Source organism: Daphnia carinata, chromosome 7, assembly GCF_022539665.2.
Source record: "Daphnia carinata strain CSIRO-1 chromosome 7, CSIRO_AGI_Dcar_HiC_V3, whole genome shotgun sequence".
NCBI lineage: Eukaryota > Metazoa > Arthropoda > Branchiopoda > Diplostraca > Daphniidae > Daphnia > Daphnia carinata.
Window position 1 is genome coordinate 11439389 of NC_081337.1, and position 144179 is coordinate 11583567.

At 40.9% G+C, this 144179-nt stretch overlaps 2 protein-coding genes, 1 long non-coding RNA gene and 3 pseudogenes across 7 annotated transcripts; 4 read left to right on the plus strand and 2 right to left on the minus strand.

The window, feature by feature from the left end:
• Positions 1-19879: 19879 nt before the first annotated feature.
• Positions 19880-23735, plus strand: LOC130688122 (putative ATP-dependent RNA helicase DDX11-like protein 8). Of its 2 annotated transcripts, none has more exons than XM_057511106.2 (12): positions 19880-20038; positions 20124-20570; positions 20654-20835; positions 20891-21122; positions 21234-21320; positions 21380-22032; positions 22090-22333; positions 22402-22452; positions 22523-22712; positions 22803-22933; positions 23045-23282; positions 23344-23485. In XM_057511106.2, the coding sequence occupies exons 1-12, from the start codon at positions 19913-19915 to the stop codon at positions 23373-23375; spliced, it is 2613 nt and encodes an 870-aa protein (XP_057367089.1). In that variant the 5' UTR covers positions 19880-19912; the 3' UTR covers positions 23376-23485. The 2 variants fall into 2 exon arrangements, with proteins under 2 accessions (XP_057367089.1, XP_057367088.1); XM_057511105.2 differs by having other exon boundaries at positions 19881-20038; positions 23045-23287; positions 23344-23735.
• Positions 22601-43783, minus strand: LOC130688123 (phosducin-like protein 3). 4 transcript variants are annotated; one of them, XM_057511108.2, is made up of 6 exons: positions 24430-24582; positions 24232-24370; positions 23946-24171; positions 23676-23881; positions 23440-23593; positions 22601-22867 (listed from the first exon to the last, which is right to left on the minus strand). In XM_057511108.2, exons 1-5 carry the CDS (start codon positions 24433-24435, stop codon positions 23442-23444), a joined length of 729 nt encoding a protein of 242 aa, XP_057367091.1. In that variant the 5' UTR covers positions 24436-24582; the 3' UTR covers positions 22601-22867; positions 23440-23441. The 4 variants fall into 4 exon arrangements, with proteins under 4 accessions (XP_057367091.1, XP_057367092.1, XP_059352365.1 ...); XM_057511109.2 differs by having other exon boundaries at positions 22601-22871; XM_059496382.1 differs by lacking the exons at positions 22601-22867; positions 24430-24582 and adding an exon at positions 43778-43783 and having other exon boundaries at positions 23306-23593.
• On the minus strand, positions 33214-36943 carry LOC130688117 (uncharacterized; annotated as a pseudogene).
• Positions 43784-47866: 4083 nt separating the features above from the next.
• LOC132088143 (uncharacterized) lies at positions 47867-49117 on the plus strand. Its single transcript, XR_009421403.1, has 3 exons — positions 47867-48477; positions 48553-48714; positions 48792-49117. It is a non-coding gene; the product is annotated as an uncharacterized LOC132088143 (long non-coding RNA).
• Positions 49118-139547: 90430 nt separating this feature from the next.
• On the plus strand, positions 139548-140137 carry LOC130688119 (uncharacterized; annotated as a pseudogene).
• Positions 140138-140159: 22 nt separating this feature from the next.
• Positions 140160-141329, plus strand: LOC130688120 (uncharacterized; annotated as a pseudogene).
• The last annotated feature ends 2850 nt before the right edge of the window (positions 141330-144179 follow it).

A 144179-nucleotide genomic window follows, 5' to 3' on the forward strand; every position in this document is an offset into this window, starting at 1 on the left:
GCGCTAGCACCAGCTCAATCTGGGGCACATTTGAGCACACAGGACAACTCATGGCAACAGATAGAACTGGGCTACATTCACCCTCATCAGACAGGAAGTGTCTCACACAGAGAGTAGGACGGGTGACCCTGGGGCATTGTCACAGCTCCAGCCAAAAACAGCACTTTAACTTTGAATATCGCAACCCACACCAAATACGGACTCTCTCAGCGGCAGCCATCATAGCACTGCACACTAAACAGCCACTGGACGGGAAAACACTCCCAACCATACCACCACTAATGAAAAGAAAAGATAACAACCAATCAGAGAACAGCAAAACTTTGGTCACACCCCCTGCCACGCCCACAACAGAAAAACACACAACAACGACAAGCGTTACAACGACTACAAAGCCCACAATAAAAACCACATTGGGAACAACAGCAAAAACAACGGTAAAAAGCACTACGACAATTAAACCAGTTACAAGCACAGCAGCTAGCAAACCCACCACAACACAGAAAGTGACAACTAAACCCAGTATGACATCAACGTCAACAAAACCCACCACAACTACAAAACCAATAATCACATCGACAAGCACTAAACCCACCACTACTACTAGACCTACGGCAACTGCTAAGATAACTTCAACTTCAACAACCACTACAACTACAAAACTTAAGACAACAAGTACAATGGCCACTACAACAAGTTCCACAACAACAGAGAAAACAGCAAAGCCTACTACGACAAGTTCCACAACAACCGCGACAACAACGACGCATCAGCCAAGCTCAATAACGACGAACACAAAAACAGTAAGCGAAAGTTCAACGACCCAACAATCATCAACACATACTACCGGAGTAACCCCTTTAGCACTAACGGGAACAACGTCTACAACAGAAGGAACTCAAATTCAGGCCATCGAAGAAAGCAGTATTCGAAACTTACCGTTAGCTGATTCTTTAATAATTTCAATGGATCAAAAAGCTGAAGATACATCAAACAATGAAAATTTAGAAGCCGATTTACCCAAAAACATTGAAGAATTCAACGACAAAATTAAATACGAAATAAGTAAAATGCACGACCAATATAAGATAAGCATCGAAACTGAACACGAAAACAAGTTGGCAAAAGAAATTCGGGACGTTTATTGTCAACTATCAGCAATCAAAAGAACACAAGCAGTTATATTAGCCCAAACCAACGGAATTTTAGCAGCAGTAGCAGTAGGTTTACCAATCTGCACAAGACTACAAGGCTTCGGTCAAGCAATGACACTTCAACAATGCGAGGCAAAAAGAATTTTTATATCAGCAAACGAAACCAAATGTGGATTTCAACCGTTTTTTACTTACGAAGGAAAAAACTGTACGATTGGAACAGATGGATGGTCAATTCATCCATATTCTGATTGTTTCTGGAAAACACCTTTGGTAAATTTAAATGGAAATCCACACACATGGGAACACAATTCTACGACAGGAGATTGGATACGCCAGACACCTAGCATTCACATGCCTAATTTAGACCTCATTTCAGAATTTGAAGAACTCCATCTTAACGATTTCGACTTCGCGCTGAAAAGCCATCCAGCACACGAGACGATGGAAATGGAACAATTAAATATTCTAAATGACCTAGTTGGCAGAATGCAAGAAGGCAACTCCAATTCTGTTGGAGACATTGTAATGTCAGAACAACAAGATAATCAAATAGGAAACATGTTCTCATGGTTCGACAAACTAAAAATAATTGGTCTATCAGCGATAGGATTTGTACTATTCCTCGTATGTTTACGAATCTTCATTATTTGCAACCCCATCTCGAAGATAAAAGAACATATCCGCAGAAAACGGAACTTTACAACCAGATACGATGATGGCGTAGAGGAAGAACACGAACTCGCATCAATGATACCGGCACGAGAAACAAATTACCATTCGGAAATAGCAATCGAACAACCGTTCCTAAGAACAACCGCCCCTGCACAACTAACAACAGAAAGACAAGGTCAAATGCGCCCTCCCCGACCAAGTGCACCAAATTCATATCACACCTTAAAGCGTTACCGAAATGGTATGACTAACTATATATTCTTTACTGATAGTTGTATGAACCAGTAAAACAATAGTGCAACAGAAAAAGTTTGTCATGAGCAAATAAACTTTAATATAAGTAATCAATATTTTAATTTTCAAATAATAGTATTTTATTAAATGAACTCTATTAGATACAACATAGTTCATCTTCCCCTGTAATTTAAATTAAAATAGGATAAGAAATAAATGTTTTGTGAACCCCATAAGTAATGAGTTAACACCATCGGTCTTTCAAAATGAAAAAGGATATAAGCCGACGAATTTACGCAATTGTTCGCCTACCGGATTAGAGGCTCATCGTCTTTATAGGAATAAGGTTAAAGAAATAGGTATGTCTGTAAGGAGAATTAGGACTAATGCTAAGTAGAAATAGGAGTAATGCCATTAAAAAATAGGACTGTCCCAAAAAAATTTTAAATGTCGGGGTAGGTGTTTCGTTTTTCGTGCTAGGTCTGTCGAACCCCCTAGGTATTTGTCACGTGGGGGGTAGCACTGTTTCCATGCCTTAGCAAGGATGATTTTGCTGACGTGTAGTGATCTATCATAAATCCCTTTTTGGTTCAGCGTTAAATTTTTACCTAAGGAGAGAATTATATGATATAAAAATAGTACTGATCATTGTGCTTCTTAAAAGCCTAACTACCAAAATAAGAGATATATTTTTTGGGTTGAAGAGCTAATATGAATAACATCAACAAAAATGCAATGACGTGATGTCGGGGTCACGGAGGACGTCTGTATTTTTGTCTCGGTCGAAACGATACATCGAACACCAGACGAGATACTACTGGCCTGTTAGGGGGCGGTGCAATCCTTGCATGGTGTGGGGAATCGCCATAGTCACATTTGAAGTCATTCCACGTCCCTTTCTTTTGAAATTTCTAAGTGAACGATGATATGGAAGCTTAGGGATTTACAACAATCAGTATTATTTATACCATGAAAATGCCGGATATAAAGTAGATGTCTTCTTGCGTGGGCTAGAACGTCTTGGTGGGACGGCTTCTTTCAGGTGGTTCGAAGAGAGATTCGTGTTCGGTACCAGGGCTATCGTTGGGTCATTTGCTCTCATTGCTTTTGTTGGTCCTATTGCCGGTGAGGCCACTACCGATAGTGGTGTAGCTGACGGCATCACTGGTACCGACGACGAAGGAAGCGTCGCTTTCGACGGAATACGCTCCCTGCTGGTGTTTGGATTAGGTAATCACGGTTTGGGCCTGTCTCGACGATTACTCTTGATGTTGTCCAGTGTTTGGTTGGGATCAGAGATGTGGGATTAGAGGATCAGGGGATGCTGGATCAGGACGTGATTTACGACCAAGAACGGTGGTGGTGGCTGCGCTCGGCTGTTGAAATGTTCGGTCCTCAGGTCATTTGCCCGATGTGCCCTCTTTTCCAGCACGTCTGCTTCTTTTTGCCATTCAGGGGTGAACGACCGGCGGTGGGCCGGAAGGCAACCGCGGATGGGGTGCTGAAACACCATGTGGGCTGGCGACCATGCGCCGCAGCGTGGAGCATTGCGGAACCGGAGAATGGAATTTCCAAACTTATTCGCGTCTAATGCACCGGCTGTCGAAGACCCGGCGATCAGCTTTTTCATCGCTTTAATGCCGGCTTCTGCGAGCCCGTCGGACTGAGGATAGTGTGGTGACGAGGCACCAGATGATACTCCACACCCCTTCAAGAATTTCTTGAACTCAGCTATCGCAAATTGTGGGCCGTTGTCCGACTAAAACTTTTGCGGTACGCCGACAATGATAAAAAAACTCACGCACCGTATGGATCACGCTCTTGGCCGATATATTGCAATCGGGAAGTGTCACGACCTAGGGCCAGTCGCTGTACTTGCTCGAACGGCCGGGAAGATGGATCAGGTTGACGCAGTAGTTCCGGAGGATGTGGTGGTTGGCGTTTTGTACATTTCTCGCAAGAACGTGCCATGTTGATTATTTCTGCATCCATGTTAGGCCAAAACATGGCCTGCCATGCCCGCTGTTGTAGCTTCGTCGCTCCTTGTTGCATTTTTGGAAGGTCTCGTAAGACGTTGCCTTGTAGCGCTTTTGGGATGACGAGTCTTTCTCCTGCCACTATTATACCGCCAATGTCGTCGATCGCTAATTGATCTCGGACACGCCAGAAGGGGCGAAGGGCTGATTGGAGATTGCATTTCTCATTTGGAAATCCTTGAAGGATGACTTCCCGCAGCTCCTGCATCACAGGGTATAGACTGGCCGCTAGCTCCACTTTCTTGAGCACCGGATCCAACACCTTCGGGTCGGATCCTTCGATAGCGCATAGGAGGACGAGGCACGAAGAGACGAAGTGTTGTCCTTCGGCCAACTCGTTGTTTAGCATGGCTTCGCCGATCAATGCTCTACTTAGAGCGTCCGAGTCTTGCTTTTCTTTTCCCGGAAACCATCTTGCTGTAAATGCGTATCGCGGCATTTTACGACGTAACCGTCATAGCCTCGGGTTGTCTAGCTTTTCCAATGCGTAATTCTTAAGGATCGGAATAAGGGGTTGGTGATCAGAGATTCCCTCGAGGAAATGACGGCACTTGTGCATTGCCCATGCTGCCGCTAAGCACTCTAGTTCAATTATCACGATTACGCAGATCATAAAAAGCGGGATCCTGCCTGGACCACTTTCCACGCTTTGTCTGCGGCTCTCTTCTTGAGCAGGAACCCTAGGCCATATTAGGCGAGAAGCATCAACGTAAAGTGCGGTGGGTAACAATGGGTCGTAATACGCTAGGCAGTGGGGGCTGAGAGCGCTAATTGCGCTTTTTTAAATGCGTCGTCTTGCGTTGATGTCTATTCGAAGGTACACCCTTTCATCAGGAGCGGCGATAAAAATAATAGTGCACTTGCCATCTCAGTTCCCGAGCTACCGGCACAGGCCGAAGAATGACCTGATGTCTGTAACATTATGTGGCGTTGGGAGCTCTACTACGGCTCACACCAGGTCCGGATCTGGGCGGAAGCCTTCTGAATCATCGATGAAACCGTCGAATTCTACGGATGATTCCGCATATACCAATTTTCGAGCATTGAGCAACCCGCTATGTTGACTGGCACGGGCAAATAGCTTGCACACTTATTCAACGTGTTCGTCTTACGTCGCGGAGAAAACTGTCGTCTTCGATGACACGTCTACTCGTCTGGCTGTCGTCAAAGACGTCCGCTACTCGCCGGCTGTAGTCATCGGCGTGAGTGATGCCGAACGGAAGCCGCAGGTACCGATATTGGCTAAAAGGCGTTGAGAAAGCGTCAAGAGCTGATGACTCTTCGTCCAGCGGAACCTATTGATTCTCTTTGAGGGCGTCAACCATGGTGAAAAACCTTATGCCCTTTGGTATGTTCGAACTGCTTGAAACTGCGTTGCCGTCCCAAAACGGGGACGAATGATGCATTCGTTGGTTTTTTTTAAATCGACGCAGCTCCTTTTACCGCCGTCTTTCTTTGCTACTATCACGATAGGGTGGACTCAGGGGGTAGTAGCATTAACGTTTTCTGTGATACCCTGTGCTTTCAAAGTGTCAAGCTCTTCCCGTAACTTCGGCTTCAACGGTACAGGCACAGGACGCAAGCCTCTCCTGGCGACTGGCAGAACGTCGTTTTATAGCTCAAAATGGTATGTGGGTCCACGGAACGGGTACGGGACCATAAAATATGATTGGGATTTCGCCTTCAAGTTGGAGGAGATCCGTAGCCCCTTTGTTCTCTTGACGGATTTGGCATAGAATGACCAACATTCTAGTGATTGGCGGCAAGTGAGCTATAACATTTGGGAATAACTTTGATGACCACAGGGATGGTTCGGGCGGACCGCCAGTTGCTGAAATTTTCTGACTGGTTATCTCGGCTTCTCTTGTGGTTTGGGTGTTAACATGATTTATCAGGTCATGTGGGTAGCCGTCAGGCAACATGTCTAATTTTCTTTTGTTGCTAAAAAACTGCATGTTTCAAATCTTGCAGGACGTGAACCGTAGTTTTGACTGGCCGGTTTTTGTGGCCGTCTGCCTGCCAGTCTAGCGAGGGGAGGAATGTCCAATCGTTGATGATCACCGACCCTACGGCCGTCTCTGGGCTTGCTGCCTGACGGAGGCCTACTTTTTTGAAAATTTTTTTAACGTCACTCGTGGGATGGTGTCCATTTCGGCCCCTGTGTCTGGGAGGAAATGTGCTTGTAGGGCAGTTGGCGACCCAATTTTCGGGATGATATTTGGACCATCTCGTCCGTGTGGACCACTGCCACTCGGTTAAGTGTTGGTTAGTGCAAACGTATTGTCTTAACGCCTCTCGTGATTGGTTTGCTCTTAGCTTGGCAGACAGAGACGTAGTGGCCGATACGACCGCAATTGTTGCATTCATTTCCTGCTGCCGTGCAAACTGAATTTCTGTGTCGCGACTGGCTCCCACAATTTCAACAGCCGTTCGCTGGTTTAGTATCGCTGGGCTTAGCATCTGTACCAGGAGTTTGCCCTTTTGTGTTCAGGGTATTTTATGGCTTGCATTTTTCTTTCTTATATGACGACTTCGGCGCCTGCTGTATAGACAGGTTTTCACCACTCTTAATGGTCGCTGATTGTTTGGAAGCTGCCTCAATTGTTCGTACGATGACAAGAGCGCCGTCGAGAGATAATGTAGGGCTCTTCTCCAACAGCTTTCATCTCTCGTCGTCGCTGTGCACGGCGAACATTATTTGACCAAGGGCTGCAGGTGGGTGTGCAGTTCGCACAATAATCTTTTCCGAACTCACTTTTACTAGACAGCTCTCGAAGATTGCATAGCCAATCGTCGATTGCCTCGTTCTCTCGCTGGACTTGGGAGGAAAACTGTTGTCTCTATACGTCAGTTCTTTCCGGCATTGCATCGCTCCTCTACTTTTGGAATTATGGTCTCGCGCTTCCGCAAATCTGCTGACGACATGCCAGAGGAAAGAATTGATGCTAGTGTTGGTTTGAACAAAGCCGATTTCAGGATGTTGGCCTTGTATCTGGGTCTATCGTCCGCATCAAGGGCAGTGTCGATGGTGGGCAACTCGATGTAAATCTCCCATTGTGCCTTCCACAAATCGAAGTAATCTTTGTTATTGTCTATATCGAACGCCGGTGGTGTGCCATGTGGCCTGAATAGACGCACCATTTTGTTGCTGGTTGTGGGTTACAGCTACCCAACACAGCACTCTTCCTCGAAAAACCCGATTAGTTCGTCACTCGTACGTCGGTCTTTGTTATTGCCCATACCGTCCACTTCTCGCTCTGTTCTAGCCTTCTGTTTTTCCTCGAGCGAGCGAGTTTCAACGACCCCCCCCCCTTTTAATATATACATAACCAGAGCAAACGACTTATTCGTAACGGATCACTAAATCCGACACTTGACTCGGGATTGGTTCGGAACCATGGCCCGAACGGTGGATAAATGTGTTCAACTTTGTTGTTGCTACGCGGCTTTGGACCCGATGACCGCGTGGTCAGACAGCTACGCGGATGCTGCCTATGTGCTGTGTTCACGTCGTCGTGCAATGACGTGATATCAGTGGTCACGGTTTACGTCTGTATTATTTTAGTCTCGGTCGAAACGGTATATTGAACACTGGACAACACTACACGAGAGTTGGGATGCTACTGGTATCTTAGAGGGTGCTGCAACCCTTGCATGGGGAGGGGAATGGCCATAGGCACATTTGAGGTCATTCGAAAAAACAGGTTGTAATATTAGTAGGAGGACAGAATCACACATAAAATATTAGAATTAGGTATGATTTTTTAGTTTAAAATACAGCTGCCAAAAATTGTGCGTTATACTCCACTAATTATAATGTAATCTATAAAATGGCAGTCATTTTTCGACTGACAATTAAACATAAATACAAATACTTGGTAATGGCTGTAATGGCTCCTCGTAATTATAATGTAATCTATAAAATGGCAGTCATTTTTCGACTGACAATTAAACATAAATACAAATACTTGGTAATGGCTGTAATGGCTCCTCGTAAATTCCCGCTTGATTCAAAGTGGAATTTTAATTTAAGGTTGGAAAAAATACTAAACATGTGCATTGGAATGTGCGTCTTATTCCACTGATCACAGAAATAACATTAAGTGCTGATCCACCTGTAGAACCGTCTATATATGGAACCGTTTGGGCTTTGAAAACCATTTTTCTTTATCGTGTTTCAGTGCCACCAATGACTTGTGGTGGAATAACTGGTTTTAAACACATTAAAACAAACGAACAAATATTACTTCAATTGGTACTTGCAATTAGAGGCAATGGTGAAAAATGGTTCATTGTACCTTTCAATTATGTTTAAGAACGCTATAAAATTTTCCAAAATAGCAAGTTGCTTTGAATGATACAACAGGTAGAGAATGTAAACATCAGCCTTGGATACCAGCGATTAATGGTATTGTTAAAAAATTATTGTTGAAGGTCAAGAACAACGGTATCCTTATGCTGCAGTATGTTTGTCGTATCGGCAAATAGTAGGATTCTGAAACCTGAGATTAAGACAGAACTACTATTTGTTTGGCCATAAGTTTCAACATGCTATTGTGAGGACTTCAAGTTAAATTAAGTTAAACGAGTTAGTTACAAGACATTATATCTTCATCCTACTTAATCTTATTTCTCCCTTTTTCCCTTTTATTACCTACTTCCGTTTGACAAAAGTCTTAGTGACACGCATCATATTAGTTGACCTCGATTCCCCTTTTTACACGGTTTCGACACTGTTTCGACACTGTTTGCCTTCCCATTATCCTACCTTGGCGTCTCCAAACCAAGGCATAGTATAAAACCCACGCCTAAGCTGTGCCTCTAGTTAGTTCCCCCGTAGCTGCCGTGCATACTAGTTGTGTCGTGAAATCGTAGTAAATTGTTTTCGTTCAATTTTTCCCTAAAAAATAAACAATCGGCAACATCTCGTAGTCTTTAAGTTTCTCTTCGGCCGTCCTCATTTGAAAACGACTACTATAGTGCCCTATGCCGGCCAACCGTTCCTATCCGTATCGCTGCGATCCGCCTACCCGGGATTATTATGTCACCAGCGTAAGTACCTCTGCACTTCTGTTCTTCCTGCAAGTGTTCATTTTATATGGGGACAGCCGACGTGATTGGCTGCTATGTATGGAACTATGTAACTATGTACCACGCGCATCATTGGGCAAAATATTATTTTACTTAATCGTACTAACCCCAATAGCCGTCATTATTCTTGTGTAAGTAATAAACCCAGTAGCGTCAGACGTGACTGGGGACCAAATTATTGCACTATTCCACTGATTCTTAAAATAACAGTTATTCTGTGGTTGAATACTAAACTTTAGATAAGGTTGACGTTTGCTGTATTAACAGGATGACTCTCATTTCGTATAATGCTACCTTGTGAATGCCAGTTTGGAAAAAAATTTATTTTATTTTCGTAAGGTTGAACTAATAATTTTTAAAAAATAACTAATACCGAACATTATGGTGCTTAATCAAGTTATTATTGGAATAAATGTCTCACTTAAATAACTCATTGGAGCGGTCAATGTAACGCTTATTAGCAACTTGAGGTTTTCTTATTGGTCTGTTATTTGTTTTGTTTGTAAGTTCACTATCTATGCGAACATCCCGTTCAAATTTTTGTAAATGTCCTATAAAATTAAAAAAAATTGAATAAGGCAAAAAATTAGAAAAAAAAAGTACAAATTAGGCTTCTTAAGAAAAAATTTCGAAAAGTTTTGATGTTGTCTATCGCTTCGCCAGTTAAACCAACGATGGAAACTTAATTTTTTGACCGTCTTCCATCCCCGCCTACGCAGAATTTTCTTGGGGTGACGATGACCATCCAGTAGTTGTGAAAATATTCAAATATTCTGATGAAAGTGTCCTTGATTTCCTGTCACTGAATTAGTTTGGATTAAGTATTAAAAGAGCAATAGACGGGTTCGTAGGGCCTAAATTAGTTTACATTTTATCCAAATATTGTATATAAATATACAGCTTAACATGGGGAGTGATAAAAATTTTAAGTAAAAATATTGTGAATAGGGCGCAATTCAAGTTCTTAAAAACCCATCATATAAAAAGTAAAAAGGACTACAATAAAAGAAAATTTAACCGGGAATGAACTGACGGATATACAAACAGAATCCTACCTAAAATCCCTCCAATGTGCTTTCGCATGGTAAAAGGGCAAGCGCAATTAAAAGTTTTACAACTTTCTGTACATTAGGGCGCACGTAGGCAACTTGAAGACCTTCGCTGCACACTCGACGATAAATCGCCTAGAATTAGCAATAAAAAATCGTTAAAATCAAGCAGCATACATGTAATAATATATTTGTATTTAAAAAAAAGAATACCTGCCCAAAATGGAACCAGCAACCTCTAGCTCTTCCTTGTGGGGAAGCTCTCTTGCTGGAATTCAAAATTCAAAATTGCAAATTCGTAATCGCTAACCATAAGGAGCACGCTAGTGGCATATCCTGGAATAAGGGTGTCCAGTTTTCGGTGAATCTGAGCAAAAACCAAATCATAAAGAGATTCAGATTTACCCATGTCATCATTGCGTACGCCATAGGAAATATCTGCCGGAGGTAATATTAACATCAATACTAAATAGGTAATAACTTTCAAAAATGCACTTACGTGTCCATGAGCTGAGACATGAACTGTAAAGAGCTGAGAAAAACCCGCGAGTAGGGTGGCGAACGTCGCGTCACAATAAATTTCTGATAATGTTCTTAGTAAAGCCAGAATAGCAGGACAGCTGAAAAAAATCAGCGCGCTTGCTTTCTCCATCGATACTAACCCATAAAAAAAATCGGCTAATTCACTAGCTAAAGCTTTGCTAAAATGCAATAAACTTCTACTTTAAGAAAAGTCACGTAAAAACCATTTAATTATTCATTAGTACCTGTATTGTTCGTTGGCAGCCAACATCGCTGCGGCTTCAGCTACGGATGCTGGATTTGGTGGCCCCGCTCTTCTTGTGGCCCAATGCATTGTCTGTTGCACATTTTCGTTGTAACCAATATTAGCCCCTGGCATTCTGTAATAAATAAGATTAGTATTATAGCAAGGTGACTGTATCAATAAAGAACTAGTATAAAAACTTACTCGCCAAGGACGTTTTCAAACACATGCCTTGCTTATCTTCCTTCTAAGGGAGCACACCGAAAAGTCTCCGCCAATAAAGCCAAATTTTTAAGTTCCGCTTCTTGGTTGTCATGATTATGTTCTAATTCAGCATGTCGGTAGTTTCCGTTTTGCTGGGTAATAAGTCGAAACTTACATCTGTACGCTCTCCTTGACTTAGAACATCTAAGTTTCCTTTACAATAAAGATTTTAAATGTAGCCTAACACAATCATAACCAAAAATAAAATTTACACGTATACTTACTCGAGTCCTTCGATGTTTACACCATCCTTATGGTAAGTAAAAAAAATTCATCGCAAAGGATGGTAGAATTGGATTTCTTGCCTGGCACTAAACGTAAATGGTAGGCTATTCCATAATGCTTAACTCACTGTTGCCTACGAGACGAATGCAAAACTACTAACCAACTGGGAATGTGTACTTCAGACTTTAAAATCCCATGGGAATTAAGAGAAAAAGGAAAGGGGAAAAAATACTTATCCATCTATTTGCAAAACAGGTTACTGGCCCCACAAACTTCTATCACCCACTTTAATAAAAGCACCCAAGAGACTTGAATGATTGAAAACGGCACTTTATTTCATCCCACAAGGTTTCAACGAACAAGCAACTCAAAAGAAAAGGAATTGTAACGTTAAATTTGATTAGATGTTTTGTTGCTAGGAGACTTGATGCTTGGAAACTGCAAGTAAAAAACATAATTATATGTATTATATATTATTAAAAAATTAATTACATATATGTATATACTGGTGGCTGGCATGGGAGCCAACGACTTACCCTGGTGTTAAAAAAAATAAGCAGAAAACAAGAACGTAGTAAGCAAAACAAATACACTGAATACTTTGATTTTACTTCAGTTCGTAAATGCTGTATTGAGAGCAACGGCGACCGTTACACAAATTTATGTTCAAAAAAGATAAATGTTTTCTCGACAGAACTACGCGTTCATATCAACGCCATCAATTTATAAATTACAGACGATGGGTATGACGTATATGATGCTTCCAATAGCCTTGTTGGTTCGCTATTACAATTTAAGAACAGATTATAACACACAAAACATTAATGAAAATAAATAACACTTACCTGAACATAGGCCATGTCCGACGACATATTTAGTAGTAAATTAGCAGGCAGAGTGATGCGGAACGATTTTCCGTAGGCGTATTGGTGTCCAGCTAAAGGTGGATACATGCTTCCAGTAATGAATCATCATTAGTGATATTGTAAGTGCGAGGTATGCAGGTGAATTGGATTTTACCTGTAAATTAAATCCTGCAATTCTTTCGCAGTAGCATCGGTGAAAACTGAAACTTCTTTCAGACCTATTCCGTTTAATTCTTATTAAGTTTGTTCAACAAAACGTAATCCTGGCTACTTGGGATAACAAGAAGGCAAAGAAATTTGCGTTTGATAGTTCTCCTGTTTGTTCTTATTTTCTCCCCGACTGTCTCGTTCTATTTTAATAAATACAATGAACATGCAACAACATTTTTTAAAGCTTATCAAACCTCGATTTTTTTTATGTATAGCATGTTTGACTTGTCAATGCACTAGTCTCGCTAGTAAAATCATATTTTAAGGCGGATTTGCCAATGTCACTGTCTTCGTCTTCTTCGTTTCTCGAGAAAACTTGGGCTGTTGGCTCTGCATCCGTAGTAGAGGTAAGAGTTTGCGCTGCAAACAACAAGATAATACATTCATTAATTTCAATATATTTTTTTAAGAATTCTCCGTTAGAACTACCTTTTTCTGCGTATTCCAATTGAGAACTTAATAATACTTGTTCTGCAATAACAGAAACAAAGTGGTCATTTACAATGTCTTGGATGACATTTGCAGTAAGATTATAAGGTACGGTTTCTATTGCTACACCGTACCTTAGTGCCTGGCTGTTGATCAATAGCGGAGGTTAGATCTTGTGCTGTAAATAACAATAGAATTCGTTCATTGATTGCGCTGAACTCACAATGTTTTTTTTTCTGTGACAGCCAATAGTTTGCTGTAAAAGCAGACGCATTTCTGGCTGCTTTACGTAGTGAGTTCAGCGCCTCAGGTGGGAATAAAATAAACTATTTTTGACGGGAAAAACTTACCACCGTCTTCACTTTAAAAAATTCCCTTTCCTAAAATAATTAATATTAAGTGATATTACCAAAAAGGGCTATAGTTTAATGAATATCCTATTGATTAACCTAATTGCGAGGTCTAGGAAACATTTCCTTGTAAGAAAATTTTTTTTTTTTTTAATGAGGTAGTGTCAATTGGTATCCCGTACGCTAAACGCGGTGTTCGGTTAATACATGACTAGCATGCTAGTCAATCAATCTTATAGATAAATAATTAAAAAAATTTTTGCTAGATAGCGAAGTATTTAATTAACACCAGGACATTTTTTTATTTTTTTATCTTCATTTTTTCTATCCCTTTTTTCCATTCGCGCTAGGCTTCTTCCGCCATAAGACGCCATGTTAAATGGCCCCAAAAACCCCTAGTGTTCGGACACTTTTGGAGGGTACTGTAATTCACAGAAATTCTTCCTAGGTCTTACCTTTTCTCCATTTCCACATTTTTCAATAACAGAAACAAAGTGGTCATACCCGTACCATACAATGTCTTGGATGACATTTGCAGTAAGATTATAAGGTACGGTTTCTATTGCTACACCGTACCTTAGTGCCTTGAATAATAGAAAGCATTAGTAAATTTAAATAAATAAAAACTTGATAGGTTTACCTCTGGCATCAGTAGGAAAGACAAATGAACATGTTAGCTAAAAAAATCATTATATTTAAAGAATAGCAACAACTTACAGCATTTATCCTCGGTGGATTATCAGGAGATTCAATAATGCCATACGTGGCATTAACTTTTAACTTACCCCAATCGTGTCCAGTTGCAGCTTTCATTGCAACACTGTCTTGTTCTACATAGGACTTCAAGTGCGCGAGACATGCTTTCGATTTCACGTAATTCTGTACTAATTTGTAAATAACACCTTGGTTTTGGTCAAACGCCATGGCCAAAAAGTAAATAACACAATTGCAAGTGGCGCTAAACTAATAGTTTTATTAATACGTTATTTCTGTAATACAAATAGTAAAATTCATTAACCGATACATCATAGAAAAACATCTCTGTAGTAATTACATTAATTATATACCCTACCTACTTGGCAATACTATAGGTGAAAGAAATAAAAAAAATTAACGTGTACCTATATCGAGAGTCCATTTGTCGTTTGCATGCCAGTCCGTTTGACGTTTACAGTTGCAATCATCAAGTAAAAAAAAAGGTCTCAAGTCCTAATGTCGATGGCATGGGAGTCTTCTTAGAAAGTGAAGCGCTCGTTGGGTTCAGCAACAATTTATTGTTGTGCCCAAACGTCGGGGACCAGTAGTCCGAACGTCGATTGGCAGATGTCCTTTCGTCGTGTACCAGTTGTCCAAGTGTCGAACTACATAAGTCTTTGTGCCGGAAACCCTAGAGTCCTTTTGCCAAGTAACCCAAAAGACTCTATCCCCTGGAAGAGTTTGCGCTGTTGAGTGTGGTCGATTATGGGAATTTGGATGAAGAACCTGAATGGATGTTCCTAACGCTGCTACCGTGACAGTGGATTCGAGATATGCCACCTAAAACTCATCGCTCGAGATTGGCCATCCTCTAGGTAATTGCTGATTAATTTTCTTGACAACTGCGTTGAATCGTGCTGGGGATTCGATTTGAGGAGCTCAATGTCCGTTTGCTAACAGGCTGAATCCTATGTTGAGGCTGTCGGCCAGCTGGATCAACCATTGTTAGATTTGATTCATTGCCTCGACTGTGTCATGCAACTGAAAGAAGTACTCGAAGTGATCAAAGTCAAGTTATTCTAGCTTCACATTCCATTCTCGGAATTCCGCTGTAACAATTTGTAGGGACGCAAGCTGGCCTTAAGCTTTCTAATCAACTGGCCGTTGGTTCTTGAATCCCATTAGTGAACTATTCGGAACGATTGCTTGTTTATCAATAATGTGGATCATTTCTCTTTTATTTAGTTTAACCTGTTGTACTTTATTGTTTAGCTCTTCTAGTCATGCTGTGTTGAGACACCAAAAAGCCATTGGAAGGCTGATCGTCCCTTGTCAAGTAAGGCAAGGTCAATTTTTAAAGTTGGTGTTCCAGGCTTCCTTGATAGTCGTGAACTTTACAGTCATGCTCTCTAGGTCTTTCTTGAATCCTCGTTGCTTCCATTCGTCTGCCATTGCCTGTTGCTGGAGTACTTTTTGTTGCAAGTACGCTATTGCAGCTCCGGCTGGACCGAGGTTGAGTTCAGTCATGATTGTCCATGCTGATTCACTGAAAGCGACGTCTATGTGTTCTTTAAAAAATTTAGAATCAGCAGTGGTGGCTGGAGGGCTGGCTACAACAGGTACCTACATCTTGTACTTCATTTTTCAGATTTTCTTCTTCTTTTTCAGCGGGCTTTTGCGAATTGGTTAGAGCTATTTCCTGCAGAAGCTTCCACTTCTTGGAAGCTTCCGTAGTGAGTGAGACTTAAAAAATGAGTTCCTGTGAACGCTAATCTATGAGCCGCTATGAAATCCTAACCAATGATGAAGTTGCTTTTCAAATTTTACGAGTTTTCTAAATGGTTATTTACAAACACTACATCTCATTTTTGATAGAATAATTCTCGATGACCTTCGTCGTACATTTTTCTGGTAGTTTTCTACTTCATGAATTCTAATAATTACTATTTTTCTGGCAGCCGATAATTCGGACAGTAAGCGGTCAGCGTAACTTATTGTGGTATCATATTCCGGAAATAGAAGATTCGGGTTGGCATTGATCTTGAGTTGATTGATTGATCTTTAAGTTGATCGGTAATTCGGGTTCACGTCCATAAAAGAGAAAAAACTCAGAAAATCCCGTGGACGCCTGCCTTGCTGTACTGTTTGCCAAGCACACGTATTGTAGGGTCTGGTCCAAATCCCGCCGGTCACTACTAACGTGCATTGATAGCATTGTCGCTTATGTACGATTCATGCTTTCCAGGGCCCTATTTATCTATGGATGATAGCTGGAAGTTATATAATGGTTGGTGTGTAATGTCTGCTGGGTGAATTCAATGACGAAACTGTTTCCTCTGTCGGTGATGATTTGTCTGGAGCTCCATGGAGTAAAATATTTGATAAACGAAATATTCCACGACTTCTGCTTTGCTGGTGGGCATAGTTTTCAACTCAATCCATTGAATCAGGTAATCCACTAAATTATTTACCATTACGTAACCCTTGTGCGACACAGGGAACGGACCTATCAAGTTAATACACCTTTCACGTCGTAACCGCATGCGTCCGGTAACAATTCTACTGACAAATCGTAGTTGGGATTAACTAGCACTGGAGCTGATGTAATGCCTTTTTTAAAGCCTTGAAACTCTTAACTCTTGACCCATTCCTTCACATGAATGGAGTTTGTTGTGGGCGGGCGAGGGCAGTGAAATGCTGGATGTGACGTCGATAATAGGAGCATAGTCACAGGAAGCTTTGCATTCGCTTCACTTTGTTTGCCGTCGAACGCCCAAAGTAAACCGCTAGAAGTCCTTTATAATTTTAGAAACTTCAGGGTATATATGTGGTGTCGACGAGAAAGCCACTGGCTGACCACTTTGAAGTAAGAAAGCCCAAAAGCTAATTAACGGTGGGTCCATTGACACCACAACTATGAGTGAACTTTCAAATATTCGACGTAACCCGAAAACGGACCAGGGCATGTGGATTAGGATAGAATTGACCTTAATACGTCACCATGTCTTGGCTCACGGAAACTCGTAACGGCAAGCTTTTGGTTTCTTAACTTGAGCAGGTTTAGTTTTTGTCACTAGCGCCACCCCGCAAAACTCATACTAACCCTGACGTATCCCTAGCCACCGAATCTTCTATACACAAAAATAAAATACACAAAAAAATGTATCGAAGTGCAAGCTATTGTTGGGGGAGCGGAAATAGCAGATGTTTCTACCTCTTCTAAGAGATGCTACATCTAACGTCATAACTATTCATGTTGAGTCTCCTCCGGAGGATGATGCAACACATGTAGCCAAGTAGACTCATTTTAGACAGCGATCAGTAGCACGAATTCATACAGCCCTGAAGAAGGGGGGAACATTTGTAAAAGTAGCATAAAACCCCATCTCGCTCTCTCACTCTCCCGTTCGCTCTGTTCTTCTACAAATCGCTGATAAAGTTAAGTATCGTTCGTCGTCAGCTCCCTCTGCGCCTCCTGTATGGTTTTATCAGTGAAATAACAGTATTTGAGTCTAATTGTGACATTACGTCCAAAAACAATTAACGTCCAATAGAGTAGCGGTGAAATAGGACTGAAACGAAATAGGACTGACTTTTAATAACTTTTAGGACAGTCCTATTTCTCCATGGCATCAGTCCTATTTCTCCTTGACATTAGTCCTATTTCTCCTGCAAATAGTCCTATTTCATTAACTGAGTTCCAATAAGAACGATTAGCCTCCAATCCGGTAGGCAACATATTGCGTAAGAGCGTCGGCTTATATCCATTTCCTTTTTTTAAAAACCGTTGGCGTTAACTCATAACTTAAATGGTTCACAAAACATTTATCTCTTATCCTATTTTAATTTAAATTGCTGGGGAACATGAATTATGTTGAATCTAATAGAGTTCATTTAATAAAATACTATTAGAGAAAAATCAGAATATGTAAGAGCAGTATATAATGTAAAGATAGTTGTATGAAATAGTAAAACATTAATGCGATTGGAAAAGTTGGATATGACTACATGAAGTGCTATATAAGTACTAAATATTTCTGTAGTATGTCTAGTAGTATTTTGTTAAAAGAACTCTATCAAATACAATATAGTTCGTGTTCTACTGGAATTTAAATTAAAATAGGATTAGAAAAAAAAGTTCAAATCGACCAAATCGACCAAATCGACCAAAAATAGACCAAATCGAGGTGACTGGACGGACACCTATCCCACTTTGTATGGGGTTAAAAGAGGTAAAATGAGTTGTATTAAAATTTTACTTTTCTTTTTACCTTTTGCTCTTAACTTGGTGACCAATTAAATGCAGTCTTAATAAGATATTGCCTGAAGCAAAAGGCTTTTTTTATCCCTGAAATATTTTCATTTTACTTATAGAGGAGACATAGGAGGAGGTGGAGCCAACACAGTAGGCCTACTGCATTCATTTGGTTATTTAAAGTTTTCAATCGATTTCCCTGATTTTTTATTTGTAATATCATGGCTGCGTCAGCTGACGAAGGTTGATAAATTAATGTGATAAATTAGTAAGTGGGAAATAAAAATGTGATAAATTATGAAATAACATGTAATTCACAGTTAAATATTACAGAAGGGTGTTAAATTGTTTTTCAAAAATAAACGGTAGCCGATGAAATAGGAATCGAGAAAGAGGACTGGAAATTTGCGGTCCTATTTCTCCTGTAGCAATAGGACTAGCAGAAATAGCTCTCAAATACCTACCTACATCTACCTCTTAAAATATTTTAGGACAGTCCTATTTCTTCATGCCAATAGTCCTATTTCTACATGGCATTAGTCCTATTTCTCCTTAGGGTTAGTCCTATTCCTTCAGCCTTATTCCAAAATGAACGATGAGCCTCCAATCCGGTAAGCGATATATTGCGTAAGAGCGTTGGCTAATATCCTTTTCCCTTTTGAAAGACGGATGGGGTTAACTCATTATTTAAATGGTTCACAAAACTTTTATTTTTTATTCTATTTTAATTTAAATTGCAGGGGAACATGAACTATGTTGTGTTTAATTGCTAAATTGCAGGGGAACATGAACTATGTTGTGTTTAATTGCAAGTGCAGCTTAATTGGAAGCAGCAGCAGTTTAATTGCAAGTGACTTCAAATTCAGGTAATTATAATTATACGTTTCTTCTACAAAACAACATCTAAGTTTATTACACGATAAATCCGACCAAAAATGTCTATTAAATAACAGAATTATTTATGAATACCTATTCATTCAGTAAAAACGAAAAAAAAGAGTCCAAACGTCGCTGGCATGCGAGTCCACTTGTCGTATAGTATAGGGCTTGCTTGGTTCAGCAGCATTTCGTTGTCGCGGCCAAACGTCGGGAACCAGTAGTACAAACGTCGTAGGACAGATGTACTACTTTCACAAACCACTCGTCCAAATGTCGAGTGACAAAAGTCCTAATGTCGGAAAACCTAGAGTCCTTTAGCCAACTAGCCCAAAAGACTCTACCCCGGATTTTTCAATGGGATATATCAGTTTCAGTTATCTTTTCCGATAGATATCCGAACTAACCAGTGGTCTTTTACTCTTTATATATGACTGTGCGGAGAAAATTTTTTTTTCGATGAAACCTGTTCTCAATTGGCAACACTGCCACAAGCTGATATTTTCATTTGAATTGTGATGGAGGAACAGTTCTGCTTTTTGTTTCTGTCCCTTACCCTAGCGATACAAAAAATTTATGGTACCCAATAAAATTTTATACCTAATACTTTTTTTAAACCTTAAATAATCAACCCGAAACAATTCAGAAAAATTTTTTAAGCCAAGCAGATAATACTTGTGATTAGTTGGCTTTTCATTCATATTTTTTAATTAGAATCGTATGAGTTGCTCTCTATATGGATGTCCCTGAGGTTTTCCGGTTTCCTTTCGAACCATACCCTATTCAATTGGATTTCATGAAAAATGTGTACCAGTGTATTGAACAAGGAAAACTGGGTATATTTGAAAGTCCCACAGGAACAGTATGTAACTTGGAGCTTGTTTTTTTAATAAGCACTTAAAGCAGTGAAAAAAAAAGTGCCATAATTCGGCATCCTTAATTTTTAGGGAAAATCATTGAGCCTGATTTGTGGAACCCTAACATGGTTAACCGACCACGATCAACATAAAAAATTCCAGTTAGAAAAACAATTGGATATCCTTAAAAAGGCTGCTGAACTTGAAGAAACATCAAATCCAACAACTAATGAATTAGGTGAACCTAGATGGTTCACTTTAGCTACAAAAAATGTTAGAAATTCTCATGAGCAACAGCAAATCATGGCCGAACTGAATAAAATCCTACAGAAAGAGGAAAGAATTCAAAAACTGAAACAGAGAGTTCAAAACATTTTCAGCAATGCCTTAAACCATTCTGAATTAAAATTCAATGTCTTTGCTGCAAATGCTAAAAAGCATCTAACTTCAGAATTAGTTACTCTGGAGGATGATGATGTCTTGATTACAGATGACAGCGATGAAGAGCTGCCAGTAGAAGAACCATATGAAGAAACGGTAAATCATGATGCTTTTGTATTTGAATAGCTTGGTTTCATTAATACTTTTGAGGGATTTGAATCAGCTTTTTTCTCTGTTAGTTGGATGATACAAAAATTATTTTTGCAAGTCGGACACATTCTCAGATTTCTCAGTTTGTTCAAGAAGTGAAGAAAAGTCCCTTTGGAGATAGCATAAGACTAATTCCACTGGCTTCTCGTCAACAACTATGTATCAATGAAGAGATAACTAGCTTAAAAAACAGTACCTTAATGAATGAAAGGTATTACAGTGATGTTTCTGGAAAAAATTAAAGATTAACTTTTGTTTTAATGCAGATGTTTGGAAATGCAGAAAAATAGAACGAGTTCAACGTCGGTAACCGATGACGGGCGACCACTAAAAAAGGCAAAAAAATCTTCGTGTCATTTTCGTGATCAGAAGCGAATTCAACTCCTTAGTGACGTATCTGTAACCGAAATAGCTGATATTGAAAGCTTAATACTTTCAGGAAAAAAACAGAATGCGTGTCCGTATTATGCAGCCCGAAGCGCTATCAATGACGCCCAGGTATGGTTAGCAAGACTAAGGTAGAAAACACCTATGATTACCAGATATTTTGCCATGGAAGAACAGCAATGTATGATTTTATCCGTTGATATGTAATTTGAATTTTTCTAGTTGATTGTTGTGCCGTATGCGACATTATTAAAGAAAAACACGAGAGAATCATGTGGTTTGAAGCTTCGTAATAGCGTTATAATTATCGTAAGTATTCCTCATCTAGCTACATGGCCTGGAAATTTATTTTTAAAATTGTTTTCTAGGATGAAGCTCACAACCTACTTGACACTATTAGTTCTCTTCATACAATCTGTATTTGGGGTCACCAGATAAGTCAAGTTCATTTGCAGTTGTTGCAATACCATCACAGATATAACGCTCGTCTTTCAGCGAAAAATGTGCTACCCATCAAACAACTACTTTTTTTCCTATCTTGTCTCATGAAGTTCCTCGGTCTACACGGAAAGCATGAGCCCAATCATCAAGTTGCTCTTGACGATAAATCTGAAGGGGATGAAAAAATTTATGAATGCTCAAAATTCTGCGTTGAAGCCGGTTTTGATCATATAAACATACACACACTTGTTGAATTTTGCGAAAAAACCAAACTTCACCATAAGCTACTTAACTTCAAGCCGGTGACAACTGAAGTAACTCAAATTAGTGCTTTCAAAAGATTTGTAGGAAAACTACAGCCAGAGCGCGTACAAGAGGATAATGCGCTTATAGGGGATCCTGATAGGAAAGGCGCAGGTTCGAGTCTTATGCCAATCATAGAATTTATGCGATGTCTTCGCAATGCTGATCAAGACGGAAGAGTTCTATGCGTTAAAAAGGCGCATCCATCAGGCGGTTACCTTAAGTACATTTTACTTAATCCGGGATCACTGTTTAAAGATTTTGTTAACGAACCCAGGTAATATATTTCATTGTCATGTTTTCGGCAGTAAACTCAACAATTTTGTTATCCTAGAGCTGTTATTGTCGCAGGCGGAACTATGCAACCCATCAACGAATTTCGATTTCAGCTCTTCGGTGCTGCCGGATCCCCACAAAGCAGAATTGCAACCTTCTCTTGCGATCATATAATTCCCCCCGATCATGTCTTACCATTGGTATTGACAAGAGGGCCATCTAACAAAGAGTTGGATTTTTCTTGGGCTAATCGAAGTAATTTACTGGATGAATTAGCAAACTTCCTCTCTAATATAAATCAGGTATTTTGTTATTTTCCCTATTAACACAATTTTAAGGTTCAACTGTTGTCAACGTGCTATACATCTAGGTAGTTTCAGGGGGTGTCGTCTGTTTTCTTCCTTCGTATGATTTTGAAAATGTAAGCTCAATACCGATACAGCTTTGTCCCATAACATTTATTATTTCCATACGTTTTTACGGGATAACAGCAAGTATTTGAACATTGGATGAGAAACAATTATGTTTCGAAACTTGAAAATCGAAAAAAGTTATTCCGGGAGCCAAAAGAAGCAAAGGAGGTTGAACATGTATTGGCGGAATACGCTCGATCCATTAGACAATTCCCTAATTCATCTAGCAAATGCGGGAAGAATGGAGCTATGCTGCTCTGTGTTGTGGGTAATATTTTTCAGTTGTAAAGGCACAATGAAGGCTTTCACTTGCTGGCAAGATAAAAAAGTAACGATTGTGATTTGTTGTTGGTAACAGGTGGAAAGCTAAGTGAGGGAATCAACTTCAGCGACGATCTGGCTAGGTGCGTTGTTGTAGTCGGCCTTCCTTATGCAAACAGCCAAGCGGTAACATTGAAAGAAAAAATGGATTATTTAAATAACAACACGGTATGTTAGAATTTCCTGACTAAACAAAGAATTATAATGTTTATGGCAAATAGGACTGCTTTTTTCGAAATAATTATTTGCTGCATTAGCTATAAAATGTTTTCTTTTCAGGCGAACTTTTTACCAGCTGGAGAAGTAAGGTCCCCTGGCCAAATTTATTACGAATCTTTATGTTTCAAGGCCGTAAACCAATCTATTGGAAGAGCGATTCGGCACAGCAAAGATTATGCTGTTCTGATTTTGGCTGATCACCGGTATTCCCGCCCAAATTCTATATCATCACTGCCTGGTTGGATAAATAGGCATCTTAAAGTTTGCGCGAATTTCGGACCATCTTTGGCTTCGATCCGTAAGGTACAAATTTTTAATCAATTACACTTTGCAGTACGTGTAATAATTTCGTTATCAAGTTTCTTGCTATGCGCAAACAAGGAGAGGCTGATGCCCATTCAATTAGCATACAAGAAAATGCTTTATCTGGAGGGAAAACCGATAGCACAACTTACTCTCATTCTGAGTCATCGTCATAATCTCGACGATCAATTGATTGAGTATTGCCACCATTTAACTGTGAGAAGAGTGCATCACGGATTTTTGGTCGGGGATCCTTTTCAATTTTTGTTTTGAAAGCTCCGGTTTCAGAAAGCATCCATTCTAGTTCTGCTCAAAATAAAATAAAGCATTGTTTTATTCTTTTCCATCAACATTGGATTGATGCAAGTTCTTCTGCAGCACACTGTACCATCTTGTTTGATTCCTGAGGCAAAGCAACTGGCTCCAATAAATTGATGTTTAAGATCTCCATTATGATAAACAAATATTGTTGGCAAATTTTGATCTGGATAATTAGCTATACATAATCCTGCCAGGCTTTTCACAAACTTCACCATTGGAAACTTATGGGCTAAATTTCGAAAATGTTCATTTATCAGGGAAGAAAGTGGAATCCTAGAATATATAAATTGATAAAATAAAATTCTGCTGGATAACTAAACATAACCATGTTGATTACCCTTGTTTGTACAGATGCAAAATAACCCAAATCCCTTCACCTGCTTTGTTTACCTCTTGCACATAGTCCTTGCCAGTTATTTCTAACACCTCTCCAAATTTATTAGACTTTATTGATGCTTTCATCTCTGCAATTCTCTTCTGCCGATATTCAAGAAAAACTTTTTCCTCTAATTCATCTTCAAGACTATCTAGATCATCGAGATCTAGCTCTTCTGGTTTTTGTTCTGATTTCAGAAACAATAATATCAATAAAACTGCTCTATTGCTATAAGAGAGATAAAAACCTTTAGATGTATAAGTTTTCACAACATTTTCAACCATATTCTCAATCTGTTCCTCAGTTATTTCAGCTTCCTTCGGCTTAGGTGGTATAATCCCTTTTTGACGAAGAACATCATTCCACTGGGTGTCTTCTGCTGGGTTCTTTAAGAAAAAACCACAAGAAAGTAAAGTATAAGACTTAGGAAAATTTTGTAAACAACCTCCATAACAGAGCTGTGACTGATTTCGGCAAATAATAAAAAAACAACACAATCAACAAAACGTTTAACCACGAATGGGACTCGACTCTTGCAGAATTTCTGCTTCGAGCAAATAATATGTCCTGCCAAATAAGGAAGTCCGTGCCAGGGCAACTCAAGCCGAAAAAAAGACATTTCAGCGTTGCCATGTTCACCTATTACGCAGAGCCAGAGCAGAGACAGTCATGTAGGGCTCGGCCCCGCGACGATCGGGCACGATTTTGGCCGACCCGCGCGGTTTTTTTTGTAAAAAGGACAAACTGGTGTGGTTCGGTTTGCCGTTTTGTTTCAAACAGATTGAACCGCGGTTTGATGGTTTGTACCCGCAGTTTTACACGGTTTGCACAAGACAATAAATCGACAACCGACCTTGTCGCAAGATGACGCAAAGATCGACCAATCTTCGATCGCGATCACGGCAAGTCTGATCGAAAAATGATTTATAACAAGGTTTTGACCGTCATTAAGCTTACAACAATTAGTGATGATTGGTTGATTTGAAATTTCAGGTAAATTAAAAAAAAAAAATTTTAATGGCGGTTCAAACCGGTTATGCCCAATTGAAACCGAAACCCAAACAGCAGTCGAAAATGGCTAAACCGAACCGACGGTTTGGCGATTTTTTCCCGGTAAACCGCGGATTTCCCCGATCAAAGACGACCGGGGCCGAGCCCTTTATAGAGCCATAGATAAAGACCACTGGTTCATTATGTGCTACGCTTTTAGCCCTATCCCTACTGACGCAGAAAAAGCAAAATCCTTACTCTGATTGTAGTGCCTCTTGCGGACAAAACAAAGAACTATATGACATGAACGCAAATAGAAATAGTATTGAGGGACTTTTGGCGGGTGTTCAAAACGAGTATCTGTCTACATGAAAACTAGTCCACTATCATTAACTATACGATAAATTACAATTATAGGAATAGCATTATGGAATAGGAATAGCTTCAAATAAATTTGCTTTGAAGCAGTGATAATAAAATAGACTATTATAATTCAATATTGATTGAAATATCACATTTATTTCTTCACCACATTTATATCTTTGTTTTTAATGGATACAACTTTGGAAAGCTTGTTATGGTTAAGAAAAGCAGCATTCAATTTCGAAAAATTTGGTAGCGGGTTGCTTCAAAATGAAAGCGAATTTGTACATACTCCATAATGAGGTAAGGCAGTGTGCCTGGGTGTATTGCACAGGAAATAGGGATTAAATTAAGTTCCTGAATATGCGATAGTACTTTTTCGTAACTATCACGAACGAAGATGTGGTCAGCAGAGGTAAAATGCGAGTCAATCTCGTTTTCAACCTCACGAAATGTTTTAAACATTGCGAAAGTTGCATACTTCAATGCACCATAGCTTCTCTGTTAAGTATATTGTGCTGGTAGGAAGTCCTTCATAATAGATTCTTCTGTTTCCATCAGGTGGTTTCAGTCTTTGCAGGTATCACAGAGTTCATGGCGTGTGCGAATAATGTACCCGCAGAGATCGTACACTAGCTGGTCTCGAGGTTTAACTGAATTTCTATCAGGAATATAGTTGGTATAACAGGAAATCAATTCCTTTTGTAGGTTGTTTTCAGGCCCTTCTTGATCAATTTTGCTTCCTTATCACACTCACGAAACTAATGGATTAGGCAAGGCTTGTAGGCGACCAAAATTTTCTCGCTGCCCTTTCCATCAACATTCACGTTTCGTATTGCAAACTTCGCAGGGTTGTAGAGGGAAAGTATGCGGAAAATATGGAGCCAAGAATGTGTGGTGGGTGGTTATCATTTGACCGCCTGATGCGGAAGAAATTCTAAAAAAATGATTTTTTTTCTGATTCTAATTAAAATGCTATTTATAAATTTACCTCAATCGGATCTTTATCGAACCGTCCAGTCAGCACAACGTTGAATCCTGCTGCAAATAATTCGTCAATCAAGCCCATGGAACTGTGGATGACTAGTCGCCAAGCAACCAAACTAGTATCGGATATGAATTTGATGTGATGTGATGTGATTCAATTTGTTCCGTGACGTCTACGACATGTAATATCTTTTTTAGCTTCGCCTTCTTCATTATCCAAGATTTTGCTTATACCACCTTTGGGAAACCGACCATTGAAAATATCAAAACAACCGTTGAACAGAAGAGTCATCCTTCCTGTGGGGGCAGTATCTAAATGCTATAAGTTTATTTATTAAGAAATAATTAAACTTATTGTTTATACTGTATTTACATTTAAAATCTGTGTGGTTTCTGGTTTCTAGAGGTAATGTTGGAACGCCATGGCAACATGTCTGGAAAACAGCTGGGCAGCTTTACTAACTGTCATCTTCTGCCAGTTGTTGGGATGAAGGTGCGCTTCAGTCAGTCGGAAGCATCTCCGCAGGCCGTTATACTTTTCCAGATTGTACAGTTGTTGGTAATGTTGAAAATCCACTATTTCTGACGCATACTGAAGAATGGAATTTACTTTTACATATTTGAATATATGCTTTTTATAATTCGTATTGCTATTACAAACCTGACAACGGCGGTGAGTTAATAGGTGATTCCGAACGCACTTTAACAAATGCGGCACGTCGAAATATCACCATATTTTGATACTGGGATCCATCGGTTGGAGAAAATACGGTTTCACTCTAGTCAGTTCCTTGGCAGAGGCGTTAAATGCGATTGTATATTTCCACCACATTGTTCTAAATTTTCCATCGGCATCTTTTTAAAGCATGACGAGTTCCTTGTCACCGTGCGATCAGAATTTTGAAATTTTTCTGTTATCATTACTCCATTTATTTTCGTGACGAACAGCGGTTTTAACTCGTAGATACTTTCTGATTTTCTTAGAAAAGGTTTTTCCTTCCTAATGATAACTGTATATCCGACTTTCAATTGATGCTCCGACTTTCGCCGACGATCAGCGACGATCATCGTAACGTTTGATTCGTTGTTTGTACTCCACATCTGAATGTTTCAGATCTGGCAATAGTGTTTGTGGCTGTCGTTCCATCAAGATGACGTACGGTGATTGTTTTAATGCAGGGTGTGGAGTTGCCCTATAATGCCACAGGAACCGGTATAACTCTCTCCTCCACTCTTTTTTTTTTAATTTCAGCTGTTCTGATGACCTTACCAATCGTTCGCATAAAACGTTCAACTAGATTATTGGCTACGGGCCATTTTGGTGTCACTTTCCTGTGTTTGAATCCCAGTTGTTGACTGAATTCGTAAAACTCTTTTCCATAAAATGGCGAACCATTGTCAGTACGGCTACTTTCCGGAATTCCAAATGAAGACAGCAGGCGATCGAGTTTTGGAATAACATGATGATAAGATGTTGACGGGATAATTTCAATCTCAGGAAATTGAGAGTAATCGTCAATCAGTACCATCAATTCCTCACCCGACGGTAAACTATAAAAATCCAAACTCAGTTGTTGCCATGGATAGTCGGGAAGCTGAGACATGATGATAGGATCTCTTCTCTTTGGCGTGGATATTGCAGCCTGGCAAGGCAGACAATTTTTGATCATGTTCTCCACCGCCTCATCCATCAAAGGGAACCATAGTCTTGTCCTCAACAGTGATTTAGTCCTGCTAATATCCATGTGACCGTTAGTTCATGCTTAATTTTGTTAAATGATTTCAGTAGCTCCGATGATAATGGATACCACTTTCCAGAGATAATTGCCTGTTTCATTGACTGGTAATCCCCATCTTTGTTCGTTTCCGCTGCTATTTCCGTTGCAGAAATTGTTGATGGAATTGCTTGACAGCTGACGAAACGCGCATAGTCTTTCCCTACTACGGATTGTTTGCATGTTCCAGTGTCTTTTGGATGCCGGGATAAATAATCGGCTGCGTTATTAGCTCCCGGCTTGTATACCACCTTACAATAATAGGGCTGCTTTCTAATCATCCAGTGTTCCAGACGACCGCTCAGATTTGATGTTGGCTTGTTAAGTATGCTCACTAACGGCTTGTGATCCGTTACCACCGTAAAATGTGATCCGAGCAAGTACATGTTGAAATGTTCACAGCCCCAAATAATGGCTAGTGCCTCTCTTTCTGTTTGAGAGTATCGCTGTTCAGTTGGACTTAATGCCTTGCTAGCATAAGCAAGAATCTGGTGTTTGCCATTGTTTATCTGAGCTAAATTCCGCCCAGACCATTACCCACATAGCACAGGGTTGACTGGAAGATATACCAAGGATGTCCCGTAGACCCAAAGACATCCCAGACTAAAACAAGACGGCGAAAAGATGTCCGGTCACGCCTTCTTTGGTACTTAGATATCTCTGTCCAAAAAAGGACGTCTCAAAGATATCTGGTCAGGACTTCCTTACGTCAACGGAATACGAAGACTAAAAAGTGACGTCTTTAAGATGTCAAGAAAGGCTTAATTAACGACAAGGAGATTCGAAGCTAAAAAAAGATCTCTTAAGGATGTCCTCGGAAAGACAAACTCGGGACTTAGCACTAAGATTAGAATGAGATATTCCTAAGACGTCCCAGATCAGACTATCTCAGGACTATCGTTCGAGAGAGAAGCGGGATCAGAAGAAGGTGTCTATACGACGTCTACATAGGATGAATTTCGGACAACTTTATCATTGAAGTTAAAGGCGATATGCAGGTGTTTTCTAGACGTCTTAAGATATCTTAAAGAAGTCTTCTAAATATGCTCTACACTTCTGTTGGGTGTCTTTCAGATGGCTTGAAGACGCCTATACCCGAAAATTTAAGTCGCCTCTCTCAGTGAATTTCTAAGGGGTATACACAGCGTAAAAAACATCTCCTCAGTTACTGCGCGACAATGAACATAAAAAATCAAAATTCATTGTTTCTTTAATAGGAAAACTGCGAATGTATTCAACGACGCCGAAGTAGGCAATCTAACCACCTTACACAAAATGTCTTTCATGTCCACAATTGAACGTTAGCATACAGCGATCACACAAGATATTCTTGGATTACAAACGAACGACAGCGATTCGTATAGACATCTCGTTGGTTTGCATACCTTTTTGCAATTACAACCGCATTACCACGAAGATTTACAAAATCATATATCACAACAACGGACATGTTTTTAAGAAAAACACAACTGTCGGCTTCATCATCGGATTTCAAGTGTCCAATTCCTGGAATGTTTACTCGCTTTCCGAGGTGTTGTTACAAGAGTTCGGGCTGGAAGAGGAAGATCAGGATGATAGGGATGCAAAATTTTCAATAGTTGATCACATTTGGAAAAGTCTATGTGATTTTCTATTTTCACGTAGCTAACTGTGCCCTAGGGCAAGTTCGCCAGTTGACACTTCATTTTTTGCTTCTGGTCTATCAACATCAAATTCTTCTATTGTTGTAGATAACGATTCTTCGAGATTACTATCACTACCACGACTGTCTGGTACTTGCTCGTCAGAATAGTTCTCTGAAGACGACAAGAACACTGCCACAGGTGTTGTGGGCAGTTTTTACCAAAGCAAGGTTATTTACAGTCTTCAAAAAATTTTATTTAAGATAATGTGCTTTTACGTCTAATGTAGGTATCCGTTGGACTTGAGTTTCTGCTAGTGTATCAGGGACAATACCAGCTTCAACATCAAGTTGGGAGGAAATCGAACCAACTTCGACATCTGACTCTGACAAGTCATATGAGTAGTTGTCATCCTCACACAAAATTGCAAGTATGATGTATTTTCCTCATTTCGCCTCCTTTTATTTCTATCTGTCATTCCCCTGATAATTAAAAAAGTCAAATCAAAACCAACAATAAAAACACTTTTCCTGATATACATACCTATAGTGATGGTTTAAGTTGTGATGTTTAAGCACGTAACAAACAAGTAATCAATCAATAGTAAGTCAGAATGAAAATATGCTCATAATTCACTTATATCAGACGACAGTTTCAACAGAGAGTGTTTCAGAAGATGGAAAAAAAAACAAATGACAAAACAAAAGCGAGTCCCAAACCATTTCAGAAATACGCCCCTTTTTTCTCACTTTTTTCAGTTATTGAAAGAAGTGGTGTTAAATTTTACAGTGAACAAGTGGATTTTCTTGTGTGCCAATTATTGTTTGGATTTAACTTTCACTGGCTGACATCTGATTAAAATGACTACATTCTTATTCGTGCAATTTCAAGACAAAACTAAAGAAAACGAAGTCGTCACTAGTACCTGGTTTAATTGTGGAAAGTGTTCCTTGCCTTCCAAAAATCACCGCAAATTAGCTGAGGGTTGTGCAATTTTTAAAATGTCATGAAAACGCTATGATTGCAAAATTCTTTCGAGTCACGGTAAGTTATGTTAGTATATGTGCAATTGTTATGTACTAATTAATTAATTTTTTTTTTCAATTAGATTCTTTTGAAAAAGCGATGAAACAGGAAAGATGAGTGAAACATCAGAGCCAGCATGGGTATTTTTGAACAATTCAAGGAGAAATCTCAGATCAGAAGGATCTAAAAAGATTCAAAATCAGCAAAACAAAGCCAAACAGCGCTGACACAATCCTCGTTACTGACTTCTTCCATCTATTTTGACGAAAGAGTTAGCAACGAAGTTGACCCTATTGACATTAGTGACATGTCAGTGAAAGATAGTCAGGATACAAACTTATTACCATCATGTGTCGATTCTGAGCATTAAGATTCTGGTACTGAAGAGAGTGGCGTGATTGAAACTATAAATGATGGGACGCTCACTAAGCCATTAGCTGCAACAATAGTTTGGCGACAAATGTGTGGTAAAAAACGTTTTTTTTAAAGTTAAGTCATATTGGTCAATAACATGTTCAGAATCAATCAAAGTTTCATCCTTTACAGAAATGATACAGCCAGGAACAAACGATTATTGTGAAACTTCTCGTGGCAAAAATGGAAATGTATCTGCTATGATTGAGTCGCAAGCATTAATATCGAGGGCTTTAACTTCCCAAGAGCCAACTGATCCTCATGATTGGCGGTGAAATAGGACTCAAACGAAATAGGACTAGAGAAATAGGACTGAAAATTTCCAGTCCTATTTCTACCGGAGAAATAGGACTGGGAGAAATAGGACTGACTTTTAAAAACTTTTAGGACAGTCCTATTTCTCCATGGCATCAGTCCTATTTCTCCTCGGGATCAGTCCTATTTCTCCTAGAAATAGTCGTATTTCATTTACCTTGTTCCAAGGGGAACGATGAGCCTCCAATCCGGTAGGCAATGTATTGCGCAATGTATTGCGTAAGAGCGGCGGCTTATATCCATTTCTCTTTTTCAAAAACCGATGGCGCTTACTCATTATTTAAATGGTTCACAAATTTTTTATCTCTTATCCTATTTTAATTTGAATTGCTGGGGAACATGAATTATTTTGAATCTAATAGAGTTCATTTAATAAAATACTATTAGAGCAAAATCAGAATATGTAAGAGCTGTATATAACGAAAGATGTATGAAATAGTAAAACATTAGTTCAATTGGAAAAGTTGGTTATGACCACATAATGTGCAATATAAGTAATAAATATTTCTGTAGTATGTCTAATAGTATTTTGTTAAATGAACTCCATTAAATACAATATAGTTCATGCTGTCCTGTATTTACGTTACAAGAAGTTTTATGCTGTTGCAGGTCACCCCCTCTTTCTTGGCCGGACAATCTTGAATCTTTTTGTGCCAGCTACCACCACAGAAATTACAGAATTTCGACTCATTTCTTTCCGATAATTTGCTGTGTTGATGGAGCTTGTTACCTCCTTCGCCTTTTTGAATTTGATTTTGTTCACCGACAGTGAGTTCGAACCACGTCCTTCTTCTATTTGTTTTGATTGTATTTTCGTTAACTCGTAGGTTGTTCCTTTTTCGAGCAATGTTTTCAATCCCATGTTGGATTTCTTAGAGCTTCCGCTCTTAACTTCCGGGATTTGCATGTTCGGATGATCTGAGATTTCATCTCATCTTCTCTGTTATGAAAATCACAACCTGCTGCTAGCTCCGATAATCTTGTGTGACACTGATCCAGTGTCTCGTCACTTGCTTGCTTTGTTGACTTAAAGATGTTTCGATTATATGTTACATTGATTTTCGGGTTGAAATGCTCGTTCAAGGCTCTCTTTGCTGCCACGTAGTTATCTTCCACGGCTTGATTTGCCTCAACGTTAGCCTCACGTGGTGTTGAGTTCAGCTTTTCAAAAATCTGATGCACTTTCTTCCCAGCCAAATGCAGCAACAATGCTTTCTTCCTGTTGACGTCGTTGATTCCCATAGAAACTAGGTAGTTATCAAACCTTTTCAGCCATTCGGCCCAACGTGTTGCAATTGAGGTTTGATCTCTTTCGTACATGAAGGACTCCATCGAGACCGTTACACTCATTCTTCTTGTTGATGAATTTCTAAAATATAACAAACGCGATTTTGATTTGTTCTTACCCAATTGTACGCCGTTTGATCCTCGTCGCCAAATATAATGTTTGTGATAATGGATGATTGGTATTTTGGGTGATGGTGGACGATAAAACACGAGACACTCAAATGCTTGTTCACTCATCTATTGTGCTTAGCATACTACACACTTTATCCCCTTCCACAGCCTTCACCCCTTTACCTCTCTCAACACCGCCTGACATCTAGTGGATACTACAGTCCACGACGCTATTTTCAGGCAAATCAGCAAACTCTAATCGGTAATTAACAACTCCATCCCAAACACGGCGCCGTAGATCAAACTTTGTACCCTTCACTAAGTGCACATCGGCCCACATTAAACAGCCGTACCTAGACACATCTTCTTTTCCGAAGTCCGAAGTGCCAATTCATTAAAACCAAAACCACAACTAGATGAACTTATCAGTTTTCTTATCGTGGATGGGGAAGGCAATGGATGGATTTTGCTGTTCCGGAGATGGTTAAACGTGGCATTGCTCTTCATCTTAAGCATAAAAGCTTCCAGTAGGAATGCGGCATCGTAGTGCATTCCTTTACCGTATTGTCCCTTCTTCAGCGCTTCCGCTTGATCAAAGAATGTTCTTATGACCGATTGTTGCTGAAAAAAGAACGAAGAATAAAAAAACGTTGATTTTAGTTTTCCATGGTAATTCTACCAGAATATGTATTTTTTAAACAATACAAATGGTATTATTCAAAAATTTTAGTAGAGGTTCTCATTGAAATTCAAAATGTTAATTAATAATAATTGAAATACGACTGAAATGAAAGTAGTAACTTTCCCTTATTGTGGTATATGTAATGAATAGTCAATATTCAGTGAATTTGCTTACATGCGTTATGATAACATGATTCAAAAAGTTGATAAAGTAAAATAATTGTTCTGCTAGAAAGGAATGATGGTAATATTTATTAAAAACACCTGCTGGGGTAGTTGTTTCATCTTTTCTGATAGTTGATTTTGGGACAGTACATCAATAGTTCGCCGTAGATTGTTCACAGTCAGTGTAGCATTCTATTGAAAATATGAAAATTATTTTAAATTTAAAGATATGTAAGGCCTTATGGTACCTTTCGGTACACAACGCTGAGTTCTCCTGTCATTGGCTCTTAGCCTCTTGTTAATAGAACTTAACTTCTGAGAGTTACTGCTTTAAACGTTTCAGTTACCCTTCCTCTATTCGGCAGTTAAAACATTGTTTGTCGTCTATGTTACATACAGACTTGCATTTTCAGGACCACAATCCAATTTCAGAGGAATTCTTGATATGGCGCATTGTGTATAATGATGAATCCACCAAATTAGAACAGGGACGTAGTTTATCGAATTTATGTACAGCTCGTTGCTGTCTACAGGTTTTCAAATGCGGGTGTTCTTTAAAAATGGAAAGATAACTTTTTGTCCGTTAATTAAGAAAGTCAGCAATAGGTTTGTAACTAGAACGATTTTGTGTACAAACTCCTTTTCCGATAGAATCGTGGTGTAGCAGCTGTTGTCGACAAAATCCCAACGCCAGTTACTAGGAGCCCCAACGGCACATCCTCTTCCTGGTAACCCCTTAAAAGGCTCTTAGAATCCGCAGCGCATCAATCATACCGTTGATAAGTACCGAGGAGGGCCACAAGAGGCTGGAAAATTGTGGAGAAACATGCCAATATTTCAATTCATGAAACTGCTGGTGATATGCTCAGGAGTGCTATATGAGGTCCCTCCGTGAAAGTAAGAAAGGCCCCTCCTCAAGTAGAATTGTTAGATAATGTAAATTTTGGGGTTTACCATTTCAAATTAGAATTAAAAATTAGAAATTTAGTATTAGGTAACAATAGTAGTAAGAAATAGTAAAAAATTCATGCAATTTGAAAAGTTTGTTATGACCACTATAAAGTACAATATAAGTAATAAATATTTCTGATTTTGCTCTAATAGTATTTTGTTAAATGAATTCTATTAAATACAATATAGTTCATGTTTTCCTGTAATTTTAATTAAAATAGCATAAGAAAAAAAGGTTTTGTGAACCATTTAAGTAATGAGTACGATGAACGATATGAACACCATCGGTATTTTTTTTTAAAGCAAAATGCATGTAAGCCGACGCTTTTACATAATATATTGGCTACCGGATTGGAGGCTCATCGTTTCAATTGGAACAATTTTAGAAAATAGGACTATCTCTAAATAGAAATAGGACTAATGCCTTGTAAAAATAGGACTGACCTAAAATATTTTAAAAATCAGTCCTATTTCACCGCCAATTCCAATAAAAGATAAAGTTTTTGAAATTGAATATAGAATTTCCAATATTTTGTTGTCGTTTAATATTCATTTTATGTGTTAATTATATTCAATTCCTATGAAACTTATATAAAGCCGCTGGGTATATCGAAGACATGTCTCACAATTTTTTCATCATGGGAGGTTCTAGTTACTAGCTGAGGAGGATGTAAGAGGGACTGAAGAGCCTGTCAGGCAGCTACCAGGTGACCAAAAAGAAGGTTCAAAGAGGAATTTAGGATGGTTATGGAGAAGACTGAGGAGGAAAGTAGGCAGTTGTGCAGAGGTACTGAGGAGCCAGTCGTGCCGTTTGGGAAGTACAACAACGCTTGGTAACGAATCAAATGGCAAACTTGGAGCGTTTGTTCCTGAAAAGAAAATGGTTGTTAGAATTTTAAACAACAAATGATCAGGCAGAAATTACTCACCATTCTGAAAAAAGGCTCGTTTTCACTTGGGGTAAGAGGATCAACAGAAACAGATTCATGCACGGCAACATTTGATGTTTTCTCTGGATCCACCGGGCGGTATTCAGAATGAGTTGCTTCTGATTCGTTTGTTGAAGTTGCATAAACTGGATGATCAGTGGCATAATGAAGTCCACGTACTGCTACACTGTCCTCATCCAACATTACTATATAAGAAGAAAAACAATGGTGGGTTACTAGTTGGTAACCATATTAAATATTCATCTTGGTGGTATTCAGAATGAGTTGCCTCTGATTCGGTTGCTGAACTTGCACAGGTTGGTTGATCAGTGGCACAAACAAGTCACGTACTGGCACTCTGTCCTAAAGTGAGACTACTACGAAGAGAAGAAAAACAGTATTGCAGCAGGGTTAATAATTGGTAAACATTTAAGATATTCACCTTCTTGTGCTTGGAAGTCCATCTTATGAAAACTTGAATCAGTTGCTTCTGATGCGCTTGGTAAAGTAGAATAGATTGGTTGTTTGGTGGCACAATCAAGTTCATTTGCCTTAACATGGACGCTGTGGTCGACTGAGATAACAATTGCAAAGAGCCCAACAAATATAACCAGCATAACCGTTGAAACTCAATTCTTTTTTACCTTTGCCTCCTAACAAATTAGGAAGTCCAGCATGACAGTTAACCGCTTTCATGAACTGTTTGACACGTGGTCTGACTGAACTAGGAAGTACACCTGCCGAAAATTAGCACACGAATTAAGAAATATCTTGGAACAACCGGAATGGAGGTTACTATTACTTAAAGCTTTCGAAGTGAGAGGCTGGTGATTCTGAATGTCGCAATCACTAAATGGGTTGCGTTTAGTTGGGCCACCTTGTAATAAAAATAATCAAATTGTGTTTTATGTTTTGGAGCTTTTAAAAATTACTTAATTTTACTTCTGGAGAACAAAGAGCAGGCATACCAGGAGGCAATTCTTTAAAAAAGCAAATTATTTTCAGCAACGTAGTAATATTTTTGCACACACATTAGTCGAATATATTACCAAGGAAGGGTTTTGGAACTGCAAGGTCCTTTATTTTCCATATTTTGAAGGGTTGGAAATTCCTTCTATACTTTTACCTTTGATAATGTCGGAAATATCAAAATGCCTACTACAAATGGGAAAGTCAATCTTTAAACCAGGTTTTTAAATAACTTTTTCCCACTCCAAATGTCTTTTATTGGTACTTAACAATATACCCAATTTTCCATAATCATTGTTTTCTTTATCGTAGATCATTCAACAGATGAAACAATACAAACATAGTCTATACTTATTTTCTTTTGGTAAAGACATTTTGAAGCACAATCAAGCATCACCACGCCGAGAAATGTCACAAACCATGGTGGTTGGTGAAAAGCTATTTACACCTTCAGCAGTGATAAAAACCATCGCTTGATGGCACTACAGGCAGAGTAAGGATCCCAAAGATCGTAGGAAGGGTAGTAGGCTACAAATTTCTGCATCAGCAGCCCATGTTATTTTTCTTATGGGGATAACGAATCAGTGGTCTATATCTATTGTTGGATCCATGGCCTACTGTAATAACGGCCACCCAACGAGCAATATTTTTTGCGCCTAAAACCGAATTGCCAAAGAGGCGTAATACCCTAAATCGAATCCACTTTCCACAGCTTTGTCGAAAATATTTCACGACATTAATTACTTGAATAGTCTGGTGAAAAAAAAACACTGTCTGGAGTTTTCTGGATAACCGAGATTTAGTTCTCGTGAGTGTGAACAAACAACTACAACTGATCAAGGACCAAAAATTGCACTCTTTACATCACTTCGCTAGACAGGGAGAAGGGTTACAGTAAAATAAAGACTGCGGATTGACCAAAACATTAAGGGCACAACAAATATCAACTTGCCTTATCCTTAAACACAGAGACCATTTTTTAACACATAAGAAATTATGAGGACGACTCGGAGTTTTTCCGACATACTCCCGGCAGAAATTTACTCATCCTCTCCTTGTAAGGTGTCCATATTAGCCATTGTTCTGATATTTTGTATGGCTCGTCGCGCCGCTTCACGCTGAATCTTTCCGGGTTTCGGCTGATTTTCTTCGCTGCTGGGATTCATCAGCACCGACTGCTTCTTCTTGACAATATATAGGTCGACTGCCTTTGTAGTTAGGCTGTCTTCCGGCGGCTCTGACACTTCCAAAGGGTAGAGTTTACTGAGGGGGCGATTTGTTCTTCCGTGGGCAGTCGAATCTCAGCCGAATGGACTAAGCCGTGGGCACCTCGGTTTAGCTTTTGAACAACTGCAAGCTTCCATTGCGATCTCTTCTCGTCGTCGTTGTGGATCTGTATGACATTTCAGCCGCCAATTTCAGTAACCTCTTTAATAGGACCTTTACTCCTCTGTTCCAAATACGCCGAAAGGAACGAAAGACATTTTGCGTTTTAAGATATGCTTTAGATAGGATTAGCTGTTCATGGAATTTCCCGTACTCTGGATCTTCAGTTCTTCATCTGCTTCATTATGCAATGGCAGCGTCGTAAGGCGTAGGCCGTATAGAAGATGAGAAGGTGTAAGCGGGTCGAAGCATTCAATATTTGTAGGGATGCTTGTTAACGGACGGTCGTTTAGTGCTGCCTCAATTTGAGTGATGGTTTGTAACTGAATGAATCCAAGCTTTGTTTCACCCACCCTCTTCCTAAGTGATGTTTTCGTAAGTGCGATGAGCCGCTCCTACCATCCGCCATACCACTGAGCAGGCTATGGAATAAATTTCCATGTTGTTTTCGTATTTGCCAACTCTCTCATGACCTCTGGATGACTGAAGATCTTTGCTAAAATGTTGGATACACTACTGAACGTGGAAGTATTATCCGAATAGATCAGACGAGAAACTGGATGATGTCCTGTGCATCGACGGATCGCATCGATGAAGGATCCAGCGGTCATGTCTTCAACTGCCTCTAGATGGATGGCTCGCGTGGTAGCACACGTGAATAACAAAACGTAGTCCGATCCTTCTGCTCCGTTTTAGCGAATTGGGATAACTGCGGTATACTCCACTCCGGTGATGGCGAAAAGATAATTTTCTTTGATTCCATCTGTTGCAAGTGGAGTGGGGTCTGGAAGTTGAAAGGATGGACCCGAATCTCTTCGGCATTTGACGCAAGCCCGATAGACTTTTTTGATCTAAGGTCTTGCTGAGGGGATTAGCGCTGAATGTACTAATGTCGATTCCACCCAAAAATGAAGAATTTTCTCGTGAACGGATGTGATGATTAACCGTGCCAGTATTGAATCCCTATGAATCAACACTGGATGCTTCGCGGATTCCGCCATGACTGCGTTCTTAAGACTTCCCTTGCTTCTTATAATGCCCTTCGCGTCCAGAAACAGATCGAGTTGTGAAATTAGCGCCAGCTTCCATGATTTTTCTTTGTTTTCATGTAATTCCGTTCTTTTAACGTGTATTTTTCTGGAACGCGCGGATCCATACATCTTCCGCCTCATGCAGCTCACTGGCATTCAATTGTTAGCGATTCCATGAGTTTAGACTACGATCTTTTAGTTGGAGATTCGTCAATAGACGAAACAAGCGCGCAGTTACTCTAAGTAACAATTCCCAACTGCATTTTTTTGGATTGAATACTATGACGGCATCTTCTTCTGGAACCCTTGGATGAACACTCCCTACTGTCAAATGAATGATTTGCGGATTTTGAAATGACACACGGGCCATGTAGGCCATATTTTACGTTCTCCCAACCAATCGGGACCACTTTTCCATAGCTTGGCTGTTTGGAGTTCTTTAAGTGTTGCCCCACGAGAGAGAATATCCGCTTGTCTAGTTGGTCTTGTATGAGGTTGGCGAAGACACTTAACGTTTCATCTCGATGGAGTCTTTTGATTATTGCTCGAGTCAAGTTTTGTACCATCTTCTAGTTGGTTGGCAATTCTTCGTGAACCATCTTCAAGGGGAATCGAACTGTATATTGCCCATTGTCAAACTGAATGGAACTGAAGAAAATAGGAAAATTGAAAACCACAAGTAAGACCAATCTTCTCTATCGACTAGTGGAATCTTGAAACTGATTTGAGTAGCTGTTTTCACTTGTACACTGTTTAAAGGACCTGAAACAAGATAACCCTCTCGAACTCACTGCCACTGGTCCATCTCCACGCACTGGTTTGTCATCTCCAGCAAAATACCAATAGTGATCTGCTCCGATTAAAATGTCGAATTGGTACAATTTGTTTCCCGTGTAGGGTTGAGCTAGGTTCAATTTCTTAACATAAGGAAGAGAGCTTATCTACTTGCGGCATTTGTCCTCCAAAGGATTGATGAGGAAGTCTATCACTATAGCCCATATGACAAATGGTGTTCCATCATTGGCAATAATGCTGAACTCTACTACCTCATAATATTTTGGCTGCGTACACGAACTACCAAATCCGGAAGTCATTAATAACTCTTGGCCTAGACGTTTTGCGAAATTCCAGGTGAGCCATATTCTTTGCGCTCCTTCATCAAAAACATTGAATTTGCCTTTATTTCGTTTTTGGACGAGCTTGCCTTGACAATCGCGGTTTAAAGGAACACAAACGGATATAAAGCCCCTTCATTTTGATTTGTCCCGTTAACGGCATCTGAGCAGGGTTGGATTACCGCGTTAAAAAAAATACCGCGATAGTACCGCGGTAATGCGGTATTACCGCTACCGCGATATTTTTTTACAATGGTTACCGCTACCGTTACCGCTAGTAAAAAATACCAAAAATCGGTAACGGTACTTTTACGCCATATAGCGATATGACTATTAATTTTTTCCTGTTTTTAGCAGACTGCATTTCAAGTAAATATTTCAAAACGTTTTTTTATTCCTATTTCCCTAGTTGTTCACAGGGTTTGAGGGACCTCGATCAATCAAATACGTCTAAATTTCGGACAAATGCTACTATGGTACCCTTAACAAGTTGCATTCTCACTTTTGCCGGTTTATCTAGGCTAGTACTAGGAATGTTTTATGGCTGCTATTGCAGCAGTATTTAAAATTTGGAAGTATTGCAGCCATCCATAGAATATTGTAAAAAATGTTGCTATTATTTGTGTGTACTTAAAGTTATTAAAGAGAGATAGAGGTTATGATAGTCTAGTTTATTGTAGCCTTATGTTTAATGAATTTTTTTCTATTCAAAATTGGTTATTTTGAATTTCCTACTAATGATAATTACATTTCCGAAGTTGATTCAAGTATGGATATTGTCTCTGAACCATCTCTTGACATATCCACCAACATTGGTGAGGCGAAAACTAGTTCTACACGTTCAAAAACAAAAGGGAAAAAAGGTGAGAAAATGAAACATGAACAAACTTTAAACCAACCAAATTAATTCACATTATAAATCCAAGTTCAATTTTAGATGGCGAAAAACGTATCATTCTCTATCCTGAAACGCTTATCAAATAAGTTGGACCAGGCAAGAGAAAGGGAACTTCGTATAATGAATGCCTTATTGGACAGTGCAAAGTAAAGCCAAAGACGCTATCAGCAGTAGACAATTTAGGAGGCAACATCACAAAACACCTTTCAATTAAACAGAACAAAGAAAATTTTGAAAATTTCAATTTTCTATGCAAAGAAACTGACATTACCAAGTGAAACGAATTTCAAAGTGAAACGAAGTAGTTCTTTCCTGAAAACACAAGGAACTGCAGCAACATTAAAAGAAAATCAAAGAAAACTATCATAAAGTGGCAACCTACGAATTTTAGGTCTTAATTACATTACGAGACCAAAATTTAGATTTTTTGTGCATGCTATGCACTCGTCTTGAGGTCAAAACAAAACGATACTGTGAGAAGTGCGATAAGTGTTTCCTTCGAAAGAAAAAGATAAAGCTCAAAGGAAACCTGAATGAAGCAAAATGGCTCTGCAATATGGCTGACGGGTTTTAAGGGCCAACAGTTCGTTATAATAAAATCTCATCAATACAGAAGTGATTTTCATGAAGTTTGATCGTATTATGCAAAAAAATATTTTATAGCGGTAGTTTTTAAAAGTACCGTTTCCAGCCCTGCATCTGAGACTACTACGCTTGGCGTGTAGAGGTCTTTCGTTTGGAGATGAGCGTGAGTTACCCTGGTAGGAAGCGTATTTGCAGAGCCAAATTTTTCATTATCTAAATGAAGGCTAGTATGATTCATCTGGTAAATTTTGCACACCGCCTTTAACCGACAATCCTTTTTTTGATGTTTTGAAGCTGTAGCAACAGTGTTTTTGTAGTACGATTTTTCTTCTTTCTTCGATAAATGGGACATGGGAACATAGCGACGACTGGTGTTCCGCAACATAGAAAGCGCGCGGAAACTGGAACTGAGGCTTTGATCCTGTAACTCCGTTAAACATTGTGCTTGTTTGCCTTGGTTGAATATTTTTATGCGGCGGCTGGTTTGGTGGTAGTTGTGAAGATTGTCCTGCTTCCATCACTCGCATTTTTTTCTTTTAGAGCATTTCGTAGTTGATCGAGCGTGAATTCATCTCTGTCATGCTGCCGTGCAACATTTTTTCGCACCTAACCAGGCAGCTTTTCTAGCAATATGCATACTAGCAGCTACCCTAGTGACTCCAGTCCTCGAACATACGACTCTGACAAATCGTAAAACCTTCGAAGACTCTTCAAATTGCCCTCAGGCTTCTTTAGCGTGTATAGTGCCATCATGTCAACGGCAACTATGTTTGTTTTTCTACCAAAATATTCGCGAGTAGATCAACTAGTACTACATAATTTTCGTTGGAAGGTGTCTGTCCTGCGACAGTTACTAGTACGTTACTGCTGAATTGACCCACCAGATAATTAAACCTGTTAATGTTTGCAAGGGTATCATCGCTCCCCATTTCTGCATGAGAGGCCTGCCGAAATGGCTGCCATTGAAGGATGTCTTCATTGAGGCGTGGTAGTGCAATTTTGGCCTGCTGGTGGCGCTTGAAGGTATGTTTGGAAGTGCTGGCGTCGAAACAGTAGATGGATTCGCTTCTTGATATTCTCGTCTTATGCATTTGATTCTAAACTGAATTAGTGACCTCACCTCTTCAATTACGCCATTCACCACATCGGTCGCCTTTACCTCGGCCTGATAATAATAATAACACTAAATAAATAATTGGGCAATGTTAAATGATTCTAAGACAGGTAAGAGGCAAATTTGGCATAGCATAGCAAATGACTTAAAGGAGCAGGATTTTCTATCCGAAGTAGTGACAAAAAGTCAAACATGTTAAACTAAGTGGGAAAATCTACGTAAAGATTACAGAGGCTAAATTTCAAAGTTTCAACAAACTGGAAGTGGTGCTACCAATACACAAAAAAAGTTCTTTCATTCAATTGAAGAAGTTAATCGAAAGGCTGAACGTGGTTCATATTAAGCTTATACATCTTTTTACTTGTCTATCTAATTTTTGGTATGTTTAGGCTCCAGCAACCATTCCTATAGACCTCCTTAGGTGAGTGATTCGCTGAATTACAATTAACATCCACACAAGTTTCAACAACTTATTGGAGGCAATGGTAATGTATTCTATTGGGTTATTTATACTCCAAACTAATATGTTACTAATTATTATGCTTGTTAGAGAAGATAAAGTTAAACAAACTGATAATGCAACGGCTTTTTGTTTTAGTTTTAGACAAGGAACCTAAAACATGCAATCCAAAAGAAAAGCAAAGTTTTTCTTGTAACATATCCGATGATGAAATATTCAGGGTGAGCCTCGATGAAACATCTTCTATAAGACCACCTAAAACGAAAAAGAAGAGACCCAGCAAAGCTTCAAAAACCGACAAGGTTTTGGATGTGTTCCGTGAAATGCGACAAGGAAAACACCCTCGTCATTTGGAGGAGAAAAAGGAAAGACAAAGAGGCATGATGAGCTCATGGAAAGGATGCAACAGCTAATCGATATCATGAAAAGTCTTGTTTTACCTTTAAAATAAATAAAAATAAGAAGCATAACGGAAACAAGATCTCTTCGAACAACAACGAAAACGTTGATTCGAAAAGAAAGCGACCTAGTTCCGATTCAAAATCAACTTCTTCTGATGAATTTAGTTCATCATCATCATAAGTGGTAAATTCGTTTTATGATTCATTTTGTTCCTAACATTCATAACAATGTTTTTTCTTCTTATAGAAATAAGAACCTTTGGTTGGGCAAAATGTCATGTCGTGCTTTATGCTACCCAGATTTTTGCCTTTGTTTTCAATAATGGCATATGTCTGTTATCGAAGAAAGCGGAATTATTTATTGGACCTAGAATCGACGCCATATTACAACCCAGTCATATAATGGTAGGTTAAATATTATATATTATATAAATATTATAGTAAGTGTTCCTACAAATTTTTATCGTCATGATTGTAAAGTAAGTTCATAGTATTATCTCTTATATTAGAAGCATTCAAGAGAATGGTTATCATCAGTTACGGAGCCACGTTACACCTAGAAACCAAATTTACCATCAGGTTTACCACAAATCTGCTAGCTTCGCTAATTGTAGTATGACCAACTGCTTCTTACGATTTAACTTCCGTGCAACTCCCGTGCATCATTACCTGTTTAATTAACCTAATTAATTCTCTTGTGATAAGTGTTAATAGCTAAACATCTGTAAGGAACGACCCGCCGGCACCGCTTCCCCACACCGACCTTGGTTCCCACGGAGGACTTTAACCTCCGAGAACCGGCCATGTCCCTTTTCGCACCTCTGTGTTAAATTTACACGGCAAAATTCCCTACCCTTCCCGAAGTGCTAATCAATTCGACCTTCTACTTACCTATAAAATTTTTTCCCCGAAAATCTGTAAATCAGTCTGTGAGCTGAAGTGCAACGGTGCTCTGTACCAAGAGTGCTAGAATAAACCCTGTTGTGCCACTTACAAATTGTGTTGTGTCATTTCGCCGCCAGTCGCCGCCCTCCGCTATGAGCCCAACGTAAGTCCAAATACTCTTGCCTATCTTTATTTTGTTTAGCTTGTTCACGACAATCCGTGGCCAAGTTTCACATTGGTGACAGTGAAATTCGAATACCACGCTTCCGCAGGAGACATTTTCTTTTTTCCTCCTCCACTTTTGTTGACACTTCAGCGCCATCTATCGAAATTTTTTGGGAATCTTCTTTTTCGAACGAACAAACGCCACCAAAATAGCCCAAGAGTAAATGGATAATTTAACTAAAGCATTTCGAAGTGCCAGTAAAATAGTGACGGGACTAGCATCCAAAAGAAATCTGAAAGCCCAAGGGCACAAAAGTGAAATCATTTATTCCCCAATCCAAGCACAAAAAACTCTAGAAACCGACTCACCCAACACCAATCTTCTAACTGACGACGAAATAGAAACACACAACCTCGCAAGCCCGTGGAACAACATTAGGGAGAAAGAAACCACTCAACTAGAGGTCGACGAACTTGAAACACCCCCTTTGACGTTACAGAATTATTTTTTCAAGAAACCTTCTCAGTAACGAAATTGGACCTAACCGGAACGCCAAGTTTCAATAAACAATACGCCGATCTGCGGCTTGAAGACGTCCCAGAAGAAGAAATTTTGCTAGAACTACAATTCCTTAGAGCTTTGAATAGCCAACCTGAACTTCCGTACGAAAAGCCCAACAGTTATATCGAGCGCTCATAAGGTCACACGGAGAAAAATTTTACACGCCAAGGGAACTCTTTAATTTTTTGGATCTGCGAACACTTCTCACACCTCTACCGGAAAGCATCTACCCAAGGATTTCACCGAACAACGCAACAACCCAACAGGCACAAATCGAGCCCACCCCTCGACCAAACCCAGAGTTAACCAACCTTAGATCGGACAGACCATCCTCAGCCTTCGCGCCACATCCTATGAGAGCATCAGGAAATCCGTTCGTAACAAACCAAGAACGAAACACAGGAGCCATTAACAAACCTTGCAAGGAAATAACGGAGGAAGAAAACTCAAATACGGGAGCTGTAAATAAAGAAACGCCAAGATCGAACGCCGAGTACCCTCAACCACCGATCCCAAAGAGAGTATCCTTCACCCCTCAACTTATAACTACACGACACGACGCTACAAGCACGATGGAATCGAACCGTCGCTCCGAAACCTGCAGTAGCACGAACGACCCAGAAGACGACTTAGTCACATTATTCCGAGCTCTAACCAGGAACAACTGGACAACAGACGCAGCAGCAAGCTTTGTAGCGATAAATACGAGCCAACCCACACCCGCACCACAATATACGTCCACGCCGAACCCTACGTCGTGGCAATATCAGACAAACAACCTCACTGCGCCTACACGGCAAGATTATCCCACTGTGCCAACAAGAACAACTCCTCAACCCAGTTACGCGACCACGGGCACGTACCCATCGCAACAATTCTACGGCCAAGGTCAGTCAACCATCAGCGATCTCGACATCCAGGCGACACGGCTGCTATCACAAATTAGTGTATTCACCAAGCCAGGAGATAATGTGGACCTCAATTCTTGGATCAGGCATTTTGAAAACACGATGGATATCGGCGATTTCGAAGAATCCAAAAAGATTAAATATCTACGGTCGAAGCTGGTAGGACCTGCGGGCGACTTTATGGAACAATTCCAACTCGATCATCCAGTCGAAGCCACCTGCTACGAGAGCATCAAGCGGGCCCTGAAAGAAAGATTCATGGGGAAAAACATGGAACATAAATACAGAACATCGTTCAACAGCTGTAAAAGAGAGCCTGCGGAATCAATAAGGAATTTCGCACATCGAATCCAAAAACTAGCAAGAGGTGGCTATCCCAACGTAAGCCAGGAAGTCATCGAGCAGTTAAGCAGGGACAAATTCATGAACGGACTGGCGCTCAACTACACGACCGACTATTTTGTCTGGACTTCTCCTCCTTCGACCAGATGATTGAAACGGCAGAACGACGACGACCCTCGAATCCGAGAATATGTACCCATCCAGTATTACGTAAACACTGGGTACCAGAAGGGGTGCGACTACGACGACCACTTCCCGAGGTGCTCCACCCCGACGTTCGGGGATTACAGGCTCGACGACCCCTTCGATGAAACCTTTTTGGCTCCACCAGCATCCCCTGGTCCAGCGCAAGAAGGTAATTGGGCGCCGAATGAAGTAGAAGTAATCAACATATCCGACTCTCCAAGCGAGACATCTGGATATCACTCCTACGATAGCGAGTCAACTCTGCCCCTCATCCTTACATCGTGATTGCGGGACGCAATCTTCCACGGCCGTAAGGTATGTAAGGAACGACCCGCCGGCACTGCCTCCCCACACCGACCTTGGTTCCCACGGAGGACTTTAACCTCCGAGAACCGGCCATGTCCCTTTTCGCACCTCTGTGTTAAATTTACACGGCAAAATTCCCTACCCTTCCCGAAGTGCTAATCAATTCGACCTTCTACTTACCTATAAAATGTTCTCCCCGAAAATCTGTAAATCAGTTTGTTCTGTGAGCTGAAGTGCAACGGTGCTCAGTACCAAGAGTGCTAGAATAAACCCTGTTGTTTCACTTACAAATTGTGTTGTGTCATTTCGTCGCCAGTCGCCGCCCTCCGCTATGAGCCCACCGTAAGTCCAAATACTCTTGCCTATCTTTATTTTGTTTAGCTTGTTCACGACCATCCGTGGCCAAGTTTCACACATCGTTTAAATCTATTTTTGATATCCCCAGATCAGAGTTGCCGTGATCGAACTCAATTTTTTATCGAGTTCAAACTCAAAATCAAAAATTGATCGATCGCTCAACTCATTTAAGAATGAGTTTGATCGCGATCAAACTCAAAATTTTTGATCAAACTCAAAATTTTTGATCGAACTCAAACTCAACTTCTTACTGCACGCCATCTAGTGATAGTAAATATAGTTAAGTGCCAAGAATGTTACTACTTAAGTGGTGCACTAGTCAAACTGTCAACGTTTTTTGAAAAGTACTGTCAGTAGTGTCAGATTAGTTTCATAAATTTCATTATTGTATTTATATTTTCCAATTATAGTATTGTAAAGTGAAGCAGTGCAACAATAACTATGTCGGGGCTGTCCGATAATGAAGATTTTGGTGATGAGAATGCATGTCCAAATACGAATCATGTATCGCAACCCAATGCTAGGTAACAATTTCTTATCTAACTATCAAATGTATTGTGTGTGATTAACTTTTTGTTTGTATTTTTTGAAGAAGACATGTTATACTTCAAAATTGGTGAAATTATTGACGATAGAATCACACAAGACTATTTCGCTAACAATGTGAATCCCACTCTACCTATGCACCGAAAATGTACCTGTCATCTGCTGAGTTTGATAGCGAAGGCTGATATATCAAAGATTCAAGATCACACATTTCAAGAATTGAGAAATTCGACGCTTGTAAAAATTCAACTGTTGCTGAATAAACAAACATCAAGTTCCCTGAATTCGGACCTCATAATGGAACTAATTGGACAACTTTTCATTCAAAAAAACGAAACAAGATGGAATTCAGAGTATTACGCTATACGCTGCATTGTCCGATTATTGAGAACGAAGAGTCGTGCAATGAGGAAACTTTTTGAAGAGCTTCGTTTAACTCCTTTCACGCCTAACGAGGAGCAGTTCCTGAAGGAATACACGAAGATAATGCGATATATCACTGATGCGTTAGACGTGTTGCAAGGCGAGAAGAATATCGGCTTGGGGTTCCTACTTCCAACAATTTCTGTTTAAAAAAAAAACTGGCTTTGCTACAAGACAATGCGTCGATTATTAAATGTCAATCACTAATCACTGGACTGCTTGACGCTATCTATGAGAGGTAATATTTTTTTTTCTCAATTCCGAGTTAAAAATAGTTGAATAGATCAATAAGATATTTTTGCAATAATTCTAGATTTGAACACATGTTCTCAGAGAATGAGCTACGTTTGGCTACGATTACCAACCCATTTTTTAAGCACTCATGGTTGGATAATTAAGACGATGTTCGTCGCGCAAAAACATTGCTCAGAGGAGAATTTGTCCGGTTTCAGGGACTAAACAACGAGTCCGAATCGTAAATTATAACTTACAGTTAAAGAGTAATAATTCTGACGCAAATTTTATTTCATTACATTTGTTCGTTCTTTATAGTTCGGATGATTCAAGTGACGGGACCTCCTCTTCAATATCAGATCCCAGTCCGGAGAAAAAACAGAGACGCGCGAAGGATTTTTTTGCCTCAATTACTAAACGAAATGAAAAGTCAAAGGTAATTGATGAAGTAGAGACATTCCTTAAGATGTGTGGAAATCTAGATGACCTACCAAATTATCCAACCATCATGAAGATGTATAAGTAAGTGCCGTGCCGACATTCTATGTGTATTGTCATTATACGTAATTCATCACTAATGTAATTTTTTTAGACGATATAACGTGATTTTGCCCTCTTCCGCCGCAGCCGAGAGACTTTTTAGTCAAGCTGGACTAATTTTTACCGCGAAGAGATATCAACTTACTGACAAACATTTTGAAATGTTACTTTTTTTAAAAATTAACAACCAAATGCTAAATAATTGGTAAAATGACTAAAATCAATAAATGGTTGTAAGAGTTAATCAATTATTTGTGTGTCGAATTAATGCTTTTGGCTTGTTCGATATCAGTAAAAATAAGAAAATTAACAAAAGAAAACGGCTTAAGTCTTAAATTAAAGCTCAAAGAACAAATATCTGTACCAATTTTAATCATGTTTATTTTATTGATCGATAGATGGCGCAGGAAATAAATCGCGAAGATAAGTTTGATCGAACTCAAACTCATCGTCAGTTGAGTTTGATCGCACTCAAACTCAAAAAAATTGATCGCACGGCAAGTCTGCCCCAGATGCAAGTTCAATAACCATTCTGGTATAATAAATTTCTTATTGAAAATCTTTTTGGACCTAGGTAGCCGACCATTCATTTTTATATGTATTTATTAACCATCGTGTTAAAGAAAACGCGGACCCGCAATAATGTGGTAGGACTTTTGATATAAAAAGTGGTGACATTCGGTATCTAGTTGATGGAAACGGAACTATTTTGGAATAAAGTAGAATCATGGACACAGCCTGGGAACCCACGAAAGACATAAGAAAACGATCGGCCAGGTAAAGCAGCAGCCAAAAGATCGTAACTACAAAATGTTTTTGTAGTTTCGATATGGTACTTGATTTGAAGATTTTGGATGGAAATGTGGCAACCGTCAAGAGCAGATACCGCTCCAGGAAAATTAGCTCTCATGCGCAACGCACTCGAGACTGCAGGTATTTTCTGTGTGATTGCCCACTTAATAAAATCACGATGCCTTTGGAAGAGAAATCTGCAAAACTTGGCAACTATGTTACAAACTTAAGAGTCCGTTCTATTGAACTTTATTGTCAGCCAAGAGTCTAAGGGAACCTTGATTTCCTAAGTACTGAAGATTTTTATACAATATTTCACAGAGAGACGTGGGGTCACATTCTCCATGAAATATTATATCAGAACGGTAGTTGCTGTATTGTGAATAAGCCAATATGTACTGGAACGTTGTTCTCGTTACCCTAAAGTGGTAGAAGAAATCTGCGTCTGAGCACACAGCTATCACATTTAGGTAGCCCACTTGACGAGGATGATGCTCCATTTCAGTAGATCCGATAAAAGTAAAAGATTCATTATTCTCTCAGTCAGAATCACTTTCCTCACTGGATGATTGAATGTCATGGTAAATATATCGCGACAGAAGAAGACATAATGTTCTTTTATCTGCCATTTTACCTATATTTATATAAATGCCATTATATATAATTACTTCAATTAATAATATAATACCTACAAATATTTAGGGTGAAGTTTTTAAGATAATAAATTGGTTGTATTGACTGTAACTTTTACACTTATAAAAACCGTATAATTTGACACTGAAATTTTCCAGTCAGCTATATTGTTGTTTATTTGTTAATAATTTACAAATAGATCAACTATGGGTTTTTGTATGCCGTATGAAGACAAGACGGAATGGGATATACACCATCACCAACAACGTTACCATTATCGCCACAGAGCTCTTCAAGTTTTGGATAAAGAAATGATTACTTGTAAGTTGTAGAATCGTGCATTCTACTTGAAAACCCTCATTAATTTCAAATGAAAGCTAACATTTATCAAGTGAAATGTCATGTTAGCTATAAATCAATAACCCGCGAAAACGTCGACAAATAGTTGGGCGTAGCTGACGATTCCTAGAAGGATTTGCTGTAGTTTCAAGTGCGTAGTGCCAATTGTCTTTATTTCGGCTCTGCTGAGAGATACATGCTACAAACGCAATGACATCTACCGGTCTCTGTGACGGAGACACAGCGCCCTCTAGTTCGTCATCGATAATATTTCCCCTCTACACAATCTTAGAAACACACAAAATGTTATTCTACTTCACAAACATCTGAAATGTGGGCTAAAACAATACAGTAAACTCTTTGTAACTAAACATACTGTGGTGAGTGATACGAAAGACAAGCGTTGACCAGCAGTGTTCGGCAAATCACTAGATCAATGCTTTTTAAATCAAATCAAATCTCTTTCTAAAAGTCGCTAAAAATCAAATCCACAATTGATTACCGGAGAAATAGGTCCTGGAGAAATTGGATCCGGAGATATAGAACCTCAAAAAAGGACCTGGAGAAATAGTACCCGGAGAATTAGGACACAACTTTGAAAAAATTTTTTTTAGAGGGTACTATTTCTCCATCATAAGGGTACTATTTCTCCTTGGTAATGGTCCTATTTCTCTTTCATAAATATCCTAAATGTCCGATGTTGGAGAAGGAGAACCGCACAGGTTATGTAGTTTTCCGAACTCTTAACAGTGTTATCAATTGCGCGTCTAATCATTCAATCATAAATTTTTTGTTTGACTTCATATTGGTAATGGTTTTGCATGATTACGTGGTCTATCTATTGCTTTATGCAGCTCACGTATAAAAGTTATATTTTTTTTTAACCGTGTTTGGTTTTTAGCCCTTGACCTTTTTTTTAGTGGCATTTCCAGTCCTAGTATCGCCCTCCCCCGCAGACTGATGCCCTAATTCCGTGGGAATTCCCGGGGACAGGGGGGGGGGGCTCTTTCGCTAAGGTACCCCTTAATACACTGATAAATAAGAAAAAAATTATGTATACATAATTTAACATACGTACCTCTTGTAATAAAAAAATACTATTTGCCACTAAACCATAGATAAAGACCTACACGGTAAGAAAGAAAATAATGAGTTCCGCGGGGCTTTTGGTGGGTGATGGGACGAATATGTTAACATGAAGACTAGCTTATTATTATTAACATTTTATAAAAAAATGTTTATAGGTACAATATTATAATTTTTAACTAAATTTCGTCTGAAGCAAGGACAAAAAAAGGACTACTATAATTCACCCTTGATTAAAATACCATTTATTTCTTTATCACATTTTCAATTCTTTTCACAGTTACAAAGATTCCAATAATTATATTACAATCAAATCCTACTAACATAACTAATAACATAACAATCCTACTACATAACTATGCCAGGCGATGAAAGCCCTGTTTTGTAGGGTAGGAGCGCCTTTCACCGAAGCAATAAATGGTTTAAGCAGAACTGAAATGTAGCCTAACTTGCGTAGGAACATATATGAGTAAAATTTCAATAGTTATGGCGTGGCTTTTGTTAAAGAGGAAGAGAAACTAATAACCTCACCTTTATTCCGAAAGGACCTACATCTCTGGCAAGAAGTCGCAGTTTTTCCCGCGTTTATAAATGATTTTTGACGTCCTCCTTGTCTTGTTTTCCACCTTACGCACATTTCCAAGGAACTATTGGTTGCCTAATTACACATCACATACAACACTGAAAAGGAAAACACTTAAGGAAGCTTTGCACTTGACATTAACAAAGCTACTGATAATAACAAATCCATTTTAATTATTGTCGACCAGGAAAGATCTTTTTTGTGAGTCAGTGACTAACAAAGTAACTAAACCTTTTAGAATGAATTCAAGATTTTTTTTTATTTTCAACGATCGTGGAAGGCATGCTATTGTATTGTTTTACAAAACTATCATGACACTGCTTGTAAATAATAGGACACAAGTCAGCTCATCCATGAGTCAATGTCGGCCATTCATTCCACAAATTTGCTTTTTTTCGCTGGTTTATTCAGTTTATGCTTTCTTTTCATTTTTCGTTTTCTTAACGTTGATTTTTCCCTTTTTCTGTTGGTCTTCCCCTCTCTATTCCTGTTCTATGATGCGTTCAACCCACTTCTTTCTCCTTTGTGATTTTGATTTTATCCTGTTTCTAAATTTATTTGGCAAGCAATTCCACATTGTCATTTGCACCTATTGCTCTCAGTATCTTGTATTACTCCTATTGTAATACAGAAAAGTAGAAATATTTGAAGACCAAAAAATTTTTTTTTCAAATTAAAAGTTTACCTTAACATCTTCAGCTCTTTGCCGAGCACCTTCCCATGGCTGTTTCTCTTCAATGCTTCTTGCCTTCTCAACTTCACCTTTACCTTCCAAGAATTTCAATTTTTCTTTGACTTTTTTTTTATTTAATCATTGCCGCCTTTGGATATAAAAGTGGGTTTTTTTCAGAATGGGTGAGAGAGAAGATAGTTCTCCTAAATCAAATGCGCTGATAACCATGCGGCCTTAACTGTTAAAATTGGCTTTGGCGGCGTACTGGTGGCTCAGGAATTTCCGTTTTGACAGACTCTGTAAGCCAGAGGTAAATGACACGATGCTGCTGTGGTGGCTTGCGTAAGTCTTGGAATTTTGGACTTTATCTTGTTATTTTTCCTGTTTAGTTTCTTCTTCTTCAAGTTATCTAACTTAGAAAAATTCAGCTTTTCCCCTGAAATTGGATGTCATAAGCTGGCTGACCTTCCTTAAATAAAAAGATTAACACATACCTGAGAATTGTGAGTTTACTGGCAGTACTTTCACTTGCTCTTATTTTTGGAAAAAAAGTAAATTTAATCGTGAGAGCTTAGCTTCTAGACGTTCTTTCAGATCTTCAGGATTGGAAGTACGAGTGTGAAGAGTATAAACTCCACTAGAAACTCTTCTTTTGAGTTGTAGTTGTACGCTATGAATTTCTAGCAACGTACGGCATTTTCTAAACACATACAAAACAAAAAAATTAATGGAAGAACGAAAAACCTTTACACCATGAAAATAAAATTTATTTAGATTCACTTGCACATACCTTACCATTCATAACTGGGTGTTTAGTTGCTTTTACCTTAACAATAGAATTGGATGTCGTGGTTCTGTAAATTGAATTCCGTTAAAGCTGAGTGCTTGCATCTTGAGATGAATGTCTTGACGTAACTCTAACAGCTGTAATGCTGTCATTTCATCTGAACGGTAGGAATAATGATTACATAAATTTCACGAACAAAGAATCTGTGAACATCTAGATTACCAGAAGGATGATAGTTATAAGGCAGCTAACAACTTGGTTCCCAAATGGTCCATGATAAGTGATGCTTGAGTTTCATGATTCTCCTTAAAAGTAAGCACAAGAAGCATTTAGGATTACACTTTAAATATCTTTCCTTGAAGTAAAATATTTTCTTCTGTGTTGGTAATTCCAACATGCCTTTAAACGGTACTAAACTGCCAAACCTAGGAAATAGAAAATTTTAAATTTTACTGAAATTAGCCATTTACCTGTCAAACAAACACCGCTTACAATAAACAACTTCAACGATTTTTTTTTTGAAAGTCAAAGGGCTCTGAAGAGGACATCTGGTGACCAGATCTGTCTTCAGATGACGGGCTTGGATTGCCCTTTAGCCCCACCTTCTAGTTTATCTTTTGTCTTATGGTCTTGGTTAGTGAATGCCATTTTCGCGTGCTCTGAACGTTGGTATTTTTCTCTCCTTCTTTAGAGTTTTGTTGTTTAATTCTGATTTTGGTTTCCTTATGTGAGTATATTGATTTCTGCGTTCGTTTTGTTTTGTATCATGCCATTTAGCATGCGTTGGATTTTATATTCTGTGGATGAGACCTGTTTCTTTGAGAAATTTTACTAAGCCATACTGGATCTCGTATTGGGTGCTGCTGTTTAATTCTAGGTTGGTTCCCAGCAGGTTTGGTAAATCGAGTTTTAGTTTTTTCTCTGTAAAATATTTTGTCAACGCTAGTCTTTCCATTTCTAGGGCAGAACAATACAGCAAGGCGTGTTCCGTAGTCTCCAGCGCATCACATTTCTGGCATCTTGGGTTCTGTTGTGGCATCAGTATGGCTAATTGTGCCTTTAGCCTGTTGCGCCCTGTTCTTAGCCTGAACAGAGTTCTGGAAATTGCTCTCGATTTGTGTTGGTACCATTTTAATGATCCGGTTTGTATTCTTCCGTGAATATTTTCCTTTGTGTGTCCTTGTTTAAGTTCATAATTTCCTTGTTTAAGGGATAATTTTGTTGTGGTATCTGTTATAGATGGCTGTTTGCTCTGCGATTGACAGTGTGTTGTTACACCTATTTTGGGCTTCTTCGAGAGAACTTACAAGTGAGGCTATAGAGTCTGCCCTCTCATTTCCCGGGATGCCGACGTGACTCGGGATCCAGCAGATCGTTGTCCTAGGGCCTGAGCTTTTTTAATTTATAGCTATTTGCGTGATGTCTTGTAATATAGGATGTTTCCCTTCTTCAGGATATTCGTGAAGATTTCTTCAGGAAAAAGATGACCAGATCCTGGATGTCTCTTGTATGGTTGTAGGCTATTTCCATGGCTCTGTAGATCCCATACGCTTCTGCCGTGAATATGGATGATCCTTCTGCCAGACTACCTTTTTCTTCGATGTTCAGCGTGGGAAGGATTACCGCATAGGTCGTATGTTTTGTTTCTTTATTTAGTGAACCATCTGTGTAGGCTGCTGTTGAGTTTATCCTTTGCGTTTTGTATTCATAGAATAATGCTCTGGCTTTTGCTTGGTTACTTAGGGCTTCCATTTTGCATATTTGTAAGTAGTCTAGGGTAATAGGGCCGGCGTGTTGAGGTTTTTCCAGCTGATGGGGTTCCTTCTGAGGTTGTAACACTGTTGGAACATAGGGTGGTTTGGTTGTTTTTCTACTCTGATTAGGTACTTTCCTGACAGCCAATTTTTCCTTGTTGAAATTGGTTGATGGTCCAGTTCTAGCAGCATTCTTTTATTCGGGTAGAGTGAGGAGCGTCTAGGATAATCCTCCTTATACTGTTTTGAATGGTTTCCAGTTTTTTTTTGTCTATTTTGACTTGACGTGCCGAACACCATGATGCCGTAATCTATTCTGCTTCGCACTAGTGCTTTGTACATAGTGACCAATGAGCCGAGCTCTATGCTCGGGCCGTGTTTAGTTTAGGCTAGGATTTTGAACAGGTTTCTTATTTTTGTTGTTTTCCTGATGATATCTTCAGTTCGTCTGTTCCATCGTAATCCTTTATCAAAGTATACTCCTAAATGTTTAATTTCTTTCACTTCAGGAATTCTTGAGCCGGCTATAAATAGTAGCGGTTTTATTTTTCTTTTTTTTGCCTCGTAAAGTTGATGAGGCTGGGCTTAGGGCCGGAGAATTTGAGTCTCCATTTCTTGCTCCATGCTGTAACCCTGTCTAGGTATGGAGTTAATTTGTCTTACGCCTCTCTTCCATCTTTGGCATATGTATGGCATTCTGTCATCGGCAAACAGTAAGATTGACCTGGTTCCGCTATTATGGGGAAATCATCCATCATAATTGATCTTTAAGCAGATTTCTCAACCAGCTTAGGATTTTCCCAGTGATACCTTACTTGTTTAACTTATAGGGCATCCTTGTATCCATGTAGTGTCGAAAGTTTTTCATATATCTAGGAAAACTGCGTATGTGTTTCTGGCACTTATATTATTGAATCCTTTTCTTATGAAGTGTTCTAGTCCAATGATATTATCCATAGTGCTGCTTCCTTTTCGAAAGCCAGCTTGTGTTTTCAACCTCAATCCCTTCCTTTCTAGTAACCATACTATTCTTCTGTTTACAATTCTCTCCATGATTTTACCTAGACACGAAGTCAATGAGATTGGTTGGTAGGATTCTGGGGATTCTGCAGGCTTGTCAGGTTACCTGATAGGGATAACAGTTGCTTTCTTCCAATCTTGTGGAACAAAGGTTGTTTGTAGCATGTTGTTTAGGAGATGCAGTAGATGTATCTTGTTGTCATAAGATAAATTTTTTAACATCATGTTGTGAACTCTATCCTGGTCCATGGCATTGCTTTTTAGGTTGCTCATTCCATATCTTAGCTCCCTTTCTGTAATTTTTGAATTTTGGTTGTTCGGATCTTTATTTTCCATTTGCTTTTTAATTTGTTGTTCCAGTCTAGGATTATCGGGTTCAGTTTCACCACTGTGGTCAATGTTGAGCTATAATATAATATATGTAATATATATATATATATAATATATATAATATATATACATAGCTATAATATAATAGCTTTTTCTTTTAGGTCAGTGGTTAACTGATTTGTTGTTGGGTTTCTGAGAGTTGAGGCACATAGATCAGGCGAAGATGTTCTTTTCATCGACGCTTTTGTAAATGCCCAAGTTTTGGTTGCTGAGCTTTTTGAGTATAGGCTGTTAATGTGTTTGTTGAGAGCTTCTTTTTTCGCTTCGATTATAATTTACTTTTTTTCGCTGTCCTTTTTCTTCCATGCTATTCTGTTGGATTCGCAGTTAATCCCACCTCTTTTTGGGTCACAAGCATTCCTTGTTCTACGAGCTAGGGCAACTGCCATTTTACATTTCCAATTCCACCAAGCTCTTGCTGGTTCTGCTTTGCTATCTTTATTAGTGCTTTTTAGCTTGATGTTGCAGTTTTGGTTTGTTGTCATCATGGCATTGTAGAAAATTTGATATTTTTGGGAAGGATTATCCGTTTCATAGAACTCGGTTGAGTTTATATATTTCATACACTTGCATTCCATTTTTCCAGTCTGCTTCTTTGAAGTTCCAGCTGGGTGGTCGTCCTGCGAGTTTTGTTGGTTTGGTTTTGAGGTTGATGTGTATAGGAAAGTGTTCGCTGCCAATGTATGGTTCTCTTTTGATTACCGTAGTGGCTGATAAATGTGGGGACATGAGTTCTAGGTTTATGGTTGTGCATTTGAATGTTCTGGGGCATTGTCTTGTACCGATATTTGGAGGTGTTGCTAACACAAGATTATTTTCTCATTCTAGTAGGTTAGCATCTGCTTTTCCGTTACTGTTTGGGTGGATACAGTTGAACTCCCACTCATTATGCCTTGCGTTGAAGTCGCCGCATATTATGATGTTGTTGCTGTCAGGTCTGTATAGTTGGGCTAGTTCTTCTTCTTCACATCATTGGTCGTTTGATATGTATATTGAGATAACTTAACATTTACCACGTAGTACTGTTTGAATTTAACCGTGAAAGCGTCTTTCCAGAAGGTTTCGGACAAGGTAACTATATGTGGTTTGTATGTGTGCAGGTGTGCTTTAAATTCATCTAAATTAGATTTTGTAAGACTTCTTGCGTTGTATTGGATAAGGCTATTCATTTCCTTGTTGAGGTTTGCGATCATGAGCTGCTTTTAGTTTTCTTGTTCACTGGGTAAAGGCCATCGTTTCTTTGAATTCTAGTCAATACCATTCTCATATTTGATGTTTGCTTCGTTCCGGTACACGTATTTGTTTGCCCGTTTGAAGCATGTTCCTCTAATTGTTCTACTTCCATTTCTTCTGCTTCCAACTTTGGGAGGAGTTTGGTTAGTAGGAGACATAGCTTGTCGAGCTTTAAGTTGGATGCTAGCTGTCCGTTTTCCAGCGAACTAAGTGTATTTTCGACTTTGCTAACTGTCGAGTCCAGCCTTGCTACTTTTATCTCTAGTTCTTGTAGTTTAGAGAGTTCTGATCTGATTTGCTTGAGTTCAGTTTGCATAGCTTCTATTTTTCCATTCATGATTTCTGTTTCCGGATCAACGTCTGGTGTATGCACATATTCTCGCAGTACCTCACTGTAGGTCTGTCGGTTTGTTTGAGAGTGCAAGGGATGTATTTCATCCTTTCCTGTCTTCTCTGTTGGTTTCTCTCTCATAGCCTGTTTCATCCTTTGGAACTTTGGGCAGCTGGACGAACTTGCTGGGTGTTCTCCATTCAGTTTATGCAATGAGATGTGCAGTTTAGCATATCTTCATGTTTATTCCCGCAATTGTTGCAGCGTACGTCGTCTCTACAGTTGTTACTGCCTTGTCCGTGTTGATGGAACTCTTTTCAACCTATGATGATGACCTATGGTGCATCTTGGTGGACCTAGGATGTATGGTCTAGTTCCAAGTACAATTCCATTTAAGAGGATCTCCTTCGGAGCGCCGCCGTCAAATTCGATGGCTCCTGTGGGTGTTGGTACTCTTCTTGAGTCTCTGTCTACTTTGAATCGGTAAACCGAGTTCACTTTGTATCCAGAGTTTTTAAGTGCGTGGAATATTTCCTCGTCTGTGTCACCTGTGACCTGTGACCTGATGTATGGTGACTCTGACGCTATTTGCTGATTTGGGTAACGTGCAATTGACCATAATTGTTTCGTTTAGAGCATATTTAACATCTAAAAGCAGTACCTGCTATTCCTTATTTATTGGTCTTTTGAACAGGTCTCCTCCTGGAGCTATAGTCACTCCACCTTTTTGAAATACAACAATCTTTGATTCTAGTTCTTTGATTATTTGTGTTATTTCAATGGTCTTCATTTGTTTGAATGATTTTCCATCTTCTCGTTTCATGAAAATTGGTGCTAGGTTGGATTCTGTGTTATTCGACGCAATATTGGACTTGGGGAGCGTCGCTTCTGGGGACGCGTATTGTACTTTGTATTGTACTTTATGAAGGGGAGGGGATCAATGGGATTCGCGCAATTTTTTTTTCCTTCTTTATTTCTTGTAGAGACACTTTGAACACGTCTGTATCGTAGCGTTTCTTCTCAGAAACCACTTTAACGATATATAGAATTGTAGGATGTTGACACTTTGAGCTCACAATACTCGTCTGCTTGTGGTACAACGTTGCCATATACATCGTAACAAACAATATTTTGCGCAAGGGCAAACAGTGTTTTTATATTATTAATTAACGTTTCTTAAATTATCTTTATAGAATAATTTTCTTATTTATCAGTATTAAGGGGTAGTTCAACGCCTTCCCCCCCCCCAGAATACCCATCGAGGCATAAGGAAAGAAAAAAAATGAATAAGGACATCAGTAAAGGGAGGGTGATGCTAGGCCTGAAAACACTAGTAAGAAAATACCAAATGCAAATCCAAACAAAATTACTTTTCTATTAAATGAGCTCTAAAAAGCAATAGATAAAGAATGCAAAACCATTACGAATATTAATTCAAACAAAAAAGTTATGATGGAGTGAAAATACATGATATTGATAACGGTGTTTGAAGTTCAGAAACCATCATAATCCGTTCGGTTATCTTCATGAAAAGCGGACAAATAATAATCGTCCGATATTTAGTCCACACATGCTAGAGAAATAGGACCTCAGTGTTGGAGAAATAGGACCCTCAACATGGACAAATAGGACCATTCAAAACATGGTTGGAAATAAGTTCCTAATTCTCCGGGTCCTATTTCTCCAGGTCCTATTTTGGGGTCCTAAATCTCTGGGCCCTATTTCTCCAGGTCCTATTTCTCCAATCAATTATTTTTCTAGAAATTTTTAGAAAATCAAACCAAAATCAAATCAAAATCAAATCTTTTATTAATATTAAAGAAATAACAAATAAATAAGCAGGAACCCTTTGAATTTGTAGATGGGGTGTCCTAGAGTTTTTTTTTGGCTATTTTCAGCAAAATCGTTTACTCTAATAATTTGTCTCGCAGCTGGCTTATTCTTGCGGTTAACACGAATGAAGCAATGCTGAAGAGAGGTTCTACAGGGGCACTGGACGGTACATCCGTATTGTACTTAATAAAAATAGATTTAATTAATGGATGTCTGTTAACATTGACAAACTAGTGTCTTTCTCAGACAAATATAGATCTTACTCATCTTTAGTTGGGGAGGTCTCATCATCAGTAAAGCTATAGGGATCGTTATTTGTGGGCGAAGAAGCAGAAGGGGCTACACGTTTAGAAAAACTATTAAATCTAGAATTTAATGTCGGTCTGCGGAACACGTCTGCGGACGTGTTCTCTATCATCTTTCGATAATGTTAGGAACGACCAGCTGAAATCTTTTACCCAACATCGACCTTGGTTCCTACGGAGGACTTTAACCTCCGAAACCCGTCCAGACCCTTTTCACACCTAAGTGTCAAATATACACAGTAGGGTTCCCTACCCTTCCTAAAGTGCTAAACAATTCTTCCGTTTTTATATAAAATGTTCCCCCAAAATCCTGTAGAGTTAGTAAGTTTTGTGAGTCAGAGTGGTCAAATGCTCTTTACTAAGTGTTTGTGCATCAATAAACTTCCGAGAGAGCTGATAACTTCTGAGTCCACTGTAAGTAACCAACATTCCTATCTCTTTTTATTTTGTATCGCTTGTTCTCCACAATTCGTGGCCAAGCTTTACAATGACATCCAGGTAAACTTGAATTTAGGATGGGAGACGGATGCTAATATGTAATCATCCTTAGGGAAAAGTGCAGCAAATCTAAAGTAGGCAATACATTACATCGTCAGTAGGCTACTAATTTAGAAATACTAGTTACCTTTGCTCAAGTTTTTCAAGTAATTTCCCATGGATTAAATTTCCCTTTTCGAACACTAAACTATCAAACTCTTATTTTTGTTAAAATCGGCAATACATGGCTCAAGAATTTAAGTCTAACAAAAAAAGACTAGTCTACTTTTTCCAGACATTTTTCGTAACACCTGAGGCATTAGCAAAAGATATCTGGACTTAAACTACCCTTCCCAACTTGTTGCGTTTTTGCGGCAAACACAGGCCGACCCTATTTAAAAATGGTAAAAAATTCATATATTTTGCCCATAGATAGCTTTTTCAAATGAAATCGGGTGTTCTTCTTTTTGTGCAGGATAATGTTCCCGGACTGCACGTGGGAGACTGCCTAGCTGTCAGAGATTCATGTTACGACAGTTGACTGTCCGTTACCCCGAATACAACCAACACCCAGTTGTCGATGTTTATAGCGCTGCGATGTTTGTGCTCTTCGTGGGAAGAGATGACCGTCATCCAAACGGACCACGTATGAGTTCGGTGCCGCACACAGCTTTGGCAGCTCCCGGCCTCCAACTTCCATTGATTCGCATTATCTAACTGGTTCTTTTACTGCCAAGGACTAGCGAAGTAGACAGCAGCAGAAGGGGGAAGGGGTAAGGCTAGACAGAGACAGGAAGAGAATAATAGTGCAGCGTGAATTTTGGAAGCTTGGCTGCTACATCAGTTCGATACAATTTTCACCGGAACATTCTCCCCAAAGCCGGCTAGTCGGTCAAGACGGATTCCAAAAGGCACAATTCGCTTTTTCCACATCGGAAGATTCTGGAAAGTAGTTGAATGTCGACGATGCGTATGCAACCATCTGATCCCGGGAACACCTGCACAACATGTTCAATATTCCAGACCCAGTGACTAAGACTCTTGTTGATCAAGAGGACGATATCGCCGATTTTAAGGTTTTGCCGTTTCGCTCTCTACTTCTTTCTGTCGGCTAGTGATTGTGGGAACGATTCAGGAAATCATTCGGTGTTAATGGGCCGAAAACCTGCTGGGTCGGAGTATCTCGTCGTAAGGGTTGCGGGTAGGCGGTAGGGGGGGGATTCGGAAATATTCAGTTAATTGGGCGAAAACTGGGTCGGAGGGGGGGGGGGGGGCGGGTATTATAATTAATATAAGGTATATAATTAATACCTTATAATATAAGGTCAGGAGCAAGTCTTCTTATGGATAGTGAAGGGGCTGTCTTGCTCCAGCGCGCTATAAAGCGCTCTTTTAATTGATGTCTCCAATGCCTCATGGGAAACTCGATGCGGCGATCGAGGCGGCTGGAAGTTCCACTCGATGCCGGACTGTTTCATGAATTCCGCAACTCCGGCAGAAGCGTGTAAAGCTTACGCTGCCTCGCACAGCTCTCGTTCAGTGCCTACGAGATTCGTCCCGTTGTCGGAGTGGATGACATCGGGCTTTCGATACATCGCGATGAATTTCCGCATCAAAAGCAAGAAATCTGATGTCAAAAGGGATGGCAACTAGATAAATATGGCACGAGCCACCGTGCAAGATTACAGGAATCTTTAGCGCTTGGCGGTTCAATTTCGCTAGAGGCCCATGTCGAATGGACCGAAGAAGTCGATCGCGGTTCTAGTGAAGGAGAGTGATCGGGAATCGAGGCGCGACACCGGTAGATAGAACATGCTTTGCTCTCTGGGCTTGGCTTTTTTCACCGCATCCCGTCCTTTGGTTATGCAGAAAAGTTGCCGTAGGTAGGGTAAGCAAGAAATCTGTATTAAAGTGTTTAAGGTGCTCATGGAAAGCATGTATGATCTTTTCCGAGAACGGGTGTTTTCCTGGGATAAGATGAGGATGCAGCTGGTCGTAAGGAAGCTTCGCTAGACCGGCCCGACCTCCGAGTCGTAAGATTCCGTCTAAATCAAGTATTGTCACCACCGCCAACAAACTTGAAGTTGGTTGCAGCGGACCCTTCTTGACACGCTGCAACTCTTCGGTATAGACCTCATTTTGGCAACGCTTAATGAGGTCGAGGAACTTCGTATCCAATCTTGTGAGGCTCGCGACATCGCCGGGCTTGTCTTCCATATCGGTTCAGTCGAGCCTCACTTCTTGAACGACAGCCTGGTAGGGGCGGCTCGTTCTAATTTCTTCTGTGCTGGCCGTCCAAGGAAGATATACCGGCCATTCTTCTTCTGAACGAGTGAATAAGTAGGGCCCTGCTAACCAAGTAGGAGGGAATACTTCCGCGTTTAAGTTGGAACAGGTAGCGGCGTCGGCGTGATTGATGATGCCTGGGACGAATCGCCATTCTTCGTGCTCCGTGCTGGTTTGGATTTCGCCGACCCTGTTGCCAACGAAAAACTTGATAGTGAACAGCAGCGGATCGAATCCAATTTCGGACCGTGCTGCTGTTTGTCTAGAAACGACGACGCTGGATCTTAATCATCAAGGCGCAGCGCAGCGTTAAGCTAAAGTTTCGGCACCGAGATCGCCTTCTTTGTTGCGAGTTGGTTTCCCGCTCTTGCTTGACGAACAGTTATCCGCCCGTCGGAACAGTTGTTGCGGATGCAAATGACGGTGACGTGGGCCTCCTATGAGGCGTCACAAAAGGTGTTCAGTTCTGACGTCAGGATATTGACTCCGCCCGGAAATAAACAACGCGGCATTTTCATTTACGGGCACCGAACCACTTGCTCCACCATACCTAATCGTCGTCGATCTCCACTGGAGCGACGAACCCAAGCGGATCGTATACAGTGGCCACCACACTTACGAGATTTCTTTTCGTAGGTGTGGCGTGCAACTGAATTTTCTCTCCCACTTTGAAAGTGAACGCGTCGATTTCACTGTCCCAAAGAATCCCTAGGACGCGATCCATAGGCAATTTGTCTAAGTCGTCACTACTGATGGGGATTTGGTGCTTGCGAAAGCGCAAGATTATTCCAAGTAGGTTTTGAAGGTAGTTCGGACCACGAAGAAGGTTTTTGTTCAAGAAGGTATCTTCACACTCTGCTGAACAATCGAAGACCACTCTTGTTTTTGTCGTCAGACTCGTCGAACTTTGAACACCATGACGAGGCATATAGTTTGTCTTTGGTGTTCTCCGTTAAGCTTCTTCGGTTGATAAGAGACGAGCATGGCCAAGTTTTATGTATTCTTGGATGACGTCATCGTACCGTTTGGCGCAACTGGAGTCTCTCTTGAATCGCCGTTCGATTTGGAAAAGGCGGCTGAGCGCCATACTGCGATTGTCCGACAATTCTGGATTGTCGGTTTTCCACATCACGCCGGCTTGATGATGATTCTCTATGTATCTGGTGGTCTTTTTCAGGATCTCCTCTCCCCGACGATCTTCTGCTGACCTGAGAGTGGGAGATTGCACAGATTCTTTCGCCTTTAGTCTCCAAAAACGCTCGACAAGTTCGGAAAGGCTTCGTTCTCCTTCCTTCGATGTGATGTGAGCTACATAATGGCTTGTTTGCTCATGTTCGCCAGGCGGGCCCACTTTTCCTCCCAAGCACCATCCAAACGGCATGTTGAAAGCTATCGGTCCAGTCGACCCATCCATTGGTTTACGCGATTCGCTGTGGTCGTGAGCGTCTGCTACATCGAGACCAATTAGAATCGTTACTTGGTCGGATTGAACTTCTGGGAGCTTCAGGCCTTGCAGATGAGGGAATGCCTTTGCTTGTAAGCCCGAAAAGGTTGGATTTTGAGCAACTTGTAGATTGTCTACTGCATACGCTCTTCTTGCTTTGAACGAAGTCGACCCGTCTCGCGAACTGATGACGAAGTCTACTATGTGAGCATTGACTGGAGTAATTCCCCCGTCGTAAGAAGTCACGTTGATCTTCGTTGTTGGTCCGGATAAACCTAGTTGGGTACTGGCCACATCACTTCGGATTAAGGTGGAGTCGCTTCCGCTGTCTAGAAATGCAAAGGTATCGAAGGCTTTCTCTCCCTGTTGTAGACGAACAGGAACAGTTTTAAAGAGCACTCGACGTGGTGTGTCCGACCCAGTGCGTGATACTGCACCAAGGAAGGCTTCGACGACTTTGTTGTCGAAAGTCACCCGACGTGGTGGTTTCGATTCTGGTGCGGTCTTGTAGTCACTGGAGGTGCTTGCATTGAACCATGAAGCAACGTCGAGTGCCCCGGATTCTTGCATCCTTCGACCGTACATCGAATCGATTTCAATCTGCAGAATCGACTGGTATGCTTTCCTGTAAGATATCGGAGACACCGTCCTGCTTTGAAGACTGTCTCCGCTCTTTGTGTTGGAGACATCTGTCTTAAGGTGTTGGACTCTTCAATTCTGCGGATTGGCTCGTTGCAGACAAAGCACGTTGGACTGCCTTTTGCTTGGCTTGTTCGCGTCTTATTAGGCGGCTGCACGATTGCAGAGCCAGGATCCAAAATCATTCAGGCTTCAATGTTCCAGTTTCCCTCGTCTCCCTTCGTTCCATGCGAGACGATCATATAAGCTTAATCTTAGGCAAACTCTTTCGATCAGGGCAGATATTGTAATATAATATTATAATGTATACTTTTTATGTCTACGTGTCTACGTAATGATCAGTTGACCATGAAGACCCGTGAGTTTAAATTCTCAAGTGCCTTGTGTTGTAGATACAGCAGAAATGAATTAGGTAAGCACACTAAGACTTTTATTACATTTTTTGTAACTAACTTTTAATTTCCACTTGTTAATTTCTTGTAGGAGAGCAATAGTTAAAGAAAAAGAAATAATACATCCAAACAAGTCAAAGTCACTTCTTACTTCCCGAAGAAGCTGAATTGAAAGTGAGAGTCCAGCAGACTTAATACAAAGAGTCCATAGAACCCCATCAAGCAAATGAGATTACTCTTGTCATCTCACTCATCTGGGTCTGAGTCAGAGTATGAGAGCGATACTCACGATACAAAAAATGAGGTAATTATATCAACTTTGCCCATTTATTCCACGATACTGCACTTGCATCTTCAGCATAATGTACCTAATATATCCTTTCTGTATATGATTTCAGGTCTCACCCACAGTCTCTAATAGACCTAGTGTCAAATACAAGAAGGGATCGAGTGGTAAAAAAAAGAATAGCCAATGTATGAAAAAGAAAACTTCTGCAATGCCAGAGTTTTCAGACTGGCTTGAGAAAACGTTTAATACCTATCAGAAGTGTTACTTGGCTTGATTTGAAACGTGTGTAAGACCAATAGTAAATCTGAACAGCAGAAACATTGCCACACTACTAGATATAAGCGTTTCAAGCAAGTTTTAGAAGAAAACGCAGTTTTACGAGAAAAATTAGATTTATATCTGAATTGTTCCACTGAGAAGCAAACCATTATTTTGGAAGTCAAGGCAAGCCTTCTACGAATGAGTCTTTCTCGAGACGTTTCCTTGCTGCAACTTGCAATATCAAAACAGAAGTGTGGAAATATTATTAAATTAGGTAAGTTATAAATTGAAGTACTTGAATAACAAATGTTTGATTTTCATTCATTTGAATTCAGGTTTAGGAAAACATTTCAAAATGGAGGTTTCAAAAGACCTTGAGAACCGTTTTATTTTCCGTTGTTATGGACGAAACAACTGATGTTAGTGTTCAAAAACAGTTGGCGGTGATGGTGGAGTATTACTATGTTACTAAAGACAAGACAATAATTGAACTACTTCATCTTGTTCATTGTGAAGATGGCAAAGCATCAACTCTTTGCAAGAATTAGATTCATTTGTTAGATGAACGCGACATTCCATTGCAGAGGTATGCGTTATTTATTTATTTATTTATTTAGAATGCTAACTAAACGAAAATTTTCCTATACATTTCAGATTAGTAGGCTACGGTGCAGATACCTGCAATACCATGTTTGGCATCCACCAATCTGTTATCTCCTTGCTGAAAACCAAACTTCCTCAACTTCTAACAGTAAGCAAATGCTCCTGTAACTTGTCGTATGTCTGTGCAAGCTATGCTTGCAAAAAGTTGACTAAAATTCTGGAAACCGGTCTGAATTGGCTGTTCAATCAATTTTCATTTCAAAAAGCGCTGGCAGAAGGAATACTTTGTTTAAATTTCAGAAATACACTAATATTGAACCTCATGCTATCGACAGAACGGCTGAGACTTGTTGGTTGTCTCTCGAAGCAGCGGTGAATCGGATTCTGAAGCAGTTACCACCATTAAAGCTGTACTTGACTGACGTAGTTAGCGAATCAAAGGATGACGAAGGTTGTGAAAACCTTTAGATTTCACAAATGTTGAACAATCCCACGATGAGGCCGTATTTAGAATTTATGTCTTATGCTCTTCATTTCATAAACGAATTCAACACCGTGTTTCAAGCCAAATCTCCTCTGTTGTATACCCTAAGAAATAGAGTACGTAATCTGATTTGTGATTTTGCAAATAACTTCATGGAAGTATCTTATGTAAGAGAAACCGAACCGCTAAAGCTTAATCCTTCTTTGGAGGAGCACTACATTCCTGTTGAGCATGTTTATTTTGGTTAGTAAATATTTTCCCATTGAATTGCTTCGTTTGGATATGTCATTTTTTTATGTTACATGTATTTTAGCGGAAGAGACCTTGACATAGACTGACTTGTGCGATGGGGATATACGGCAAATTTTTAAAATGTAATGCGTTCATTAAATTATGGAAGGAGAATTAAGGAATAAAAAATAGTTAATAAAAATAGTAAGAATGGCATGCTTGTGCTTGTACGTGTTTATCTAAAGCCAAAATAAAATTTTTACAGTTTTTAAGTTTCGGGACATAAAGAATATGTTCCGAAATTTATATACTGCTAGGCTTTTCAGAAAGTAACAGGGATCTTTCTGGGGATTTTTAAAAATAGGAATTTGTGTCCCCAATCTGGCAACGTTCTAGGGATACCACTTTATGGAAAGTGGAAACACTGTGTAGTGCAGCAAGATCGGGCTGGATCGAATGGCTACCAGTGCCTCCCAGAAGGTCCTGTTATCCCAAAACATCTTAAGAAGAGTTTTCTTCGTCCTCTGAATATGACGCTCTACTATTCCATTGGACTGTGCATATTTTTGGTTCGACGTCACATTGGCTCACTTGTCGCTTGGCGAAGAAAGCGCGTATTTCAACACACTCCAAATGAGATCCGTTATCAGTCTCCAGCTCTTCAGGTATACCGAAGTCTAAGAATATGCGGTCTAACTCGTCAATGACGGCCGCCGCCACAGTACTTCGGAGTTCGAATGCGCACGGCCACTTGCTGTATGCATCGACAACGAGCAGAAATTCAGCCTCTTTGTGTTTTCAAAGTTCAGCTGATACCATCTGAAACGGATGCACGGGAAGCCTAACCGGATATAAAGGTAGGGTTGGGTGGCGATATCGTCGTAAGGGAGCACGGCTAAGCGTGTCAGCGATGAAAAGTTTTCCCCAGTTTATAGACAAGTTGAAAATTGAAAATCAAAGTGCTGCAGTTGAAGGCGAAGGCGTTGATTGCGTGGATAGCAATGTGCAACAGATTTGCCTAAAAATCCAACTAACGGCTTGTGGTCAATCTCCACAACGATTCTGACCGTAGACATACTGTAGAAAGTGTTCCAACCCAAAGTAAACTGTTAAAAGTTCTTTTCCATTTGGAAATACCTTTTGTGGATATCTGTAAGTAATGTCGATGAGAAGGCCATCGGCTGATCACTTTGAAGCAAGACAGCCCTAACAGCAATTGACGCTACGTCCACTGACACCACAACTGGAAGCGAACTGTCTACAAACGAAGTGAGGCAATAACGACATGGCTGCCTTTAAGTTTTTGAAGACCGCCTTGTGGGGCTCCGCCCAACACAGAAAACATCCCTTTTCAGTAGATCCCGAAGAGGACAGGTCAGAACAGCCAAATTAGCACGAAATTTAACCAAATACGTCAAGTTGGTCCATTAGCCGAATAAGATCTTGAAGTGTTGACGGGTCCGACATTTTAACAATAGCTTTAACTTTGACAGGTTCAGGTTTCAGAATACTTTAACCAATGACATGTCTAAGCCACGGAAGGTATATTTCCAGCGACTTCAGGGGAAAGGTAAGGCGAAGATAGCGAAAATGATTTCTCGGTGTTGCCATGGCGCACAGATAAGACGCTGCGGGAGATCAAGGAATTTGATAAAATCAGGATGCAACGTCTAGACTAGAAAGGAATCTAGCCTTACAAATCTTGCTGTACAGGTGTCATACTGTCGGGACGGTAAAGTGGTGTCGTTGAATTGCCTTATTAGGTTCCGACGGATCTATACATATACGGATACGGTCTCCATCGGGCTTGCCCACAACCATCATACTGTTGACCCACTCAGGTTATTCAGTTCACCACCAAATTCAGATGTGTAGTATTCAATTTCCATATCCATTAATTCAAGCTCTCATCGTCGGAAGACAATAAATTTTCTATAATTAATGTCATTAGCAAATCTCCTGGAACCTCAACATTTTCAATGCCTGTCATTGTTTGTTTGTTTGCAATCAAATGCGTCTGCACGCACCCAGTGAAAAAGTGTGTTTCAATGGACCAAAAATGGGCAATGCCCAGCTAGTGCATGACGTCATGGCTAGTTTTCTGACTTCCCTAACCCTACTCTCCAGGGAATCCATTGAAAATTGACATAAAGTTTAGTTAAGGCTGTTAAAGGTTTAAAGGTTCTCAGGATGCTAAACAGCAACTCGCGAGTGTCATCTCAAAATGGCAGCGAATAGTGGAAAAATTGCTAAAGGAAGCGACATTTATCATCAAAAATTCACAGTAAACATTCTATAAATATAAAAATATCTTAACAATACTGGCACCAGTCAACTCATGCACAGAACAATGGAATTAATGAATGTCGGACTGTAGAATATTCACAAAGAAATTGGCTGCATTTTGGCAACGTTGCGACAATCTCGGAAAAAGAGCTACCACTGCGTTTCTTGTCGTTTCCTGAATTAACACTTCCAGTTAACGCTTTGGGGACTTTCGTCGAACTGAAGAAACATTTTTGGAACAAGAATTTTTCGGAATTGAAGAAAAATATTTGGTAGACGAATTTTTCGGATATTACAGCAAGTTTAATTAAATAATTCGTAGAATATCTACTGAAACTCATTTTCGTTCAACAGATTCGCTTTCTTCGGCGCTATAATTTCACCACACCACACAATTCAGAATCCATAATATTGAACCATTTGACAAAGAAAAGCTTTGGAACAAATATTACATGAACTGACGCGACTACTGAAAACGTTCCAAAAACGAGATTTCATTCGCATAGGAACAAATTTGAAGTTATTTGTGGTAAGTCAGTTTCGAAAATTCACTGGAGATATGAAGTTAATCCTCTCTTTATTTCAAAAAGTGATCGTGTTGAATCTCAAACGGAAGAAGCAAACATACAGGTTCAAGCTGGTTTACACTCTTGGATTAAGAAAACAATTACAAATGAGGCACCACAAAACGACGAAAAGTTAGTGAATCATTAAAAAATCCAATGAACATAACATTTGCTTAAGCGAGTCTAGTGGTTTATTTGTTTAATCTGATTATGGTATATAAAACCGCCTGCTCCATTTTCCGCTTGTACGGATTAGTTATTCTACGGAATATTGCGGGAGATGGCGTGAGTGCTGTTCAATTTAATGAGATAAGGGCTTAATTTTTATAGTTAAATTATTCTTATGATGTAGCACTCATTTACTAGTCGGGAGGTTATATGTGCTGATAAAGATGGCCCTGCTTGGCGTTCAAGGACTCCAAGGACCGCGGGACCTCAATGAATCTTGCCTGGCTATGAATCTTGTTTAGCAGATCGTTTGATGAACTTAGTTCATAAATTTTCTTTGGTTTATGTTGATGATGATTATATTTGGTGATTTACATGGCCCTGGATTCATTGGCACAAGTCTCTCCCAGGAACAGGAACCCGACGAACCCAAAAAATTCCTCGGCGATCCAGACTTCAAATAATAGTGAAATACAAAACATTTTTCTTTTTCTATCCCTACTCTTTCAACCTATAAAAAATATATAAATTTACTTTCTTCCTCTCCTTCTTCGAGCAACGTCGATTTTGCTACATGTCACAATCATTCCGATTCTATTCTAAATCGAGTCAAATTTTTCCCGAACAGAGTAAGCTTTTTGCAAGAATTGGGACTGTATCGGAAAGTTCTCGGTATGGTTTTGGAAGGAAATTGGACCATTTTAGAAGTTCCTACGGAATTCCCATTCGGAATGCCAAAAGCAAGCCAATAGCATGACTTATGTTGGCTAGGAAAATCTTCTTCCTTCTGTGCTATCTTTGTAATTAACTACATGGCACATATCAAGATGTGGGTATACAACAAGGTGATGGTGGCGGCTTTACCAAACTTGAGGCGAAACACCAACTGGTTCGAATGCAGACCTATTGTTGTTCTCTATCAATGACCGCAGGTAAAGAGACTACTCCTGTAAACAAGCTCAGTCCTTTATAATACACACATGTTGTAACGATGTTATAAATCGTAGCTTTGTAATCGCCTTAAACCCTTTGGGGTAGGCAAGTCATAGACGAATATCCGGAAGGGTTCCGTAAAAATCATTTCCGGGTCTGACACAAGATTGCCGTCGATCCTGCATTAGTAAAACGTAAGTTTTGCGTTGGCAGAAAATTAATATGGTAGAACGGGAAGTTCCTATTTAGATATAATTTTGGTTCCCGGTCTAGTCCTTGTATGGTTATGGTATAATTTATGTAGCAGTGATTGTGTTTATGTCGAAGGTGGTGGTTTGAAACCTATACTTTGCTGTTCCCGTGTGGCTATTTTTGCTTGTGGTTGGGATCTGATTTGTTAATCTTCGGCGCTGTGAACACAGATTATCAGAATGAAGAATAATTATTAAGATCAAACGGTGGCCTAATCGCTTCAACCCTGTTAAAAATACTAGGATATCCCTAACTTGTGCAAGTGTGCCTTACAATATATATGTATACATTTTTTAAATCACTATTATTCTGGGATGTCCAAATGGCAACTAATATGCCTGTAGCTGACCCAAGTCTCATTGCTGCCACCTAGTCCAACATTTGTAGTAACTACAAAGACTTATCGTCTGATTTCGACTTAATTAGTTTACAATTGACATATAGTAATACTCCTATAACATGAATTTTGTTTTATATCTAGGATGAAAAAAAATTGATCGGCGTTGGCAGCCCATAACAATATTTAGTTATTTGTTGAAGGGAGCTACTAAAACTGAGTATACTGTATGCCCGTTAAAAACTGATATTTATTTTGAAAGAAGTATTGCGATGCAATGAATGTAGCAATGTAAAAGTATCGCGAAAAGTTAAAAGTATTTATGTATAGATAACTATATGATGTCGAACGATAGCTTAACAAATTTTGGTTTTTGATGTCCCTCTTCAACTCAAAATTTGTGACATTAAAAAAATTTAATGTGCGTGAAATACTCTGTCACCTACGGTGCTGATCTCATACAGGTGCTGTAAGATACTTGTGCCTGCCTGTCTTTATCGTGGAAAGATGGCGTGCCCCTTGTGAGTCAGTATTCAGTCAATAGTACAATAGCATTCCACAGTATTCTTAATGGCCGTTTAAGTAAGTCACCTCAATCTTTTGATTCCCCTTTTCCCGTATTTATCTCCCCTCTTAGAAATGCATCCAACGTCAATTCCCAAGCAATCACCCTGTTTATATCATTAAAACCGCCCTCGTTTCATCTCTCTCTCTCTTTGCCACTCTTACGTGCACGAAGAGTGCTGCACATAATCAATATTAAATACAAATCTTTATTTTTCTACAATTTTGTTTGGCTTCAGCATTTTCCCTAAGATATAAAATTCAAAAATGTGGCAGAGATAAGGAAAGGAACAGAAGTCACCCCTCCGGCAAGTGAAATAAATAAACAATTCACTGTGTATAAAATACGAAGTTATAGAGACAAACTGGTAAGTACAGGAAAAGTCATCTGTGGGTAGGATATATAACTAGTAAGTGTTTCCTTTTCTAACTAGAGGTAGAGTAAGTTTGGCGCTAAGCCACAATAACTTAGGTTGGGAATTTTAATTTATATTTTAATTCTTGTCATCTTTTTCTAATGCCCACGTGATAGAAAATGTCTGTAATAAGCAAGATGTAACCCTCCACCACCTGCTATGGCCGTTATCAACTCTATCGACTAAGCGCATCTTATAATAAACCCATCTTAAAAAATGTCACACCTGACAATTTAAGAACGATTCATATTATATCACAAAAATCTTTTAATTCTTGAAACAGAGGAAATAATTGAATCGCTTCAATCTACATATGACATTATACCTGTGAACTGTTAGTTCTTGAAACGTTTCGCTACAGATATCCATACAACCTTTTGTTTTCCGGAAGAATATAAACGAAATATTTTAAAACCATTTATCAATCATTTTGCGTATTACGTGATTAAGAAGTTAAAGTCATCAACGGTGTTGCCTGTAAAATGAATCACCTTTGCCAAGTCTAGAACACGGTTGTCCTGCATGCTAATCGGAAACTGATTTCATAGGCCATCAAGTAGTAACAAGAATGTTACTTGCATATAATAAACGCGATTAAACTTTCTTTCAGAAAATTCTTAGAATAAATAAGCTATATAATTTTAGAAGAAATGGCGTCAAATCAAGTCAAACCAACTGTCGGAAATTCCGACGGCCGACACAGTTCGATGGGACGGTGGAGGTATAGACAGGGAGGCAATAGAAGCCCGGGCACTCGGGACCGAGGTGTCGGTAGCCGGGGTAAGTCCAACACTAGGCGGAAACTAGTCAGGAATTCCTGGCCGTTGACGAAGATGGCATTGACTAAAACTTAACGGAACTTCACCAGGATTAGTCCGGCGAATCTTTTTTTAGGAGGCCGGTAACCAACAGAGTGATATTGAAATGTGCTGTCTTCTTCTACGTATTTGTAGAGCGGTCTCTGTCGAGAGACGTCGAAAGTGAGTAGTAAAAACCATCTTAACTGGAGCCAGTTTTACCCAGAGGAAGGAAGATGTTGGTTATATAAAGGTCAGCTTCGGCTGACTTAAATACACACTAAGTTTTCACCGAAGCTCCCGGTGTCGGCTCTTCATTCCTACTGGTAAATCGCCCATCACACTTGTCTCTTCTATCTGTGCCCGTTCTGTTGCTGCCCGTCGCTTCTAGCCATCAATTTCTGCCCGGCTGGAATCATCTCCTGTCAAGTCACTACCACCCGTAGCCTTCGGCCGTCATTCTCTTCCCGATTTCGAAGGATCCTATTGAGCGGTCCTGCCCGTCGGTCGGAGCCCTGTTAGCCCTAACCGTCGCCGTAGCTGCTGTTCTACTCCGGGGGCACCACTGCATCCTTGCAAGTAATTTACATTTATTATTCGTGTCCGTCTTGTTGCTCGCGCCAAGTGTCCGCGGCAATAACCGTTGCACAACACAGGAAATTCTTGTTGTAACCCGATAAAGGTTTCAGCGACAGTACACTCAAAATTAAGTCGCATCGGTGCAAATTTTCCCGCCAGGTACAACACGCTAGGCTCCCAAGGACCTCACGCCACCACTTCACGCTGAGTCGGAAGTTTCCGACACTTGGCATTTGTACCAAGAAGCATTTCCCAAATTGGTCCTTAGAACAAAACATAATATTAAACTCCACGTACATTATTCTAGTGTCGGACAGCATATTAAACCAACACCAGCAAGCGGTCTTCGCCCGATTCCAACACCTATTAGACACAGCAGCTAGGGCCTATGAGCTCTGGAGGCAGTTAGGAAAAACGATACCCAAAGGCGAGTTCAGGAAGCTGCGCATCCCCGAGCCTTTCCCTGAACAACGCTCGTCCTGGCTGGTGGAGAAAAAGAATAGGTCTAGCCCCTATATTAGGCCGATATCTCCGCCTTTGGATTCGGAGGCCAATTCCTGAGTGATCAGGAGAGAGCACAGCTAGCGGCTTTAACCAAGGTCAGGGAATCACATTCATCATTAATAGCAGCAGCCCAGAAAGCAGCGAAGGAGGCCGAGGCGCACGCGCGGTTTCTGCTAGAAACAAGCAAGCTAAGGCGAGATAAGAAGAAGATCCAAAGACGGCAGCAAGCATTGGAGAGGACGATGGGCATAATAGAGTTGCGTCCCGCCACACTCCAAGTACCTCTCCCGGCAGCTACCCCAACGGCGTTAGTCAGGGAGATAAAGGACTTCGTGGTCCCTCGACCCGGGTCCTCGAAGGAACCGGCACCAGCCTAGAATGCGAAGTCAATGGCAGCAGAAACACCTAAGAAGTGGAAGAAAATTTTACCAGCAGACAGGCTGAGTAAACAGCTGGTGAAGCGACTGGCGAGAACAGGACTCGTTCGACGAAGACGAGATCTTGAAGTCACCATACTCGGCCTGATAATTGTTTACTTACTGTTTGTAAATTTGTATACCTCGGTTGTTGAAAATACAAAAAAAATTAAAAACACGCAAACCCTTTTTTCCATTAAAAAAAATGGCAGGTCCGACAAGGAAAACAAGGCAAGCGGCCGCCTGTTCAGAGGGGCTGGAGGAATACAGCATGGAAGAAAGGATATCAGTGATAGACGTCAAATTCAAGGAGATAGCCCAGTCTTTTCGGTTAAACCAAAACTGCCAGAGCGGTATACACAGGCGCATTGACATATTAAAGAAAAAATTCGAGGAGCTTACAGTGAGCATAGGAAAGAGACGCAAGGAGTTAGAAGGAAACATTGCGAGCCAGGGAGATATTGAAGAGAAACTGGCCGCAATCACAGAGATGGTAAAGCAAATTGACGCAAGGAGCTGTGGGGAACCGAATTCAGCGACAGAACTGATGGAAAAGGCCCGACAGAACCTATCTTGGGAAGAGCAGATCCCATAGTGGAAGATAGTGTGGGGGCGGAAATATAGACGATGGTAGAGAAAACAATTGAAGGCGGTATGCCAGAGTTGGAGAATAGCCCAATAAGGCGTCAAGGGCCGATTCTTCTGTAAGCACGTGGCACGAGTTATTAGAAGACCGGGGAACTAATAAAAAAAGAGTTGAAAGAAGACATGGTTTTGGTGGGCGCAGACGCCGAAAACAAGGAAAAATATATGGATAGAGCATAAGCAAGATGGGCGGAGATAGTATCAATAAATGAGAAGCTGGTCTCAGTCTCTACGGCGGTCGAGAAGGTCGAAGACAGAGAAATGGAGGACAAGCTAAGGGAGAAAAACAGGAAGAACGAGGTTCAGTCGTCGGTAGTAAGAACGGCCTTGCCGCTACCGACATTTAACGGAGAGATCACGGCCGGGAAAGGCTGGTGGTCGATGTGGGCAGCATACGCCACTGACACGAGGATAACAGAGGTGGAGAAATTTCAATATCTGCGGATAAGCCAGAAAGGCAAGGCCGCAGAGTTAATATCACACTTACCTTTCGATGAACATCAATACTGAGCAGCCATGGAGAAGTTGAAAAAGCGTTTCGAAGACCAGGAGAAAAATAAGTATCGTTGCAGTGAGACTAGGGGATGCAGCGACGACAGAACAGCTCCATAAGGTGTATGATGGGCTAACGAACGCCAAACTGGCACTCGTCAGCCTCAAAGTTGATTTGGGCGGCTATGGTGCATGCATAGCTGGGGATTTGTTAAAGTGGATCGACGGAGACCAACCTATGTTGGAGGCAATTCTCAAAGAATTGGATAGAAAAATCCGACTCAGAGAAATGGAAGAGGGCACGTCGGGCAGGCCACAACACACACAGCACACGGGAATAGAACCTCAAGAGAGAGGAGGACGGATGACGCCGCCGAGTCATATCCATCATAGATGCACGGCGAATACACCGGAAGCCAGACGAGCAATATGTGAACGGGAAAATCGGTGTCTGAAATGCCTGGGCAGATCACATCGCACGGAGCATTGCGTAGCAAAAGTGCCCTATAGGACCTGTGGCAGTATAGATCATAGTCCCGCGCTATGTCTGTCAAGGCAGAGGCAATATGGGGCAACACAGATCTGAATCCCCGCAGAGACCAGCAAACAGAGCGGTAACGATAGACGCAAATGTGATCTGCGCGCAGGCAACGCCGATCGGACTGCCGACGTTCACAGCGTCCTTTCGGGGGTAAAATGGAAGCAAAGTGAAGGTGTTAGGACTGATAGACTCGGGGAGCGAAAGAACGTTCATCACACGTCAAATCAGAAAATAGAAGCAGAAGATGAGGAAGAAGTGGAGTTGAAAGTAAGCACGTTCGGGTCAAGCGACGCGGTAAGCGACGTACTGAAAACGTACATCGTATGGGGGGGGGGGGTACCCGAAAAAAGAGAGGAGATAAAAATTAGGGCTATGACCGTCAAGTACGTGGCGAAAGCAACCCCCAAAATCCAGTCAAAGTTAGCAAAAATCCTGACGGATCAAGGGGAGTAGATCGCAGACAGAAGGCACTATGAGGCCGACAATAAAAATTAATTCGACCTGATAATAGGCTTCGGCTATTATTGGCAGATTTTGAAGCATCAGACGAGACAAGGGCCGTACCACTCAGTGGTGGGCGCCAGTAAATTGGGCTGGATAATTTTTGGCGCTCCCACGTCGAATGGACGGAGCGAGGTGTCAGCAAACGCGATTGCTCATGCCGACGGAAGAAAAGCGATGGCATACTAAAAGGAGCTCTTGGCCCTGAAGCATATGGGAATAACGGCCCAAGAGCTAGAGGACCCGGGGTTCCTGAATACATACCAGACAACGATAAAGAAAGACAAAACGGGCAGATACGAGGTATTATTCCCGTTTAAAAATAACAGAAGGTCGATGGAAGCGAACAAGAACATAGCATTGATCAGGTTAACAGGGCTTCTGAAAGAAATGAAACGGGAAGACAAGATAGCTTACCACTAAGTTTTTCAGCAGTACCTCGAGAGAGGTTACATCGAAGTAGCGGATAAAAATTAGTCGGGAGTGTGCACATATCTGACGCACAGACCGGTAATAAAAGGCAAGCGACGACAAAGATCAAGCCGGTTTTCGACGGTTCGGCTCACCAGCAGAATAGCCCTCGCCTAAACGATCTGTCGGAGACTGGGCCTTACTTGAACTCGGAACTCCTGGCGGTTCTTCTGTGGTTCAGGTAGAAAAAAATAGCGTGGATAGCGGACATCACGCAGGCATTCCTCCAGATAGAGATCCAGGAAGGACACGGGAAAATAGTCCGATTCATATGAGTAGAGGACCCCAGGCAAGAACACTTGGGGTTGGTAGAATACAGGTGGAAGAGAATACCTTTCGGGCTCTCGAGTAGCCCGTTTATACTTCGGGCAGTCACCTTGAAATGCTTGGATGAGCACAAAGATGGTTGCCCGGGGTTAGTCGAACAGTTACGGGCCCAATTATATATGGACGACTGGTTTGGGGGAGCAGGCACTATCCCTCAAGCAGTCGAAATAATAACTCAGGCCCAAAAACTATTCGACATCAGCAAAGATGGAATTGAGAACGTGGACGACGAATAGCGCGGAACAGCTGCAAGCGCTACAGTTCCAGAGTCAGGAAATTACGATAGGAGGGATCCCAGAGAAAACAGTGAAAGCATTGGGCGTAACTTGAGATCCGGACACGGATACGTTCAGGTTGAGACTCCAGAGAATAATAGAAGAAGCCGAGGAAATGAATAGGAGACCAACGAACAGGAAACTATTCAGCCTGGCGTTTAAAGTGTTCGATCTGTTGGGTCTAGTATCACCGGTGACGATGATAGCAAATATCATAATGCAAAAGGTCTGGATAGAGAAGACCGGATGGGACGAGCCAGTGTCGGCAAGCATAATGCCGAACTGGGAAACATTCATAAAGGGTTTATCGGACCTTTCCGAAACAAAGCTGGGAAGGTGGGTTGGAGAAAACCGTTCTCCGAAGTTGGATTCATTCTGTGACGCAAGTTATAATGCGTACAATATAGCGACATACATGGAGAACGGAGAAGAGACGAAGCTGGTATGCAGCAAAACGAGAATAGCATCGGACCCAAAAAAATCGGTGTCGACCCCAAGGCTAGACTTGCTGGCTCTCAGGCTGGGGGAATATGTTGAGAAAGTCCTTGGACGGTCATCCGAGAAAGTATTGGGGACAGACTCGGCCATAGCCTTCTGGTGGATGAAAGGCGAGTCGGGACGATGGAAGCAGTTCGATCACAAAGGAGTGACCGAGATCAGAGGAAATTGTCTCGGGTTCAGAACCCGGTGGACATAGCTTCGAGAGGAGCATCGGTGAGCCAACTAAATAACAAGAAAAACTGGTGGTCAGGACCAGTCTGACTGGACAACAAGGAAACTGGCCGGAGAATCCGGTTCAAGCAGACCGAAGTTGTACAGCAGAAATCGGGAAAGAAGAAAAGCTGAGAGACGTGACACAGTGCAGCACGTCGGTACAGGGAGAAAAAGAGTGGTATGAGAACTACAGTTCGCTACGTACAATAGTGAGGGTATGGGCGACAATCAGAAGGGCAGCGGGCAGGTTTAAAGGCCACGCGAGTCCCGATACACCAGAAGCAGAAGTGTAAGACGGAACCGACAAAAAGAAGTACAATAGACTCTCGGTAGACGAAATAGGGGAAGCCGAAATGGACATATGGTGGAGGTTGGGGCAGGAAGCGTTCCCCGACGTGATGGAGGCGGTCAAAGAGAAAAAACCGCGGAGAAATGAACGGCAGAGAGGCAGTAATACTACTACCAGAAAGTCACTATTTGACGGGCAAGCTCATCGTAAAGACGCATGAGCGGTTGAAACATACAGGAGTAAGCACGACGATGGTGGTGGAAATACGATGGACATTCTGGATACCAAAGCTGAGGCAAACAATAAAAAAGGAGCTGAGACACTGTATGAAGTGCCGAGGTTGGACCCTAGACCGTTCAACGAGGTACCAGTACCCTTACCGGTAGACAGGTTACAGATGGCAAACCCGCTTAATGTCACAGGGATAGGTGTTACGGGGCCCTACCCGATAAAGATAACAGCGACGAGAGCGCAAGCGAAGGCGTACATCTGCCTCTTTACGTGTGCAGTAACGAGAGCGGTTCACTTGGAGGTGACTACGGACATGGAAACGGATTCTTTGCAAGAAGAGGGGTACTGAAGGCCATGTATTCTGATAATGCAACGTCATTTACGCGTGGCCGCGAAGTACTTGAAGGCGGCGTACAAAAGTGAAAAACTCTATAATTCACTGGGGGACTTAAACGCCAAGTGGAGCTACTCTTCAAGCCTGTCCCCGTGGTGGGGTGGATGCTGGGAAAGGATGGTCCAGACGGTGAAGAGATTGTTGTATAAAACGTACGGGAATGCTTGTCTGGAGTATGATCTATTCCGGACAGTGCTAACCGAGATAGAAGACTCTATAAACACGAAGCCTCTAACATATGTTTCAGACGACGACAAAGAGCCTCTGGCGCCGAAGTAACTAATCTCATGTCAATCTTGTAACAATTTTTAATGGAATCTTAGAACGGTTCCAACACCGTTAAATAATTATTGGCCCGTCTCGTACGACGGTTCCTCTTTGGAGGATACGGACTACACGTCTGCTGTCCTATACGCTGGTACCGACAAAGTACTAGGCCTTGTCGCATTCAATCGCTGATTCGATCAGTCTCTGACATTTGGACTTACGTAGATTGTGAATTCTAAAACCTTTACATTGATGTTTGCGACCTTAATGCGCATATTTATCTTCCTCGTCATTTTCGATGCACATGTCAATCATTGAATCTTATTGCAACTACAGATGTCAAGAACATGGACGATCGCCAATTCAATGAATTAAAGAAGAATTCGCATAAATAGTTGTCGAATATCTAGAACAACCAAACTCGGAGCTCACTGGCTTCCGACTTCATAAAGAAAAAACTATGGGAATTATTCATTATTCATAATGCCGCAGGGTGGAATAGTTAATTATTTAGAAACCCTTGGAAGACTGAAAGACGATAGAAGTATTATCCATTGCGTTCCGTTGGTCCCCTGCCTTTTCGAATGTGTTGAAGAAAATTCAAACCGTTGTTTGCCTATCAAAAAGTAATCTTGCGACGTTTAGTGATCCGCATTTCAAGTTTTCATGGATTGCAGAGGAAAACAAGTTAAACATAATCGATCTTCTAAGGAAAGAAGTAGATCAACGTGTAGGTGGATCAGTTGAGTAAACACAGTCGGAGATACGTAACACTGTGCGATTCGACTTTAAACGTCTTTAAGTGTTTTAAATAACTGCCCTCCTTTTCCCTTTTATAAACTTAGTGCCATTGACAGCAGCATTGATGAGGCCAGTCTAAGTGACGGCCTGAAAAAAAAGAAAAAGGAATCGTTTTTTTGGATTCTCACCAAGACCTTGAACGATTCTCGACCATAAAACAAGTATTTATGTAAGAAAATTGATTAATAAAGCTATGCATGTGATTTGAAATATCTAATCAAATAACAAATAATCCATTGATTTGATATTTGATAGAGAATACAACTGCACGCTTCCATCGTTGTCTGTGAACATCTTTTCAGCAGGGCTGGACAAATTTTCGTTCCAAGAGGTTCCAACTTATCGCACAGCTATGACGACAAACTTGTTTTTTTTAACAGTATTTCATATTCTCTAGGAACTGGCAGCCTTACTCATCTAAAACTAGCTGGAAAAACATAGTTGTCGCAATGAAATCGCTTTAAAGAGTTGAAAACCACTAAAATACATCATTGTCAGTTGGAATTTGTTTTGTTCAATGAGTGAGAGCGCGCTTGTAACAAAAACATTTTTCGCATTGAAGGGTGGTGAGGCCCGTGACCTGAATTGCCTTGAATAATTGAGAGATCTTTATAGAATCATGGGTGAACATTATTTTCTTGATATGAATTGCTTTGAGTCTATTCTCTTACTGAATGCCCCTTGCCCTCTAAAGAGGCGACGATCGGCATAGGGCGGGGCTTAATTTACAAATGGAGATTTACTGTGGTGGTTCTCAGAGGCCACCAAATCAAACACAAACAATCGGCCGGGAAGCCATATCTGACGTCCAGACCGTGTCGTCTGCTGTTTTAAATGTGTCGTATTCACACTGTTTCCGCTGTTAGGAATGTGTTGTATTCACAACACACAGTGCTGTACAGACGTTCGTAGATCGTACTTGGTTGGTTCATAAAAAGCACATTCAGTTTGAAGCAAATGTTTCAATCCGACTGATAGATGGCGCTACCGTGTGAGTGACCCGCTCAGTAGGTCTTCGCTCAAGCCATAGCTATTTACAGTAACAGCCAGGAATCGAGTTACTCCTTGTATATTGTGAAACTTGCATCATCTCGCCGATTCGCAGGCATCTCGGGACACTTTTCTCTACCTAATGCTGCAATTGGTGTTCAGCTTTAATTGAATGATTCTTTTCACTTTCCACAATTTGTTTAAGTTTTCCCATTTAACTGGCAAAGCATACGACAAGAAAATCCTATTTTGTTTTGACAACAAATAAGTAAATTCAAAAAGATAACGATACAATTAAAAAAAAAACTTTTGCTTTCCTTTCTCTATCATTTTCGATTAACATCTGTCGTACGCAAGTAAGTTTCTGGTGCCATTTAAAAACCACCTTGCTGTGATTCCTGTCCGTTATAAGTCTGAATTTACTGCACCGTGATAGTATTGGAATTATGAATCATATAAATGCACTACATTCATACAACTTCAAAATGGAATAGCTGTTTAAATAGAATATGGATAGATCAACACCTTCCGGCAACATTTTTGAATGTTTAATTTAATCCCCCTTGTTTTAAATAAATTTCGTTATCATTTAACTTAAGAAAAACGTTGCTTTATGATACTTAGATGTTTGTTTTAGGTGAGATTCTATACAGGATGAGGTAGGTTGATCTTTCTGCTATAACATTCTACGCAGAAACGTTCGTTTCGACGAAGTACGTATCCGACGACGTACACGCAAGTAAACGCTTCTCTTGCTAAAGTAAGGTTGTCTATAGTATTCAGAAAAGAGCATAGGTTAACAAACCAGTAAGATTTGTTTTGTTCGGTATATATTTTCCTATCATTTTCAATATCTTTGGTTGAATATCAGAGACCATGATGTTGTGATGTAATGGCTAGTTGTGTTATTGTTATTTTCTCTATTTCATTCAGGCAATGTGTTACTGAGGCTTGATGCAGAGGGGCAATGCGTGATGGAGTATATGCTCAAGCAGAAGCTCATAATCATGATGCTAAGTTTTTTTACAAAATCCAGCAGCTCCGGTCTAAGAGTGCTTAAACATAGCACGAACTGCTTAATGGATCAACAAAGACCCAAGAGAATCCTGGAGATAGTAAACTCTGTACTTCGCTAAGCAAAGGGAACTTTGAATCCAGGTCTGGAACGAAGGATTCAGCAGGAAAATAAAGCCAACCAGCCCTACCACCTTTAGCAATCGATTATACTGGAGTCAATGGAAACTCACCCTAGCTTCAAGTTAGAAAATGAAAAAAGCATGAGTTGTGAACGAATCTAATAGTTACTATGATGCAAAGAAACCATACGTGATGTTACGGATGACAAGGCTGTTGGGCATGATCGCCTAATTTGGAATCCGGGTCGGGTCACGGATGACTAGCAAAAGGAAGCTGTAGTTTTTCATAAAATGAGATTGAATCCCAAAAGCGATGTAGGGCTAATTGTTTTATTAAACGTACGTGTGGTCCACTATACTATACGCAATTAAACACAAGATACGCGAATGGAAGCCAGTTAATACAAAGCTCCTTCTTAGTGGTCTTTCCGGTAGGCTGCGTGACGTAAAACTAACTGTCTCATTCTTGTAGACAAAAAGAAACAAACAAAAGAAATCAAATGTCACCCCCGGAAAAAAACAAAAGAAAAAAGTCAACAAAATAAAAACAATAGCAACAACAACGCCCTCCCCCCTCCCCAAATAAAAGTAAAACACGATCGTGAAGGTAGATCGTGTATGTGTCAGGGGTTATAGTCCTCCACCCACGCTGGCCGTTTAGTCCGTGTCTCCCAGATCTGGTAGTTGTTGTAGGCATGGCTTCCGGTGGATCATCTTCCGATTTAGGTGACGTTGCCTCGCTTCAGAAAGACGAAGATGACGAAGATTCGTTATTGCCACAGACACACTGTCAATCTTCTAACTCGTCCCACTCAGCATCCGGTCGACCATGGAAGCAATTAACTTGACAAGAGTGCACGTTAAAACGCCTATACCAGGGCTTCTTCCGTTATACGGACAGGTCTTATACGATGTAGGTGGTTTGTGACAACCTCCTGACCACTTGGAACTGCCCAACAAACTTAGGAAGGAATTTTTTTGTCCAGTTCTTTTTTCGAGGCTTCCGGCGGACGAGACCGAGGTCACCACGGAAAGTTCGGGTTCAGGTTTTCGAGTACGATCTACTCTCTCCATCGTTTTACGTGATTTTTCTAAAATGCACAGACGCTCTCACTCTCAATACAGAGACACGCGAAAAAAAAGGTGCGCGGCTGTTGCTTTTCTACTGGCCATGGAAAAAGATTTTTGTTGCAAGAGCAGGCGCACGGTCGTTATTTGAAATGAACTTCGGTTGTTACTTGACGAGTGGTGTTGATAGTGAAGGTTGCCGCTGCTAAGTGTAAGTCCCAATTGTCTTGTTTCGTATTGGCGAATGTGCAAAAGGCAAGAGTGAGATATTTTTTTTCTCTTACTCAGTGGTGGCCACCATAATCGAGTTTTAATTTTTTTTTTATGTTTCCGCACACTGGTGTCGAGATGGAGAAACCGTTACATGCTTCTATGGAGTAGGGGAGCATGGAGGGAGCAACAAGGAGTAACTTCCTTTCAGTGTTTGTTTCTTTTGCACAATACTTTAGCCCGGATGACAAAATCTTAAAAATTTGCAGGCATTAGGGATGTCTAGCGCTAAGAATATCTTTCGTATCTGGCGGTCTTGCCGTTGTAAGACAATGAGCTCTCGTGAAGCAAAAGCCACTTCGAGTTCTTTTATAGCGACAATTAAACAATTATCTGCATGAGAATCTATGCCCTCGGCAGGATTCCTGGACAGTGTGTCTGCAACAATTTTGTTTGTCCGTTTCACTTGTTCTATCGTAAAGAAAAATTCTTGTGGGTCTAGTACTTAACTCGCGAATTTTCCTTTCACGTCCTTCTTGCTCATCATCCGTTTGACGACGAAGGTATCCGTCATCAAAAAATGTCTGCCTAAACGTAGTAGCGCAGTTTCTTGTGCGCCCACACGGCCGCCAAGCACTCTAATTCATTGGCGTTATACCGTTTTTCACGACCGTCTTCTGCTAATGAAAGTCACTGGTCGATCCTGACCATCAGCATCTTACGTTAACACCGCTCCAAGTCCATGGTTACATCCAAATCGCATGGAAATGAATCAGAACACGAGCAGTCGTAAGACACGCAATAATACTGTTCTTTGCGCATTTGTGGCGTTTGTCCAACTCCCCTCAGCATTGTTTTGGAGGAGAACGTGCAAAGAATGAACCAATGACGCAAATTCTGATACAAAACGCCGATAATACGAAGCCACTCGAAGAAATCCTCTCAATGATTTCAAATTTGCCACGTGTGTGGCAGTCAAGACGCACACCTTTTCGCATTCTAGCAAGATTTCTTCCGCATCAAAACATGCTCTAGGTGAGACACCTTGGTGGTGCAGAAACCATTTACAATTTTGAGGATCAAATTGGCTGGTTTAGAGCTGTTTTTCCCAACTCTAGGCGTGCCAAGATGTGACATGAGCTACTTTAAGTAGGGCCAAACTCAGTCCATCAAACGCTGGAACGTTGCCGGAGCATTGCTCAAACCATACGCTAGACGTGTAAATTGGTAGAGAACATTTGGAGTTACAAAACCGTCTTCCCTCGGTCCTCTAACGATACGGGCACCTCCAATATCGACCGATTAGGTCCAAATACGAAAAAAACTGGACTTCGTCCTATCCATCCAACATCGCCGATCCGAGGTTCGGATAAACGTCGCGTTTTGTGACTGTATTAAGACGCCGGAAATTAATGTAGAAGTGGTAGTCGCCAAACTTTGCCTTGCGATTTAAGACGACTTATAGTGAGCTTTATGGTCTAAACGACTTAAGCAATAACCTGGCGTTTGAACGACGACACTCTATATGGCACAGAATTGATGGACACGCGTCTCCCGTGCCGATATGATGCACAATTGCAGTTGTGTGATAAAATTTATTTTTATTTAAAAATTTAAATTAAACCGATCGCAATTGCGTTTTGCCGAATGCCGCCAATAGCTATTTTGATGGAAGAAAGAATTTTCCTTGACGTTAAAGCATTGCAAATAACATTACCTTTTCGTTGGAAAGAATCTAATTCTACCCCGATTTTTTTTTTGTGAGGCGAGTTCGGCATCCTGATCTTCTGGAAGCACGGTGACGCATACTTCATGTGCGCTGTCCGTTAAGGTAGACATCACGGCATCTTCGTTCACAATCAAAGAAATGCAGTCGCTTCAATTTTAATTCTATAGGGGAATTATCTACAAGAGGTATCTCAATCAGCCCTCCATTTACAGTGACGACACTCGCAGGTACTACCCATTACTTCCAGGGTTACGAGTAACAGATTAATTTTACAAATGTGGTACCCGAGCTTTTCTACGAAAATCTCACCTTTATAAAGACGAGCGAGTAGGATGGAACTATGTGATGCCCATCTGCATTTATACAGCCACGTCGCTTCGATGGCGAAAACAATATCCGATCTAGACACGATTATTAGGTACATTTAGGAAATTGGCGTCCTCCCGATATAAAACTTTCTTCATTTCAGTTCTTCCCAATTTTGTTGTTGGTGACACGGAAATGGCTAACAGAGTACAAGGATTAGCTTGCACTACTTTTAGATGAGAAGAATCCATACTGAAGCGTCTTATGATTGTGGATACAAATGTTGCTCGTTCACGTAAAGGCATCATTTAGTGCTATTTCCATCCCAACAAAACGATTATCTGGCAGTGAACGCATGTCAAAATGCAAATTTAAGTAGTTTAAAATGGCGCAATTGTTTCTGCACCGTTGATACAACCAAGGCCATCGTCCACCCAAATACGATCACCATTAGTTAAATTAAGTTCCACGTCCCGACGAGGGAAATATATACAGGGGTCAGCAGTAGTTCTAATAAGTCCAAGTTTCAAGGGAGAATCGTCGAATTTTTCGTTCAATACTCGTGCTGCATGTTTGAGACCGTTAATACATTCTTTAGTTTGCAAACCTACTTCTCTCTGCCGCCCGTAACAAAACCTTCAAGTTGTTCGAGATAGAGCTCTTCCTTGCAATTTCATAAAGGAATGCTGTATTAATGGCAAGCTGTACAATTTCTAGAACGTTGGTGACTACAGTAGATAGTAGGATGCGTAAGGAGTCATCTTTGATGACCTTGATCGCATAAGTTTCTTCATAGCCAATGCCTTGTTTTTGTGCATATCCCTTAGCAGCTAATCTATCCCGTGCGGGATTGTCTTTGAAACCAGTTTTTATATTGATAATTCATCCACATTTGAATGCTTTACCATAATTTGGAAGCGATACAATCTCCCAGCTTACGTTTTTTATTGGCGATTTATGTTTGTTAGGAATTGATGGTTTCCACTTGTGTACTTCAATACATAGCATTGCTCCTTTGAAATGTTATGGCCCTAGTTGCTCCAGTACATCAACAGATCTCACGCTAACCCAAACCGTAGGTCTACTATCACGTAGTGGATGTGGCCAGTCCTAACTGTTGGTAAACATTCATGGTTGGAGTGTGTTTCGTCTTCGTTATTAAGGTCACCAGCTGGTTGTTTAGTTTGTTCGCTATTGGCAATTTTACTAAAACCTGAGGTTTCTGTGGCTGTCTTCTTGTTGAAGGTAATATCGCTGTGGCTGGATTCTTGTTGAAGGTAATATCGCTGCCTGCTCACCAAAGACGATATTGCGACCAATTTGCACAAGCGAGAACCAAGATTATATGTTTTTTTGGGGGTTAAATTTCCGTTAGTTTGCGTCTGGTACCGGAATGAATGGTTTTAAACCAAAAATGCGAGAATTAAAGATGTTTGATTTACCCCTATTCCACATTTTATATTGTGTGGCTTTGGCCGTGCTGGATAAGGTTCAGTTTAAGGTGTAGACAGCAAATGCTACATCTTCTGCCCACAGACGCAGTGGTAAATTCTTGTGGGCTTCGTGTGTAGTGTGCTTAGTGCTGATTCCATCACCGCTGGATTGTCTTTTTCTGAGACGCCATTCTGTTCAGGACAGTAGGGAACAATGGTTTCATGGCGGATGCCTATTGAGAAGAGCCAATTTTCATTTCCCGACCTTTCTACTCGCCGTACCCGCCAGTTGTTTGACCTCATGGTTCGAACAGTTTTCTCTGTTTCAGTTTGAAGTCGAGCAACGTAGAATTTTAGCTGGTTAGCTACTTCAGACTTTAAAAAGGCATACTACACGTCAGCTGCTGCAATCGATTTTAAAGTGGTCGTAATATCGAACACTACTGAGTAATGCCTCGTGAATTTTGCCACGTATATCACATTGTATGAGGACTCTCACTTGTTTAGCTCTTACTCGCCCAGTGCAGAATGGAAGACGATACCTTTTTCCATACACACACCCTATACAGGCAGGGCTTGATGTACCTTAGTCTGGTGTAATTGCTAATCTTTTAAGTAGCCGTTGCGATTCCATCGGTAGAATAGTTTCTACGTTTACATATGCCATTTGCTACTTACTCCAGGTGCCGGGAGAATAACAGAGAAAAATGAATATGAGGGAGTGATATAAGTGAATGACAAAAGGATACTGGTGGAAATGACGATACTGTATTCTGGGTTGTATGGGGAGACAAACTAAGTCACAAAGCACCGATTGGGATAAAATAACTGAAACTACTTACTCTTTGGGTGTACTTCAAGACAACTGAACTGAATCCCTAAAAACTAAACAACAAAGAAAACCTTTCTAAACAAGCAGGCCTGTGCCCACTACAGCCCTGCCTGCGAGAGCAGCACCGTAGGTGACACCATTCATTGGTGCAATATGTTGATTGGTATAGACCATTGGGCTATGCAGACAATTTCCTCATGCTGTGTACTATCATTTCTTGGTAGTAGAGCGTCTTTCCCGTCTTTGTCCAGTCAGCCACATTATCCCATTCCACGAGAATGAAACTCAGAGACAGTCTGGCCTTGGGGTAAACGTCTTTGGTTGATGCAGTAGCTGAATTTGTTTTCTGGGTTTTTTTCGAATATGTGTTTCACCGCATGACCAATATCCTCCTCTTGAGTCTCTAGGTTGCGTGTAACCACTATTTGACGCGACGAACGCTGTATCTTGAGGATCTGCCTGGTCTTCTTTGTGCCGTTGCGTGTTGTGTGTTGCTTTCTCTTTAATGACACGAGCTCGGGGTGAAAGGTCGCAATTTTCTCCTCTTCCAGTACGTTTTCCCATTCGGGGGTAAACCCCTAGTACCTCTGAGGTAGACTGTGTAGTGAATTGCAACTCTACAACCTTGTAACTAACAATACGCACAGTTCTGTCTCAGCACACAAAGCGTCTACATCATGGTTTCAGAAGCGTTGTTTTCTTAAATACGTTGTATTATCCGTCCAGAGCTGTTCCATCGGGAATCAGTTTGTGTAGCGACGTTGTTATTCCTCTCGGTGCAGCAGTATTGAACGATGGCAAGGTCACTTAAGGCACTAGACTCGTCTAGATTGTCAAGTATATGTTCCCTCACAATGAGGCATGCGGGGCCGATGATTTTAGTGGTATTTGAAAGCTACAAAGTAGGGCAAGGCAGACGGGGAGATTCTCGTTGATATTGTACTGACGTTGTTGTGTGCAGATGGCTTAAGGATGTATGACACGTTCAACTGGGCGACAGCAGGCTATGCGGAAAAGATAAAACCCGTGCTATGCAAGTGTATTCTTCATTTCAAGCCTCGCAGCAGTGAGATGTACGAGCAGTTCACGTTCCACTGCCGTCATCAGTTGGAGGGTGAGTCATATGAATCATCGCTACTGGAATTGCCGAGTCTCATAAAGATCCACAACTATAAAGGTGCTGCTGAGTTCATCTTGTTTCACCAATTAGTTGTCGCTGACTACACCAGGGAAAAGCTGCGTACGAGCAAAACCTTCGCCTGACCAAACCAGTTGAAATTCTCCGATTGCCCGAAACGTCCAAGTTGCTGCCATATCACATCAAATGAATCAGAGACCGTACTTCCTTTGATGACTGGTAGGCACGATCAGAACAACAGCAGCAAGCCTGGTTCTTCTGGGCCACAGCAACAACGTTCTTGGGCACAGCACCAAAGCGGTGGGGACGAGCAGCATGGAGGAAATAATCACCAATATTGCAGGCAATGTGGCCACCATCACCCAAAAGGAGCCTGTTGGCGGCTGACCAGACCTGCTATGGGTGTGGTCAAGTTGGCCCCTTCAGTATTGAAAAAATCTTAATCAGCTCCATGCAGTGGTAGCCGGAGCCGTGGAGGACCGCTAGGGTGTTCAGTAGACCACTCAGCAGCAGAATATCCATTCATCGCTGGCTCGTCAGCAGATTATTTCTCCAGGCTCACCTTTCCCTCTGGAAAAGATCGTTTTGAGTCGTTCGGTACGATTAAGCCAGTGGACGTCGTGTTTTCTGACACAGGTGATTATACCACCAATCTCGCACCCTACACTGATTCGTTTACTGGCTTGGGACGCCGCCTTGCATCCCGTCTCCGAAATGCTGTCGAGAAGAATGCCACGGAGTGGAAAAAGTGAGAAACTTTTATCATATTACCGAACCTGAAAAAAGCAAGTCAGTTCAGTGGTCGTCGTTGACTAGTCCGAAAAAGATGTACTTATTTGTATAAACCCTACTGCGTTGAGCAAAGCGATCAAGCGACAACATTTATTAGTTCCATACGTCGTCAAACTCTTCGGATGGATTGAAAAGACACATTTCTTTACTGCTAGACGCAAGCCTCAGGATTTTCTTAAATTCCTCTATTCAATGAATCGTCCTTCTTTCTTTCCTGCTTCCTACACCACGGCATCCTTTATCGGGCACTGCCGTTTCTGTCGCCTCCCATTTGGCATGCGATTGGCCCACACTTTCTATCAATGCACCATTGAAAGACTCTTCGGTGACCTGGATGGCGTCGAAATCTACCTGGATAACTTTTTGGTACGGGGTGAGAAAAATGAAGCAGCTGAACGAACTTCTAGTGGCTGTACTTCATCGCTATCGTGATTTTATTCATGACTTACTATTACAAAGTTGCGTTTCTTTCTGCAGGAGGTGCCCTGGCTTGTCAGCGTCACCAAGGAGGGTCAATTGTGGCGTTCCAATCAAGGTGGAAGCAATCCTCACCATGCCAGATCTAGAGTGCAAAAAGGACCTCCTTCGTCTGCTCGGTATAGACACTTATTTGGACAAGGTTTGTAGCAACAGCAACCGGTTAACATTAACCCGCTCCTTTGTGATCTCCCTAAAGCAGATTGGGTATTGGATGGGCAACAGCACGCCACCCTAGAGAAGAAAAAAGTGGGATTTGCCTCGTTAGAAGTGCTCCGCCTTTACAATCCTGATCTTCCTCTGATCTTATCTGTTGAGGCCTCTCTCACCGGCAATGGGACAGCTTTGTTGCAAGACAACCAGTCCGTCACCTGTGCGTCTCTGACCCTGACAGAGATCCAGTAGCGTTAGGTTGGGAATGAAAAGGAACTCCTGGCCGTTCAGTTTTGGCTCCACCATTTCCATCAATTCTTGTATGGCCAGCCCGTGGTCATCGAGAACGATGACAAACCTCAAGAAGGCCTTCTCGACAAGCCACTGGCATCTTGCTCGTTCCCCATCCGACGCATTCAGATTCAGTTTCAACGGCACGGCTATGTTTTCGTTTACTAACCAGGACGTGACCTCATTCTTGCTGATGTTCTCAGCCGTGCCTCCAGCAACCATGCTTACACGGACGACCAACCACAATCAAGTGATCACAACCAACACGTCCATTTGGTGACCGTGGCGACCCTGCGAATACCAGAGTTCGTTCTATCGCTGCCACTGCCCATGATTCTACTCTTCAGATCATGAAAGACTTATTTCTCAAACGACTGCGAGTACAAACGCAGTTGTCCGCTAATGGCCAAACCTTTTTCCAGTGCTCGTCACGAGCTGTCCTAATTCATTGGTCTCCAACTCCGTGGTGAAAAGCCGAAGAACAGATTAAACAGAATGCCGGTAGTCAGGGTAATGAGATTGAAATTTGCTGAATGTTTTTGCGTATATGTAGGACGAGATTTAGTGCTGAGAAGCGGAACCGGGTAGTAGAAACCTGAAGTTCAAGATCCAGGACCCTAGAGCGGGTCATATACAACCCGTGGAAGAACAAACTGCAACAGAAATTTAGAAGCCTCAGAGAAACAGATAAACCAGCCAATTCAATGTCAGAAGACGTAGGAGAGGAAGAGAGCAAAAGAAAAAGAAATCCTGCGCGTGGAAGAAAAGAAGATCCCCGGAGATACCTGCGCCAACGTTCTGTTCTGTTTAATTGCATAAATTGTCAACTGTGTTTTGCTGTAAGTGTATAGGAGCGCAGGCTTAGGCTTTACCAATACATGTACTTTTTACCGATCTTCCTTGCGTACAGTCTACTTAGTACGTTAAATTCCATCCCTCTTTTGTGCCTCATTCCTGCTCTCTTGTTGTCTATCGCTTTTTCCGTCGTAGGTCAACTTGCACCCGCCCGTGTCCACCGCCGTCATCCATCGTCTGTCACCGTCGCCCGTGGTCCACCGCCAGTCCTCTGCATTCGGCCTACTCTCTTCCGCAACTTTCATTGAAATACAGTAACCACCATAAGAATTGGATCACCCCGTCCGAATTTTGGTTTTTTAGCCCGCGTGAGATAGGCACAACGTTGTTTCTCGCCGGAAATTTGTGTGTGCATTAATAATGATCGTAGAATGTTCGGATTTTATTCATTAGAATACAGAAATAGTGCTCTTTATGTTTCTTATTTTTCATTTAAAATTCCTCCACGGATTATTGGATCACCCCCAAGATAGTCCGCTTACATTGTCCCTACCCGCAGCATAGTCTTATGTATATGTAGAGCAATTAAAGGCGAGAAATAAGTGATCCAATATTTGAAATCTGTGATTTAATTTATGTCTACGGCTTATTTAAAAACTGGTGAATGAATTTGAAATTAAAATTCAGAAACATCAAAGCATTATTTTATCTTTCTAATAAAGAAATCCGATCATTCTGCGGGAATAATAAATACATGAAAAAAATTCCGGCGTTAGACACCGTAGGGCTTAGATCATGGGGTTTAAAACACAAAAATTCCCAGCGGATGATCCAATTCTTCTGTTGGGGACTGTACATCCAAAGACTGACATCCCGCCGCAGAAGTACACAGTTCGCATACATAATATTTTCAAATTATTCTTATAGTTGGTTTTCTGCGACAGCAGTCTGCGACATTGTAAGGTAAAAGAGCGAATTGGGACACAGGCCCGGCTCCTGCTAATTTGGGACAACATATGCACATATCTTCGCTTCACGAATCGCATACCAATAATGGTTCTATTGGGACATCTTATAGGGGAATTATAAACTAAAAGGGGGGTTATACAATTTGTCCAAAGGGCAAATTATAAAACGTAACAATACCCGAAAAAACGATAATTGAAATCTGTGCGTATTGCTTGCGGGCGAATAACGTATACAGTGCACTACTTATAAGTTGACACCTAGACGACACAGGAAATATATAAGGTAAAATTGAAGAAACCCATTAACTAATTATATCAAACCGTAGAGAAAGTTAAGGACTACAAATTAAGTACAAGTCTGTCCCATTAAATACTAATTTTATGCCAATGTCAACAATAAGAAAAAAAAACCATTCTTGCTAATTTGGGACAGCCGACGCTAATTTGGGACACAGATATTTTCGAAAAAAACAAAACACATTTTTTTTCAAGAGTTTTACATCAATCGATGCAGAATTCAAAAAGAAATCGATTGATGTGGGATATCTTTACGTTTTTTTTTGTATCCTTTTGGTAGAAATTGCAAAAAAATACTTTGAGGACTTAGATTCTAGTCTGGCTTCATCCACGCAGCTTTTTTTTATTAACTTACATCCCTTCACATTTTTTTTCGTAACTTCAGAGCTAACATACTCTTTGTAATTTTAAAGGTAATTTGGTATTTTTTGTCTCATCTTATGAGATAGTAAACAAGAATTTCTTAGGAAACTGTTGTCCCTTATTGGGACACTAGCTTTTTTCCAAATGTTTCTGGAATTCCAGTAGTTTTTCACGCTTTTCATGGTCTTTTTACTTTTCCTAATAGAAATTTACAAATAGGTTATTATGTTTAAGTAAAAATATTTTTAAAAACTGTTTTCCCCTTCCGGTCATAGTCCCATTTGTTTATGCTTTACGTAAAAGCACTAATTTGGGACATTGTTTGCGAAGAAAATGGGATGGCGGGATTTTTTTCCCGAAAACTCCCGAGGTAGCCCAGCGGATGAATGCTTGGCTAGGGAGACGAAGGTCTGAGGTTCAATCCTGACCATCGATGATAAATTGCTTGTTTATTAATTCGTCCAATGAATTTATGTAGCGTGAAAGATGTGCGTCTACCACGTCAAATAAACTCTAAAAAAAGTAACATTTCCGCTTGCATTTTGGGTTTTGTTTCAAATATTGTTTATAAATACAAACTTACCAACAACAGTTAGATGGCTCAGTGGTAAAGCGCTAGCCTTACGATCGTAAGGACTGAAGTTCAATCCCAGGCAGTGGTTAAATGTTAATACTTGTTTGATAAAAGGATAGGAAGCTGCATTACCAGTAAACATATGCTGACTAACAAAAATAAATTTTAATGAGTTTTTAATTTTTCTGTTTCAAAGATGGCTTACACTACAGAGGATCTAGAGAATGCGGTCGCAACCTACATCCATACATTATAACATGATTTTCACAAAATATTCAACAGCCGTGTAGAAAAAACTTAAACAAATCTATTGGTACCAATATTGTTGATATTGCTTTAGTTTCAGGTGTTCTTAGCGATTTCAAAAATATCTCACGGAAAATTTCAAAAATGAGGATAAGAAAAATTAAATGTGGTTTCAACGCGGTATAGATCCACCACCCTTTATGTCAGCAACCCAACGTCCTACAGCTATGCCATGGTTAACATAAGCTTACAGAGAAGCAAAGCGCTTTATTTAGCATGTAGTCTGCTGTCCCAAATTAGCGTCACGGGAGCTTATGTAAAAAACATAAGACTTGCAATCACCGATTAGATGAATATTATAACATGATTTTCATAAAATATTCGACAGCCATGTAAAGAAAACTTTAAAGAATCTATTGAGCGTAATATTTTGATATTGTGTTAGTGTAAAGGTCATTTTTACTGATTTCAAAATATCTCACCAAAAAGGGAAAAATGAGGAAAACGAAACTTAAAAACAGTGTGTTGACAGTATAGAACCAGAGTTCTTCGTGGTTGCAATCGTACGTCTTACAACTATGCCATGGTTAACAAAACATTTTTGAAAAGCACAACATGTCTTTCTTTATGTAGTCTGCTGTCCCAAATTAGCGTCACGGGAGCTTATGTAAAACACATAAGAATTGCAATCATCGATTAGATGCATATTTTCACATGATTTTCATATGAAATTCAATAGCCATGTAGAGAAAACTTAAACGAATCTATCGATCCTAATATTGTTGATATTGTAGTGGTGTAAGGTATCTTAAGTGATTTTAAAAAATCTTACAAAAAAGGGGAAAATGAGGAAAGGAGGATTAAAAAATTAAAAATAGTGACTTGACAGTATAGAACCATTAACCTTTTGGTATGGCAACCGAACGTCTTACGACTATGCCATGGTTCACACAAAGTAGTTCAAAAGCATAACATGTCGTTCTGTATGTAGTCTGCTGTCCCAAATTAGCGTCACGGGAGCTTATGGAAAATGGATAAGAATTACAATCAGCCATTAGATAAATATTCTCACATGATTTTCATAAAATATTCAACAGCCATGTAAAGGAAACTTAAACGAATCTATTGATACCAGTATTGATGATATTGCTTTAGTATAAGGTGTACTAAGTGATTTCAAAATATCTCACCAAATTGTAAAAAATTACAAAATAGAGAAAAAAAAATATATACATAGTTCCCATAGAGTCAGACTTGCCGCGCCGATCAATTTTCCGATCGCGATCTCCGATCCGATCTTTTGATCGGATCGGATCGGCGATCGGATCGGCGATCAAATTTTGCCGATCATTTTTAGCGATCATTTTTGTAGCATCTAACGTAAAAATTTCACTGTTTCGCGAAAATAGCATTGGCTGTGGCAATCCAAGGGTGAATCTAAACGGTCATGCATTCGCATAAATAGCTGAATAAAAATTTCTAGATGAAAAGCTAAAAACGATGATGTCAATTTTTTAAAACGTAGATCTTTTTGCTGTCCCAAATTATCGGCGATCAATTTTTGTCGCGATCGCGGCAAGTCTGTATAGAGTATAGATCCGTCAGCCTTTGTGGCAATCCAACAAAACTGAATAAAAATTTCTGGAAAAGCATAACATGTGTCTTAAAACGTAGTCTGCTGTCCCAAATTAGTGTCGTGGGAGCTTATGTAAAAAACATAAGAATTGCGATCACTGATTAGATAAATATTGTGACATGATTTTCACAAAATATTCAACATCCATGCAGAGAAAACTAAAACAAATCAATTGGCACCAATATTATTGATATATCTTTAGTTTAAGGTGTTCTTAGTGATTTCAAAAATATCTCACCAAATAGGAAAATTTCAAAAACGAGAATAAAAAAATTAAGTGTGGTGCCAATGCGGTATAGATCCATCAACCTTTATGTCAGTAGCCCACCGTCGTACAGCTAAGCCATGGTTAACACAACTTGACAGAAAAGCCTAGCATGTCATTTAGTATGTAGTCTGCTGTCCCAAATTAGCGTCATGGCGGCTTATGTGAAAAACATAAAAATTGCAATTACCGACTAGATGCATATTTTCACATGATTTTCATAAAATATTCAACAGCCATGTAGAGAAAACTTAACCGAATCTATTGATCCTAATTTTATTGATATTGAAGTAGTGTGAGATATCTTTAGTGATTTCAAAATATCTCACAAAAAAAGGAAAAATAAGGTAATGAGGAAGACGAATATTAAAAATAGTGTGTTGCCAGTATAGAACCATTGTCCTTCAGGGTGGCAATCGAACGACTTACGACTACGGCATGGTTAACAAAATGTATTTAAAAAGCATAACATATCTTTTTGTATGTAGTCTGCTGTCCCAAATTAGCGTCATGGGGCCTTATGTGAACAACATAAAAATTGCAATCACCGATTAGATGGATATTTCCATATGATTTCTATAAAATATTCAATAGCCATGTAGAGAAAACTTAAACGAATCTATTGATCCTAATATTATTGATATTGTAGAGGTGTGAGGTATCTTTAGTGATTTTAAAAAAATCTCGCAAAAAAAGGGAAATGAGCAATTAGGAAAACGAAACTTAAAAATAGTGCCTTGACAGTATCGAACCACTAACCTTTGGAATCGCAATCGAACGTCTTACGACTATGCCACGGTTAATAAAGTATTATTAAAAAGCATAACATGTGTTTTTGTATGTAGTCTGCTGTCCCAAATTAGCGTCATGGGGCCTTATGGGAAAAATATAAAAATTGTAATTACCAATTAGATGCATATTTTCACATGATTTTCATAAAATATTCAACAGCCATGTAGAGAAAACTTAAACGTATCTAATGATTATAATATTATTGATATTTTTGTAGTGCGATGTATCGTTAGTGACTTTTAAAATATCTCAAAAAAAAAGGAAAAATGAGGAAAATGAAACTTAAAAATAGTTTGTGGACAGTATAGAACCATTATCCTTCAGAGTGGCAATCGAACGTCTTACGACTATGCCTCGGTTAACAAAATATAATTAAAAAGCATAACATGTCGTTTTGTTTGTAGTCTGCTGTCCCAAATTAGCGTCATGGGGCCTTATGTGAAAAACATAAAAATTGCAAATACCGATTAGATGCATATTTTCACATGATTTTCATAAAATATTTAACAGCCATGTAGAGAAAGCTTAAACGTATCTATTGATCCTAATATTATTGATATTGTAATAGTGTGAGGTATTTTTAGTGATTTCAAAATATCTCACAAAAAAGGGAAAAATGAGGAAATGAGGAAAACGAAACTTACAAATAGTGCCTTGACAGTATAGAACCACTAACCTTTACGGTGGCAATCGAACGTCTTACGACTATGCCCCGGTTAACAAAATATATTTAAAAAGCATAACATGTCGTTTTGTTTGTAGTCTGCTGTCCCAAATTAGCGTCATGGGGCCTTATGTGAAAAACATAAAAATTGCAAATACCGATTAGATGCATATTTTCACATGATTTTCATAAAATATTTAACAGCCATGTAGAGAAAGCTTAAACGTATCTATTGATCCTAATATTATTGATATTGTAGTAGTGTGAGGTATTTTTAGTGATTTCAAAATATCTCACAAAAAAGGGAAAAATGAGGAAATGAGGAAAACGAAACTTACAAATAGTGCCTTGACAGTATAGAACCACTAACCTTTACGGTGGCAATCGAACGTCTTACGACTCTGCCATGGTTCACAGAAAATAACTAAAATGCTTAACATGTCTTTTTTTATGTAGTCTGCTGTCCCAAATTAGCGTCACGGGAGCTTACGTAAAAAATATAAGAATTAAAATCACCCAATATATAAATATTTTCATATGATTTTCATAAAATATTTAACAGCCATGTAGTGGAAACTTAAACGAATCTATTTATACCAGTATTGATGATATTGCTTTAGTTTAAGGTGTTCTTATTGATTTTAAAATATCTCATCAAATACGAAAAAATTCAAAAATAAGAAAATACAAGTTGTTGTGTAGTTTCCATACGGTATAGAACCATTAGCCTTTTGGTTGGCAATTCAACATCTTACGATTATGCCATGGTTAGTGTAAAACTATTGAAAAGCATAGCATGTCTACTTGTATGTAGTCTACTGTCCCAAATTAGCGTCACGGGGGCTTATGTAAAAAATATAAGAATTTAAATCATTGGTTAGATGAATATTGTCATATGATTTTCATAAAATATTTAACAGCCCTGTGGAGAACATTTAAACGAATCTATTAATACCAAGATTTGTTGATATTGCGTTTGTTTAAAGTGTCTTTGGCGATTGTATAAAATCTCACAAAATAAGATTAAAAATTACAAGTAATAAAAAAATATTTGCACAAGAGCCCCAACTGGTATTGAACCACCAACCTTCGAGTTGGTGTTCCAACACCGTACGACTATGCCACTGTTGATTGATAATAGAAACACAACCTACCAACGTTATTTAGTTTATTGTCTGATGTCCCAAATTAGTGCCATGGGAGCTTATGTAAAAAATATGAAAATTGCCATCACAGGTTAGATGAATATTGTAAGCTGGCTAAGGTGATGAAGTTTCTGATTTATAACCGGAATTTAGGCGAACCCAGGGAAGTAATAATAATTGGAAAAATGTTAGCTTTGGATGATTAAAATGAATTAACAATCTCTCTTGAAAAAAAAGTTTCGTATGGTTAAAAAAAGTGAGCTGAAATATATAAGCAATGAAATACAATCAGTCACTATGTAGGGTTGAACCACCGACTTTCAAACTTGCACGCCAAAACCCTATGACTGTGCTATGAACGTTTTGTAATTTTTGGTATACAACTTATACAAATCAATATAGTCTGCTGTCCAGATTTAGCGTCATGGGAACTTATGGGAAAATAGACTAAAATCAGTCAGCAATTAAATGAATAGTATATGTCTACGTTAGTAAGAAATTTTAACGCATTATTACGAAACAGTCGACGAACATTCTTACGGCGATATTTGGTAGGATTGGGCAAGTTAAAAACATTTTTTTTCGGTTTAAAATTTCGGACATTACGGCGTGTTTACGGGAAGTGCTTATGCTTTTTTCTCGAAAATTTGAATCACATTTATTTTTTCGTTTTTACCGTGGAACCTATAACCTATTGGCTACTTAAAGAGCGAAGTGTTTAATACAATTTTAAAAATCCATATTTTATGTTTTTGGGGTGAATTTCAATTGCAAGTTACCAGGCCTGAAAAATGAAGTCTCGTTTTGACAGCTCTTTGTTTTGGTTGTTGAAACATAAATTTCGCAATATTTTTCTATTGCACCCCCTTCGGTGTCTTAAGCTATTCGATTCAGAATTAAAAACTGAATCGAATGAATAAATTAGTTTTTAAAAATAAGACTGTCCAGAATTAGTAGAAATGTCCAATGAATTAGGGTTTTTGTCCGAAATTAGCAGATCGGCTTTACACGCATTCCCCATAAGAAAGGCTGTTAGCCTAAACGCTGTCCCAATTCGCTCTTTCACCTTAGTATTCTGAAACGAAAAGACTTCAAACTGGAATTTCGAACTTTGAAACCAACAAACAAACGACAACAAAATAATAATGTCACTTATTGTATTCAACACGATCAGACTATACTATAAATGGCGACAATAATTAACACAGTCCTCTTAGCTAAAACCAACAAAAGGATAAACAAGAAGAACTTTACTCAAAACTTGGAGCAACACAGTGAAACCGCTAGGGAACCCACGGGAACTCAACTAAAGGAGTTTAGACAACCCCGGGAGCTCCTACCTATAGAGACTCCTCGAATGGAGTTTCGCAGCAGTGTTTTATACTGTTGCGCGAATCACACGCCTTCCGGACTCTGTATCTCCTCATCTCTTTTAGGGGTAGCATTTCTTCTGGTGAGTTCTTTCCCCTGGTTGCAGCGTAGTCCAAGGAGTGGGTAAGTCATCTCTGTGAAGAGATAACCATTCTTCTATTTCCCACCCGCGACAGGTCCTCCTTCTTTAAGACCCGACTGTACTAATCTTCTTCGATCTACGAGTTTCCGTGAAACTAAAAAAAAATCACGTTGCGTCTCCTTTGTCTGTAAGGACCTTTTACTCCCCCGGATCTTTTACTCCAACGGATACATGCAGCAATAGATTCGCTGGAAAAGAAAGGAGAAGATAAAGTATCTGAAACCAAACTAACGGAGGTTACCACAAGTATAACGGAAATAGAAAAAAATTAAACGGATGAGAATATAGTCAAGCAAAGACTCTCAGCCATGACGGAAATGATAAGAGAAACCAACGAAAGAAGTAACAGCGTAAAGCCAGAAATTAAACTGGTACTAAATAAAGAAAAATAAATAATAAAAAACCACACGCTCTAGAAGAAAGTATTCGGGGACATGAAAGCAACCCGATAAGGCGTTCAGAATCATTACGATCGTGATCAAGAGCAGAATTACTGGTATATACATGGGAAGAGCTGCTAGAAGATCAAGAGTTCATCCGCAAAGAGTTGTTAGAGAGCGTTTGCCTCTCAGACGCGGATGCAGAATGCAAAGATAAATCCAGATGGACAGCAACATTAGCATCTAAACGATAAATTTTCATTACTCTCTACAGCGGCTGAGATAGCCAAAGATAGAGACTTATCCGATAAATTAAGAGAGGAAATAAAGAAACAAAGAGAGAAAAACTAAAAATAGAAGTCAAATCGTCAGTAGTATGAACGTCACTGCCCTAACCCACATTCAAACGTGAAATTACGTCACGGACATTATCGAGATCCATTTAGGCAGCATACGACTAATGTAGAAGGTTGACGGAAGTTGGAAAATGTCAATACCTACGCATCTGTCTAAAATGGAAATCCGCAGAACTGATAGCTCACTTCCATTTCGATTATAATGAATGCCAACCAAATATGGAAGGCTGGAACAATGATTTGGAAACACAGAAAAACTGATGAATCATTACTTGAATGAGTTAAAGAACATTATAGCAGTAAGGCAAAATGATGCAGCCACAACAGAACAGTTGCAAAATACACATGACCATCTAACCAATACAAAACTGGCACTCACAAGCCTCAAGGTGGATGGGAGGCTATGGAACCTATACAGCAGTTGATATCCTAAAAGCACTGCAAAAACCCTGATATCGAGATGGTAGAGAGAAAAATGGACAGATCGTGATCAACCAAGCTTACACGTAATTCTTAAAGAACCAGACAAAGAAATCCGTCTTAAAGAATTGAAAGAAGGCACGATAAAACGTAAAGAAAACGCACCATCTATAGAACAAGAAAACTAGCACCCTGCTGGCTCTGCCAACCAAATCAAATTCATCATAGGTGCACTACGAATACTACAAGCCAGACATGTCAAGTGTGAAAGTGAAAACAGTTGTCTGAAATGCCTAGACATATCGTATCAAACAAAAACATGCAAATATGGCGGCAGCATGGATCATAGTCTAGATCTTTGTCTGTGAAGACAAAGACCGAAGAACGGATCTCTATCCCCACAAAGAACAACAGGTAGAATAGTAGCCATTGATACAAGCACAAACTGCATTCAAACGGTGTGGTGAAAAATGGACTACCAACATTTACTGCGGTGTTACAAGGAAGAGATAACAGCAGAATAAAGGGATTAGGCCTGACAGACTCAGGTAGTGAAGGAACACTCATGGAAGAAAACCTAATCAAAGTAATCAGGGCAAAAGATAGGAGAACAGGAGAATTAAAATAAAGACAATATGGACAAAAAAAATCAAAAAGCAATAAGGTAAGGACATACTGCATTTGGATGCAATCGAATGATGCTGCAGAAATCAAAGTTACAGCAACAATCATCAAGTTTTAGATGAAAGCAGCGTCGAAGAACCTAATGGATTCCCATTATAAGCCTCCAATCTAAATGAAGAACTTAAAAGACAGGGAGAAGCAGTAACCAATGGAATGCATTACAAAAAAGAAAAGAAAAAAAATTCGATTTAATAATCGGGTGTATTTTCTTCTGGGAGCTGTTGAAACATCAGACCAAAATAGGATCAGACGGATTTCTAGCATACGCCAGCAAAATATGCTGGATAATATTTGGTACACCAACAATAAGCAATGAAAACACAGTCCTAACGAGCTCACGAGTCCCAACAGGGAACCGAATGCAAAGGTAAACTTTAAAGAATTCTGGGCGTTTGTACACATGGGAATAACTGCCCATAAACTAGAAGGCTTCTTAAAACTACAGAGACACATTAAAACAAGAAGAGATAGGCAGATATGAGATATTATTCCCATTTTTTAATGACAAAAGAGCGATAGAAACCAACAAGAACATCGCTTTATGAGACTCTCGGGATTGCTAAAAACATTGAATTAGAAGAAAAAATAGCATACCACGAAGCATTCCAACAGTATTTAAAAGACGGATATGGTTGGTAAAGACGGAGTGGTTGATAAAGAATACAAATGAACATGTACTTTCCTGTCACACAGACCAGTTATAAGGATAGAGGCGGCAACAACAAAAATTCGGCCAGTGTTTAAGCTGACTCATCAACAGAACAAGCCATGTTTTAACGAATTATTAACAACAAGACCGAACCTGAATCCAGAACTCTAGAAGTCCTGTGAAGATTCAGACAGAACAAAATAGCATGCATGGCGGATATAACCCAGGCATTCCTCCAAATAAGGATTCAAGAAAAACAGGGTCAAATCGTTAGGTTCCTTTGGAACGAAGATCCTAAACCGGAAGCAGTGTAAATGGTAGAAAACAGATAGGAAAGATTTGCTTTGGGGCTATCTAGTAGCCCTTTCATACTACTCAGAGCCGTAATCCTAAAATATCTGGAAGAGCATACGGATACATATACGGAATTAACCACGCAATTAAATGAACAGCTTTATGTAGATGACTAGTTAGGAGGAGCAAACGATGTACCGCTAGAAGTAGAATTGATAAAACAAGCTCAAAAGCTATTTAAATCGGCCAAATTGAATTGACGAAACCGACGACCAATAGCAAAGACTAAAGGTCCAGCTACAAGAGACGCTACAGTTCTTAAAACATTACCATAACGATGGAAGAAGGTACTGACCAAACCAACAAATACACTAGGTGTAACGTGGGACCCAGAAACAGAAACGTTAAGGTTTAACCAGAGAAAATAATCGAAGAAATTGCACAAATTAATAAAAGACCCACAAATGGAAGCTATTTAGTCTCGCATTAACTGCATTAACTGGCATTAACTTATCAGACATAGTAGTACCAAAAATAATAATGCAACAGATGTAGATAGAAAACACAGGATGGACGAACCCGTACTTGCAAATATTGTTCAACACTGGGCAACATTCCTAAGAGGACTAACAGATCTATACAAGAGATAGGAAAACAGGAGCTACAACTGCACCAGTCGGAAATTCCGACGTCCGACCCACGGTCAGGGGTGGATGGTAGGGCCGTAGAAACAACAGAAATAACGGGCCAGAAAAGTAAGGAGCCGTCGAACGAAGTGGCAGAAGCTCCTGGCGGGAGAACCCAGCCAAAACCAGCGATGTAGGGCAGATGAGCCGTAAGGCGGCATAAGGTTAAACGTTACTGGAGGAAGAATGGAATGCGCCGCATAGCAGAACCATGAAAGGCCGTTAACCCGGGAGATGATATTGTAATATGATGACTATTTCCACAGATATGTAGAACGGTCTCTAGCGATAGAAGACCGAACCGGATGTTAAAAACCAACGGGAAGGAGAAGAGTGGTAGCCACAGGAAAATTCCTTCATTTCGTTCTCAGAGATCGTAGTGGCTACAAGGGAAGGCCTGACATGGAAGCACAAGAAGCTCCGGAAACTCGGTGTAGTCTGGGATGAGAAGCACAGGCTGCTTAGATGTGTCGGCCGTCATCAGAATTGGCTGGCCTACACCCGCAAAACCGCGGAATAATACTGATCCGAGAAGGCCAAGCATGTTAGAAAGAGAGGGAAACTCGGTGAAGTGACCACAAATCGTTTAGACGGGACTATCTCACCTTTGACTGGTCTCAGGTTACCCTTACATTTTTTTTTGTTGCTATTTTGATATAACAATTGGTTTCTTCTAATAGGGATGTCGATGCTGAAGTCTTACTGCGCACTTAGTTCCCAAACAAACAATGAGAACATGTGGATATAAGCAATTTGGCAAGAAACCTCATGACATACTAGATACGACTAAACCACTGAAGGATTTTAAGCAATATTGGATGATGGTGACTACAAAGCTTCAATCTAATAATCTCTATTGTTGTGTGGGATGTTCAGTTCAGAAACGTTAACTTTTTGTCAGGCTTTTGTAACGTAAAAACAGTTCCGCCACATGTGTTTGATTTCAACATCGATATATCTTCAATCCACAGAAAATGGACAGCGTCCCGATCAGCTTCGGCAATTTCGATCTGAAGAAAGGCCTTCTTGATGTCCCCAATAAAAACGATTTTTCTCATACGAAAACGTAACATGATGGCCAACAGCTCGGGGTTGAGGTTTGGTCCTTGCTCCAGACAATCATTCAAAGATGGATCATTGTAATCCCTGGCCGATACGTCGAATACAATTCTGACCTTCGTCGATGATTTTTCACGCTTGACTACAGGTTGATGAGGTAAATAATGCTTATGATTGTCGTTTTCGACGATGTCCGGGCTTATTAGCTGATTTACGATTATCCGGCAAATTGAAACCATTTCCCTTCCAGGGCAATGGTACTTGGTACCATCCATCCGGACGAACGACGATTGATTTCTCGAAATTTTCATGGAACTCCGTTGCACTTTTTTCGAACTTTTCAATCGCGATCCCGAGATGTTTTAACTCCCAAAAGGCTGATAATTGCAGATTAAGCTGATTTTCCGGCTCTTCATGAGGGAGATTTGTTCCAACCAACATGGCCACAGTTTTCGACCCATTGTGATTCAATCGATGTTTAGTTGGACCATGGAGAAACCAACTAAACTGACTTGAAATGATAGTTGGTCCTCCTTGTAGATGACGTGTTTCTCCCCCCCCCCAATACGTTCCAGTACACGTCAGTGCCGATTAGTAAATCAATATCAGCATGTGACGCAAGACCTGTGAAGTCTTTCGACAGCCATTCAGTCCTTCAATCTCCTTGCAATGTCCAATTCTAGTGGCACATTGACATAAGTTGTCACAAATGTTGGTCATTTCCAGAGCCGACATTGCAACGTTCTCTGCACCACAGAAATTTCCACGAACGTTGAAACATCTTCGAAGCATAACCCTCGGAGTCAATGGTAACGTACTTCCGCGCTCACACTATTTTCTTCTCGAGTTGGGAGCCACAAATGATGACGATAGTGTAAAGGAGGACACGACGTTGTCGTGTTGCCTCCAATACTGAAAAATAAAACTAAATGTGGCGCTGCTACTCACAGTGTCGTGTATAGGTAAGCCCAAGACAATACGTGTTGATAGAATAATCGTGTATTAAAATACCACAAGTAGTCAACCGAATGAACAGATCGGAAGATAAAGCCTACAGTTGCTCACAAGTTACTTGGGCATATGCTACGAAGGAACGACTAAAGCAAGCATCGAAATGTCATTGAGAGGGGAAACTTGCGCTTCAGCTGGCGAAGATGAGGTAGCGGCTCGGAAGGAATACTGAAGGTCTACTCAAGATAGTTCTCTCAGGGGTCAACTAACTACTGCAAGTTGTGGGTGGCTTTTTATATGTTAGCCATCAACCGTGAGAGCCATACGGGACAGTGTTAAAGGATAGGTGGCAATATCAGGCGGTATCGGGCGATTTTGGGCGCAATGGAGAGGTATAGGTGGCAAATTCGGGCGGTATCGAACGAATTTGGACGATAGCTAAAAATCGGTCGGACGGTTTTAGGCCATTTCAGGCAATCTCAGACCAACCAAAATAAATCTATTTTTAGCCAACGTGCCGATACGTGTCTTCGCTATTTATTATATTCTTAAGGGAGTTTTAAAACTAGGTTAGTAAATGAAGGCTCCAAGTAACAAGGGGCTACAGGTATAAGATTCTGGTCTATTTGAGAAAGAAAGTAAGGAGGGGCTTCGCTAGACGATTCGTTACAGTAGCTGTCTGAAGAAACACGGGGCTGGTCGATGTATCTGAAGGCAGGGCCACAGTGGCATTGGAGCTGTTACTACCCAACTGGGCGTTCTCTCTCACAGATTGAGAGGTGATGACGTATCTTGCAGTAGCAGCAGGTTTGGCGCGAATGACGGCATTCTTTTACCCCGTGACCACGACGGAGGCACAACAAACAATAGTTCTTGTTGTATAGCATTTTAACTTTCTGCTCCTGAGGCAGGTTACACGAAATTTGATAATAATCCGAACTCTCACAATAAACGCAACCAAACGGCGGTTTCTTTGCATTCATGTTTATTTTCTTGTGAGCTCTTTGATGATCCTTGATTGAAGCTACGAGGGCAGCGGCAGATGGAACTATCTTTGATTTGACTCCCTTAACGTCGTGATGATTAGATTGACTGCGGTCCATAGCTGCACGCATAACCTGGCTTCTCTCTCGGCCTTCGACTTCTAATTTTATTAACTTGATTAAGTCTTCAACCGTGTCCGTAGAAAAGGAGGGTCTCTTGTTCCAATCTATGACCATTTCTTCCGGTATGTTGCTTATCAAGAAAGGACAAAGCAAATTACCATAAGTTCCACAAGCCACTCCCAGTTATTTCAGACCGCGGAAGGCCATTTCACTGTCGTCATATAGACGTCGTAGACCTCTTATGTCATTTAACCTTTGTACAGACGGAAGAACGAGTAACTTACTCATGTGGGCATTGATGCTCACCTCCTTTCTTCCAGAACGATCCTTCAGTAAGTCGACCGCTTCCTTGTAATTCTCAGCGTTCAAGGAAAGTCCAGCAATGGCAGAAGCAGCGGTTCCCTCCAAACCTGATTTCAAATAAGTAAATTTGTTCACCGGATCCATATTAGGCTTTTGGTTAATGGCTGACTCAAAACTATCCCAGAATCATCTGACCATTCGAGCACATTTCCATTGAAAAGTTTCAACTCCAGTCGACGGAGTCTTAGTCTTTACATCGTCTACATCGGGACATTAGGTACCACTTGTTGATGGGGCACAGTTGCTATTTTTGACGTCGAAGCAAGATTTTGAAGCTTATTTTCGACCAGAATTCAAAGTCTTACAACTTCAGTATGAATCAGATCTTCAATAATTTCAGGCTCCAACATAGTTTCTAGATCTTCTTCTGCATTTAACTCTTCAATTGCTTGGCACTGTTGAGCTAAAGTAGCTCCTCTACCAGCAATAAGTTCGTTTAAGGTCTTGAGGGTATTCACTGATGGGGCCTCTTTCGAAAAATCATCTTCAATTCCCTCTAGAAAGCTTCAATCTTTCCATCTTGACAATTTGAACTTTTACCATCACTGGTAAGACTTGTACACCACGTGTTGGACTCGACCCTTTTTCCTTACAATTTACGATAAAGAAATAGGGCTCCGGCAAGACGGATCATGTAAGAAATCTGATGTTATTTTATTATTTATTTTACCCTCTTTCGTAGAAAATCGTCTAGTGGATTGATAGAAGACGCCAACACTGAACTTTGAATTTCTTTATTTTACTTTTTTGATTTATTTGTGATGCGTAGGTATGATGACTTGACATAGCACCTCTCCATTCACTCTACCCATGCTCACTTAGACTAGGTCGTGTTCAGAAAAAAAAGAAACAAAAAAAATTATAAGACGGGTTTGTGGCGTGGGAAGCCTTTTCTCATTCCCTACGCATTCGCCAACATCAGCAAACGGATCGACACATTTTGTGGTTTGCCAGACAACAGCGCCGACTGTCTCTTTTGTCTTCGTCAACCAAAAACTTCGCCGTATACCACTGTACTGGTTTGGTTAACGTTTCGTGGCTATGCTTTTTACCCATAGAAAACCGCCCGAATTGTATAGCATTGCCACAGAAACCCAAGTAATTGCCTATTTATATTGAAACTATGGTTGTAGCTGAAGTTGATGAGTGGAGCAGCCAGCGAATGTATCGTTGAAACTGTTTCAATATTTATTGCTGAAATTGGTTCAACAGCTTCTAGAATAGTTTTAGCCGGTCACTACAATGTCAAATATTAATACAGAACCATTGGCAAATCCAGCTATTCAGCCACTATTGTTACAGTTTCTCTTATTACACATACATTGACACAGGATTTTCAACAAACATTAATACAAAAATAACACATAACATAATATTTAAGCACATACGCGAAGGGAAGCCAGCTCACGCAAAGCTTCTTCTTAAGGACCTGCGCAAGAGTGGCAAGCTGGCGGCAGATCCCCCTCCTAACGTTCAATCGGTCATCGGGCCAAATCCTAACTCTCTCTAATTACAAGAGAGGCCAGTGGTCGACTCAGGTTAGACCTAACATCTAGGGGTAGAACAAGCACAGTAATAACATTTGACAAAAGATCGCAGCACCACCTACAGCATATTCTGCCACAACGAGTATGCAAAAAAGTACAGTTATCCGTCCTACTCTACCGAACCACTATATCATTTAAGACCTTTTACTTAGCCGATTATAGCCTACTAATATATATATATTTTCTAAAAACATGAAATCGCCTGAATGGGAAAAAGTCCGCTTCAATTACAGCAACTTACCACTTCTATTGCTGCTGCCAACAAAATAACAAAATAAATCTGTAAAAAAATTCAATCCTATCCCTGACGGGGCTGTGCCAATCGTATTAGCCAGTCGTAAACCACTATAATCATCCATATAGCTCCACCTCAACACCATCAAAACTGTTATCGGTTTCGTTGCAATCCTGGGAAAAACTGGATTACGCAATATGTTCCTTCAAACTTAATATCAAAATCGATTTCCCCGTTACCTTCTGAAACGGTATCCGAATCCGACGCGAGTTTCCTTTGGGCTTGCTCCTGTCCATTTAGACGGATTTCAGGGCTTGGTAAATTTATAATGCCACAAAACCAAGGTCTAATGTGTGCAACAATATAATTTCAGAAGATTGGTAGGGAAAAATCCCATTGTAACAATTTGCAATGGTTACTTTATCACTGTCGATTACTGTCTCTACATTTATTGTTCCAATGATCAATTGGACTTTCTCAGAATATATCTGGAACTGCCTTTTGAACTCTGATCGCTGAACTTAGAGCTGTCTGAGAGATATTGTTAATATCACTGGTTTAAGAATGACCTTACTATCGGACATAGAAGTAAGTAGCCAACACGGCACGATACATAAATTATTAGTATTATTACCTGTCTGTTTTTTTGTGTACGATTTTTTAAAATTCTTAATTAGCAGATGTGTTGCTTCGAGACTTCCTTGCAACATCCAAATGAGTTTTTTTGTAATACTCTTCACTTCATACCAAAAAGAAAAAAAATCAGCCTGTTTTAGGATAAGATTGCATGAAATTATAACGTTAATCTGGCGACGAGACGTTCCGTTCCGGATATCTTCAAGAATTTTGGGCAGTTGAGGAACAACTCCTTCGTCACGTCTTTATTTCACGTTGGAAGATATTAGATGTAAGTTATGGTATTATTATATATTCTACATGAAGTATGAGAAAACTGTAACGTATAATCAAAATCCATTGGTTAAATAGTCCCCTTAATCTAACAAAATCTAATTATCCAAAAAAAGTACTAGACTTTAAGACTATTATACAAACTTTCTGGGATTACTCATCTGTTTTGTAGGGGATACAAAACCAGATATTTTGGAGGTAGTCTGTTCAGTCTCCTCGCATGTTGCTGACGCGGCTCCAGTCATCCAGTGGCCTTCATACAAAATCTAAAACAATAACATAACAAAACATAAAAGCTGTAGAATAAACAAACATAATTTTTCAAAACTAGCGTTACCTGCAAAACATTGTGTGTGTTTGCCATAAAATCGGATAAAAAATGGACTCACTTCTTCAGTATGTTTTTGAAATCTTCTGTTTCCAACCTCTTACGTCTTTAGTAAAAGGCCAATATTTCCACCCATTTATGTCCATTCCATTATTTCCAATCTCCTTGTCTATTTCCACAGCTTTCCAAAGAACACCATGACGGCAAGTGCAAAATACCATCCTCGTTTCATCTAGTGCCTTTTTGTGATTTCAGTCTGCCCTTCCTGCCTTATACTCAGCGGAGCCACATTAACCCTTACTGCTGGATTCACGCCTTCATTGAAAGTAAACTAATACTGTGTTAGTTAGATAGACAATATATGTTTATGTACGTGTAAGTTACATGTGAATGTTACACTACATGAACCGCTAATGAACAACATCAACATTCCAAACGCCAAGCATCTGAAAAGGGTTTGGAAAAAACTTTCTTTCCGATGTGCCGGGATTTTGGCGTTTCAAGTTGCGCCTCATTTGAGGTAATGTACTTCAAATAAATTAAAAGCAATTTTTTTCCCAATGTTAGACACAACGTAATCCGCTGCGTTGGCATCCTTTTTTTTGCCACATGTGGCACACTGAATACGCAGGAATGAAAATCAAATCTTCCTATATATTTAATGGAAGGAGAAAATTTAGGTAAAATACAAATTTGATAGCCTATAAGTCATAGTACTTTCTGTTATGATGGCTATCCTTTTCCGAGTTGTTAATAAAGAAGCTGTAAAACGATAAATGTTTTACATCTGAGCGACACGATACTGGGAAACATGGAACTGGAATATTTGTACAATAAGAATTTAAACAGTCAACCAATAAAAATGATGTTAGTTAAAAAGAGCCTACTTACCGCAAGCAATAATTTGACCAGACAAAACAAATTGTTCAGGTAGGAGAGTCTGCGTTTCTTCCTGTAGAGAGTTCGCAGATGAAATGACATCTCCTCTTCCGAAATTTCCACAAGAAATGAGAAGTGGTGCTTGGCAATCCCAATGCTAAGCAGTTGAAAATGATTGTGACAACACGAAAGCTTAAAAAAAATTGTGTTGATAAAACATTGTGTATAAACTCATTGATTCTTCAACTGTAGTTTGACCTTGCAGTTTTAGTTTCTTCGAGTTCTTCATTAATGAAAGATTCTTCGCATCGAAATAAATTCACTTGTTCTTCAATATAATTAAGGCGGTTTTGAACAAGATTATCTTCTGCTTCCTTACTGGATCGAGACTCAACTAGACAGCTATCCAAAGTTTCTAAAGAATTCATCAATGTTGTCTCGGAAATTACTACACTATGTAAATTAAATGATTTCTTTTTATTATAAAGAAAGAACCAAATTTTGTTTTTGTGTTTGCTTTTCCATACCTCTGGCAACCGATCGACTTAACATTCGATCGCTTTTTCATTTTTCATTCAACCTCTCCCACTCATTCATTAAATCTAAGGAATGATCGGATTTCTTTGCACAATGAGCCCATTTTGTCCATTTTATATATAAAGATTGGGTTGGAAGCTAGAAAAATCAAAACAAACAACGTTTTACTGAAGCCCAACGCATTTATCAGGTCATAAAGAAAACATGTATCTGCAACTTTGCTCTTAGTAATACATATGTAGTGAGACCACGTTGACGAAAAAATCGCTGTCTCTCCCTAGGTTAGAATTAGTTAACAATTTGTTAGCAGTGAGACTAGGCGAATACGTTTGACAAAGCCTTCAGAACAAAACAATATGTAGGATTCAGTCACAGCATTTTGGTGGATAAAAACGGGGAATCTGGGAGTTTGAACCATCTCGTTCACAATAGTCACTGAATTAAGAGAAAAATTTCCGTGGTACAGAACCCAGCTGACATAGCCTCACTAAGAGCATCAGTGATCCAACTCAAGGAAAGAAAAGAAAGGTGGGCAAGGCCAAAATCCTTAGATCAGAAAGAAAACTGGACGAAAAATCCAATAGAGGCGGATAGAAAATAAGAGAAAGAAATTAGTAAACAAAAAAAGAATAAAGAAGCAACACAACTCAGAATAAATAGTTCACAATGTTGGTATAAAAACAGGGCATATCGTACGATAATAAGGGTATTTGCAACCATTAAAGAGAACTGTGCGTAGATTCAAAGGAAGAGCATACATCAGAATAAAAAAAAGGCTAAACTCAGACCTGAAGAAATACAATATTCTATCAATGGACGAAATAGGAGACGTGGAGCTAGACATCTGGAGAAACGTGCAGCAACAAGCATTTCCAGAGTATGACGAAAAGAACAAGATTTCAGATGTAACGGCCGACACCACAATTGGCTGAATAATTACAATAATGAAGCGGTAATTTAGTACCAGAAGATCACTATTTCACGAAAAAGTTAGTAGGACAAACTCATGAATGGTTGAAACACACAAGGGTAAGCACTGCAATGCTAGAATTGAGGAGAACGTTTTGTATACCAAAATTGAGACAAACAACGAAAAAGGAACCAAAGAGGTGTTTAAAGTGCCAAAACCTGGGCGCCAGAGCGTTCAACGAAATACCAACTTCCTAGCCAACTGATGTGCTAGAGATGTCGAACCCATACAATGTAACGGGAGTAGACTTTGCTGGACTATTTCCAATTACCATTACTAGAGCGAAAAACAAAGCGAAACCATGCATCTGCCTATTACATGTGCCGTAACATTGGCAATGCACTTGAAGGTCTCTAGAGACCAAGAAACATCAACATTTATATTTGCGTTTAGGGGATTGTTAGCAAGAAATTAGTGGTCGGTGGCGGATGTGCCCAAGGCAGTGTACGCTGATATCGGCGCAACATTGACGCAAGTAGCAAATATCTAGAAGCAGCTGTAAAAGCGAGAAAGTATACAATACACTCGCAGATCTTAACGTCAAATGGAGAGTTTCCCAATATTTCACACTCGTGGGGGGATTTGGGGAAAGAATGTCTAGATGGTAAAACGATTGTTATACAAAACATACGGAGACACATATCTAAATTTGATCTATTCCAAACAGTGTTACCGAAATTGAGCATACTATTAACACAAGACGTCTGACATACCTAACGGAAAAGGATAATAAACTCCTGACCCCAAAGCCACTAATATCAGGGTACAGATAAAGGCAAAACCACCCAATAAACGAGGATGAAGTTCCGTTCTGTTTAATTGCACAAATTGTCAACGGCGGTTTTCTGTAACTGTATATTTAGGTCGGTTTAGGCCTAAACAATACACACCCTTTCCCCTAACTTCCCGGCGTTCAGTCTACTTATCACGGTAAATTTCATCCCCTTTTGTGTCCCATACCTGTTGTGGTCCGTCACATTGTCTGTCGTCTAGTGCGTGCCCATCGTTTATCGCCGTCGACCGTTGTCCATCGCCATATCCGCCGTCCACCAACGTGCCCGTCATCTGTCACCGTTTCTCATGGTCCGTCGCCAGCCTTCCTCAGTTCAGCCTACTCCCTCTTCCACAACTTTCCTTAGAATACATCCACAGACTGAGATCCTGCCGCATACGTATACATAGTTTACTTTCATACAATTTGTTATAGTTACTCTTCGCTCGTCTATCCGTGTGTCCGCGGTTGTATAACGTTGCTGGAATACCATACCGATTTCAATAACACTTACAGTTCTATTTTCCCGTTAAAGGACAGACTTGGAACTCGTCGCCTGTTGCGCTGGAGAATATATAGCATAGAACATGCTAGACCTTTTTGAGAGTCGGCAGTCTCCGACGTTCGTTGCCGCAGCAGACCTCACTTCAATCTATAATGGCTATTTCGGGGAAATCAAGTGTATAGAACGTGCAAAATCGGTTGTGTACTAGCCAGGATACATCGCCGAAGTCGGAAACTTGTTGGTGTCATACTCAACTGGCTAAGAAAACTAACAATCGAGAATGGCGAGAACTAGATAGTTTCGTCTGCCGTCATAGCAGAACTCGACCGCATTCTTCACCGATTTCCATCCATGCTGCGATCTGACAATGGATCCCAATACGGCTAGTTCCGGGACTATTGTACCTCCAACAGCATTCAGCACACTACGTCAACCCCATAATACCCGCATTCATATGCATTGACTGAGATGACCATGCAGAGGGTGAAGCAACGCCTCCTCAAATTGCCAGGAGATGGGCAAACGGTTTGGGATGCTCTTCCCCAGTTCGTTCAAACAAGCGTCAACAACTCTCGGCCGCCAGGGATCCTCCTACAAGGCCGTCATCTCCCTGGCGCTCTGCAGTCCGTCAGCAGTTGCAAGAGACGCACACAGCAGCAATATTTATCTATGGCTGTTTCCCGACCACTCCTGGTTTTTTTTGTCCGTCGATCATGCGGTCCACACTCGTGTCCTCCGAGAGGTATTCCGGTAACTGTTACAAAAGTCTGTGCAGAGCCATATTCTTACATAGTACACAACTGAAATGGGCGCAAATACAGGCGGACCAGTCGAAACATCAACATCCAACGAGAAGAAAGCCCAGCTTCTCCACCTTCGTCGCCATTTTCCCAGCCACCGGCTCGATCACTTTCGCAGCTCATGTTGTATCAAAATTTTCCGGCCCTAATCCACGCCGTATAGTTACCATCACCGATACATCTAAATTATCCGGTTGGCGAGAATCTATTACACGGATGCACACCGGTCGCTCCCGCACCCGCCGCATTCCAACCAGACCGCCCTGGTCAAGAGACATGCGTTCTACGTGGAGCCACCCACTCCGGACGGCCCTACCTCGCCAATCCCTGCTCCTTTCCCGTTTAGAATCTATTTGTACCACATACGTATGTTTGTAATACACCTTTTCTTTTTTTTTTTCGCTATTTTCTGTCCAATTCCATCCATAATGTTCTTTCATTTTCTTCTCCCGACAATTTCTATCTTTCTACAAAGAGCTATACCCTAATGCTATTTTTAAAGAAACAAATATTTAAACTACTGCTGACGAAGAAATACGTCGTCGTACATCAACGATGTTCCCCCTCTGGGCGCAATTATAGCAAAATATTCAAATGCTGCCGATAATTTGGTTATTGATCGTTCTTCTCGATCAAAACACAAGGAAAATCTTCCACAAAGTTTTCTTCTAGATCTTCATTAAGTTTTCGTCGGTCGTAGTAATTAATACCATCCTATTTGAAACTAGAATATTGATCGCAAAAAAACTAATAAAGTAGCCAGTGAATTGCGTTTACTGGGTCTGAAATGCAAAAATTACATCGGAATCTAGGACAAAATGTTTTTCATATGGCTCGTCACATATTGGGTGATAGGAAGAGCAAGACTGATCATGGTCTCTTATTGATTTTTAGAACTCAGTCAGTGTTCCGATGCTAACGATGATACAACGATTTTTCACGAAGTCTCCTGATGAGATGAATTTTGAAATTGCATGTTAGACCCTTGAATTATGGCTCGCGCCGAACATGGTCGAAATGAAACTTGTCGTAGAGCGAAATAAATACTGCTACCACAATTTATTGAACATTCCGGTCGGGTTCGACTCTCTACTAGGCAATTCAAAGTCTGGCCAGCAAACTCGGGAAATAAAAAAGTTTTCAGTTGTGTCGTTCCAAAAACGATTGATTGATTTAGACGAAGGCTTATTAAATATGGTCTGTGGCTGTTGCATTTTTTTGTAAAAAGTTTGAGCAAGTAACTATATCCCTATACCAGATAACTATCTCAATTTAGACACGCGTTATGCCTTATATTCACCTGGACCTGGAACCTGGATCTCGCTACGTTAAGTTTAGTCAATAAAATTCGTAAAACATATATTCATATATCATATAAGTCAATTCGTCGTAAAACATATATTTCCACGATTCATGACGTTTTGAATGAGGCAGATCACGAACAAAAAAAATGAAAATCGGCCTCGCCGTATTATTGCCAACCACAGCTATAATTCCGTACTAGAAGCAACATACAATGTAAGGTATAAAAAAAAATTTAATAGAAAAAGTGACAAATAAAGTAAACGTCACGGTATTGCCTTTCCTTTCGTTTAATGACTCGTTGAAGTGAAGTTTCATCACATCCATGGACGCGTGTAATCAGGAACTGGATCAGCCCTAGTTTTTCTTACACTTGCTGATCTGTCGAAAATCTGTACAACTAGCCGGATGTACAGCTATGGGATGTTTTATTCCGTGCCAGTCTTGTTGTATCAGCTCTTTACGATCCTTAGCATGTTTATTGAAAAAATAAGCATTGTTTCCAAAAATGATCAAGTTTTACGAATACTTGATCATTTTCCATCTTAAAGCTGTCCCCGATTGCGTATGTTCTAATGACAGAGAAGACCTTAGAGCTCTACATTTACGTAATTTAAAGATTTTAGAGGGTGTTGAGACGGAATTTCCTGGTGATGGATTTGCAGTTGAAGTGATGATTTCCGATGACGAAGAGCCCATTCTCGTAGTCATGGAACATACATTTCCAAATGGAAGATGTCGTGGATGTTGGTTCCACTATTTACAGATAGCACAGTGTTTATTTAATTGCATGACAGAATAGTGCTGCCTAATATTGCATAATTTATGATTGAATATTTATTTTTTGTGAAATTATTTATTTTGGTTTCTTCCTTGCAGACCATCTACCAAAGAGCCTGCCAAGAAGGACGTGGCTGCTTATCTTGTTAGGAGAGTTGTCCGTCGAATAGTTAAGATGCTAATTGGTTTTGTGTTTCAGAAACGAAACGGCGTCTGATCTTGAAGAAGAAAGACCGGCAGTTCGTTGTGGTGTCGCCCCAATTGTATACTTCGTATACCACGGCGGATATTGGATTGCAACCCAAGGCCCTGAAAGAATCAGCGTTTGTGATAAAGATGATCTATGAAGATGAATAACCGCGTAGAATCCTGGAAGCGTTGGTTCAATGCTTGCTGGAAGTTGCCCATGGAAATTTTTGGGATTTCATCAGTGAGTGTTGCAATTAGTAACGTTTCTTTTTTCTGGCTGCATTGGCTGCACTCCGTGACGGCCAAGAAATAGGTCGACATCGTACAGATTGGACAAGATGCCCGTATAGCACAATACACAAGGTTACTGCGGAATAGCGAAATTAATCTTCACAGATTTATTGAGGTAGCAGCTGAATTCTTGAATGTGCTTGAGTAAGTATATATCTCTATTCATCGAATTCAAAGCTCAACTTGTTTCTTTATGCATTGCTGTTGTTCATTTTTCCCATTTTGGCAATAAGGATTTGCTACAATAACCCACGACTATTAATGAGGGTGCAATACAAAATAATGAAGTAGGTTTGCCAAGCATTGCTGGTAATCGTCCGCCAAGGAATGCTACAAGAAAGCCACCGCAAATTGTTGCCGGAAGCCAGCATGTTCAGTCTGCCTTGATACCCGATCCACCTGCCGCCGCAGTTAATGCACGTGGCATCTAAGACAATGCACCGGTCGAGCGACAGGTTCCAGTGTCATCCTACATGACCAGCCTGCCGTTCTGCTAAGACATTTCCGAAATCGCCCAATGCCATAAACACTGCCAATGCCTAATCAACACCATAAATACTGCTTTTATTTTGTGTAGGCATACCATCTGTGAAACATAAGCAGAGCGTGTTGGCCCTTTTTGCTGCCTTGCTAAGCGCCCATTCAACAAATTTTCAAGATTTTTGTTCAAGAAATTCTGGCGATTTATATTAACCGACAGCTTAACGTGTGAACGTATCCCAACTGCAAACACTGTTTCACAAATAAAACGTAACTTTGGAATATGGTACTAAGACTTATGGTTTATGCTGAATATTTTGGTAAGACCAACGTATCAAAGGTAGTAATGTTGATTAAAACTCTTATGAATAAAATAGTTTTCACAAAGAAAATGTTAGATGCGTTAGTAAATATCAATTATTAAATAGCCAAAATGTATAAAAATTTCATAAGAAAAATGTTTCAGTTAAGTATCATAGATAGTATGATAGTCAGTGGAGAAATGATAGTTATAAGTAAAAAGTTCCAGATGTAATGCAAACTGGTAAACAGAAGACAATGCAGCGGAATTGTTGGTAGAGCGTCTAATTATAGAGGAGTCAGCTAGTTTTTTAGCTGTTTTTTTCTGGGGGTTGCACAAGTTAGAATGGTGAGTTATTGTCTGTAGTGTTGATTGTAGGCTAATTGCGGCAACACAATTATTTTGGTTCTGTGATGTAAAAACATATTCAGCGTTTCTCCGATAAATCGGCCACCATTTCTCGTGTTCACAATCCCCAAAATGAACCAAAAGGCATAAATAGCTTCGTTCGTCATTTCAGGATAATGAATAATAGTATGGAGACGATAATCTGAACAGGATCTTTTCAGGAATTTTCTTCATTGAATACTTTCCAGTCTGCCTTTATAACCCCCTTCATAGTAAAAACGGGTGCAGCTTATCAGAGGTACAGTTAAACCAGTCTAAATACATAAATAAAAGAGTCTCCAACAAAGAGTAGGTGTGTCGGGCTAAATTGATGGAAGGGGTAGGTAAGTCGGATTTGTTAAACCGAAGGGGTATGTTTCTCGGGTTCAGTTAAACGAAGGTGTAGGTGCGTCGATCAGCCGTCAACGATTGGGTAGATATGTCTGTCTCAATTAAACAAACGGGTAGACACGACGGCTGTAACTTTAATATATTTTTAATGGGGTAGATGTGACGGGATCGTTATTTAATTATTTATTGGTTACATATGTCTAGGTAGTTTTGACGAGAGATGTTTTTCCTTTTTTTCAGGGTTAGGTATGTCGGGTTAGGTTTGTCGTTTTTTAGGTAGGTCTGTCAAAACCTATAGATACTTGTGACGGAAGGTAGCTCTGTCTTCCTGCCAAAACGGCAACCCACGTTCGGCTGTGCAATTTATGTCTTCCTGATAAAGAGAGATGTAGTGATTGGCAACAATTGCAATCCGTAATTAACAATGCACACATTTCTGTCTCAACACACAAAGCGTCTACAACAGAGTGCAGATAATCTTGGTAATCAGTTGGGCTTCTGACACCGATTGTCCCATATTGCTAAATAGTCCAGCCAGTGTTCTCAAGTGCTGGAAAGTTAGTCTAACCCAAATTGTAGGTTCGGATAAATTGTTGGTAGAAGTAAACGACGTGCCACTATACATATCCGACTTTCTGATCTCAGGGTCATTTGTTAAGACAAGTTGACCCGCTTCAGAACCAACGGAATTCGGTCACAGTTCGAGTATCTTAAACAAAGAAATCTTTACATAATTTGATAGTGTGAATAGATGTTACCTGATCTGGGATTCGGCTTGTTCCATCAACTATATATAGCACTTCTTGTTCTTTCAGGGAAACAAAGAAATGAAGTTTCCAGAGTGGAGAATGTGGGTTTACTGTGAGTGCTGCAGGATGGTTCCAGGGACGCCAACTTGTCGGCCTTCACTAGGGTGTAGGTAATACGGGTGCGACGGCTAGTCGTTGCTGTTTGGAAGCTTCCAGCGTCTTTAAGGTTAAGGTAATGTATTAGGTCTGATTGGTTTTTTAAAAAGAAGCTATTGTTTTTCTCGATAAACAAAAATTCCCGTAAGTTTGATATGTTGTTCTCTGTTTAATATAGGAATGTGGGTTCAGACAACTTATTGCTCAGAAACTTTTCTTTTAGTATAATTCCTTCTTATGGCAAAGGCTACTACTTTGAAACAATCTGGCATCATCCTCCGGTTGAATCTCAGTTCTCGATTTTTTGTTGTTTTTTCCGTGTATCAAGTCAATGTCCCTAGTCCTTCACTCTGCATGGCAATCATACCCTTTTTATACAATTTGTCTGGCCTTGAATCGAACAGCTGTGTCAGAATTACACGCATTGTGCGCAATAAAGGGTATATTGAAAAAAAGTTCATCTCAAGATGGGAAATTGTGGGGAACATATCAGCGAATGAGAAAAATGGGGGGATTTTGAGTTGTGTGGAACATTTTTCTAGATGGCGCGGAGAATTTTTTACAGTTTTCGCGTAGAAATCGCATGGAACGGTTTGCCAGAAAAAGTGGTTGTAATGTGAAAAAATGAATGTTATCTCAAAAATAGATGTTATCCAAAGAAACATATACATCATACAACATAATACAAGGAAGGTTGGGAGAGCAAACACATGGTGAATTTCCAAGTTACGTGATTTCCTCGAAGATAAGTCTAGTGGTTAAGTTCTTGAACTGTGGTATTCGACCCAAATGTCCTGGGGTCAATTCCCAAGTCAGGTACAGTCCTGCACAAAAAGAAGAACATCCGATTTAATTTGAAAAAGCCATCTATTGGGAAAATATATGAATTATTTATCTTTTTTAAATAGGGTGTATGGCGCAAAAACACAATAAGTTGGAATGGGTTGTTTAAGTCCAGCCACCTTTTGGAAATGCCCCAGGTGTTACGAAAAGTGTCTGGAAAAAGTAGAGTCTAGTCTGTATTTGTTAGACCCCCATCCCTCAGGCTAAGATGAAAAATATCCGTTAAACACAATGTCCTCCTCAGTCACCCGCCTTGGTCAATATCAACTTCACGGCTCTCGGGAAAAAAAACGTTACATCTGGTTTGAACCACTGCAATCCGTATCTGAATCTGACCCTATTCCACCGAGCTATTGTATATTGTTATATATGTCCATATTTTTGGTTATAATATATAATATGAATGAAAAACAATTATGTACTATATACTGTCGATCCATTTAGTCATTATGGGGCGTAAGGGGTGTGTATCGGCCTGCGTCGCAGGAGGGCGATGTTCAAGACTTCACATAGATAATTACTTTTGTACACCATGTCGTTCTGAAGCATGGTGGTAAATAATATAAATTATAAATAGTAAAACAATTTCCCCTTCAACCTCCATGAAATAAACGATTATATAGACAGCTGTAATACGATATCTTAAGAAATTGTAGTTCATTGGTATAGGTTCGTATTCAGACACGGATAGCAGTGGTTCAAACTCGATATGAGACGACAATTTTCCCGTGCTGTAGATTCGCTGTTGACCAAAATAGGTGACTGAGGATAGATATTTTTCATCTTAGCCTGGGGTTGGGGGTTGGGGATCTAACAAAAAAAGGGTATACACTACTTTTTCTAGACATTTTTCATAACACCTGGGGCCTTAGAAAAAGGTGTTTGGACTTAAACTACACTTCCCAACTTCTTGCGTTTTTGCGCCACAGGCTGACCCTATTTAAAAAAGGTAAATAATTCATATATTTTGCTCATAGATGGCTTCTTCAAATTAAATCGGGTGTTTTTCTTTTTGTGCAGGATACTATACATCTGTACTTGGAGCATCGGTAGTGAATTTTACCTAGGGCAATCATGTTAATATGATTGGGCGACCTCTGGGCATACGTAGCTTTTGAAAACTTCGGTTAACATTGGGCAATCGCTGTTTCCTCCCGTTGCCGGGGATAGTAAAGATGATGCTGGTGTTCGCTCGAAAATAACTAGGGGTTGACCCATGGACATCCACTATCCCATGGTGGATAGTGGAAGGCTTAGGAGCAACTCCAGCCAGAGAGGTGGCACTGGTGGCACCACAACTCCACAAAACAATTCAGGGTACCTTCCGGTGTCCTGTTTTTAACCAAAAGATCAACGACCCTTATTTATTTTTTTATTTGTTCAGATTTTCAAAGGCCTTTTTTGAATCTCGATCCTAAGTCAACTCCCAGGCGACGGGCCACCCTGTAGGCAATCCTCGGTGTAGTGCTTTGTAGTGTGTAAAAAGAATGGTATTTCGACCACTTTTCTAATGGCATCGTAGTTGTTTCTTACTTCTTCATATATTTTGCTGGACCAGTTCGGATGGAATTCCGTTACAGGTTAATTCTGGTTTCTGATCCTGCGCCTGGTGCCGGACGTCCATGGATTAGAAGATTTTTATCTAGGGTTCAGGTTTTATCTAGGGCTTTCTGTATGATGTGGTCAGGGTACCTTCGTTTGCGGAATCTGTCCAGCAGCAGTTCTGCTTCCCGTTCGAAGCCTTCAGTATTGCTGCAGTTGCGTTTTATTCTCACTAGCTGCGAATAGGGCAGGCTTCGCTTGAGGTGGGGTGGCTGACTAGAGGTCCAATTAGATATTGTTGTCCGTCAATAGGTTTTCTGTATAGTTTCGTTGTTATCCGGCCATCCTCGTCGAGGTTTATTTGTACGTCTAACGCTTCCAGGGATGATCCGACTATCACAAAGGTAAGTTCAATTGCGGAATCCACCGTATTTTCTAAGATATCCTCAATATCCTCTCTTAGGCTCGTCCATATGCCAATGTTCATCGATGTCATCGATGTATCTCATGCAGGCGGCCAGGTATGTCGGTGGACTGTGTATTAAGGCTGCTGTTCGCTGATATATGAACGTGTTCGCAAAGTAGGCAGAAATAGACGTACCCATGGCGGTCCTTTTGAATTGTTTGTACCATTTATACTGCTGGAAATGGAATGGTCAGGATCAACTTTAGGATTTCATGGAACAGTTTCTGGGAGGGTGGTGGTAAGGATTCCTTCTCCTCCGCTACTTTTCTCAGGATGTCGAAATGGCTCCGGTAAAAAGTCACCGCCATCCTAATGACTTCGTCCCAGGATATGCTAGAATACAGGGATTCCACGTGGGATCTCGATTCTCTCCAATCGCAGTCGACGCTCTTCTGCTCTCGTGATCCAACCTCCTTTCTGTAGTTAGTGTAGTATTAGGTGTTCCTTACCCCTGAGGTTCGTGTATTCTCTCATTGCTTGGTCGCGTGGGAGTTCCTGGTAAGCAGAGGCGTCCTCCAACTGTCGCATGGCCTCTTTCCGGTAGTCCATTTTCGACCTCAGCATCATTCTGCACCCTTTGTCTGCTTGTAGGAGATAGAAGCTTGGATGAGTGACCAGGTCTCGCTAGGCAAATCGTAGTCTAGGTTCGAGGTTAGGTGGGTCCGCTGTTATGGGTGATTCTATTGTCCTGCCGAGCTCGTCCCAGCATGGTACGCCCTTGTCAATCCTTGCTGGCGGTTGCCGGTTGGATTTCACTACGCGTGAGGTAAGGCTACTACGCTGGCCCTTCGTTTTCCCATGCTAGAAGCAGTTCAGGTTGATTGTTCTCATGAAGCGGGCGATGTCCGCTGTTTGGTATTTCGTCGTAGAGCTCGTGGGAATAAAGCTTATTCCGTTTGCCAATACCTCCGGTTGGGCTGGACATATTGTGATGTTTGAATTGTTCAATATTGTATGTTCATTGTGTTGATCTATTATTCGTTGTCGGGAGGAGTTTCTTAAATTTCGTCTTCGTTTTGTTTTATTCCTTCTCTCCTTTCCCATTTTTTCGGAAGTCCTTCGTTTTTCGGTCCCCGTCGCAAATTGCCATAGCCTTCGTTCAGGGAAGGGCTCCTGTCCTGGTAATAGTCGTTTTCAAATCTTACTCCGTAGCCTTGTCCCGATCTAGCTCGGCCTCATCCGTTCCTTGTTCTCGATGGTCGTCCCCTGTAGTTGCTATGGTATTGTTCATCCAGTTGTTCGGGTCTGGTTTTTGGCACCAGTTCTGTGAGGTTCTGGGGTGTCTCGCGCCAGTTGATATCATCTTTTCTAGGTTGTAGGCCAGGAATCATTAACTTCTGATTTGTTCCAGATGTTGGTAGAATGAAGAATGGTATGGTGGTTTCCAATCTGCCCCTGGAGGTGTAAGGTCGTATATTCCGGGTCAGGAAGCGTCTAAGCTCCTCTGCGGCTGCTAGTTCCTCCGTGGTGAATTATTCCTCGATATTCATTTCATCCTTTTTTTCGGTTTAAGGCGTCCAATTCAGTTATCTGGGCTGTAATTAGTTCTTCACTACAATTCACTGCGCATTCCAGCATATATTTATTCATCTTGTCTGCCAGTGAGAAGTGAGAGTGACGTCTCGGTAAGGGGGATTGAAAGGATCTCCCCATTATCATGTTGGGGGGCGCTCGTCGCTCTGGTCTGTTACATTACGGAGGATTGTGTGTTGAAGATTGTCCATTTCAGCTAGTTATTTATCATATTCTCTTTCTTTGCCAACTGTAGCCAGTGTCCGGAGCTTTCTAATGTCAATCCTTGGTGGGGGCTAGGTAAGTGGTGAAGCCGTATCCATGTTTTTTATGGTTTCTTCCACTTCCAGTCCTCTTTCTTTGACCTGTGTTGCTTCTTGCGCCGCTAGGAAGTCTTCCGGAGACCTTCTTGTGTATGCCGGTTCCTCCATGGTTCTTGGTTGGTGTGAATCCGTGCTAGTGGTTAGTTTGCAAGTTCACAACAGTCGAAGAGGAAGGACAACTTGTAAAAAAGAACGCCATGATTTACATCAACTACACACCACGGAAAAGCAATACTGTAGCTGCTAACAATCGATTCACCAATGATAACCTACTTCCATCAGGATCAGAGTTTGAATACATCGTCGACCAGACGATATGACTATACAAATAAGCAACATCTGCGTTACGGAATCAGAAATAGACCGTCTGATTGCAGCCAACTGATCAAGAAAGCTATCAACTAATATCAATATCAAGAATCGCACCTCTGTATCACACTACAAGTAAACCAACTCGTAAAACTAGAAGAATGCAACGAGCAAGGAAACATTCGTGAAATGCAGCAGTAGATCCTTAAAACTATCAACAGTAATTCCGAAATCATAGAAAATTTTCCTGAAGCCATATTGGCAGAAAATACAAGAAATACGGCTAGAATAACGAAAGACAATCAAACCACGATTAACTTGCCTGTATTTGGAGGTATCCTAAAAATGATCATGCTAGTGGAAATGTCATCTAGGATATGATTGCTGGTGACTAGTAAAATATAGAAAACCATTTCACGAAAAATACGTAATACATCACGGGTTAAACGAACCACTGGCGTTAGAAGATTGCGACGCAGTAATCGTGTTCAACGACGCGGAGTTCTACCACGAAGAAAAAAGATCCATTTACCCAATATACCACACCATCACCAGTACAGACAACTCAAACAATCCCATTAGCTACAACTGAAAAAACGTCAACAACAAAAGAATGTTCGAAAATAGAAAGCGTAAGTGAAATGGAGCATCAGTGTGTTCCAGAAAATCCAACCATAGAGAATCCGAATTATACGGCAATCCAAAATAAGGACATCACTAAAACAGAAATTCAAAATTTGCTCATAGCCGCAGCCATGAAACAAGCGCTGGATCAAAAGCTTGAAGAAACCTTGAATGATGCAAATTTGGACATAGGGCTACTCAAAAATATTGAAGAATTCAACGAGAAAATTAAATACAAACAGTTTTTCATTGAACGAACTGAATCGTTTGCGTTCATAACTAAAACTGTGGCCAGATCGTTTCCATCCTAATAAGAACTTTCAACTTTGCCGTGAACATTTTTCTAAATCGGCTTTTTTCAAACCCATAAGAAGAGATGCAACAAACTTAACTTTAATGCTATGCCATTTACTCCTTCAAGTTTATTGCAGTCTAAAAATGTAATTACTTAAGTAAAAATACTTTTCATCATATTCATCAGTCATGTTGTAAAAAATGTATTCATAATCAAACCAATTACATCTTTACAGAAAGAGATAGAAAATAACTAATTTCTAGAAGGAGTAACTTCAGTACACACAGTTTTGCAGCAAGTACTCATCGATCGGGTGAGCTGTAACGAAGTAAGTCTCGGACAAGTTTCGCTTGACTTAATGGAGTTAATTGACAGGCGTATTAATTTCATCTAACCAGTGCCCGTTGCACAAGTACTGCGTCTCACCGGAGTTCTCCTTCACTTCACGCCATCAACACGTGATTCATTTTGCTAAAGTCATGATTTGGCATCCAGAATTACATTTCGCATCATCTATAAAAGACGAGACTCGCAAGCGTCTCGTCTCGTCGAGGAATTTACTTGTAAGATGGAGCGAATATCCAGGGTAATAAATTTCTTTCGTTTAATTTAATTACATTTGGCCAGTGGAAAAAAAATAATTTGTTTTAGCACTATAGCTTGAAAAGGGAAGATGATGCCGAGAGAATATACTAAATTGACATTTGTTCCGAAAGTTACGCATCTTTAAAGCCGTGCAATTGTTATCCAGCCGCTATGTGTCAACCAGCTTGCTCAGTCCAGAAAGTGATTCAGCTACTGGTGAGCCAGTTATTACAACAATTCTGGAATCATTCGGAATTGTTTACAAACTTTACTGGCAAAGGAAAAGACAAAGATTTTCTACTCCTCATTCTACTTGCCATTATTATTTCACCACGAGAAAAGAATTTAGTCCTGGGACATACAACCCTCTGCATAGCTTTAAGCCTTCAGTTAGACGCCTCAGTTGAACTCCTTCAGGTATGTGCACTTAAGTAATTAACTCAAAAGCTCTATTCACTAATTTTGTGGCTTTTAAGTCAGTCTGTTTTGCTTCAGGGTCATTAGATGATTAAGTGCACGAAAAACTGTGGAAACAACAAAAATTAATCATTTCGGCGGTAAAAATCAATATTTCCTTGATGTAGTTTTTGCAAGATGTTTAACCGATTTTAATTTCTGTCTGAAGTTTGTTTGTAACCGGCCTCCAAAAGTAAATTATACAGTCCGCCTTGTCATGGAATTTAACGATTTTTACCTCAACCCCAGCCAACTTAGCGTCATTGTTTCATGGACCCCAAATTTCCAGAAATCCGATCAATGCAAGACTGCTACTAGGAGAAGGAAGCCGAAGGGCGTCAAACATCAGGTATACTACCACATTTTGAACAAAATATGCTCCCAATTATCTTATCGGATTAAACATTGCTGAAAGGTAATGTAGAAATAGCCACCAGATAGGACTGGCGCTATGTGGATGGGCTGGGAGTAAAAATACAGTGTATCACAGCTAACCGATGAGAATGGTGACAAATTAATCTAATCTATTCATCCGTATTTTGTCAACGAAATCCGACGAGTTATATAACAATAGAGTTCAGAACATTACATGAAGGTAAGATTTCTCATTACACGGCTCACTATTCTATTATTAAACAAATCGTAATAATTACGTCAGTGTTATCTGCTTCTGCTATTAATGTTTAGAAACATTGGAGCTTCATCATGATCCCGATCTTGCTCATGAGCAGCTGGGATCTGATTTCGGAGGCAACGGATACTTTGAACAATTCGACAGCCGCAGGTCCTGTAGGCCTACGTCCCTAACGCGGAACTGAAATACATATGATATATATATTAATCCGTAGGGAGTAATAAGGCACGCTCATGATCATGAAAATTTCTACTTCCTATTTAGGCTCGGCTGAAATCGGGCTGCACGTCGTACTTATGTTATGCGGTTTATTTGCCATGCACATTAATCCTATACTGATTCGTTTCGTATTTAATCTGGTAAAATCAAATTAAGCCGATTTGAAAAACTGCTTTGTTTTACTTAAGACGGAGTTTCGATGGCTTTAAATCCTTATTTTACTTTAATACCCAAAAATTTACTCTCAAAATGGTATTTTAGTGAACGTCAATCGACTTTCTCCTACTGTCTGTCGACAGATTTGCCTTATCATTGATCTGTTCTTAGGATTGTGCCTGGCAGTTACGATAACTACATTGCATCACTAATTTACTTTTTTTTGCTTTACAAATGATAAGCAGCCTAACAGGTTTTACATGTCTTCCAAAGTGCTGGAATTAAACAAATTCACCATAGACAAGAGTTCTTTGTTCCTTTCTTTAAAGTTCCTCCTCTGATTGAAGTAAAAGACTGTAGAAAACCAGTTACCAACTAATGGTTGCATATATTAAGGTTAGACTACTCTTCTTCATTTCAAAATGATAGAACGTTCAACATGTAGGCAATCGAATGTCAGTTCACACTAATATATATAATATGATACAAGAAAATAATCAGATTGAAAGCGAAAAATTATTACTTCAACACAAGATGTGTCATTCCATATGTAACCTAGCGTACCGAAACCAAAAATCAATCATACTGATAACAAAGTGAACTAGCCTTACGAGCATTGCGAGATCAGGCACACTCAATATCAGTAATAAAATAAATGCGGGCAGCCACTTATCAGAAGACAAACACACTCCAAAGATAACGAATGAAACAATGGTCACATGCCGCTGGCAGCAACAAACACCGCGCAAGCAGGCAAGCTTTTCAGTAGAACTGACTAAACATTCTTAACGGTGAAATACGTTCATTAAAAGCAGTCTTCGTTGAGATTCAAGGTTTTTCGAGGTTTTTCGCAAAGATCCAAGTGGAACAATAATCCGCTACCATGCCCATGACAAATCCAGCCATTTTTCTCAATGTGTAAATTCACTCAATTACCAATCTCGTACTAGGTGCTCTCTGCTTCATCTTCCAGGACTATTTTACCTATTTCCGAGTGCCAAAACATGTTTGGAGAAGTTTTTGTTTACCAATGATAATTTTTAACCCTACAAACTGGCGATGGGGAGTTGGTAGATATAAATGCTTTATAGCTATATTTAGGGTATAGTTCTGTAGTAAATATCAATGAGACGAGTTGAGTACCGGAATCACTAACCTTTCTCATTTCCCCTTCGAACATCCACTGCACAGCTTAATGTTTTCATTGACAGTCTTGATCACCTCACTTTTCTCAACGCTGAATCACGTAGGTTTTCGAGTGATTTCCCATTTGCAAACCAACTTCCCAGTTTAATGTCTTCATTGGTAAACCAAAGCTTCTCAAGATGTGTTCTGTCACTCGCTTCATCTTTTCCTTCCGTTTTCCGATTGTGTTGCATATTCAACTAGCGAAATTCGTCTTTGAATCAGCTGGATAATTTACAATTGAAATATTCATTGTTGTCATAGGGATCATCATTGCTGTTTGCTCTTAGTATACATACCGTCCGTTGCTTTCTAGTCAAGACTTTACCGGCTTTACAGGATACCAACATATTTACATGTTGGACACCTGTCTTTTGGGTATTTGTGGAACGAGACAAGTGTCCAATATTACAACAATTGAATGTTGCGTTTTGTTTATTATTTAGGTTTATTTTAAAATTGGCACCAAGACATTACAAAAATACACAACTAGTCCGTGCGACGACTACGAGGGGACTATCTCTTTTGGAAGCTCGGATGGGGGTTTTATACCGCGCCTTAGCTTGGGGACGCTATGGTTAGCGTGGGCAATAAAACAGCGAGACAGTGTCAAAAAGGGAGACGAGGTTAACAGATGAGCTTGGTGTCGTTGACACCTCGGTCAAGCGGAAGAAAGTAATAAAAGGGAAAATCGTAGAAATAAGGACGAGTGGGGTGGAGAGATAGCAAGAGGCGATATGCGAGTCTTCCACTTAATCTTAGCTTGAAATCCTTACAATATGTAAATATATTTGCGATGCTGTACCGACTGTATTGTTAAACCGGCTTTTAATTCCGAGGTTTGTCTTTCCGTCAGTTCCGGCGGCTTCTCAATTACCAATTTTCGCAGTAGTGTTCTGGTCTTTCATCTTTTTTTCTGGTAACGACCATGTTTCTGGCTGCCGAGTACTTGTGTTTTTGGCGTTTCTAAATGAATTCTTATAGTTTCTGCAACAGCGTGTGTCACTTCTCAGGACACATTCAAAGAGGGTGAGAAATTCCACACCTTTTTGAAAGTAAGACTTTTTTCCTTGTAATGGTAAATCTATCTTTTTTATTAAGAGAACATGCAACAAAAGTTTTATGTCTTCTCTTGTTGACACAAAACATTTGCATAAAACCATTTCTGATTTTTATGAAATGAAACTGTGTAATGGATTCTATACCTTGAGGGGAAGTTTTGAATTAGATTAGCTTAACTTAATACTTGATACCTTTAGAATACGTTGATAGGGAGCAAAAACACTAAGAGATTTCACTAGTTCTTTTATTTGAATTGTCGGCACTCACAAAAAAGACGTCTGCTTTCGTCAAGAGGAAATTAAGAAGGGTCGGCTATTGCCAACATCGGCCGCCAAGTAGGCTCTGTTAAACAGCGCCCCTTGCGGCATACACAAATAATAATAATAATACAACTAAATATCAAAGACGGCGGGTCTTCGCACGGGCCTTCCGGACCTAGAAACCTCCTGGTTGCTCTTCTGTTTAGAATCCGCAACATCTTCCCCGCCGGAATCGCCAGCTCCCTCCTGCGATTCTATTTTCTTCTTACGGAGTGGAATCTTCTTTTTCTTCTTGGATGTAGTATTCTCCTTTCCGCCGGCTTTAGCGTCGTCGACTGGTGTGTCGATATCGGCTTGCACTTCTAGAGGATAGACAGTCTGGATGCCTCGGGTGGTTTCCTTTCCCGATCGTAGCCGTAGGGTAACAGCTCTCACCTTGCCGTCGTAGCCAGGGACCAATTCTGTAACAATGGCCGTCGGCATGACACTCGCTTGATGTTCGGCTCTTTTAACAAGACGACTTCACCAACACGTGGGATTCTCGTACCCTTGCCTTTGCGACAGTAAAATCCGTTAAGGTCAGACAAGTACGAGGCTTGCCAAAGCCTCCACCATGTTAGTGCGTGCTCGCTTCTTGCTTATCCAATTCGATAAGTTCCTCACGGCTCATTTTCGTAGAGTCGGGTGACTGTTGTGGCACCAGGTTGCCTTCCAGTCAGCAGTTTTTTTTTGGAGATAAAACTTCAAATGATTGTGCGTCTCCAGACACATAAGTGAGAGGCCGTGAGTTCACGATAGCTTCGATTTCGACCAAAATGGTGTGAAGCTGGTCGTAGCTCACTTTCATTTTCCCCAACACTTTCCTTAACGGTTCTTTAACGGAGCGCACCATTCGCTCCCAGAATCCGCCCCACCAGGGAGCTAGGCTGGGGGAGAATTTCCACTGGATACCCTTGCTTGACAACCAGTTGGCTAGGGTAGGATCTTCTGATATCAGTTTTGCCGCACATGTAAATGTTGACGCGTTGTCACTGTAGATAATTTTGCAATCTTCTCTACGCGACATCATTCTTCTTAACGCGTGCATAAACGTTTGGGCAGTCAGATCGGTCACAAGTTCCAAATGCACGGCTCTTGTGACGGCACAAGTAAACAAACACGCATGCACTTTTTTCTCTCCTACACGAGTTTTTTCGATGCCGTTCCCTTCACTGTCTTTTTCGATTAGGGTGACTTCTTCTAAGACGTACATTGGTCCGAAGTAGTCAATCCCGATGACTTCAAAGGGTTGTGCTCTCTTGGTGCGATCCAAGGGCATTGAAGCCGTTTCTTCATTGAAGGAACGCGATTGCACTCGTTGACACTTCACGCACTGTTTGTTGACACTTTTTATCCGTTGGCGGGCACGAATTATCCAAAAACGATTTCGTAAAAACATCAGAGTGTTTTGGACACCGGCATGCACGACTGCCTAGAAGAAGGACCCAATCTGAACCCTGACATTCTCGACGTGATGTTACTGCTTAGATTGAATCCAATCCCCTGGACAGCTGACATCAGACAAGCTTTTCTCATGGTGAAGCTACAGTACCCACCAAACGATTAGGTACACCCCTCTTTTTTCAATGTATTCTTATGGCGCTACGTGTCTCGGGAAAACTTAAATATCTTTTTAACAGTTAGAGCTAGATTTTTTTTTCTTTTTTCCTCTATCAGGAGAAATAACACTCTACTCTCCGTGTAGAGTTTGAGCGAGTTCACTCCGAATTAAGGTTGCATTCGATCCTTGATCGATATAAGCAATAGCTTTTAGCCATACTTTTGGGCCCTCCACTATTACTGTTGCCGTTTGGACGTATACGCCACCAAATAGGCGTGCTTCCATTGAAAGAGGAGCGTCATCTGCTACCTTTACCATTGGAGATGCTGCTACTGTTGCCGTCACCGATTTCGGATTAGCTGGTCTGTTGCAGATGGCCGTGTGGTGATCTTTTCCACATTTGTAGCACTTGCTTTTGCTCCAACACTCTTTCACTGGATGGTTTTATACAAGGCATTTCCAACACCTTTTTTCTTTTTTGACTTGCTCAATTTTCTTTTCTAGTGTAACATTACATTTGGTCGGGGGGTGTTTATAATTACAAAATAAACATCTTCTTTTTTCCAAGCTAAATTGTTTCCAGTACTTCGGATTTCTTGGGTATTCAGTTGCAATCCCTGTGACTGCTAACTCAGCTGCCGTTGGCGTTGTTGCAAACGTAACTCGTTGTGGTTACTCTGGTGCCTCTGGTTTCGTCTTCTTTTTTTCGTGTTTCTCTGTGGAATAAGCATATTGTCACGTGGTCAATGACCACGTTATGTGATCCGGTTAGTATGCAATGCTACCCGGACGTGTGACGTCAGTGTTTTCCCCCTTATATAGTCCCCCGTGGTCGTGTATCAGGTTTCAGTCTTAGTTTTGTGAACCGTCAATACAACATACTGCTACATGGTGGAGATGCAGAACCTCTGGTAAGTCTCTTTTGTGGTTGTATTTCTGTTCGATTCTGTGCTACGGAGGCGGTGGCTGTCAGGGACTCCTGAGAGTCGACGACCCAACTGGTCTTAGCACCTTAAATTGTTGGGGTACGGGGTCACGGCTCCGACCGTAGGGCAATCGGGGGAAGCATAACGAAGGAGAGACGCCGGGGAAAAAAACGGGGAAAAGGGCTAAGGCGGGGCAGTGAACCGTGAGCCGAAGAGTTCGGCAAGAAGCGGAGAAGTAACCGTGAGCCGAAGTGTTCGGCAAGAATCGGGGCAGTGAACCGTGAACCGAAGTGTTCGGCAAGAAGCGGAGAAGTAACCGTGAGCCGAAGTGTTGGGCAAGAAGGGGAGGAGTGAACCGGGAGCCGAAGAGTTCGGCAAGAAACAAGCGGTGCGAGGATTGCGGGAGGTAGATGATAGGAGAAGAGGACGTAAGGAGCGGGGAGAGAATCCGAGACACTCGGGGACGGTTCGTGGCACGGGGTAGTTGGGGGATACCCGAGATCGTGAGTACATCTCCGGGGCGGGCGAGGACGCGCAGTCGACCGCTGAGGGAAAGCGGAACGGAAGAGCGAGGAGAAATAGAGGACGGGGCTAACGAACAGGAGTAGCGACCAGCATCCGTTCGGCAGGAGTATCATCTCACATTCAGTGAGGAGGAAACTGAGCGGTGGGAGGACGCCGAAGAGGAAGAAGGATCGGGTGAACACGAAGAAGAGCAGCCAGAGTGGGATTTCGCGGATTTCAGAAGAAGATCATCGAATATCAGCAGCTTCATCCAGGGATTCAGAGCAGCTCAACAGCAAGGGGGCGCAAGGCACGCGATGGCCGCACAGATGAAATTCCAATCCCCACCCACCTTCGGGGGGAAGGACGGGGAAGACGTCGTGCAGTGGATGCATCGATACGAGAGAATCGGAAGGTATAATCGATGGGGAAATGAAGAACTTCGCGACCACGTGGAGCTGTCGCTGTCCGGGGCAGCGCAGAAGTGGTACTCATACAAAGAGGCCGCGGGACAACTAGCAGCAGAATGGGAGGATGTTGCAGGACCACCAGTTGTACCAGGAGTTAAAACACAGCTGTTGGAGCAATTCACGCCAGTCAATTAGAACCCATTCAATGAAGCGAATCTGAGAGAACGCAAACAAGGAATCGAGGAATCCACGATCGAGTATTTTTACGACATCCTGGATTTATGCCGCAGAGTAGACCCGAATATGACCGAAGCTACGAGATTGGCGCACCTATGGAGAGGACTCAAGCCAAGTTTACTAGAGAAACTCTGGAGTTTGAAACCCAGCTCATGTGACGAATTCCTCCAAGAAATTAAGCGGTATCAGGAAATGACGTCCCGAGCGAGACACGAGGAATGGGCGATGGGCGTGGTCGGAAAACAAACAATGACGACGGAAAGTGAGAGAATGGACCGAATAGAAAAATTGCTAGAGGGACTAATGGGAGCCGTGGCATCAAGGAACGCAACAGGGGCAGCCGCACAGCAAGGAGAAAGAGCGGAGAGTCAACAGTATCGGTCGGATAACCGATCGATACTGAAATGGACTCCGGAGGGGAAACCTATCTGCAGCAGATGTAAGACGGAGGGGCACATCGGGAGAGAGTGTCCAACAAGAGCAAACGGTCAGGGAGGCCTGAGGGGTCGCACGCCGGAAGGACAAGTCGTATGCTACGGGTGTGAAGGGATAGGACACATACGTCGCGACTGCCCGAGCTCCCAGCGAGAAGGAGGGGCACCGCAACAGCAACGGCAGGTGCGATTCGCTGGAGAGGGTAAGCAAGTAATTGGTCTAGTAGGGACAGAGCATGGAGACCCGGAGGTGCTAGCATGGCCAATTCTGAAAATCGACATCCAGAGGATGGTAGCACTGGATGTGTTGTGCTGGAGAAAACGGGTGGCTGCCGTGATAGACACAGGGGCGGTAGTGTCCGTGTGTTCGCCCAAATTAGTGAGAGAACTAGGGATAGCAGTGACACCATGGCGCGCAAGTCGTCTAGTATCAGTTGACGGCAAGGAGATTCGACCGGGAGGAGCCGCAAGACTGTCAGTATCGGATGGGAGGATGACCGTCGAGGGGGAGGCTTTGGTTCTGGACGGCGACATCGACTTATTTCTGGGGAAGGACATGTTGGAAAAGTTTGGAACTCGGATGAAGATTGGGGCGCTACCGGAGATCTTCATTGGAGACATTGCCCTCGGAGCACTGGTGGAGGAGACGATGGAGGAAGCACCGAAACTAGTAGTCCAGAAAGGATGCTGGGTCCCACCCCGATCGATGAAAGTGGTCGCAACTCAACCACTAGATTTGAAAGGGTTTGGCGAAAGTGCACTGGTGGAGCCATCCCAAGCATTGCAGAGGACGAAAAGGGTGTCGACGGGAAAGGTTCTGGTTAGCGGCATGGGAACAATCGGACAAATGGCGATAACCAACTTATCGGACCACCAACAATGGATGGAAGAGGGGACGGTGTTAGGAATAATCGAGCCGGTGACCGAAATCAAGGAAGGAAATACGCCAGGAGCCGTCGTTGACAGCAGGAGCAGAGAAGGAAGCGCTTCGGGAACACGAATTTGAAAGCAGGATTGGAGAAGGATTAACGCCGACAGACAGAGAAAAGATCCGAGAAGTGTTAGTAGAATATGGCGACTGTTTTTCGTGGCCCGAAGACCAACTAGGACTGTGTACGGCAGCAGAGCATACAATAGATACCGGGTAAGCAAAACCAATTCGGCAATCACCCCATGCTCGGGCATGGAAGGAGAGAATCATTATAGAAGCTCAGTGCAAGGAAATGGAGAAAGCAGGAGTTATCGAACCCTCGAACAGTCCATGGGGAGCGGCGGTGGTCCTGGTCAGAAAGAAGGACGGGACGTGGAGATTTTGTGTTGATTACCGGCGCCTAAATGCAGTGACAATAAGTGATGTGTATCCGCTACCGAGGATAGAGGAGACTGTGGCACGATTGGAAGGTGCGGCGTTCTTTTCAATCATGGATTTGCAGTCAGGATACTGGCAAGTGCCCATTAAGGAAAGTGACCGTCCGAAAACGGCGTTCGTCACAGCGGATGGGCTGTACCAGTTTAAGGTGATGGCAATGGGGCTGTGTTCGGCACCTGGAACTTTTCAAAGAATGATGGACGTGGTATTAAGTGGTCTCACATGGACAACGTGTCTAGTTTATCTGGACGATATTGTAGTGTACTCTCGGTCGGTGGACGAACACGTGCAAGGGCTGCGCGGGGTACTGGGACGTCTGAGAGGGGCAAATTTAAAAATGAAGGTGGAAAAATGTACGTTTGCCCAGCCACAACTACGGGCGTTGGACATATCGTGGATAAAAATGGGGTTTCACCGGATCCGAAGCAAGTGCAGACAGTGAGAGACTTCCCGCACCCTTCGGTGGATGGTTCCAGAGCGTCGAAAGTGAAGAACATAAGGGCGTTTCTAGGCATGTGTTCGTACTATAGAAGATTTATCGACGGATTCGCCAAAATCGCCAGACCGCTACACGATCTTGTGGGCGAAAAAAAACATTTATCTGGGGGGAGGAGGCCATGTAAAGCTTCGAGGCTCTAAAGAACGCGCTAATGGGAGCTGCGCAGTTGGCGTACCCGGATAACACAAAGCCCTTCGAAATCCATCCCGACGCTTGCGAATACGGGATCGGGGCGGCCTTAGTACAGAAGGGGGAGAAAGGGGAGAGGCCAGTTGCCTTTGTCAGCAGGCTATTATCCCGAACAGAGCGAAATTATTCCATTACGGAGAAGGAGTGCTTAGCCCTGGTTTGGGCGGTGAAGAAATTCCACAGCTACATCTGGGGGACATAGGTGAAAGTGGTGACGGACCATCACGCCCTTTGTTGGTTAACAACAAAGAAGGATTTGGCGGGCAGATTGGCACGGTGGGCATTGTCCATACAGAACTATCAGCCCGAAATTGTGTATAAAAGTGGGCGGCTCCATGAGGACGCTGATGCACTATCTCGGTATGCGATGGATGGGATAGAAGACAATGACGACGAAGAGGACCTGCTACCGGTATACACGACAGCATGGGAGGAGGAGCGTCGTTGGACGAGGGAGATGCAAGGAGCAGTCCCGGGATGGGGGGAGGTACGCAGGCAACTGGAAAGGAGTACAGCCGTGGCCTACAAAAATTTCGTGCTGATTAATGGACTACTGCATCGCCGAACCTTGGGTAAACAAGGAATGAGGTTGCGTCTATGCGTACCCCCGGATCAACGGTTGGAGATTTTAGACGCATACCATGGCGATCGTTGGGCTGCGCACTTAGGGGTGAAGAGGACGCTAGGGCGGATAGAGGAAAGATACTACTGGCCACGCTTACGACAGCAGGTACTAAACTACGTGCGGGCATGTCCGCAGTGTCAGGCAAAAAAATCCGCCAGTAGAACCTCAGGGACACATGGAAATCATCCGCGTGGAGAGACCTTTCGATAAAGTTGGGATGGACATATTGGGGCCTTTTCCCGTGTCGGTGGGGGGCAAAAAAAATATCATCGTTGCGGTAGATTATCTCACCAAGTGGGCTGAGACGAGGGCCGTTCCAACTGCGACGGCCCAGGACGCGGCTGAGTTCTTCGTCGAGGAGATTGTCTTACGGCATGGGGCGCCGGAGGGGGTGGTTACCGACTGTGGAAAGTGTTTCGTCGCGGAGTTCACAATGGAAGTCATGCGTCTAATGGAGGTGGACCATAGAACGACAACTCCTTATCATCCCCAGGCAAACGGCCTGGTAGAAAGACTAAACCACACATTGGGGGACATGCTATCGATGTATATAAACAGCACACACACTAACTGGGACGATATTCTGCCCTATATTACATTCGCGTACAACTCTAGTGTTCAGGAATCGACCGGAAAGACACCTTTTTACCTTCTCTACGGCAGAGAAGCGCGGTTGCCGGCGGATGTAGTGATGGGAGTACGCGCGACGCCTCTTGCAGAGGATCCTGATGCACTGGCCCGGAATTTGGAAGCCGCGAGAAAGATGGTGAAAGAACGATTGGTACAGGTACAAGAACGGCAGAAGCGGTACTATGACGCAACTCGGAGAGCTACACCGGAATTCAGCCCAGGGGAAGAAGTATTGGTGTACAAGCCGTTCCGGAAGGTGGGGAGAGCCGAAAAGTTACTTCACCGGTGGCTAGGACCATTCGTGGTGGTACACCGGGCGTCGGCATTAAATTACGAAGTAAAGAGACCAAGTGGTCGACAGACAGAACTGGTGCACGTGGTGAAAATGAAAAAATTTGCCAGAGAGGCCGAAACTAGAGAGACTATACCCCGGGACGAGGAGGTGCAAGAAGCTCGAAGTGAAAGGGTTGAAGATCAGGTGGGTCGATCGACACGAGCCCGGATGCCACCGGTACGATACGGACAAATGCCGCAGGCGGCAGTGGGGGCTCTTCTCCTTCTGCTAGGACTACTGGGACCGCTGATGGGGGTACAACCCAGTCAAGGACATTCCCAAGAGGCTTTCGTGAGGATGGAGTAATATTCCAATTACAAGGGGAGGTCTTCTTTAGTGACTCGGAGTGGGTAGTAGTGACCGATGTCTCGTTCGGACCCATAGAAAACGCCCTGAACAAACTGCACCTTTGGTTCACCGACTCGGCCAAGAAGAAAGAATCGCAGATGGAGGAAACGAAATGGAGTGCACGGTTACGGGCGCAGATGGTGGAAAGGGCGACGGACGGGTTGGAGCTATTTGGACTTGTACGTGAACGGTACGACACGCTGCGGGAGGCGGTGGCCGGAGGCCCAGGAGGGCCAAGAGAGGTATTATCGACGTCGGCGGTACCGCACTGCAATGGCTGTTTGGGGTGGCGACAAGTCAAGATCTAGAAGAACTTAATGGTCAGCTGCAGGCCTTGGGAGGAGAAACGTCGGGGATAGTGGGTGCGGTGGCTCATCAAGCAACGTTAGTGAATGAGACATTACGAGAACTCGAGGAACATGTACTGGCCATGCAGCAGCTGGACAGAGCGCACCAATCACTGGAGAAGGAATTCAACAAATGGAGACAGAATGTGGTGAGTGCCGTGAACGCCCTAGAGAGTCAAGTGATTATGACGACGAGGGTGGATGAAGCCTTTCGAGCTGCTCAGAAAGTTCTAGACTGGGCCAGCATGGCATTGGAGGACATCGGCATTGGTCTCGCCCTGTTGGCAACCGGCAACCTACCCCGGAGCTTTTCCACCTACTCAACTGCGATCGGTTCTTAAAGAAATTCGAGCTTCTTTGGCGATGGGTTGGGCACTAACACCTGCTTTGCAGAACGGTGACCTGTGGAGGGCATACCAGGAAGCCCGGGTCGTCGTAGCGGCAACAACAAACGGGCTTCGGCTATTCATTCATCTGCCAATAATTAAGATTACTAAGACATTTGAGTTATATCGAACATTTGTGTTGCCAGTATTTAGTGCTGCAGGTAACGCGGGTCTTCATTACGCACCCATTCCCGCATTTCTGGCGGTAGGGCGGAATCGGCAAACATTTATTGAACTGACGGAAACCGAGGTACGCTCTTGCCAGCGAAGGGCAAGCTCGGTATGTCCGCCCAGTAAAGCTATCTACCGGAAAAATTTTAAGAAGACTTGTGTGATGGCGCTGTTCCTGCAGGATACTGACAAAAAGAAGACGGAGTGCGATCATGTTGTAGTAGAATGGAGAGGACCTGAAGCCATTTACCTGGGCCACCGGAGATGGGCAGTATCAATGAATAATCTACGCTCTCTTGTAATGGAGTGTCCCCAACAGACAGATTCGAGGGATTCTTCGAGAGCAGAGCTGCCGTTGGTCGGCATTGTCGAAATCACACGGTTGCTCCCATTCAAACTGATGAGTGGATTTTGCAGGCCAGTAGGCAACCCTCGTTATCATCCACTAGGAAGGGGAACGACTTTGTGCCACGTCTAAAAGGGGTAAACTGGGCTGTAGCTACAGACGCCCAACAACAAGGAAGCATGACGAGCGGGAAATCTACGAACTCATCGCTGCAGGCTTCATTAGAGGCGTCCTTGAAACGGATCGGCGGCAGTCTGACGAACGCAGCTAGTTTTGCAAAACTATTCGTGCTTTGGAAGTAGACGACTCGGAGAGGGAAAACGAGCAGCGGAACATCATAAATATCCATTCGAGCTATGGGGTGTGGGAGCAGCGTTGTTTATGGTCAGTGTGGCTGTGTGCAGTATCCAGTGGTGCCGAGGGAGAAAAGGAGACGTTAATATGGCCGACCTTCGGGAACGCCTACGGATGGTGGAGGAGTTCGTCGAGGAAGAAGCTGAGAAGCGACGCGCGCGGTGGTGGAGTACCATGCATTGCCTTACGGAAATAGACAATCGTATGGCAGTGCATGAAAAGGCTTGCTTGACGACACTGCGCAAGCTGGAGTCGTCCTTTGAGCATCTGGCATGAGGATGATTTTTTTGTGGAGGGGGGGGGGTGTCATGTGGCCTGTACTATGTAGCAGTGTCCCCGGTTTTCTTTCGGTTTATACCTTTTGTTTGTGTTGTTTGTTTTTTAGTAATGCATTCGGGGACGAATGCAGCTAGAGGGGGGATGTCACGTGGTCAATGACCACGTTATGTGATCCGGTTAGTATGCAATGCTACCCGGACGTGTGACGTCAGTGTTTTCCCCCTTATATAGTCCCCCGTGGTCGTATATCAGGCCTCAGTCTTAGTCTTGTGAACCGTCAATACAACATACTGCTACAATATTCCCAGTCTTCAGCTATCGAATCGATGAAAATAAAGAAATCTTTCAATGTCTTCTGTGACAGTCTGGTCTCTCCGTGCCATCTTGATATTAGCTCAATTGACAGTTTTCTTGTGATGATCTCCATAATGGCTTCATTTTGAGCTGTAGGCTGTTCTAGGTTGCCGAGATTCAAAGCATGGCCCATTGCCTTGTCGTGTAGTTGTCGTAAGGCTTTGTGGTCCTCTTAACGTTCTACTTTTCTTAGTTCTGTAATGGCAATATACTGGTCAGCTTTCACCGATCTCGGTTTGTTGTATTTCCCATTTAGAATTTCTATCGCCTTGGTGTAATTTCTTCACTTAGATCCAAGTACGAAATCGCACCAGCAGCTTCCTCCATTATGTGTAGTTTCAATCTGCTAAATTTTTGAATGGGCCTCATGGATTGGTTTTCGTGGATAATTGTGCGAAAAATCGCCCACCAATCCCTCCATTTGTGTAGATCACCGTCGAATTTGGTAATTTCGATCCTGGGTAGCAGATGTGCTATACTCATAGCGTTTGGAGTAGGTTGCGAAGTAAGTGCGTTTATTGCCGGAGCAACGTTCGTAGTTGGAGATCTCTCCTCTTCACTCGGCGCAGTGATATGAAGTACAGGTTCTCATTGTTGAGGGCTTCGTCTGCTCTCAGCTGGTCTTCTTCTCCTCCAATCAATGTTCATTTTCTGGAACCTATTGATGAAGTCTTCTCATGTTGTTAGCCATACTTTTCCTGAGTTTCATCTTCTAAAATAGGGATGAGAGTCTGGTAGTTCTTTTCCAGTCTCATTATTCAAAGGACATCTCAGCTTCTCGTAACCTGTCTTCTTCGCATGCTTCGTCATAATTTTTCAGGTCCTTGTGCAGCTCTTTTTCATCAATTGTTAGTACGATGGCTGCCTGCGTCAATGATTTCTTGGTAGCCATCTTCTTGTTGAGTTACAATGCTATCTGAAAAATGAATCTGAAAAACAATTATTGTGGGATATCCCAAGGCGAGTTTTCTTTCTGAGAAAGCAACACGAAAATGGATTTAGGTAGGGAAAACGAAAGGATTGTATTTTGCGATATCGCACCAGTTTTACAACAAAGACTAGCTGTCCTTTCTCCTATCACAAAATCTTCTTGATTAAACAACCATCAAAATTAAAACATGAAGCAAAGACTTCTTAATTGTCTTCAAGTAGTTTCCTCTTCTTCTTAGTAGCTCCTTAGTAGTCACCTTCCAAAATTTGGAGTACGTACTCTCATTCAGGTTCTTTCTTTTTCAACGTCACCACCTGGCCTTCTTTGCGATCTTCAATTTGTACCTTGACTTTTTGTTTCTTTTCTTCTGGTACACCAGTTTTGTCAGAAAAAAAGTTGGCAACGGCGACGTTTCTGACCTGCCGTTTGGGGTACGTTGGTTGAGACGCAGGACCTCGGGACGGATGGAATCTTCTTGTCGGCTTTAGGTGGAACTTTGGACCAAAGGTTGGTGTTGGGTGGTTGATTCAGCACGCTAGTAATAAAATTTGGGATTCCTCTATTATCTCTTTAGGCAGTTAAGGCCGTATTCTCACTGCCTGCAAAAATATAATTCAAATGTTAACACCCAATACGTGATTACGAGGCAAAAATGAAACGTACCACTCGAACATGTATAGCTTTGTCACTCATTTATATTTTACAACAGCAACGAAGATTGTTAAAAAAAAGAAACAAGGTCAAAAATAAAATTGCATTCTCCTGCTCTCTCTAAGTCACAATTTTGACAAAATCAAACTAAGACATCATGAAGCTTTCTATAACATTTTTTAAATTCAATTTAAGTTACTTAGTACAACACATACGATTACAACCGCCAAGCCAACTTTATTCTTCAAACCTTTCATTCACTTTTTATTTCTTGGAAACAACCAGTGTTGCCAATTACCCGATGCCATATTTCAAAACAGAAGTCATGCAACTTTTGTCAAGCGTCCTTCTCGGTTTTCAGTCTTTATGTCCTACTACGTTACTAACTCCCTGTTCCTCAACCCCACTTCTTTATGTCACTGGCGCTTTGAAACTGGCAGCTTACTGCTTCAATATAAAAAACCAATTCACTTGTGTTAATAATAAAAGCATTAGCCTATTCCCTCAACTGAATCATGCAATAATAGGCGCTGCTATTTGGTTGCTTTTCTCAGGTCCGACTTTGCTATCTGAGTATACACGAAAAAAAACGGAATGAATGTACATGTGTCGCGCTGGCACTTTTCGGCGCAACACACGTAAGTAAGCTAAGGCCAGAAAACAACTAGTTAGTTAGTTAGTTCAGAGCAAAGAAAAAAGGAGGGGTAACCAAACCAAAACAAAATGGTGGTGCGTTCTTCCAAGGTGGGCATATTCTGTCATCAGTCATAAGTCATCAGATCTTCTTTAGCTATCGCTAAGCAAACAATTCCGATTTCAGGCTCCAGCTCTTCGGACTCATCGCCAAGTTCAAGTTCGTGAAGTTAAAATTCATCTAGATGAAGGAGACTCATCTGTAAAATTTAAATTCA

Coding starts and splice junctions, on each gene's coding strand:
- LOC130688122 (XM_057511105.2), top strand. CDS start 19,913: ATGGATGTCCCTGAGGTTTTCCGGTTTCCTTTCGAACCATACCCTATT. Junction 20,571..20,653: donor AAGAACCATATGAAGAAACG/GTAAATCATGAT, acceptor TTTCTCTGTTAG/TTGGATGATACAAAAATTAT. Junction 22,934..23,044: donor ATTATTTAAATAACAACACG/GTATGTTAGAAT, acceptor TTTTCTTTTCAG/GCGAACTTTTTACCAGCTGG.
- LOC130688123 (XM_057511108.2), bottom strand. Junction 24,172..24,231: donor GAAAACTTATACATCTAAAG/GTTTTTATCTCT, acceptor TTCTGAAATCAG/AACAAAAACCAGAAGAGCTA. Junction 23,882..23,945: donor TTGCATCTGTACAAACAAGG/GTAATCAACATG, acceptor TATATATTCTAG/GATTCCACTTTCTTCCCTGA.